A 144,179-nucleotide genomic window follows, 5' to 3' on the forward strand; every position below is an offset into this window, starting at 1 on the left:
CTGGTATTCCTATACACCAACAACGAAAAATCAGAAAGAGAAATTAAGGAAACACTCCCATTTACCACTGCAACAAAAAGCATAAAATACCTAGGAATAAACCTGCCTAAGGAGGCAAAAGATTTGTACTCAGAAAACTATAAAACACTGATGAGAGAAATCAAAGATGACATAAACAGATGGAGAAATATACCATGTTCTTAGATTGGAAGAATCAATATTGTGAAAATGACTATACTACCCAAAGCAATCTACAGATTCAATGCAATCCCTATCAAACTGCCAATGATATTCTTCACAGAATTAGACCAAAAAATTTTATAATTCATATGGAAACACAAAAGACCCCGAAGAGCCAAAGCAATCTTGAGAAAGAAAAAAGGAGTTGGAGGAATCAGGCTTCCTGACTTCACACTACACCACAAAGCTACAGTAATCAAGACAGTATGGTACTGGCACAAAAACAGAAATATAGATCAATGGATAAGGATAGAAAGCCCCAAGATAAACCCACGCACATGTGGGCACCTAATTTAGGACAAAGGAGGCAAGAACATACAACAGAGAAAAGACAGTCTCTTCAATAAGTGGTGCTGGGAAAACTGGACAGCCACATGTAAAAGAATGAAATTAGAACACTCTCTAACACCATACACAAAAATAAACTCAAAATGGAGTAAAGACCTAAATGTAACACATTATTGTTTATATTTACTTAAATTTTAATTTGTACCTATGTTGGTAGTGCATGAGTATATACTTCTATAGAAAGCATTCAACAGTTAGAAAAAGAGTAGAATCCCATTTGTTATCACCCCTAAACCTGGTTCCCTTTTCCTTTCTCCAGAAATAACCACAATTTATTCCTGCCATATTATGGAACATTTTTCCAGAAGAAAAATTATTGACTGAAACTCAGTGAGAATACAAGTTTTAATATTGTCTTTTTTTTTCTAAAGAAACACCTGAAATATCTAGAGTTTAGACAATACAAAATGGCAAAAAAAAAAAAAAAAAAGAGCTTCCCATGAGATGTTGGAAATATTTACTCTGTAAGCCCAGCCTCATAAATTCAACATGTCTCAATGGAAGGGAAATGGCGTGAAAGCTTTGGGCTTAAATGACAAATTGATGTGCCCTCCGGAGTGTTTCCTAAAAGAAAGAAAGAAAGGGAGGGAGGGAGAGAGAGAGAAAGGAAGGAAGGAAGGAGGGAAGGAGAGAAGAAAGAAAGAAAGAAAGAAAAAGAAAGAGAGGGAGGGAGGGAGAGAGGGAGGAAGGAAGGAAGGAAGGAAGGAAGGAAGGAAGGAAGGAAGGAAGGAAGGAAGGAAGGAAGGAAGAAAGAAGGAAAGAAAGAAAGAAAGAAGGAAAGAAAGAAAGAAGGAAAGAAAGAAAGAAAGAAAGAAAGAAAGAAAGAAAGAAAGAAAGAATCTCAGCCCTGAGGTTGTATCTACATAAGGAGGCCTCTGCCAATGTCTAAGCACTTTTTCCCAAAGGCTGTTTAGTGTTCCACACTGATGACTCAAGTTAGGCAAGAGGTAGACAGGTGGCACCTACCACGGGTGACCTGTTAACAGTGTATCAGGAGACTGGATTTGAAGATTTTCATAAAATATGATAAAATCCCCTGGTTTGCAGTGTTTCGCAAAGCACACATGATTCCCCAGGCACAGATTAAACAGCCAAGGCTTCTGTGTGCTGGTTAATTCCTTTCTCACATGTTTTAGTGGAACCACTGATTACCGGGATGTAATTCCACGACTCAGGTGCTCTGAATGTTCTGTAATCTGGTGAATGGCACTTTCATGGCCTAAAAGAGTTCACGCAGCTTCCCTCTGGCTACCATCCAGGGCAGAATCCTTGGCACCGGGCATCTCGTTCCTTTGACCAGATGGACAAGACGCGGGACTCGGGATGGGTGACCTGGCCGCTCTCCGGAGGTCAGGAGAGGAGACCGGATCCCTCCACGGATGTGGGAGTGAGTCAACAGTGAATGGGCGGGTGCCCGTGGCGGATAAACCTGCTCTTACAGGCAGCACCTTGAGCGCCCTGGCAGGACTCGAGGACAAGCCAGTCACCACGTGTCCTGTGCTTTCCTGGAGCTGATGGCCTCTGGAGGAGAGGCACCTGGCTTTCTCTCTTTGTCACCCACGCTCAGGCAATCGGTTCACGGCAAGTTTGAGCAGAATATTTCTTAGAAGGCATCTGGCAGCCAGATTGTTTTTGGACTGATATAATTTTGAAGGGATCTATGAAAGGAAATGATTAGTTGGGGATTATGATGACCACACACCTTGGGGGCGGGGGAAATGGGTCCGTGACCTGCTGCCCTGAGCCTAATTCTGGACAGCCCTGTTGTGTGTGTGGGGTGGGGAAGGGGGTCCTGAAGGATTTGGAGAGAAGAAGAACCCCCCTGGGTAAACTTACAAAGCTGGTTTACTCCAATGAGTAAAATACTCTTAACCACTGGCCTCCAGGCTGACAATCAGGTCGATCTATTCAGCAACCGGGGAACTGTGCAAAATGAGGGCAAGCAACAAAACACAGCCCAGACCCTGCCCTCGAGGGACCGATGGTTACGTGCCGCTGTCCCGCACACCACGCAGGCCTGGCCCGCGGCAGGCGCTTAGTGCACAGGCGTTAACCAGGAAGGCAGGAAGGATCCGTCACAGAATGCGCCTGCAGGCGGGGAGGGCAGGGATTCAAGGAGGGTTTGAAGAAGGATTTGTAGCATTTTGAGAAGCACACTTGGCCGTGTAGACAGATTGTGTTTGAGAGCACTGGCTTTGGAGTCAGGCAGGCCTGTTTCAAATTCTTTTTTTTTAATTTATTTATTTATGTATTTTGGCTGCACCGGGTCTTAGTTGCGGGATCCTTGTTGAGGCATGCAAACTCTTAGTTGCAGCATGCATGTGAGAATCTAGTTCCCCGACCAGGGATAGAACCCAGGCCCCCTACATTGGGAGCGCGGAGTCTTACCCACTGGACCACCAGGGAAGTCCCCTGTTTCAAATTCTTGCTGCCGCTTACAAACTCTGTGATCATGGGCAAGCTCCTGAATATTTCCGAGCCTCAGTTTCCTCATCTGTAAAATGGGGTCAATAATACTGACCTTGCAGCATTGCTCTACAAATGAAAGGAGATGACATATGTGAAGCCTTTAACACACTCGATAAGTAGAGACAATTATTACCGTGTAAAAATGTGACAAAGTGATGTGTTCAGGGAACTACAAGCAACTTAACAAGTGTGGATCTGGCCTCGTGTGCGTCTGCCAAGAGCAAGAAGGCTGGAAGGGGGCGGGGCCACCTCGAAAGAGCCTTGTAGGGCAGTGTTTGGGGTCTGACCTAAGTCCAGAGAGAACCAGTGGAAGGTCTGGCTGGGATAGGAGTGAAAGCAGGATGGAGGGGAGGGGGGGAGAGGGGAGGAACCATGTCTACCCGCGGGTGTTGAAGTGTAAACACAAGGAGACACGGCTGTTTGCTGAAGGCTCCTCACGAGATTGGAAGAGGGAAGACCACCAGCTCAGAAGTCCTTGGCTCCCAGCCCGCCGGCTATGTCACAAGATCTCAAGGACGTTTGCTACCTTTGCAGGTACGTGTCTTCCCATTGAGGGGCGTTTGCCTGTTCTGGGCTTTGACTGGATGCACGGTGTGGACGCGAAGCCATAGGATGCAGGCTGGGAGGCGTGCTCACGGTGGGCTGTCACTGAACTGGACGACTCCGCCCACGCTGCACCTCCCACTTGTTGTCAAGGAGATCTATGAAGGCTCTTATTTTCCACTTCCAGGTTTTCTGTAATCTTCAGAGGTGAATAAAGAAGATGTGGGGAGGGGCTTCCCTGGTGGCGCAGTGGTTGAGAATCTGCCTGCCAATCCAGGGGACACGGGTTCGAGCCCTGGTCTGGGAAGATCCCACATGCCGCGGAGCAACTGGGCCCGTGAGCCACAACTACTGAGCCTGTGCGTCTGGAGCCTGTGCTCCGCAACAAGAGAGGCCGCGATATTGAGAGGCCCGTGCACCGCGATGAGGAGTGGCCCCCGCTCACCGCAACTAGAGAAAGCCCTCGCACAGAAACGAAGACCCAACACAGCCAAAAATAAATAAATAAATAAAATTAAAAAAAAAAAAAAAGAAGATGTGAGGAATACAAACACTGATTAGGGCCAAAAAACAAAGACAAAATCCTCTCCAAAACGAGTTCGCCACACCAGCTCTTGGATCCTGGAGGGTTAGGGACCTCAGTTTCTCCAGCTGCACAGTGGCGGTCCCTGCCTCCTTAGGACTGTTGTAAGGACTCACCGGAGAGAAACTGCCTGGAGCGCGGGCCCTGCAGGAGGTATTCAGTCTGTAGGAACTGAACTTGACAACGATGGTGAAACAGACCCTAACACCCGCCAACGAGGATTTGGAGGTGGGAGCTCCAGGAAGAAAAGCAGTAAGGACAATGCGTCTCTCCCTTCCGTCGCTTAAAAAAGGAACAAAACCAAAAATAAACCCAAATAAAACCAAAAAATTTCCATTCAGGGCCTGCTCTGTGCAAAATTTAAAAATAGGCAAAATTTATTTTTGTCTTTCACTACCCTGAATTAAAAAAAAAAAAACCATAACATAAAATTTCCCTTCTTAACCATTTTAAAGTGAATAGTTCCGTAGCGTTAAGCATATTCACATTGTTGTGAAACCCATCTCCAGAACTTTTTCCATGTTGCAAAACTGAAACTCCATACCCATGGGACACTGACCCCCCATCCCCCCTCCCCCAGCCCCTTGCAACCACCATCCTACTTTCTGTCTCTATGAATTTGATTGCTCTCGGTATCTCATACAGGCGGCCTCATGCAGTATTTGTCTTTTTGTGACTGGCTTATTTCACTTAGCATGATGTCCTCAAGGTTTATCCATGATGTAGTGTATGTCAGGATTTCCTTCCTTTTAAAGGCTGAAAAATATTCCACTGTATGGGGGGACCACATTTTGTTTATCTATTCATCCCCCAAAGGAAACTTGGGTTCCTTCCACCTTTTGGCTGCTGTGAATAATGCTGCTCTGAACATCATTATACAAATAACTCTCTTTCTCTTTCTCTCCTCTCCCTCCCTCCCTCTCCTTTCTGATTTGTAATCCAAGTTTCTGGTGATTTCACCCTTTACTCAATATTCTGTCATCAGGAAAGGAGATCTGAGAAATCATTAACACCTTGGTGCAAATGTGATTAACGTGTTATCTCTAAATGAGAGTGAATTTTAAAAAGAGAACCTATGGGGAAGGCACATAAGGAAATGAATATCAAACTGCCGGGTTTCAGGCTGAGGTCTCTGGACGGGGGCTGTGTGGGCCTGTGGACTCCCTGGAACATCTCAGAGCGGACTAGGGGTTCTCCACCCATGAATACACAGCTGTGTTCCCATCAGACCGGAACTTCCTTGTCTTATGTGCCAATTCCAAACTGAGCCCATCTGAAGCATCAAACTCACAGAGGAAATCTAAAAATTAAGCCTCCACTCCTCTTAATCATTTCATTTTATACCAGGAGGGAAAATCCTTATCAGATACTCATTCTACTCAAATCATGGCTCAAGTCAAAGCCCGGAATCCTCCTTCACACCGAGCCTTGGCCTCGCTCTGGCTTCTCAGGAGCCGGACCTCCTGCGTGTTTCTAATCCACCCACCGTGGGTTTACTAATCTTCTCTTATCTTTTCCTCCTGATGGGCTCCTGCTCTGCTCTCCACACCTGTCAATTCACCCCCCTCCCGTCATTAACCACCACCATCGTGTCGTTGCCAGAAACGCAAACCCTCCTACAGCTCAGGACGTGCAAGCGAGGAGATATGTTTCTTCCTACAGACTTCGCACTCTGTGTTCTCAGGAAATGTTAATAAGCTGCAGGAATTCATGGCTGTTCAATGAAATCTCGCTCTTCTTTCTTCAGTGGTAGCCTGTCAACTTCAATCAGCTGTGTGCTTCCTTTTGTGACGCCTCTCACATCCCTCCCCCGCTATCCGCTCCGCACAGTCTGGGGGTGTGGGCTTGCCGGGAAGACAACGGTAGATGTCAAATCAACTCTGGAGGCAAATGCAGAGTTTGGAAGCATAGCCAGGGCTAATTACCGAGTGGTGGGGTGACCGACCGAGAGTCAGGTGAAGGTGGCAGAGGATTAGGGTGGGTGCCAGGTTCAGGAACAAACGCAGAAAAGAGAGCAGGAACCAGAGACCCAAGGAGGAACTTGATCCTGGAAATAGCTTTCTGCTGACTGCCTTTAAAAAAAAATGAGTAGACCACTCAGCTGTGTTTTGGGGATATATCCTTTCTTTAAGACTCCCCATTCCCAATTAAAACCCTCATGGTATTTAAAAAATATCTCTCTTAGACCAGTTACACTAGAGTCTCTGAAGATGGGCAAACCAGAAACTTGCCAGGGGACGTCAGAGAAGCCAGAATTCAGCACTGCTTGATCCTCTGCGTCTGCATCCGTCCTCCACGCTGCTTCCAGATGCGCCTTTGTAGTGATGCTTTAGAACCTCCTATGGCTCTCCGCTGACTTCTGAGTTGGCCGGGTCCCTCGTCCTGCTCTTTGAGACTCTGGACATCCTGGCCGAGCCCACCTCCACCCTGGCGCCAGTGGCCTGCCTGCCCTCCTCTCACTGCCCATCTTGCTCTTTTTCCCGCAATGTCCTTGGACGCGATGGGGGGAGCCTGCTTGACTCCTGCCGTGCGGAGGCCCTGGGCGGGACAGGCCCAGGTAAGGTACAGGTGTGGGAAGGACAGCCCATCTGGCAGGCAGAACACGGTGTCTGAAGCCATGTGAGCAAACACACTGAAACCCAGAGCAAGGGTTGGAGGGGTCCCGTGATGGGGGGTGTGTGGAAATGTTCAGGTTCCAATAGAAAGGAAGTCCACAGATCAGAGCCGGCTCCCAGCCAGGGATCTGTGGTCCTACAGCCCTAGAGGGACTACTTGTCAAGCCTCGTTGGGCAATGAGAACAAGGTAGAATGTCGTGCCTCTCTGTGCCTTGTTTTTCTGATAAGAAAAATGGGATAAGATTATTTTATGGATAACCTCAGAGGAATATTTTGAGGATTAAATGGCTCATATTATGTAACAAGTACTTCAAATGGTGTCTGGTATTCAATAAGTATGCAGTCAATGTTAGCTCCTAGGGAAAGAAGGCAGGCAGGGCTGGGTTGAGTACCCACCTGGCCCTCTAACACCCTTCAGGTTCCTCCTTTTTATATCTCCGTAGTCCCACCTAGCCTTGTTTTTTGTTTTTTTTTTTAAAGCAATTTATTTTATTTCATTTTTGGCCGCTCCACTTGGCATGCAGGATCTTAGTTCCCTGACCAGGGATTGAACCCTCGTCCCCTGCAGTGGAAGCGCGGAGTCCTAACCACTGGACCACCAGGGAAGTCCCCCATCTAGCCTTTCGACTCCATCTCAAAGGCCACATCCTTTACTCAAGATCCTTTTCCGAGCCTCTGACCAGGAGTGGCCGAACCTTCCCCTGCATCCGTCTGTCACTCTACACTAGGTACTCTGAATGTGCCTGCCTTTTTCCAGTCAGTTGGGCACTTGTTTTATTCCTTTTTGGAAGCATATGCCGGGAAACTGTGCCATGCCTGCCGGGCTGTAGTACACGTGAATTGTCTGAGTTGAATCGCACGTTTTTGTATTTATTTATTTATTTATTTTTGACTGTGTTGGGTCTTCGTTTCTGTGCAAGGGTTTTCTCTAGTTGCGGCAAGCGAGGGCCACTCTTCATCACGGTGCGTGGGCCTCTCACTATCGCGGCCTCTCTTGTTGCGGAGCACAGGCTCCAGACGCGCAGGCTCAGTAATTGTGGCTCACGGGCCTAGTTGCTTCGCGGCATGTGGGATCTTCCCAGACCAGGGCCCGAACCCGTGTCCCCTGCATTAGCAGGCAGACTCTCAACAACTGTGCCACCAGGGAAGCCCGAATCGCATGTTTTGAAGACAACCAATTGGCCCTACAAAAATGCTACCTGAAATCTCCCAGCTGGGCACCTGTGAAACGCTGAGGTTTACTGCTTTGAGGCAACTGTCCTTCACTTGTTGCTTCACACCTGTAAGGAAGATTAATTGCACATTCAAAATATCATCACTGGTCACGTGTAAAACCTAGCCATTTCAAAGAGTTCCACCATTAAGATCTTCGCTATCTGCAAGGTCGGTTGCAGATAAGATTGCAGGTTGACTGAGTAAACCAGTATCTGGCCACAAACTTGCAAATGTTTGGGATGGCATGTCGGTGCTGAGCAGTGATGGCCTGTCATTCTCGGCCCATGTTCGCGCGAGGAAGTGGGCTGTTTAGGTGGGGCTGTGCAGTCAGCTGCGTTATATTTGGAGAAGAAAAATGCTAGACTTGCTAGAGTTGTGTTTGACACTTACCTCCTGCACGTCTCGGCAAATAAACTATAAATCGTTTGTTGTTCTCCATCTAGACCATACTTCCTGCTCAAATGTTTTTGTGTCCCATTTGCCGGGGAGCTGCAGGATCTTAATTGTAGGATGGCATCAAAACCTGCCAGTGAGTTGGTGGGAATGTAAATGGGTGCAGCCACTATAGAGAACAGTATGGAGGTTCCTCAAAAAATTAGAGCTACCATATGACCCAGCAATCCCACTCCTGGGCATATACCCAGACAAAACTATAATTTGAAAAGATACATGCACCCCCTATGTTCATAGCAGCAGTATTCACAACAGCCAAGACATGGAAGCAACCTAAATGTCCATCAACAGATGAATGGATAAAGAAGATGTGGTACATATATACAATGGAAAATTACTCAGCCATAAAAAAGAATGAAATCATGCCATTTGCAGCAATATGGATGGATCTAGAGATTATCATACTAAGTGCAGTATGTCAGAAAGAGAAAGACAAATATCATATGGTATCACTTATATGTGGAATATAAAATATGACACAAATAAACTTATCTATGAAACAGAAACAGAATCATGGACATAGAGAACAGACCTGTGGTTGCCATGGGGGAGGGTGGGGAGGGGAGGGATGGAGTGGGAGTTTGGCGTTAGTGGATGCAAACTATTATATATAGAATGGATAAACAACAAGGTCCTACTATCATAGCACTGGGAACTACATTCAATATCCTGTGATAAACCATCATGGAAAAGAATATGAAAAAGAATGTATGACTGCATCACTTTGCTGCACAGCGAAAACTAACACAACATTGTAAATCAACCGTACTTTAATAAAACAAACTTCAAAAAAACCCCAAAACAAAACCTGCCAGTGAGAAGTGGTCGGCGAGGTGGGCACCTCTTTGCCCGAGGCTGTGTGTTAACCACACACACTGATGTGAGCGTGAGGTTCGAGGCCACACAACGAGCAGGTTTCATCTGGGTTAACTGGCCCTCCGCACCAGCTCCTGCCCAAAGCCCACTGAAAACTGACCAGCAAGGGCTGTTGTTGCCCTAGGCATAGAATAGATGCTCAACAAATGCTTATAGATTGGTTGCCTCGCGACATTTATTGAATGGCTGGAGGGTACAGAAACAGTGTCTATGCACGAGGAGCCTATGGGTTTAACAGGACAAATAATTTCTGAGTTGGGCTAGAAGGTGTGAGCCTGTAAAGCAGGTAAAGAAAATGAAGACGTGAAGGAAGGTAGCACAGGGCTTTGGGACATCACGGCCCGTGGATTCCTGTGTTGAAGCCTGAGCCCCGCTTCTCTGAGTCACGTCTGGGCAGCAGGACGCTGGGGTGATGTGGAGGTGATGGGAAGGTGTCTGCCCTGGCTTTGACCCAGGGTCTTTGTTTTTCTGGAAGCATTCCTGCCTTTCCCCTGGGCTCTTGGGACTCCTCTGCGTGTGTGGGAGGGATTAAAGCATGGATGGATGGATGGGTGGATGGATGGCTGTCTGCTTAGTTTGAAAACAAACATGGGAAACTGGGAAACTATGTAGGTCAAATGGGCAAAGTTATTGGGAATGAAGATGGATCATTCATTGATTCAGAAAGCCTTTAGCTTTCAGTTATAATTGAAGAAATACAATAGGGATCATTCAAAGAGATGATGACTTCATTCTGAATCATATGAAGAGAGCTATCGCTATTGCATGGGGGGTGCTGAGATGGGGAGAGGAACAGATTCATGCTGTTTTAAATTTCAGATCTAAAGACCCAACTCTAGGGCAAGGAAGAGAGGTAGTGTGTGGTCTCGAGGTGAGAAGCCAGGGCGACACTAAACAAACAGAGCTGCCAGGTCCCAGAGACTTGATGGTTTCAAGTCCTCAGTCCTGGTGTCTGGAGCCATGTTTTATGGCACCTGCCTGAAGCTTCTCTCTCTTTCAAAAAAAAAAAAAACTGGAATTACAGAAGGATCGTGGGGCACTGTTGGTTTCCCCAAACTGGCTGAGCCTGACCTCTTCTCCTGGTTTCCACTGGCAAGCGAGTGGGAAGTGTCTTTTACAGGGCTATTTTACTGCAATAATCTGTAAGTCATTAACTGTATCAATCTGTAAGATCCCAGCAATTGTTATCAACTTAAAGGCCGGTTCCACAACAAATCCTCAAAAAACAATGATTCCAGATCTAGGGCTGGGGACTTGCACTGCCCCATCCTCCAGTTCTGATTTGTTCCCTGGGGCTGGGATGAATCCCTCACCCCCATCACATCCTTGTTAAGAGAATCTGTCATTGGAGGGTCTTACAAGCAGGCATGTGATAGATCTTTCGTAGGTATTAGGGCAGATACAAGATTAGTTGGGGACTTCCCTGGTGGTCCAGTGGTTAACTCTCCGTGCTTCCAATGTCGGGGGTGCGGGTTCGATCCCTGGTTCGGAAACTAAGACCCCACATGCCGTGGGGCGTGGCTAAAAAAATGATTATAAAAAAAAAATTAACAGTTTAAAAATATATATACAGTATAAGTTGAAGCCAATGTTTTCCAGTTAGACTTTATTAATGATGTTGTTATGTGCTAAATGGTGTCTCCCCCAGTTTCATGTGTTGAAGTCCCAAACCTCAGTACCTCAAAATGTATCTATCCTGGGAGAGGTGGTCTCTAAAGAGGCCATTAAGTCAAATGAGCCCATTAGGGTGGGACCCTAACCCAGTATGACCCGTGTCCTTGTAAGAAGAGGATGAGACACCAGGGGGCAGGTACACAAAGGGAAGATAGTGTGAGGACACAGGGAGAGAGGCTGCGGGAGAAACCAACCCTGCTGACACCCTGATCTTGGACTTCCAGACTCCTCAACCGTGAGAAGATACATTTCTGTTGTTTAAGCCCCCCAGCCTGCAGGACTTGGTTAAGGCAGCCCTAGCAAACTAACACAGAGGCTAAATCACTTCTGGGCATGTTTATAGCTAAGCATTAAACAGCCACAATTTCACAGTACTTATTTTGGGGGGAGCAGATTACGAAGTGTTTCAGACACAGTCTCGTGAGAAACAGATACTACCCAAGGGTGTCGCTGAAGATTTTAATGACGGGATGATCTACAGAGGGGTGGGCGAGGCTGAGGGGGCTGAGGAGGCTGGTGCCACCCCGAGACTAGCAGCGGTGGGGACCTGAGGGGAGCCCCGAGCGCTGTGGCTGCAGAAGAGGCGGTGCTGGCAGGAACAGTGGCCTCCCAGTGACAGGGTTGGTGGGTATGAGTGAGCTGCCCCCCTCTCCTCCTGCCCCTTCACATGTGCCCACGGCTCCACTGCCTGGACTGTGTGAGGGGCACACCCCTGTGAGAGCAGGACCAACCGTGCGGAAGGCCAGCGAGACCCAGGACGTTGCTGAGATCTCCACCACCTCTGAGATCTCTCAGGGACGTCCCTGGTGGTCCAGTGGGTGAGACTGCGCGCTTCCACTGCCGTGGGCCCAGGTTCGATCCCTGGTCAGGGAACTAAAATCCCACATGCCACGAGGCGAAAAAGCAAAAACAAACTAAATAAATAAAATCTCTCTACTGGTTTTCTTTCATTCTCTTCCATTTTAGTAAAGAAGTTGGAGTTTCTTCAGTACTTTAGCTCCATACCTCAGTGCTATGTTAGAGCACATTATGGCTTTGAATGATGTGGTTTTCATCATCTGTTTTGATATATATTTTTTAAATTTTTGATCATTTATTTATTATTTTTTGGCTGCATGGCAGGTGGGATCTAGTTCCCCAACCAGGGATCCAACCCAAGTCCACAGCATTGGAAGCATGGAGTCTTAACCACTGGACCACCAGGGAGGTCCCCCTTTTTGATATATTTTTTTACACTTTTTATTTTATTTTATTTTTTATAAATTTTTAAAAAAATATTTATTTATTTATTTATTTACTTTTGGCTGCGTTGGGTCTTCATTGCTGCGCGCGGTCTTTCTCTAGTTGCAGTGAGCGGGGGCCACTCCTTGCAGAGGTGCACGGGTTTCTCATTGCAGTGGCCTCTCCTGTTGTGGAGCACGGGCTCCAGGCGCACAGGCTTCAGTAGTCGTGGCACGAGGTCTCAGTAGTTGTGGCTCACGGGCTCTAGAGCACAGGCTCAGTAGCTGTGGTGCACGGGCTTAGTTGCTCCGCAGCATGTGGGATCTTCCCAGACCAGGGCTCAAACCCGTGGCCCCTGCATTGGCAGGCGGATTCTTAACCACTGCGCCACCAGGGAAGACCCCCCGTTTTGATATTTTAATATTCCTTCTCTTTCTCTAATTTTTGGAATACTTAGATTTATTTTCTTTAGAATTGTTTTCACTTTTAATTCTATTACTTTTCAGTGTTGTTTTTACTTATGATTTGTTAGTCTCTGCAATGTCTTCTTCGAGCTTTATATTTTTACTGATTGCAGTAATTTTTTTTTTTTAATTATTAGCACCTTTAATTATTATTTATTTATTTATTTATTTATTGGCTGTGTTGGGTCTTCGTTTCTGTGCGAGGGCTTCCTCCAGTTGCGGCAAGCGGGGGCCACTCCTCATCTCAGTGCGCGGGCCTCTCACTATCGCGGCCTCTCTTGCTGCAGAGCACAGGCTCCAGACGCACAGGCTCAGTAGTTGTGGCTCATGGGCCCAGCTGCTCCGTGGCATGTGGGATCCTCCCAGACCAGGGCTCGAACCCGTGTCCCCTGCATTAGCAGGCAGACTCTCAACCACTGCGCCACCAGGGAAGCCCTGATTGCAGTAATTTTTATCCTTTACGTCCTTGTTCTTAATCTTTTATCCTTTCTACTTTTGTAGAAAGGATAACTTTTAACTTTTCTAGATTTTTATCTCTTTTAGCCTAAATTTTATTTATCCTGTTTCTTTATTTAAACATTTTTGACTTTCAATCTTGATGTGGTTTTATAATTTCTTATTTAAAATGTTTAATTGATGTTTTAAATACGTTAATTAATCTTAACTTGTTAGATTTATTTTCCTCTTGAACGACTACCTTCCCCCTCTTATCCTTTTCTTTCTTTTCTCTGATATTTTACTTACTTTGTGATTTCATTTTAGGAATCGTACATTGTTTAGGGTTTTATTTTGGGGATCACAAGGACCAGGTAGGAAACACAAATATGTGACTTGGGCCAGATGTAAGGCAGATGGAACAGGCACTCAAGGGTGGCATGTCCTGCCCGGAAGATCCAAATGAAGAAAGGGCCACTGGAGCAAATATTTAGGGTAAAAAGCAGGTGTGAGTACTGCTAATTTCTCATCAGGATTGTAGTTTGTTTTTTCTATATTTTATATAGAAAAGATATTTCTATATTTTAAAATCTTACAAATATATTGCTTTTGTAATAACAGGAGAAGAGTTGAAAGAAAAGTAAAAGACAACAGTAACGAAAAACACGATGCCAGCCAGATAGCCTCTGCTGGCTGTACGTGGTCATCAGACTCTGGCGTGCGACCTTGGTTTATTCTCATGATGGCAGGAAAGGAGCCCACAAGGCAAAGGGGGGGCCAGAGGCCTGGTTCCTGACTTCAGCCACCCTCTCATTTAACAGATATTGTGAGTCATGTTTTCTTCTTTATGTTGGCAGCTAGGAAGCTCAGAACCAAATAGGTGGTCCACCTTCAACTACTCTCTGTGATTTCAGCCTTATCTCACAAATATCCAGCCCTCACATGTTTGTTCTTTGATTTCCTCATTCGTTTTTAATCCTGTTTTGTGGAATATATGTTATGAGACACCTTAAACCTTTGTCATATTATAATGTGTAAGTAAATTAATTGACTACATGAAAATGACCTGCCTCAGTTTACCTCCTTGGTCTCATTTCTGTATAATCTTTCCACACCTCTCTGCTATGCTTACACACACACACACACACACACACACACACACACACACACCCCATGTACATCAGTTTCCTGGGCCTGTCCAGAATTAACAGTGATATTTACCTGAATTCACCATACATCCTCATGCCTTTGCTTTTGGTACAACTTTTGCCTACAGGTGGCTCTTTGCTCAAACTTACTGATTCCTACTCATCCGTAGGGGTTTGAATCTCCTCCTCAAGAAGACTTCTTCAATCAGTTTTCCCTCTTTCAGTCTTTCTGCTTAAGATGCTTCTCATAGAACCTTCTAGAAGTGTGTGCATCCTAACTGCAACAGTCTTACTTCTCTTGATCTTCTCCGCTAAACTGCGTGTTCCTTGGCAACTGAGACTTCTAATTTTTTGAACATTTTTGAACATTTCCATTAAGTGCAAGTAAAGTGCTCCCCGGACTCTTGCCCACATTGAAATGAGTGACAAAACATCAAACAGAAACCAGCGAGGGCACCTGTAGAGAACGGACCTTTGTTTGGGTGAATTAATATAGTCTATGTAGATTTGGCATACTCATTTAATCTTGCATCAGTGTCAATCAATGACGTTATCTAAAATCACTCGATTTCCCCTGGAGAGCAAGGTTTCACTCTATTAATAGCTGTAACAGTAGATCACTTGATTCCTCCAGCTCCGTTTTTCTTTCTCAAGATTGCTTTGGCTATTTGGGGTCTTTTGTGTTTCCATACAAATTGTGAAATTTTTTGTTCTAGTTCTATGAAAAATGCCATTGGTAGTTTGATAGGGATTGCATTGCATCTGTAGATTGCTTTGGGTAGTATAGTCATTTTCACAGTGTTGATTCTTCCAATCCAAGAACATGGTATAGCTCTCCATCTGTTTATATCATCTTTAATTTCTTTCATCAGTGTCCTATAGTTTTCTGTACACAGGTCTTTTGTCTCCGCAAAAGGGGATATGGGGATATTTGTATACATATAGCTGATTCACTTTGTTATGTAGCAGAAACTAACACAACATTGTAAAGTAATTATACTCCAATAAAGATGTTAAAAAAAATAATGGATCACTTGGTTTGATATACATTGACCTCATATTCAGTTTTGCAGAGAGACGGTTCAGGTTTTCAGATTCTAATAAATCAATCTCTGCACCTATATATACATATTAATTGAAGTATAGTTGATTTACAATGTTGTGTTAGTTTCAGGTATACAGCAAAGTGATTCATTTATATATATATTATTTTTCATATTCTTTTCCATTACAGTTTATTACAAGATTTTGAATACAGTTCCCTGTGCTATACAGTAGGACCTCATTGTTTATGCACCAATGTATTTTTTTAAAATTGTTTTTCTCATTTTACTCTAGCAGAAAGGAATTACTGAGTAAATGGTACAGATAGATTTTATTTTTTATTTATTTTTTATTATTTTGGCTGCACAGCATGAGGGTTCTTAGTTCCCCAACCAGGAATTGCACCTGTGCCCCCTGCAGTGGAAGCACAGAGTCTTAATCACTGGACCACCAGGGGCGTCCCTGCACTAATGTATTTTTTTGTTTGTTTTTTTTGGCTGCGTTGGGTCTTCGTTGCTGCGTGCCGGCTTTCTCTAGTTGCAGCGAGCGGGGGCTACTCATACTTGCGGTGCATGGCCTTCTCATTGCAGTGGCTTCTCTTGTTGCGGAGCACAGGCTCTAGGCGCACGGGCTTCAGTAGTTGTGGCACACGGGCTCAGTAGTTGTGGCTCGCAGGCTCTAGAGCACAGGCTCAGCAGTTGTGGCGCACGGGCTGCCCCGTGGCATGGGGAATCTTCCTGGACCAGGGATCGAACCCATGTCTCCTGCATTGGCAGGCAGATTCTTAACCACTGTGCCAGCAAGGAAGTCCCACCAATGTATATTTGACTGTAGATTTCTATCTTTTCATTTATACAGGACCCAATGAATTTCCTCAGCATTCACCATAAAACTCCAGGTGTGTCCCTTCAAACCTGCCCTTTCTCCAATCTCCTCTATCTGTAGTAACATCCTCCTGGTCCTTTCCAGAAACTTAAAACCTTGACATAATCTCTGACGTTCTAACCTCCTCTCCTCTTCCTTCCAGTCAGGACCAAATCCTGGGGGCTGGACCCCTGTCCCATGCCCCACACCCATGTTTTCTCTTTGCTCTCTCTGCTGCTTTCCCAGTTTGGACCCTCGTTATCTGTCACTAACTGTGAGAACTTAATAACTCACCTCCTCACCTTGGGACCTTCCTCTCCAACCCACCTCCCATCTGGGCAGGACAGGAGCCCTACCAAAGCACAGGTGCTCTTCCTTTCAACTCTTCCCCGCAGCACTGGGCCAGTTTGCTCGCTCACACACGTGGTTGGATGGATGAGCTGCCTCTGGTGGGTCCTCGCCATCTATGCAATAATGTCTGAATTTCTTAGCAAGACATTCATGACCCTACAGAGTTAAGTCCTAATCTCTTCCTCCAGCTTCTCCACCACTTTCTCCCATTTCTCCCCAACCCTTCCATCTCCCACACCGGGGCGTCCTTCTCCAACATGTCGGCTTGTCAAAATGACATCTGCCCTTGAAGGTTCAACTTGAAGGTTATCTCTTCCATGCTTCCACTCGGATAGATCTATTTCCCCCCTTCATGATGTTCCAGTGGAATTTAATTTATAATTGACTTCTCCCCTAGAACCTACTACCTTTCTTCCTTGACTTACAATGTTTGCATTTGGTAACATTCCTGGGTTTCCCCTTCCAAGCTGGAGGGATACTCCTTGGCGGCAGGAAGAAACATGATACTTGGCTTGTCACCCTCCAGAACACCTTGCAACCTGCCTCCTTTTAGAAAAGTTTGTTGAATATAATTAGCGCTTCGTAGTAAGTAAGAACACTTGATTATCGTTTATGGGTAGTGAGGGCTAGTGGACCTGACATGGGGAATCACAAAGAGGAGTAAAACAGCCCTTTCCACCCAAAATGAGTCAGACTGGGAGCTAAGGCAATTAGGAAATACTCTGGGATTTATTAAAATAAAAATCCTCTATGACCCCAGGCAAGTTATTTAACTTCCTTGAGCTTTAGATGCCTCATCTATCAAATATCTTATCTTCAAGTGCTTTTCTAAGAAAAATTAAAATTTAAAAAACACCCAAATCTGTTAAGCTCTTTAATTTTTATAGGAAAAGCCATTGCATAATAACCCACATATAAATGGGTTTGGAATGATTAACTAGCAAAACTCCCAGGCCCCAGTGGTCAAGGGGAACGTCTGATAACGAAGGCACGTTCCTCAGGTAGCACCCACCTGGGAGCCGTTTTCTTCCGTCAGAGCCCTGGTGGCTTATGTAACTCGACCTCGCCACGCACGAGATGAAAGCCACCCCAGCAGCTGTAGCGGGTCACGCTGCAGTCTGCAGCGCAAGAGAGAGCTGTATACTTGTTTCAGGAGCAAATTAGGAACAGTAATAACCCAAGCAGTAAAATGAAGACTCTGTAGTTTAATAACTGAATTCCGAGCAAGTGCTCTTCAATTTTTGTAATAATATGAAAATAATGTACACGTGGATCTAAAAGCAACATCACTCCCAGATAGGAATGAACACATTCTCTGTGGGCTCCAACGGGACCAGCACAGGGTCATTGCCCTCAGCGACATCAGTTTACAGGGTTTGATTTGTTTTTTTTAATTCCTTACTGCAATACATAGGCTCATCCTATACCCAATTTACTATTTGTTTAAATACGTTTCGTGGGCTTCCCTGGTGGCACAGTGATTAAGAATCTGCCTGCCAATGCAGGGGACATGGGTTCGAGCCCTGGTCCGGGAAGATCCCACATGCCACAGAGCAACTAAGCCCATGCGCCACAACTACTGAGCCTGCGCTCTAGAGCCCGCGAGCCATAACTACTGAAGCCCGCGCACCTAGAGCCTGGGCTCCGCAACAAGAGAAGCCACCGCAGTGAGAAGCCCGCGCGCAGCAACGAAGACCCAACGCAGCCAAAAATAAATAAATAAATTTATTTTTAAAAAAATAATAAATAAATAAATAAATACGTCTCGTGAACTTGAGTCCACGTCATAGCTTTGGTTCAGTCATTTCCAGGTAACCCTCTGCATTGTTTGTAAAATACTGACTTAAAACAGATTTCCTTCAGGTGGAGAAGGGAATAGAGCTGATAAATCAACAAGTGCTGTCTGGACAGGGAGAGGGCAGAGAAGAGGAATAATTAACATTCCCTGAACACTGGCGATGGTACAACCACTTTTATGCTCATTTTATCTGAGGCAACTGGGGTCTCAGAGACACTAAGTTACTGTCCTAAGTGAACAGGGGTGTGGAGTGCATATCCTGAGGGGTTCATTCAAGAGCTCCTCCCCCTGCCTCCCAAGGTTCTGGGGCCCAGACTGAGCAGACAATAAATGGCGTCTAATCATGGCCCGTGCTTATCTTGCTGTAACGCCATTTGGCAGCCAGGTAACTTCAGGTCCAGACGCTTTCCCCGCAGCAAGGTCAGACTGTGAGGCTATCGGATGAGGGTCAGGAGAAGCTGACCAGTGTCGCGGGGCTGGGGCAGTGTGGAGCAGGCAGGACACACAGGCCCGCTGCCAGGCTGCCCACCACCGAGACACCTTCCCTCTTCCTGTTGCTGCCGTGATCAGCTTCATGGCCTTCGCGGGGGATGGAAGCCTGTTTCCCACGCGCTCGCCATGGAAATTTCTAAGCCTGATGCCTTGAAGCCATCGGTCTTTTTTTTTTTTTGCTTTTCTCACTGTTTATTTAAGACACAAGCACATGACAAGGTAAGCGCTAATTTTTCCCTGAGGACAATCAAGTCAATCATTTGTGAAAAAAAAAAAAAAGAAAAAAAAATCATTTGTGAAGAAAAGACATCCTTCCTATCAACATGACTTGGGATGCTGCCCTTTGTGAAGCAAGAATCCTGCTATTTCAGGACTAGATGTTTTTGGCTCTTTCCTGAGCCAAGCTTCCCTTACAGGAGCCACCATAGTAAATGGGACAAGCTCTTTCTTTGCAATCCAGGAGGAGTGGTACCAAGCCATCGGTCTTTAAGTGGTATTTGGATGGCTCGGACATTAGTTATTCCTCTGCTATCATGAAATCCATTCAACAAATATTAGTTATATGCCTAGCATGCCGTAGGGGCTGGGAATTCAAGATGGATAAGAAATAGCCTCTGCCCTATACGGACTCCCTGTTTGGTGGGGGGACAGTGAAATAATTGTGGGAGGAAAGGCAGGTGGAGGGGTACAATGTGAGCGCAGAGGCAGACGTGGATAAATGCAAGAAGGCTCCGGAGAGGGTGACATTTGAGTTGCCTTGTGAAAGGTGAGCTTCCCAGGTGCAGAAGGGAAGGGCGCCACAGGTATTCAGACAGCCCAGGCACATGGGGAGAATGCTAGTAGTTCAGGATGCTTTAGGGAAACTGGCTGGAGACAGAAAATGATTTGACTTATCTTGTAGACGGTAGGCGCCTCTGAAGGTTTTTGAGCAGCGGAGAGGTGCAATCAGATCTATATGAATTTTAAAACTCACCCATAAAATAGTGTGAAGACAGCCTGAAGAGGAATAAAGCCAGGGTACATGTGTTAGAAATATTGTCACAGCACAGAAGGCAGTGGCAGTGACCTCAGCTTGGGTACTGGCACTAGGAAAGGAGGGCAGGGAACAGACAAGGGACATACCAGCTGTGGTCGCAGAAGAGTGTGTACACTTGGCCATTTTCACAGCTGTCCTGGTTCGTCGGAAAAATAGCTTTCCCACGAAAATATCACTGACTCTTGAGTGACCCTGGTTAAATAACGTAATTTCTCTGTGCCCTATCTGTAAAATGGGTGTAATTCCATGTACTGAATAGATGTTATGAATGTTAAATATAACAAGCACATCATACTGCAAATAATGAATTGTCAATATGTGTGAATTATTTTCACCTTCCCATAATTTTCGTCACTTGAAAATAAGGTTAATATCAATATACTGCCCTGCTCTCATGAGATAATTGGGCTAATGTTCCAACTGAAGATAAAGCTCCTCATTTTTCTGGGGTAGATTTTATTCTTGTGAGATGTGGGTATGTAGATATGTGTATTTATCTCACTCTACTGTCAAGATAAAAATAGATACTCTCCTTCAAAAGAAAGCTAAGTAAGTGAAGTGTGTTTATAAAGATTTATGTATGGAGCTAAATTAACTCTTGAAAACTGAGGTACTTATAGTCATTATTTCACTTCATTCTAAGAACAAGTACAGATGAACATGTCAAAAATGCTGACAATTATTGTGCTCTTATAATTTGATTTCTCACATATTCTAATTATGTTCTTTTAATTAGTAACCACTCTTGTTCTTTTGCTTCCCCTGAAGTGAGACTGAACTCACTTCCTAATGCAAAACAGTTTGTAATTTTTATGTAAGATGACATGCTATTAAGTAAAAAGAATGACAATTGTTTTTCCACTAAAGACTTAGTAATGATAAAAGAGAACTTAAGTAAATCACTGAGTACAGTATCTCATTTATAAAGCGTCTTGAAAAAGTCACGGTGTCATCACTCTCAGATTCATCTGATTCTAAGTAAAGATGACACTAAAACTGCCTACATTTTAACTTTGGGAATTTATCCAATATTTTGACCAGGCAAGGGTGAAGTGGAAGATGGCACATTTCAAAAGGTTTAAAAAATATAGCTGTGAGGATCTCATTAGGAACATGCTCGAGAGCTTGTTCAGTTGTTATAATAACACCGGACAGCGTGCATTCAGCTCACTGGCGGGTCAGGACCGGCTGTACCACGTGCTCCACACACATCATTTCATGGAACACAAAATGACTGATCGCTTCACATCACCAGAATTCTCTTTAGCACAATGCTTTATCATCACCTCCCATTCTCCCAAATTTAATTTTCCTGCTTCAGCATGATATCAGTTCCTGGGCATAAAGGCACTATATATCAGGTTGGACCAATATTTACAGGGGAAAAAAAAGGGAGTAATGAAGTCTTGAGAAGTTAGAGATACCTAGTCTCTGTGATCCCATTTCGTAGGCTCTGCTTGTCTCTTATTATAGAATAAGACATTTTTGTTCTTGGAGATACATGCTGGAATATTTAGGGTACAGTGTCTGGGTGTCTGCAATTCACCTTCAGTGGTTGAGTAACAAAAAAATTCTTGTGTGCAGAGAGGTAGGAGACAGAGATAGATAAAGTGGCAGCGGGAGACAGGGAGGGAGAGAGAGACTGATAAAGACTGAGGAAAAAAAGTGGCAATGTGCAGACAATTGGTGAATCTTTTACCCAGAACTAAAACTGAAAAAAAAAAGTGTATGTGAAGAATTTTTTAAGATTTAGCAATAGTTGAAGGGCAATAGAATTTGTCTGTGAATGCATTCAAGGTCCATAAATAAAACAAAGGTGACTCCTCCAAAGCAAATTTTTTCTCTTTATTATGGTAACCTCAGTATGTTGACATCATTATGGTAATTATGATTCCCATTTTTAAAAAAATGATTAACAGACTTTATTTTTTAGTACAGTTTTAGATTGACAGAATAATTGGGCAGATAGTACATAGAGTTCCATATACCCACCCCCTACCCCTCTAGCCCCTCACACAGTTTCTACTATCATTAACATCTTCTTTTAGTGTGGTTACAATGAATGAACCAATATTGATGCATTTTTATTCATTAAAGTCCATAGTTTACATGAAGGTCCCATTTTGTGTTATACATTGGGTTGTACAGTCTATGGATTTTGACATATGTATGACGAGTCCACCACTATAATATCATACAGAGCAGTCTCACTGCCCTAAAAATCCTGTGTTCTGCCTGTACATTCCTCCCTCCTCCTAACCCCTGGCAACCAGTGATCTTTTTTTTACCGTCTCCATAGTTTTGCCTTTTCCAGAATGTCATATAGTTGGAGTCACATAGTATGTAGACTGGCTTCTCTCATTTAGTAATATATAGTTCAGATTCCTCTATGTCTTTTCATGGCTTGATAGCTCATTTCTTTTTATCATTGAATAACATCCCATTGTCTGGATGGACCAGTTTGTTTATCCGTTAACCTACTGGAGGACATCTTGGTTGCTTCCAGTGTGTGGCAATTATAAACAAACATTTGGATGCAGGTTTTCATGTGGACCTACGTTTTCAACTCATTTGGGTAAATACCAAGGAGCTCGATTGCTAGGTTGTATGGTAAGACTATGCTTAGCTTTGTGGAAAACTGCCATGCTGTCTTCCAAAGCAGCTGTACCATTCTGCATTCCCACCAGCCGTGAATGAGCATTCCAGTTGCTCCCCATCCTTGCCAGCATTTGGTATTGTCAGCTTTTTGGATTTTAGCCATTCTAGAAGGTATGTTGTGGCATTTCATTGTTTTAACTTGCAGTTCTCTGACATATAATGCTTATTTGACATCTGAATATTGCCATCTCTATTTTGATGAGGCATCTCTTCAGATCTCTCGCTCATTTTTATACTGGGTTGTTTTCTTACTGCGATTTGAATGGCTTAAAAAGAAAGTGGGTCATTTCATGAATAAATAAACAGGAGAGAATAGAGAATGTCATTTATTCAGCAACTGTGGCAGAAACTGCATTCCCCTTTTCCCTTAGTAACGGAACCCTCACATTGGTGCAGACAAGGTCCCTGGCTTATATTACTTAGTATTTCAGACGCTTTGGCACTTAGCGGTGTGTCACGGTGTGACACAGGTCTGGCCAATAAGAAGCAAACAGAAGGTGCTGGTTGGGGCCTCCCAGAAAGGTTGTTAGGGGGAAGATTCAGTTGGCGGGCATCTCTTTGATCTTACATCCTTTACCCATCCCCCTGCCATTTTCCAGAATATGATACAATGTCCACAAGGGGAGCAGCCATCCTGTGAGAGGAAGACGAAGTCACATGTCACGGACAGCAGAGCCAATGGGGAGAAGGAGCCTGAGATACACTGACGCCCTGGAGATACTGCAGACCCTCCAGGCTGTCTCCAGACTTCCTGTCATGTGGTAAGAAGCAACCCCTGTTGGTATGCATTTTACTCAAGTTTCTGTTCCAGGCAACCAATTTACTCCCTGATTTGGCAACATTTTTCCAGCTAAGTATGAGGCATTAGCCCCTTAATGCAACTGCTCTGAGCAATTTTATTTAAAGGGCTGGTTCACAGAACAACTATATTTGAAGAAAATTCTCTACATGATGGACACGATACTAAGGGTAGGGTTATATTTACTACATGTTCAGCACTGCACTAGACATCACAGGGGAAGGAAACAGTAGTATAAAATAAGGACCTTATCCTTATGGAACTTACCATCTAATTAGAGATAAAACCGACTTATATGAAACAATCCTGAACACTTCAGGACAGTACAATTAAGGGCTAATAGTGGGTATAAATTAAGTGTAGCAGCAGTTCATATAAAGTGGGGGGGGGGTCACTGAAGACAGGAGAAGCAAGGGAAATGTGATTAGCAACCCTGAAAACAGACTCTGGGTATCTTACACCTTCACATTTTTGAATTCTAAATCAATGACCTAAATATAGACCTGGAAGCTATTCCCCTGGGTAAATGAAGATAAAATGAAGGAAAGCCATTTCAACTTGAATAACAAGTCAGCTTTGAATGCAACAGAAATTTATCACCCTAGTATCAATATTACAAATACAGAGCACTGTAATAATTCACTAAAATCCTGTTTACCTTATTAATGACCAGAATATTTCATGTTGACATGACATGGAAACTAAATATATGTCACCTTAAAATAGAGCTTTAAAAACGCTTCCTTTGGAAGTAATGTAGGTTAATAGATTACACATGAAGAGGGATGCATGCTTTTTCTTCTGCATTTCTGGTGCTGCAAACTTTGCTAAAATTGTTATCAGCTGCTATGCATTTTCCTAGCATTTAGTTGCTGTTACGAGCCGGATCAGGTGTGGGTAGTTATCACATGTCTGTAAAGACAACCTGAGTTACTTTTTCTAGGACTCTTTATTGGGATTTGAACTTATTTCCTAAAAGCTTTTCAATTTAGTGACCTTATTGGTAAACCAAACAGAATAAAGGCAAGTAAAATAAAGTAAAATAAAGATAACACTTCTGTTTGATTTTTTAAACCCCTTTCCTTCAGGACCTAGGAGAACATAATTGGCTTTTCTTTTTTTTCTTGTCTTCCTGTCCTTCCTTTTCCTCCTCCGTTTTCTTTCCTTAAGCTTACCCCTGAGTCATCAATCAAGTCCCACTGCCAGGGGGCTTGGCTGGGTAGTTTAAGGGATACCCTGTATTTAATAGGTATTGTGGATTCTCTCATATCTGGGCGGAGGGAGACTCAAGTCGGGGGGCGGATAAGAAGAGAGGAATCTGCAGAGGGAATGAGAAGATTCTGCAGGCAGAGTGCTGACGGATTTGAGAAGGGCATTAAGACCAACCGAGGGCATGGCTGTAATCCTCTCAGGGTTGTGAACCCTCAACTCTGCAGCACACAGGTAGATGGACCTCTGTCTCCAAGAGCCCTCAAACCTAGGGAAGGTTAGGGTATGGGTGGAAACCCAAAGGGACTGCAGTGGAACATCGTAAGCGGAGGCGTTGCACGGCCCCCAGGCAAACTCTGCCCAAAGAGTCCCTACCTGTCCACTCTGGGAGGGACTCCGGCCAAAGCCTCAGCCCGACCCGGGGCGGAGGACGAAGGGCGAGAAGCCACCTCCTCCGCAATCCCCCGACCCCCGGCGCCGACGCGCCAGCGCTCCTGCCGCCGCCCCCATTGGCCGGGGCGCTCGCCAATACGGGAGCAGCGGCAGGTGAGAAGGCCCTGGTTGGTGGGAGCAGGCGCTGGGCCCCCCTCTCGCTCAGGCCTGGCCCAACCGAAGGGAGGGGGCGTGGCCGCGGCCGTGGCCGGGCCGGAGGCGGCGTCGCTGGCGCCGCTGAGTGCGGGGCGGTGCGGTGCGGTGAGGGGCGCGCCGGGCGGCCGCGGGGCGGCGGGACAATGGAGCTGGGAGCGAGGCGCGCCGGCGACGGCGGGGCGGAACCACGGACCGGTGAGTACGGGCTGCGGCCGGCCGACTCCCTGTCCCCGGCCTTGACCCCTGCGCTGCTCGGCTTCGGGCCGGGCGGCTGCCCCGCAGGCAGAGGCGGGCGCGGGCCCCGCAGCCAAGTGAACTTGCTGCATCGCCGGGGCGCTGGGCGGGCGGTGGGGCCCACTGCGGCCGCGCCGCCGCCCGCGCCCCGCCCTGCAGCCCGGCGCATCCTCCCCCGCCGGCTCCCGCGCCGGCCCGGGCTTCCCGCCGTCGCCGCGCGGCCCGGCGCCGTTCTCGCCCCGCGCCGCCCCCCGGCCCTCGGCCCCGGTGTGCGCCGCCCGGCTGCGGGACAGGCGCCCGCCATCCCGGCCGCAGGTGGCGCCCGGGCCTCGGCCCGCGCCGCACGCACGGGCCCGGGGCTGCCCCGCGTCCGGGAGCCTCGCGTCCCTCCGGGCTGCGTGCGATCTCGCCGCACCTGGCCCAGTCCCCGCGTGCCCGCCGCCCGGGTCCAGCCCTATCCCCTAGGCTTCGCCCTCCCCGCGGCCGGTGCCCCCTCCCCTGGGGCTGCGGGCGCCCGGGGTCCCGGTCCCGGCCTTGGTAGCCGGGCTGGGCTCCGGGTGCCGGGAAGGGGTCGGCAGCCTGCGAGCGGCCCGCTGCGGGGCGGGGGGACGGGGAGCGCCGGGGCCCGTGGGCCGGGATGCGTCCTCCCAGGATGCTCTCCCGGCGGGGCCCGGCTCTGGCGCCTCCTCCGCGCCGGGGCTTCGGCGAGGGGAAAGCCTTTGCCTCTCCGTGTGTGCTGCTTAACCGGCAATGGCGATTTCTTCTTGGTTCAGCTTCTGTGCAAGGGAGAGTTCCCTGGTGGAGAGCAGAGTTCTTAATTATTAAGAAACTCAGCTGTGGGTTTAAGGATGAATGGAGCATCTCGTTTCTTAGCTGCTATTGGGCGGAATAGGAATTCTTTCTCATTTGGGGATGAATTTTAAATTCTCAGTTATTACTAGCAGTAATTATTAAGTTTTTAACAACTGACAATTAAAAAGGCCTGTTTCTGCTTTGAAGCTCTTCAAATCAAATGCATCGTGGGGCCTGAAAGATTAAGAATCGGAAAACATTTTTTAAGGGCAGGAGCCAGCCATTAGAAATGTTTTGCATATTTAAAAAATTAGGTTTGTCTAAAACTTAAAATGTCTGCTTCTCTATCAAAACTAGGTTCAAAGTGTTATAATTGACTTACTTCTCTATTGCCTCTAGGGCAAATTCTATTGAACGCTGGTTGCTTCTTTTTGTACGTGCTTTACCCAACTTTCCTTTTCTAGCAGTGAAACAATGCAGAGATTCTTTAAAGCTAGTTCTTTTATCTACTTGAGAGGTTAAACGAAAGAAAGCCGGGTTTGGCCTTTCCCATAGGCAGTTCTCATTGTGTGTCTGGTCTCCTTCCTAAGAGTGTCCACATCATACTCATTTTTCTTCATTTTTTAAAGACCTCCTTAATTGATATTCATGAGAGTTGTGTCTTTTCAGATGTTTCAAGCTCACTAGGTTGGAAAGTTTGGTTGGCTTTATATAGTTACCGTCTGACCTGTAGTCTCTGTTTTCTTAACACAGTGAAAAGAAGCTTGTTCTGGAACTATCTCCTTATAAAAATTGTTCTTGCATTTCTGGTTGCTGACATGAAGTTGCATTATAGCATTGTTTTCTGTTTGCCTCAGATTTATGACCTAATAGGCAATGATGTGCTACACCATTTTTACAAAATTCTGAAAATAAAGGTGGAAAAACACACTTTGCCGAGCGGTCCTGCCAACATCATAGCACCCATCTCTTCTCAGTGTGTCCTTGTAGACACGCCTTACCCTTCCCATGGAAGCCTTCATGTGGCAAGGAACCTTCTGGTTATTGGAACATTTTGATTGAAATAGTTGCCTGTTATAAGTATTCAACATATAGCTCGTGGGCCGCTGCTAATGGTCTTTAAGAGTTCCCAGGACCTTCTCTGAAGAATATTCGAGATTGTGTTTTCCACTCACAGGCTGCTATCATTCCTTATGTTTTCTTGGGAGCGCCTCCATATGGCTGGACAGACTGCAGATGTTCGACTTCTCTTTTCAGTCCTTTTTTTTTCCTCAGGGCCTGGTTTTCCTCTTTGAGGTCAGATGTTCTCGGGAGCTGCTCTTGGCGTTGGGACCCATGCATACCTCTTCCCAGCTGGTTCTCTTCCCAGCTGATTTCATTTTAGGCTGGTAATGCAGGAATATCGTAGACCAGCAATGCGTAAATAGCCATGTTGTAACATACATTTACTATCACTGAAGAGATAAGTGGAGCAGGAAGTCTGAGTTCCCCCTTCCTTCCGGTCCTGTCGTCCCCCGTCTGGTCCTGTTTCTTTCTCCAGGGGTAACCGCACGTAATGCCATGGGGTAGTCGCCTTTTTTATTCAAAAGCCCTTTAGTGGAGGCCTGCGAAGTACCGGGCGCTGCTGTTTCAATGCTGGGATTGCAGAGATAAGAGACGACAGCTCTCAGGATGCTCATGGTGTGCCGAGACGAACGGTTCCCGTGCGACGCGGCGGCTGCTGAGGCAGAGCCCGCGGTGAGGGCCGTGGAGCATCCCGCGAGTGGCCGGACCGCTTCATTCATTCAGCGAACTCCAGGGTTCACGGGGTGTTCGGGGACACAGGGCAGCAAGGCAGGTGCCTCCGTGGGCCCCGGATGAGCTCCCGGTTCGGCGGCATCTGGGACCGTGGGAGCTGTTGGTCACGGCGCAGTGTGCTCCGAACGGGCCCGCGCGGAGCTCCCAGGATGACCAGAAACGCGAGCCTGGGGACGGTTCGGAGAGACGAGGAAAGCGCCCCCAGAAGTGCCAGGGGGGAAGGAGAGGGTACAGAGGCCTGTCGGGGACACGAGGCTTTGGAGCAGCTAGAGCCGAGGTCAGGGCGGCGTGGGGGGAGGGGGCCGGGGCGCCGCGTGGCAGGAGGAGGGGTGGCCCTGCGAGGCCCGTTAGGAGGGGCCTGGCCTCCCCTCTGGGTGACAGAAACGGCCGGAGCCGTTTGGGGGAAAGATGCTGCCCTTGTCAAGTTCAAGGTGCCTGCGGGACGCGGCGGTCAGTGGCTGCACTGGGATCCGGATACTGGGAGGTGTCTGGACCGGAGGCACGCGTGTGAGAGTTCTCAGCACCGGTTCCCAAACTGTTTGCCACAGTGAACTCGCAGGGAGTATGAGTTCGATGAAGGGCGCTCAGCAGTGCAAACAGCTGTCAGCCCTGCGGGACCTGCCTGCTCAGAGGAGTGGACGGTTTCTACAGGAGTTTACGTCACGTTCCTTCTGATGACGTCATCTTTGCGAAGCTGGGGTTTCACTGCTTGCTGTTCTGCGTGTAGATCGGTGTGGACCAGGGCACGGGGGAGGTGCCATCCAGTCTGACCCCAAGGTGTGAGAAATTATGCTGTTTGTGCTTTACTGAAGAGAGAAGTGAAATACCCATTTTCTCTCAGTTGAAGTGTGCTGTTTTCCAATGGATACTAAGTTGCTAGGACATAGATACTCGTTATTTGCACGTATCTAATGGTTCCACTACTCAGTAGGCATTTCTCCTTGCAATCAGGGCTGAGTGAACGGGTGCAGTGAGAAGAGAAAGTTCTAGAACCTCTGCCTTTGTTAATGGAGTAGATTCAAGAAGCTTGTGCAGAGCATGCGTAAAGAAAAGGAGTGGGGAGAATGGGATATGAAGGACTCTTGTGTTTAAAAGATAGGCTCCCACACTGAGACTGAAAGGATGGGTGTCTGGGAAGCCATGGTCCAGGAAAACCTCAGCAAAGAGGGATGACAACAGCCAGGTCATTGTAACATAGCTGACGGCAGTGATGACACAGTGATGGGGACAGGAGTGAGATGGCTGGTTTGTAAGAGGGTTTCCTAGTGAGCGGGGGCCGCAAAGTGTGCCGGTGCTGAAGGATGACAGAGGAGGGTGGGTGAAGGGGGACCTTTTTTTTCGTTTTTAATGGAGGGATTTGTGCATGTTAAAGTACCAAGAGAGAGAGGTTGCTAGACAGAGGTTGCTAGATGGTGGTTTCAAAATTTCCATTGGTTTTAGCCCTAGGATGTAATTACTGATTTCGGCAAGAGGCATCACAGTGGAGCCTTATTGCTGTGGATTAAGGGGTGATGGTGCTCAGGGGGTGAAGCCAGTCAAAGGAGGCTGGATTTTGAAGAGGAGAGAAGGGCATTCACTAGAGAGGAACGTCTGGCGCAGGGTGGAATTTTTTTAACAGTGACTTTGTTTCTCTTATTAAAACAGTCTTTTTAGGATGCTGTTTTCCTTTTAAGGCGTGCTTTTCCTAGGGCGGGTGGTCCTTCTAAGGGTGGGTTTATGTGCTCACAGCCTTGTCTATTCCCAGGTCCTGGTGTCCTCTGGGGTCACATTATCTGTGACGTCCTCTCCGTTGCTGCCCTGTCCTGGCGGTGCTTTCTCAGCCACTTACCTCAAGGCCAGTCTTGTTTGTTTCGTGTCAGAGCCTATCCTCCTAACTTAATAGATGTCCCTAGATTAGAATATTTTTCCATACTCGGATTTCAGTCCTGACCTTTAGAGCCACCCTGTTGTGTTTCTTCTTGCCCGGACCTGTGCCTGTTCTCTTTGAGGTTAGCTCTTTGCTTCTGTTGACTTTTTTTTTTTTTTTAATTTTAAACGTCCCAAACATCCCAGGGTATTTTCCCACCTTTCAGGTCTACTAGAGCCTCTGGGCCTTGACCCTGAGCACAGCATCTGGGATCATTTCTGAACTTTGTACGAGTGAGATTGTCCCTTGCTCCTGTTGTTGGGATGCCCTTTGACCTTCTGGAACAGTGGTCTTGAAATTAATGTAAAGATGTCTTCAGCTGTATTATATATTCTTGAACTTTTTCAATGTTTTATTTATTTTACTTTTTTTCGTTCAGTTTTTGCTTTCTGGTTCTTTTCAGGAGGTCCACACGTGTTTGAGTGCCTGCTATGTGTCACGCTAGTTACTGGTGATAACTGTTGATACAGCCAAGCTCCTGTCGTCAGAAGCTAGAGAGGTGAGGCAGAGGGTCGATTGTCCTGCTCACTTAACTGTAAACTCCTCGTGGTCAACAACCAGACAGCGTGGTGCCTGTTTGATAGGCCTGTCTGCCTTTGTCAGATAACCTCAGGTAAAGGCCTCGTTAGGTCATAGCCTTAGCTCGAAGTGATAACACATGTTGTCTTCCCCCAGCTGATGTGACCTTTGGTCTCTGAGTACTTCTGATTTCTGAAAACCGTATTGGACCTGTAAAAGTTGTGCTCCAGTGCAATCCAAAGATTGCATCGCCTACTGCAACCGTTGCATTTTAGTTCATCTCATAGCATCCTCTCATTGAGTGCTGGTACTTGTTTTTGTGCACGCGAACAGTTTAGTGAAATTCTGTTGTAATATAAAAGTATGGATATGATTGACTGTGAACCACAACGCATGTAGCCATATTTTATCAGCTAAGTGGGTGAAATAGTCTATTCTTTGCACATAGAAGAGCTTCAACAGATTTTTTTTCATTGACTGAATATGTCATAAGTTTTGATTCGTGACCTAAACAGAACACTACCCCTACTATGTAATTTTAAAAACTTGATCTGAGTCATTTTGCCCTACTAATGTCACACTTATTTTTTCAGCTCCTCAAAATATGTGTATGACACAGGGGGTTTTGGTTTTTGCCTATTACCTTATGTAGTCCTGTGTTAGGGAGTTACCTAGGCAGATATCAGCTTTCAGTTGACTTTGTAACTCTTTGCTGGGTGGTATTCTTTCCTCAGGTTAGAGTGAACGCTTAAGGAGAGGCATGGATTTGAATTACTCCCTGTGGTGCATGGAAGGAATGAATAGTATCTAAACAGGAGGGAGCAAAATATCCAATCCAAAGGGGATGACATTAACCAGAAAGTTGCAAGGAGATAGAGCCTGTGCTCATGTTGGTCTCATCCTGTGCGAGGCTGTCCACAGCCCAGAAAGGGGAGGAATAGATTCACTTTCCATCTCTGCAAAGTAAGATCTTAATTTTGGGGGCATGATTGTAATTTTTCAGAACAGGACATTCGTCTGTTTCAATAGAAATAGAAAAACATTTGTTTTATAACCAACCCTGTAGATTTAAAACATATCTTGGTTCTTAGTTTTCCATAGGATTTGTCTCCCATTTTTGTACACCTTTTAGAGTTAACTACCTTGATTATTGGTTTAAAAACCAGCAGTCACAGAAATCCCCAAATTCCCCAGTCACCTGCCTTCAGATTTTAATTACACACTGCAAACAACTTTGTTTCCAAAGGCTTGACTAAAGTGGGAATTGTTCTTTGAGATATCCCAGGGAGGAAGATTATTAAAACGTTACTTCTTTTTAAAAATTGGCATTGCAATTTTGAACGGTTACAGGGCTTATCAGCGATAATGAAGTCCCTACCTGAGCTGTAATTAAAAATGCACAGCTTCTGTGCTGTTTGTCCATTGCGTCACATAGGCTAATGAAAGACTTCTTCCATTTCCAATATGCCCAGTTCCTTCCATTCTACCCCTCCAAAAAAAAAATTATGGCCATGACAAAACTTCAGGGTATCATTTGAAAGAATTGTATTAGGGATTAGGCATTAAAGGGTTTAGGACAGAATTTTTCTTTTAAACTACATTTATGGCTACTTTTTCTGCTATGCAGTTTAGAAGTTTGTGGCTTTATTTCTTAGGCTATTTGGTTGCTACTGATAGTCAAATTTCATTTGAGACAAACAATATTGCCCTGCATTTTAATATTTACTCAGCATTTTTTCTCTTTTTGGACACTGATATAACTTAGATCAACTGTGTATAAGTAAAAGTTCCATGTACAGTTTTTTTAAATGGAATGTATACTTTATCCAAATTTTTACTGTTTGAGATGCTTATGATTTTATTGGACATAAGCAGTGGGGGCTTGTCTGTCTTGTCCGCCATTAAATAAAGATTTGAATGAACTTATAGGAAATACTCATAATAATAAAGCTGTATATAGATAATGAGAATCAAAACTACATGAGGGTCAGGAATTAAAACAACAAAACCTGTACTTTCAGTGATGGTTGAGCCTCCCAAGTTGGTGTTTTAGATGTGGTGGGCTTACTTGGATAATGCAACGTGTCAGTGACTCAGCACGAGAAGCATTTCTAGGCTTGCAGTGGTGTGTGTTGGAAGCTCTGTTGGAATTCAGTTAGTTTATTCCTCCACTTACAGATAATTTGAAGGCCGTTGTATTCTGCCTCCTATATTAATGCTGGAAGGCATGGATCATATGTGGATTTTTTTGCTCTCCTTGTGGATGTTTTGGAGGGAGAATGTATGAGGAGATTTGGAATCAGGTGGACAAAATCCTCTGAGCCTGAAAGTCCTGCCAGGCCAGCATAATCTTAACATCTAATATTGTCAAGGATGTTACAAGGAAAAAAATCATAGGACAGTCTCATTCATGAACATGCTTGCAAAAATCCTAAAAAACAATTAGATCTATCAACATAAAATGATAATATATCATGAACAATTTGTGTTTATTCTAGAATGCAGTGTCGGTTTAGCATTCAACAAATCCAACGCATCTCACCATATTAATGATGGAGAAAAAAACTATACAGTCATCATTAGATGCAGGAAACACTAAAATTTAATATCTATTCATGATGAAAAACTTTTAGGCAAACTAGGAAGAGTATCGGTAAGAAAACTTAGAGCAAATATCATATTAGTGTTGAAATAATGAAAAGTTATCTTCTAAAATTGGAAATGAGATAAGGATGCTTGTAATTATCACATTTATTCAGCATTATGTTGTAGGTTCTTGCCATTGCAGTAAGATAAGAAAAAGAAATAAAAGATACTAGAGTTGGAAAAGAGGAAAAAAATTCGGTATATGCAGGCGAAACTATTGTGTATGCAGAAACATCCAAAAGAATCCGTGTAAGTTATTAGACTTAAGATGTGTCTTTAGCATGGTTGCTAGATTCTCTATGGCCATGAACAATTAGAAAATGAAGTTAATAAAGGTACTACTTATAATAGCATTAAAAATCCAAATATATAGGAATAGAACTTGCAAGAAATTTATAACACCTTTACATAGGAAACCATAAAATATTTAGAGAATTTAAGGAACAGGTAAGAAAAGAGGGAATATACCATGTTCATGGTATGAAAGACTAAATATAGAGATGTCTGTTCACCCTAAATTGTTATACTGTTCAACCCTAGTCCATAGCATGAAAAAATTTTAGGAGGTGGAAATTGACTATCTGTTTCTAGAATTTATTTAAATGTAGAGGGCAGAGAATTTCAAGACATCCTTGAAGAACAACAGGTGGCAGGACTTATCAGATATCAAGAGTTTATAAAGTTGTAATATTCTAGACCGTGTGGTATTGGCACAAGTGTGGGCAAACAGACGAATGAAACTGAACAGAAAGCCCTGAAACAGAACCAAACATGTGTAGACATTTGATTATGTTAAGTGCAAAATAGTTTGGAAAGGATGGTCTTTTCGGTCATTGGTGTGTGATCCTTGAGATGGATGTCCATAAATGACACTTGACCCTTACTTTATAACATACACAAAAATCAATGCCAGACAGACTGTAGATCTAAAGATGAAAGGTAAAAAATAATATAGAGTAGCTTCATGACTTAGAGTAGGGAAAAATGTCTTAAATAGAAAGCCCTGACCGTGAATGAGTAGATGCTAAATTGAACTAAATTAAGAACTTCTGTTTGTTAAAATATGCCATTAAGATTAAAAAACGTAATCCAATGACTGGAAGAGAATGTTTGAATCATGTAAACTGACATGTCTCCTACCTAGAGAATTTAAAGAACTAGAAGAAATCAATAAGAAAGCTAGGTAATCCAACAGAAAAATGGCTAAGAGATTTGAACAAGCACTTTACAAATATACAAATATGCAGACATACAAATGGCCAGTGAACATATGAAAAGAAGCTTAAATTCATTAGGAATAAGGAAGTGCAGATTGAAATAATCCTGAGATACCACCGTAGAGTCATCAGATTGGCTAAAATGGAAAAGACCAGCGGTCTGCAGCATGGAGAACATGGGGCGACGGCACTCGTATCCCTGACCAGTGGGTGTGTATGGCACAAACATGTTGGAGAATTGACAGGCGTTGTGTACGAAAGCTGAGAATACACATACACTATGAGCCAGAATCTCTCTTCTAGGTGTACATACACCCAGCAGAAATGCATGACTTTACCAAGATTTGTGTATGCTGGTGTTCACGGCAGCATTGTTTGTAATAGCCCCGTTTGGAAACAACCCAGATGTTCATCAGCAGAAGAATGATTGAGTAAATTGTGGTGTAGTCATACCTTATTCAGTGATAGAAATGAAAAAAATTGAGCTACATGCAACAATGATCTGACAAATTTAATGTTGAGCAAAACATACTAGACATAACAGAGTCCATAACTGTGAGATTTCACTTAGATAAAATTAAAAAGGGGTGTTAGGAGTGAGGAAGGTGATTACCTTTGGGAAGAATAAAGGATTAATACTTGAGTGGGGCATGGAGAGCACTTCTGAGGTAGCTGGCAGTGTCCTGTTTTATGACCTCCATGGTGGTTACTTGGGTTTGTCCACTTTGTGATAATTCTTCAAGCTGTACATTTTGGGGGCTGTGAACCTTTCTGTATATGTGAAATACTTCTGAGAAAAAAGTCTTAAAAACTTAAGTAGAAAAAGAATTGGAAGGGGACATTTGAATCTATTATAAATGATTTTTAATGTAATTAAAAAAAAATCTGTTTCACCTTGGCAAGCTGGAATTTTTTAATACCTGAATTTATCTTATAGATTACATTTATGCTCACGTTTGGATATAGCTCTCCTTTTCAGCTAGTGTCTAGTTCTAATTTGACTCATTTTTAGGTATTAATGTTTTCAGTGAAAATCAACTTGGTTTTTGAGCCAGCTTTTCCCCCCTTCTCCCTGTCTAATTCTACACTTAACTTGCCCATCTTTCAGTGAAGTCCTATCTCTCTGTAAAGCGTAAGACCTTATTAGTCTTCCTTTCTTCTATACTTAAAGCCAGCAAGTCTCTAAGTATGGTCCGGGGACTCCTGGGGGTCTCCAGGACCTTTTTAGGGGTCAGTGAGATCATACTTATTTTCATAATTATACTAAGACATTCTCTGCCCTTCTTATTTTCATCCTCTCAGAGTATGCAGTGTCTTTCAGAGGCTACATGATGGAGCCACAATTACCTGAAAAGACTATTAAACACTTCTCCTGTTTTCAACCAGAGATCTGTATGAGACTGAATCGTCTTCATATACTGCAACCAAAACAACATATCGCAACAGATTGAATTCAGAGAGCAGATATGAACATCTAGCTGCCTTCTCTTAAGCCAGACATTAAAAAACTTGCAAAAATATAATCATGCCAATAATTTTTTGTCTTGAGAAATATAGTTATTTTTCTTTAAAGATATATTTATGTTAACACGTAAGTTTATTTTGTCCTTTTCAGTGATTTAATATTTAAAACGTTTCTGCCTTAATTTCTAATGAGGTAAAGACTGATAAGTGTCACTCGTGAGCAACAGCTCTCTGAGGTTTTAGATTGTAAGAGATTCTAAACAAAAATATTGTTGCTTCTTACGACAGTGGTTCACCTGCAGACTTTTAGAAAGTACTGATGCCTGTGTCCTAGTCCCAGAAATTGCGATTTAGGTGGTCTGGTGTGTTGCATAGGTTTTGAAATTTCTAAATAATCTCTAGGTGATTTCTAATGTGTAGACAAACTTGGGAATTTTACTGATAACGTATTTCGGAATGATGGTATGTCATATGCTTATGTAACTTCTGTTCTTGCCGTCTTGAAAAAGGTATAAGACAGTGGTTCCCAAATTTGCACAGAAGAATTACCTGAGGATCTTAATTTCATTTTTGATTGTTGCTGTTTTATAGAAAAACACTTGATTTTTTAAAAAATTAACTTTTTATTTGGAGGCAGTTGTAGACTCAGGAGGTTGCAGAAGTAGAACAGAGAGGCCACATGTACTCTTCACCCAGACTCCCCCAGTGGTAACATCTTACATAGCTATAGTACGCTATCAAGACCAGATAATTGACATGGGTACAATCTGTAGACCGTACTCAGATTTCACCAGTTTGTACGCACACTCATTTGTGTGTCCTGTGTGCCTTAATCTCATACATAGATTTACGTAACCGCTGTTGAGTTGTGGACCGTTTGTCACCACAAAGAAACCCCTTTGTGCTTCCTCTTTGTGGTCACTGCATTTGATTGTTGTGTACTGATTAGTGTCGTGTGACCTTGTAGAACCTGTCTTTTGGTTCTAGTAGTGTCATTGTGGATTCCCTAGGACTTTCTACATATAGGATCATGACACGCACTAGTCATGAAATTGACTAGCAAGATAATTTTACTTCTTTCTCCATCTGGATGGTCTCCCTCCCTTCTTTCTTTTTTGCCTTCCGCACCGGGTGAAACTTACATTCCAATATTGAATAGAATGGGCATTCTTGCCTTATTCCTGTTTTTAAGGGGAAAGCATTCAGTCATTCAGTATGATGTTAGTTGTAGTTTTTGTAGATGCCCTTTATCAGGTTGAGGAAAATTTTTTCAATTCTTAGTTTGTTGGGAGTGTTTAACCACAAATGGGTGTTGGATTTTGTGGAAGAAAAATCTGTATCTATTGAGACAGCCATGTAGTATTGTCTTTTATTAATATGACATATAGTACTAATTGATTTTCGGAGGTTAAACCAACTTTGCATTCTTCGGATAAATCCCATTTGTTCATGGTATGTAATTCTTTTTCTGTGTTTCTAGATTTGATTTATTAATATTTTGTTGAGTATTTTTGCATCTAATTCATGAAGGATATTGATCTGTAGTTTTCTTGTGCTATTTTTGTCTGGTGTTGGTGTCAGCATAAAACTGGTTTCATAGAATGAGTTAGGAAGTGTTTCCTCTTCTAGAAAAATTTGTGAAAGATTGGTATTTGTTTTTTAGGTATTCACCTGTGAAGTCATTTGGGCCTGAGGTTTTCTCTGTGGGAAGATTTTTAATTACTAATTCAATTTCTTAACTTGCTATATACATTTATTCAGCTTATCGCTTTCTTTTAAAGTCAGTTTTGTTAATTTGTATGTTTCCAGGAATTTTCCTTTTCATCTAAATAGTCTAGTTTGGTGGCATAAACTTCTTCAGAGTATTCCCTCATAATCCTTGTGAAGTTTTTATGGTTGGTAGTGATCAGTGTCTATTCTTCATTCTTGATTTTACCAGCTTGTGATTTCTCTCCTTTTTTTTTGTGGTCTTTCTAAAGGTTTGTCAGTTTTGTTAATCTACTACCATCTAGGTAGAACTTAACCTCAAAATTGTCGAAAAGTGATCTGTGACTGTGTTTTATTTTTTATTTTTTTAAAGAGAGGTGAAAAGCATTTATTTTAAAATTAACATTCATCTTTTCAAAGAAACATTTGAGAGGTTGTCTGAGGCTAAAATGTTATTCAGTAATAATTTGGTTTGGTAGGTTAAAAGTGAGAGGAAAAACGGAAATGAGTTTAAAGGAAATGATGGAAATCATCCATGTACCTATTTATGTTGACTGTGTTTTAGACTATAGAATTTTAGAATGATAATTGTGTGGAACTGTCTTTCTATTGTGAAACTGTAAAACAACAAGAAGAGAGAAACTAGATTAAAATACAAAAGTAAATAAAATATCCAAGCTAGAGAAGGGGAGGGATGGTGATGATTCATTATAAGCAAATTATTTAATTATTATTTTTTTTGCTTTCCTTTTGTTGAGTAATTTGAGATGGTAGACAGACAAAATTCAAATATTTTAATGTTCCGTGGATTACATAGGTGAGTAGCCTGATTCCAGACAAACGTTAAACTGAAGTGCCAAGAATAGGAAATAAGGTTGAAAATAACAGTTCTCTTTGCTGAGGAGACATTTATATTTTGGGTTGTTTTGCAAATATAACAATCTCACATCCATTATCACCGTGCCTATTTTACCATTATTTTTTTGGTCTCTTTGAACTTTTGTGGGAAAAAGAATGAAAGACAAGAAAAACATGATTCTCTGTATCTTGCTCCCTCTTTGTCCCCACCTTGCGGTGATCTTTAGACACGATATACACCCTTGTGATGACCCTTTTCCACCAGGAGACAGCATTCCTAACGGTTAGCGTGCCCACTGATTGTGCATGGTCATCAGAAACGAATGAATGAGCCCAGAAAAAATGAAACTGAATCATGCCGGAAAACACGTGATTTCCAGATTGACTGCATTTCCAAAACCGTAGATGTTGAAAATTAGAGATGCCTGTATTTCCAGTCATTTCTTACTGTGTATTTTTGGCTTTCCAATATGTAAATTTGCATTTAAAAATAACCTCTGAAGTTTTTCCATTTAGAAGGGTATTAGGATAGGTTTTTATTAATATGAATATGTTCAAAAGTTGGCTTTCATGTTGTTTTTCCCTCAGAAGTGCTGTAGCATAAAGTAGCTTAAAAATTTGTGCAGTTTCTGTTTCTGTCAGGAACATCTCAAAGAACCTCAGTGAATGGAATCCCACTTTCAATGGGCTTTGTATAAAAGCAGCCAAGCATTAGCTGCATATGCGTTTGTAGGTCCAGTTAGCATTCAAATATTATTTCTGAAGTGTTGGATTTCATATAATACATTTTGGTGCTTGTTGACTTTTTTTCCCCCCTTTAATTCTAGTGTCAGCCTCAAATTATTTCTGGTAATTTTGGAATTTCTTTCTTTTTTTTTTTTTTAAAGATGTTTGTTTTGCAGGCATTGGTCATTGGTGAAATGAGGAATCCTTCCTTATCTGGATGAATGGAATGTGATTTCTTTTCCTAAATTGAGTGAAATTTGATTCATCCTGGTCTTCTCATGAAAGTACTAAAATAAATCATAAGATTCGGCAAATTTCATTTAAATTTAAGTTCCCAGAATTTCTGAAGTGTTACGGATATGAACAGTAGTTAGTTAAATCACATTTTAGGAAAGTTGAATAAATAGAAACCCAGAGAGGTTTGAGTTGACCAGAGCTTTTTGATGTTTTCCTTCCCTCTCCCCCAGATGTATAAACGGTAAATGCTGTATCCTAATGTTATGTTTTAATACTCTCACTGTTAAATCTAGCATAGTTTTATAACTTTCTTAGTCACTAATATTTCCTTGCTGCCATATGTAAGTTGTTGCGTATTGCTTCAGTTTTCTTAATTTGCTGAGATATCCTCTGTATGTATGTTCAAGAATGTATGTATTTAATAGACTTACTACCCCGAGTTTTACTTTTGCTGCTAATTGCTCCTTTTGGAAGGAAAACAAGCGATAAACTTTGAAGGAAGCAGTAGGAGATGGGTTAGCTGTAAGTGTCGGGGAGGACAGGGGACAGTCCTGAGTGACTTGTCAAGTTTCAGAGAAGTTATGATGAAGAAATCGGTTGGAAGCTTTCACTCTAGTTCCAACCAGAGTTACTCCCTTCTGGCTGCTTGGCATTCTGATGAAAATTTTGTTAAAAAAAAAAAAAGTTACAAAACTACTGCTCTGTGGTCAAGGGGTCCCAAGTTATATTATCAATGGAAGACAATCAGAGCTTCTTGGCTTTTTATTTTTAATGACCATTTACTAGAGATTCTTTCCTTGACAGTCGTTTGCTATGACGCTATGCCAGCTAGGCTCTGGAATCAGAACAGAGGGACCATTTGGAACATTGAAGAAAGAGGAATATGCCTTGGTGATTATTCAGCCCCTGCTTTGGGATAGGATGTCAGTAAGTGTGGACTCTATGTTTGCTGGAATTGCTTCCAGGTCTTAGAATCAGGAGTAAAGGCACTTTCTTTTAGTGGTTGGTAGATGTGTGGCTTGCGGACACTATTCTGTAAAACCTTAGATTCCCCTTTACAGGTTCTTGAACCAAATTTGTGGTTCACCTGAAGCAGATGTGCAGGATCTAAGGGATGCCTTCTGTATGTGTCTCATTTCTAGCTCATTTAATGCTTCTATTCTTATTTTTTTCTTTTCTTTTTTTCACCTACTTCCAATAAATGCTGTCTTGTTTCTGGAGCACAGTGGGATGTGCTCAGGGCTGGATGACTGAGTGCCTCTCAGACCCGACGAGAGACAGAATGGCAACCCAGTCAAGAGCAGGTGTTTGGGGCCGGACTGATTGGGGGTCACATCTTGGCTTTGCCGTTTGTTAGCTGTGTGGTTTGGGGGCCATTTCTTAACTTCCGTGAGCCTTGACTTCCTTGTCTAAGAAAACAATGCCTGCCCCACAGAGTTGATGTAAAGAGTAAAGGAAGCCACGTGAATACTGAATGAAGGGTTGACTTCTGTACTGAGAGTAAAAATTCGCCCAGGAATCGGCAGAATAAAGAACAATAGCAACAGCAAGAAAATTCCTAAGAAACCTTCAGACCTGTGTGTGTGTCTTGGGACCACACCTTGGAAGAGAGGGCAGAACAACCTAGATGTCCTTCCTAGCTGTTAACAGATCTCCTAAGAGGGTCAATACCTTGAGGGCATAATGAGTCACTAAGAAAGATGTCGACGGGCACCTCTATGGACGTTTAAAAATGGGGCAGAAAGAAATGAATGCAAAGTGATAATTTGCAGCCTGGGGTCTTAGTGAAAAGAGGGTAACAGCTAAGGTGCCGTGGCTTGGACAGAGTTCGTGGGCAACGTGTATCAGCTCTCATAAGAGCGCACGTCTGACGATTTACGTGTCAGGTGTCTTCATTATATGATCAAGTTTGATGACTACAGCAGTCCTCTCCGGGAGCTTTTTATTCAGACGGTCCCAGTTCGTGTGAGGGCAAGTTCCAGGGGCAACAGAGACAAGCAAGGATGGGAAAAAGTAGGATGATTTTCCTTGATGGATGAGACACAGAAAAGTTCTCCTGGGCCTCAAGCAGCGGATGAATGGGTAACGCTGGCTGAGGACTTGATTCAGCAGGGGGCCCTTTCTCCTGTACACCTGTCGTTATTCTGTCTGTGCCCAAAACGGTCGCACAGAAGATGCAGAGAAAGTCATAGTCAGAGTCGGCGCAGGTGAGGGGGGAAGCAGGGCCCAGGGATCCTCAAACCCAAGCACAGTTCTTTTATGTTAGGTGGTGTTTTCATTAAAAATTCCTTATTCTATTAAAAAGCATTTATTTTTTTAGTTATGAATTTCCTGTTTTTGTTGCTTCTTTGAGCAGTTTTTCAGAAAAGTGGCCCTAAACACACTGTCCTGGGGCTTGGGAGCTGTCTTTAAATTATCCTTCTGTAATCTGTAGAATGTCCCTTCTTCCTTCTTAAAGCTGTGACAGTCTTGTGGAGCCACTCTTGCTTTCCTGAGGTTTGCCTTTGTGGTCGGGAGGCTGTCAGGACCGCTTCATTCCCCTCGGATAGTAGGGGCAGATGGTAACAGGCCTCAGCGGTGTGATTGCTACCTCAGTAGCCCGAAAAGGTTTGGAGGGCAGAAGCCACTGCTCACCCGGAAGTGACCTGCTCAAAAGGATCCTGAGAACTCAGTTCAGTGAAGTTCATTTTGGGCTCAGGGCAGTGAATCTCTGACCTCCTGGAAGATACTGCATTTTTGCCTAATGTTCACTGAAATCTCTAACTTTTAAGTGGCACCTCTGGTGCTCTCCTACCATCCCCCTCCGTTCCAGGAAAAAATGAGAAAAAAAAGACACCCTTGGTTTTGCAGGACTGTGGAGATCCAGCAAGCATTACAACAAAGGCACTTCATCATGGCTTAGTCACGGGGGCCAGTGAGTTAACAGGATGGGGAGCCTGTCTGTTGCTTTCTCCTGAGGGCTGATGGTTTCTGCTGGAATACAGATGAAACATCTCAGGGTTGTAAAGACCTTACTGTGAAAATCCTTGACTGTGGCAAATGAGGGTGTCTTATTATAATTCACGGGAAATACTTGCTAAGAGTGCTTCTCTAGAGCGCTTATTTTCAGAGTAAAAGTGTGACTTTAATTTCCAGTACTAGGCAGTGAACATAATTTTATGAAACAGTATTCATAGGATCTAGAATTGAGCCTGTATGGCCTCTGTTAACCTAATCGATATTTGATCTATTCACTGCCGAATATTGAGTCTGGTTGTTAGCCAAAGAATTATTTATTACAGAAACTATGAAGGACAGCTTATTGGAATTGACTTACAGTTTCATTCATTTCTTCATACTTACCAGATAAAAGGATGATTTGTCTTGAGTTCAGTCATTCCTCAAATTAAAATAAGGAACTTATAAAATATTTCTCAGTTTTATGTTATCTGGGAAGCATTCATGGGCGGCAGATTAACACGTGAGATAATTATCCAGGGATTTCACTTGCTAGTATCTGTGTGTTGAAGGTACATACAGGACAAGAGGTTTTGGAATCTCTTGCAAAGTCAGAATTGCCCTGTAGATGATCCTACAGAGAGTCAGAACTGTTTCAAAGTCTTTGTAAATGGAACGAAGTGAAAACAGTTCCTCCTTTGATAGTTCTGACGGCTGGTGCCGTTTGGCCAAGGTTATGGAGGAGAAGTAGCATTCGGCCTCTGGGGAGAGGCGGGGCGGGGGTGGGCAGGTTCCTTCTGAATCAGAGCTTTCATCATGACATACATAACGTCCTCCCAAGTGATAGTGTGGGAAGCAAAAGAGGAAGAAAATCTTTGAAAAAATTGACAGAAGTGAGCGAATACATAATTGTAACAGGTAATATTTGCATGTCAAAGAGAAAGAATGAATGGATGAGAACTTGGCGGAATACCAGGTAGGGATAAAGGGGAAAAGTCCACAAGGAGTAAAAATTGCCTGGTTTCTGGACCAATATGATACTGAAGAATGACTGAGTTTAAATAGCAGCTGTTTACATTACCCTGCAGATAGAGTACCCACTCAGCTGATAGGCTGTTACGGGGTGCCTTCTGGTTTGGGGCCGAGTCCCTTAGGTATACCCATAAACTAATTTTTTAAAAATCCCATGGTTAGAAGGGATTTGCTTGTAAGTAATACATTAGATAACTGTAATTTTGCTTTATTCAGTCACGTGGGGAAATACGAAGATTGAAACATGTTGCTGCTGTTGATAAGGACATCCGTTCCTCACGGTTTGTTTCACTGATAAGTTAGATGGTAAGCTTCTGGAAGGCAGAAGACTGGTTCTTCTTCATCTTAGAGTGTGGCTTACACGCAGCAGGCGCCCAGTCGTGTCTGTTGACATTGTAAACTAGGGGAGCACTCACTGCTGAGTCTGCATGCCAACTGTCAGACCATACATCCCAGAGCAGACTTATTCTGAAAAGATGCCTGTTGCTTTGCCCTGTGTATGTTTTGCTAAAGTTAAACTGTGACCCCCCCCCAATGCCTAATGAAAGACTTACTGTGTTGCCGATGGTTTCTAGTGTGAGTAGAGGTCACAGCTGAGCGTGGTGCTGTAGAAATCTCACTCCACAGGGCTAGGCAAGAAAGAAAGGTTTGAGGTCGTTTCCATGGATTCTGTGAGATTTAATTTTTTATTGTTTTAAAACTATCTTCTGAGTAATCTGGGATTGTATGGCAAACAGAAGGAGTGCTGTGCTTGGATGGCAGAGAACCTGGGTTTGTCTGATGGTTAGAATTGTAACGCTCCGAAGGGGCTTCATTCGGTGAGTGATTTTGGCTTTGTTTGTAGGATTTTCAGTAATGAAGTAATATTTGATTTTTTCAAGTAGTTTAACATTTGGCTTCTGTTGTTCAATCATGTTTCACAAGACCTTCTCCACTGCAAGATTATTAAAAAAAAATCTTCTGTGTTTCTTCTGGTCCTTTGTTGGTTCCATTTGGAACTTTTGGCATGAGGAATAAGTAAGGACTCTGTTTGATTCCCCACCCCCCCCGATGGATTGTTACAGTAGCATTTAATGAATAATCTTTACTCCAGTGATATGAAATGCCACATCCATTTTATACTGAGTTCCTAGGTATTATGAGTCATTTCTGCATTTCAGCACCACGCTAATTAATCACTGTAGCTTTACAGCGCCTCAGTATCCGATACGGATGCTCTCTACTCTTTAGTCTTCTTTTTCAGAATTCTGTATCTTTGCTTGTTTTCCCATAAGAACTTTAAGATCGCCTTGTCTAGTTCCTAAGAGGATTGTTGGGGATACGTAGAGAAAGCCTTCCTCTGTGATGAATGACGCTCTGGAATCTTAGAACCCCATCTGTGTCATAAGCCTGGAGACTTGGTTTTAGACCTAGTTCTGATGTTCACTGGCTCTGTAATAAAAAAAAATTAGATTCATGTTTTACTATTTTACAGGTGTTTGCAGGTGGCTTTTAAAAAATTACTGTGTACTCATGGTGGTTTTCTTTACTTTCTCAATCACTGGACACAACTATTGTAAGAATCCTTAACATTTTTTAGCATTGCAGAGGGGTCCTCGTCCTTTCAAAAGTTGGAAACAACTGAATTAGAGTACTCTAAGCTCTTTTTTGTTCTAAAATTCAATTCTAAGTAAATGAAAGGTGGTATATCATCAGTCCAATCAAGGATTGAATTTAAATCTTTGTAGCCACTGAAAGGGCTACTCTACCAAGAGAAACTGCAGAAATGGTTCTTGGCAAGATCATTTGTCTGTTTCTTTCTTTTTCTCTGGAAGCAGTTGGTGTTTTGAAAGGAAGCATATTGTCTAGATTTTCAAAGTTCTCTAAAAACAGGATGGGAGAGTGCGTTATTTTCGAAGCATGTAACATGATTGCATCTTCAGCAGAATTAATTGCTTTGAAAGCTTGAATTCTTTGTGTTGTCATAGTTGACTGTTATGCTTGAAATAAGTATGTATATATCTTCTTCCCTTTCTGAGTGTTCATTGTTAGGTTGGGGGAGAGCCTTGGACAGAATGATTATGGGAGAAGACAATCAAGGCTGTGTTAATTTTCTAAAGTCAGACTTTACATTTTGAAGGGCACATCACATCTGTAGTCTATAGAATTCTGTAACAGATTGGAAAATAATGGAACAAATGATGAGAGAAAATAGGCCTTCATCTGTTGGCGAATGGCAGTTACCATTAAATTAAAGTGAGTTTTAAAAATGAGAAGACGATAATTCTTTTTTTTGCCCCCTTTGGGAAATTACTTTCAGGAGTCGTTGATTTTAAAATTGCTATAGGACTTAAAAAAAAAAAAAAAAGAAAAGAAAAAGAAAAACCTAAAAAAATTTTTACCAGAAACCCTATAATCCTATCAGAATAGTATCCTGAAGTGGAGGGCGAGTTTTGGGATTTGTTGAATCTAGCCACACCAGACTCAGTCTGTTTAAGAAACGTAGATCATCACGCTCTTAAACAGGAAGTCAATATGGTCGTCAAATAAACTGGTTGAAATCACCACTATGCAATTAGAAAGATTAGAGAAGGGCGTTTAGGAAAAACAAGAACATAAGCAGAAAATAATCCCAGAGTATAAATTTGAGAAATTCAAAGTGAGAGTCAGCTCACTGAATCCGGATGCCGTTTGTGTGCTAAGCAGGAAGAGAATATGCCAGGAACTCGGGACTTCTTTAGATGACGCTCTTGATGTGAGTTTAGTTTCCTTCGCTCGAGCTCACGTGATGAGAGTCAACCAGAATCAGGTTCTCAGATGCCCGTTCCTGGGAGGGAAGCCGACCGGCCCATTTTGGGTTGTGTCCGTCCTGGTCACCGTGTGGCCAGGAAGTGTGGGGAGTTGGGGGGTGTCACGCTGACCCTTCTGGTTTCCGCCAGCGTTAAACAGCATCCCAGACTGACTTCTGTGTCAGCTGTCAATCACAGAGTACCTTCTGGGAAATACATATTTTTTTTCCTTAGATTCTAATTTGATCTTGGGCACACTTTGCAGTCTAAAAAAAGCTTCATTGATAGCTTCTACTTGTGCCAGTGAAGTGTCAGAGTGCCTGAGGAGCCCCATCCTGGCCAACACGGGGGTTTTCGTGTTTTAATCCTTGCTGATATGGTAAGTGAAAAGAGTATACGGCACTGCGGCTTTCATTCGCATATATGGATGTCACACGAGGTCGGGCATTTCTTCACGCCTGCTTTTCTGTTCATCGCTGGATGGCGTGTGACTTTGTTCTCTTCTGTTTTTGTTCAGCTGAGTCGCTGGGCTGCAGGGAGTCTTCTGTTTTGTTAGAGGAATCGTTTGGGAAAAGTTTCAACTTGTTCCATCAGGCATCAAATATAGCACTAGGAATGGTTCATCTCGAGACTGGCTTGGGCAGAGGGAGTGGGCAGGTGCCAGCAAAGCACAGAAGGAAGTGATGGGGGAGCAGGGTGTCTGGTGGGAACCGCCGTGATGGGTGGATCGGTAGACCACACATTGAGCCCAGCGGGCATCAGGGGCTGTGTGGTCTACACCAGGGGCCCCCAACCCGCGGGCCACGGACCCGTAGTGGTCTGTGGCCTGTTAGGAACCGGGCTGCACAGCAGGAGGTGAGGGTCTGGTGAGCGAGTGAAGCTTCATCTGTATCCACAAGCCGCTCCCCATTGCTCACGTTACCGCCTGAGCTCCGCCTCCTGTCAGCATTATGGTGAGTTGTATGTAATTACAATGTAATAATAATAGAAATAAAGTGCACAATAAATGTAATGTGCTTGAATGGTCTGGAAACCATACCCCAGCCCCTGTCCGTGGAAAAATTGTCTTCCACGAAACCAGTCCCTGGTGCCAGAAAGGTTGGGGACCGCTGGTCTAGACAGTTACTGATGTCTCAAGTGACAAAATTCCGTGAAGGTCAGAGATTCCAGCCTGGTGCAGCGTTGTCAATAGATGGATGTGTAGGAGGGGTGTTGCTGCTTCAGCATTAATGGAATTCTAAGAGGAAACTCGGTACCATGATAATACTTTGGGAATGATTTTGCTATATCTGGTATTTAAATCTTCCCTTTTGTTATTTCTCCAAAGCACCACAGAGCTGGGCAGATTTATGTGTGTACTTCTCTTGAAATTAAAAACAGTCCCGTTGGTGGAGGTTGGGTTGGAGAGGACCTTCTCCCTCCGAGAGGATGTTAGACCTCGTGCTTTGGATTGTCTTTAACACAGAATCTCATGGCTAGACGTTTCTTTAGATTTTAGGATCAGTGAGCACTGTTGTCGTGCCTCTTACACTGAACTGGAGCAAAGCAGTGTCCCCTTTCTGCATTAGTTCCTTGACTGCCCCCGCCTACCCCCAGTGCAGGTGAATGTGACCTCATCAGCTCAGGTTACAGGAGTGAATGGAAAATGTAAACCTGCCTTTGTTCTTGTGTGCGTAACTTTCCCTCCCCCTGTGAATGAAACCAGTTCCTTTGGGGAAACTGATGCTGAAGGCCCATATCTGAGTAGCGTAACAACAGGATTTCTCATTAATATGCTTTGTTGGTCCTCCACTTGCAAGACACTGTCAGGGTATTCTTGGCTGGAGGCCGGGATGCTTGGGTTTCCATCCTGTTCATTTCTTATCTGTGATCCTCTGCTGAGGTCTCCCCTCCCCATTTAATCATATTCAGAAAAAAAAGGGTGAACCGTCTGATACCTGTTTTTAATTGTTTCTGTACTGATAAGATTGCCATCTCTCACTCTCTGTATAAAGATGTAACGTGGTATTTACTTTTGCTTCAGTAATTTTTTTTGAATTTTGACCTTTTTCATTTGAGAAAAAAACTAAAAGGAGGCATAAGGTGGAAAATTGATGATTCTTTTAAAATGTCTTTCTTCCTACAGATCTCATCTTTAAGTGTAGATCTTAAACCAGAAATATCCCCTAAAAATCTACTCGTGGAAGGTAATCCGGCTGAGATTTAAGTACAAGGCAGATATAGATGAGATGACTAGATGAGATCACCAAAGAAAAGTTCCAAATAAATATATCTAAAGTCTGATAATCTCCCAATTCTCTAGTTTCTTCTGTATAAAAAGTAGGAATGAAATGCCACACAAACTTCTAGCAGCTAGCTATGGACTCCCTGTTACGTGCCGTGTACTATCTGAGTGAGGTGACCAGCCCTTAGAGAGTTTCAAATCCAGGAGAGACAGGATCCGATTTCCCTGTTGACGGAATTGCTCTGGCTTCCGAGTGGAGAACAGGCTATTGGGAGCCAAGGGTGGAGGTGGGAGATCGGGTGGCGGCCAGCAGAGTCCAGGTGAGAGTGGAGACGAGGTTGGGGGGCTTGGCGGAGCCATAGGTGAGAGCAGAGAGCAGAGCGAGGGTACTGCTTTGAAATTCAGGGCAGTGGTCTGGTCTGGTGATGTGGACTTGGGAGTTGTCTGGACTGGATGAGATCTGAGAGGAGGGGCTGTGATGGAGGAGAGAAAAGGTTCAGGGACTGAGCTGTGGGCCCTTCTGTTCTGCATTAACCCCCGTGTGCTCAGCTGCTTCTTCAGGGTGGGTGGCTGACCGGCTGATGGAAGGAAATATTTATCAGGGAGTAGCTTAGACGGACCTAGAAGGAAAGAGGAAGTTGTTTTTCTCTTTTGCTTCCTACATCAGAGTGATTCTAGATTGCTCCGGGCTTTGCTTGATCTCCATAGGATAAGCTTTCCTGTATTACGGTTTTAATGAAGTTTATGACGTCACCTACCTCTGCAAAATGCTTTATTTAACCAATCTCCGTAATATAATATCTCATTCTGAAACTTGACTTTTTAAAAAAATAAGTAATTAGTATGCATTTAAATCTTACTTAGTTTTCAGGAAATATTCCAGAATACAGGGAATATTTTTGTGGCTTTTTGCAGAGTGAATCCCAGTAGTTTTCCTTATGGAATTATATAGTATTTTTACTTTACAATGTTTTCTCAATTTCTCCATATCTAACATGAGGACATTCTTACCAGTTATCTGCTGAAGGGTAATGTTTTGGAGGATAAATGTCATTCGATGTGTGCGTGTGTTTTAAGTATAGACGCATTATTTTTCAAAGAGTGTTTCTGTAGTATGTTGTACAACTTGTGTCAGTATTCTCAGTGCTTTCCTTCAGTTTAGTCTTTTCACAAATGCTTAAGGAATGTAACATTTTGCATTTGGGGAACTGGTCCTTAGGTTTCTATAGGGGACATTGTGATTTTGAGGGAGTCCCTGCCCTATAATATTGGTTCAGTGAATGAATGAACAAACGTAGGTGAGTGAGTGAGTGTGTGTGTGTGTTGGAGCGGGGGGCGGTTGATCTGTCATGAAAATGGAAAGGTACCAAATCCCATCTTAGCCTGTGTTTGGAAGGCTCACTTCTCTTGTGAAATTACGGAGGAGATGGTTTTGGTCCAGAGCAGCCCAGCAGGCGCGCAGGCCTCCACAGGCAGGTTGCTTTCGTGCACTTCCTGAGTTTTATGTTTGAGGCTGAGAAAGGTGAGAGCTTGTAAGTTCTGCCTCCTGCGGATGCTGAAGGGTAAACCATAAGGGGCCCAGACACTTTCCGGTTATAATAACGCCACCTTTATTTTTCTAGACCATTTATTAAGCCACCTGAAATTTGCTTTTGATTTTCAGTTTACGTTATTTTTTACTATTAATCTTGCAGTTTATTTATTTTAAGTCAATTTCAGGTACTTTTTATAGTTGATAGTATCCTTTTTACATCACCTGTTACGTTTGCCTTGTTAGCATTTATTTCCTATGAGGTTCTCTTGCAGATTTATTTATTTACCCTTTCTGGGACACTTCCCAGTAGAATCCATGCTCCACAGAAACAAGGACATTTCTTTTATTGCATTTTCTCCCCAGTACCTAGGTACTAGTACCTAGAAGGTATTCAACAAATAATTCTTTCATGAGTAAATACTGTATACACTATTTTGTATGCTTTCGCATGTAATCTCATGTCATAAGACTTTTATCACATAATTTAAAAGTCTTCTAAAATGCAACGTAGGTATTGCATAATAATTTATTTTATAGATCTAGCATAATTTACTTTAAATTAATTCTTTTGTTTGGCATATTTAGTTTCTCTTGTGTTTTGTTATTACAAGTAACACTAAGGGGAACATCTTTATGTATAAATCTTTGCCCATATTTGTGTTTATTCCTTTAGGATATATTGCTAAAGAATTAGCAGTTTAAATAATTTAAGGCTCTTAACATATACTGACAACAAAAGTGTCACAGTTTATGCCCCCACTGACATTTTAGGAGAGCCCCTTTTCCCTGGAATTTGGTCTCTGATGCCATTTTCTTCCCATCTCGTGTTCATTCCCCTTGGCCTTGCCATCTGTTGTGTCTCTGTTCCATTCCCTCAATTACAGCAGTGCTGGAGGCTTGTGACTTCTTATTCCAGCCTCAGCTCTGTGTTCCCTGGTGATCTGGAGGTCCCCTGCACGTCAATTCTCCACCTCCAAGCGTGTAATTATTATCTTTCCATCGTGACCTGCTCTCCCCTGCTCTGTTCCCTTTTGAGACAAATTAAGGTTGGAGGTGGGGGAGTGATTCTCAGTCCTTCGCTTTTCCTATTTATTCAGTGGTGATGAGTTACTTTCCAGGCGACTGAAATTTTGCCTTCCTTTCTGGGAGGTAATCATTCCCCCTTGTTCTGTCTCCTCTCGTGGGCTGTGTTCTTCCTTCTGACTGTGTGCAGTGAGCCATTCAGCTCCCACACTCCAGACGCAGCTATGGCAAGGTGTGACTGGGGGCTCGGGAGACTTGAATGTGACAGCTGCGTGTGTCAGTCTTGTTTGAACGCACAGGTCCCCTGCGGGGGGAAGTTCATGGACCCATTTGTTACAGCGGCTGCTACTATACTTTCCTCAGGGAGAAAAATAACTGATGTTACTTGTTGAATTGCTTGTGTAATCTTTATGTCAGGTTTAATATTACACAGAAAGCTTTGAAACAGATTTTGATTCTGGAATATGTAAAAATTGTCATGGTGATCGAAAAAAAACCCAGCCGTCTGCTGTGCAGCATTTACATCTGCTATTTCCATCTGATAATGTGCAGATTTCCTAAGTATTTTTGTATATTTATGTAATAATTTTTTGGTCCAAATTTAAGATTCAGCATATTTAATGAAACTAAACAGTAATTCTGATTTGGTTATGATCTGTTTGGTACCTGACAGCATGTTGATTGCTGACTGTATGGTATTTTAGGAGGTTGTTATATTGTTTAGTCTGAGGTTGAGGAGGGAAGGATATTGTGTCACTGGGGGGGAGTCAGAGTGACTGCTCTGGTACCTGTGTTACGTCTGTCCTTCTCTTGAAGGAGTTGTGGACGTGCAGAACTCCAGGTATAAGCTGAAGATAAAAAAGAAGGCCGGACCCCTCTCTTGGTCAGTTGTAGAAGCTCCGCAGGTCCCTGTAGGGGCCGACTGTGGTTGATGTGAGGGTGGGCTGGGAAGTCAGGGTCAGGAGGACCAAGTGGGGGCTGGACGTTCAAGCTGTGGGTCCTGGCGGGAACAGAAGCCAGGTGAATATGGGAGTCAGGGCGGGGCACATCAAGGGAATCGAGCCCGTGGAGACACCCAGTGGGTCCCGTTCCCGGGTGCTCAGGAACCAACACACAGTCAGAATCCAGGGACCGTTTATGGATGTGGGGAAGCAGCAAAGACTCCAACCAGTCGAAGATGTAAAGCAACTTTAGTCATTGCTAAGGAAACCTCTTTTATATTTATTTACGATGGCCTGGGACAGACTTCCAGGATTTTCTAACCTAGTTGCAGCTAGGAAGGTGGGCCAAAGCCAAGAGACATGCCATAGTTGGGGTGCTGAAGTTAGACCTTGGTCTCCTTGATGACTCTTTGATTGGTGGCATCATGACAGTAATTCAGTGTATCCCTGTGATGTGTGTGGTATCATTCTAGACAGTACGAAATGTAAGATTTCATTTTTACCCTCCATGGCTTCTAGTTGAGTTGAGAAGACAGAGCCTGTGCCTTGAAGGCAAACCTCAGTGGAAAGGAGAGGTGTTGGGTGTCACCTGGGTTCTGCTCATCCTGAGTTCTGTTGGAGTTGGAGGATGGGAATTGTGTGAGTCTTAGAAGGGGCTGAGTTTGGAATACAAGGTGGGACTTAGAGTGAGGAGGATGTAGGTGAGGGCTTCTCCCACCTTTACAAGCTGTTTCACTCTTGGAACCTGCTTCCTCAATTGTAAGCTGGTTAAAGTAATTTCTGCCTTGCTTGTTTGTGACAGGGTTGTTGTAGAGATTAAACGAGATGATTTACGTGAAAGCCCTTTGTAAACGGCACCATGGATTCAAATGTAAGGTGTTATTAATAATTTGCCATTTGCAGTGGGAGCCTGTTGGATCACAGCTCTGTTCATTCATCATATGTAAATGAGACTGTATTCTTGCAATTAAAGGTGTTTAATGAAGGTCATGATTAGATGTTGAGGAAAAGAGTCAAAGAGACTTTTTAAGTAAGGTTAGTGTATGTCTGAGATTTTACTTATAAACTTACAAATACGTAATTAGTGTTGAAAGTTAATGTTTAAGGTGCATCTGAAGTGCTTTACGTTTTTGGTTAATAAAAAGAGGAAATATATTTGAAGAGTAAGTTACTGAGCTGTGAAAAAAACAGGAGTCCATTTAGTAGCAAAATTACAGGATGCTTCTCATTCCTCATTCTAGAACAGACTATTTTTAGCATCTCTTTGAATCAGTGATGAATTCCAGTTACAGGATTCAGTAATTAAAGCAGAGAAAAATATAACATCGTTTAGGCAAGAAAATCTTTTTACTTGAGTTGGATCTGTTTCAGGGTTTAGACTATTATCCTCAGCCACCCCCCCCCCGCCCCCTCTGGAATCGTTGGTTTGTCATCCCTGTGGGGTCACAAGCAACAGGAAGAGTGCCAGGACCTCGGCCAAGGACACAGTGTCCCGTTTTTAAGAAGGGGAGTTTAAAAAACTCTGGAATGTCTTAACGGGTAAGCTTGTTGTAACTGTGTCATCTGCAGGACTCTGGAACAAGTGTTCAGGGACCCCTAGGCCTCCCCCTCTTTTCCTGTCCTCCATCCCTTCCCGATGGTCAGTTCTGTCCCTCTGTCTCCTGCATCTGTCCTGCTGCTCCTTTGTTTTTTCCGTTCTCCAGCTGCCTGTGAATATTGCGAAAGCAAACGGCGTGCTGCTGCCAGTTGGTCCCGCTCCACATTTGTGTTTAGTGGTTGTGGATTGTTCCATAATGTTGCTAAACAGCTTTCTGAAAACTTGCTCCCAGTCAGCAGTCTTTCTTCAAGCTGGAAGCCTTATTTTATCCTGTGCAAGTTATTATTATTTTATCTTTTTATGCCCATTCCGCAAAAGCTCATTAACTGTTTGGTTGCACTGAAAGTGGTGTTCTGTTGACCCCAATTCTCCTGCTGTTCCACTGGGCGGAGCCCAGCCCTTGAAATGGTGACCACAGGGCCGGCACCAGGTCACAGGACACTACTGGTTGAAGTAGGTCACGAAGATGCATGATGATTTTTTTAACCAAGTCATTTGAGAAAGTTTACTTATTTGACAGATGTTTTTTGAGTGTTGCTTGTGTGCCGAACATTGAGCCAGGAATTAAAAAAAAGAAAATGAAAAACAAACAAACAAACAAAAATAAAAATAAATAAATAAAATAAAATAAAAAAAAGAAAATGAGAAAGGTCTTTGATAGTGAAGCAACACATAACTAGAAAATGCACTTTTGCTTTGAAAACTGATTGTTTACCATGAATTTCCGAACTTTTTCAGCCTCTGAGTTCTTTGATCTCTCAGCAGCTCAGTACTTTGTGTTGCAGTAATGAATAACCAGGCAGACGGGTAAGACCAGAACTAAATCTGGGCTTCTTCAGTCATCTTGGTTTTAGGCTTTTGTGTGCTCTTTTATTGATTCACTGGTTGTTTTGTTCTGGACTCAACACTGTTCAGGAGGCTTCCGAGCTCCTTTCTGTGTGAAGCCCTGGAGTATAAGGACGTGGGTGACCCTCTTCCCACGCTGGGGGCTGTCACAGTGCCCAGGCAACAGGCAGGACCGGCGCCGGGTCTGTTATGGATGTTCACGTGGGAGGCCAGGCTTGTCCCAGGGATCACTCCTTTGATTCTCGCTCTCATTTTTGTATTTCGGGGAATTTAAGCTTAAATAACCTGCCTTAGAGGGTGTAAGTGGGAGGCCAGTTTGAGCTGAATCGTGGCTTGAGAGCCCACCGCACCATGGCATCTTGTGTCGCCCGGCTGACTTGGTGGGCACAGAGGAGGGGGTGGACTCTGCCGGCAGCTGAGCAGAGCTTTGCGGTGGAAGTGACCCCTCGCTGGTCAGAAGGTGGAGGGCAGGAGGGCAGGTGTGGGGAGATGCAGGTGTGGGGAGGGGAGATGCAGGTGAGGGGAGATGCACGTGTGGAGAGATGTAGGTGTGGGGAGGGGAGATGCAGGTGAGGGGAGGGGAGATGCAGGTGTGTGGAGATGCAGGTGTGGGGAGATGCAGGTGTGGAGAGATGCAGGTGTGGGGAGATGCAGGTGTGGGGAGATGCAGGTGTGGGGAGATGCAGGTGTGGGGAGGGGAGATGCACGTGTGGGGAGATGCAGGTGTGGAGAGGTGCATGTGTGGGGAGATGCAGGTGTGGAGGGTGTGTGCATGAGGGCAGTGTGGGGAGGAGTAATGGGAGGGAAGCCTGCAGACCCTGCCCGGGAATTGGCCGTGGCCATCCTGTGGGGCAGGGCAGCGGTGTCAGGGACCCCACGGTAAAGCCGATGGAACAGGCAGACTGGCCGCATTAACGGAGCGTGTGCTGCTTCCCTCGGCTCCTCTGCCGTCCCTGCGTCTGTGAAGGGCAGACTGGGGCACCTGGGAAAGGCCAGCGGGACTGGGACCCCTCAGCTGCCTTCAGACCCTTGGAAGCTTGCAGAGTTGAAGGCTTTGGTAGATTCTCTGGTTTCAGAGGGCAGAACAGAGAGCATTGGTTTGAAGTGTTAAAGATGCAGGCTTTAACTGAATACAGAGCTAGGGGTCTTAACGAGAGGTTACACAGTCCTCTCCCTGAACAGGGTTCACGAGAAGCATCCAGGGATGGGGCAGAGGGGAGCCCGCACTGAATGGCGGGTGGATCTCTGGGCCCTTCCAACTCTGGCCTGTGCATTTCCTGTAGCTGCCCAGGCCCAGGCAGGCAGTACACACTCTTTATTTTATGAGCAAGCTCTGGACCTGGGAACTTTCTGACCCCCTCGTGATGTCTTCATATTTAGGTGGTGAGGTAGCACTTGTCTTTATATTAACCTCTCTCATCCTCTGTGCATTTCAGAGGCCAGGAATCAGTCTCTTGGTGTCGCTTTGCTCCGCACGCACATTTTAAGTCTTGTTTATTGAAGCCGGCACTGGTCCTTTCCTCCCACGACGCTGTGCACGGATCTCTCTTGCGACTTTGCACTTTCGGACCTCGGTGTGCTGTCTTTCTGTATGTAGTGTCCCTTCTGCCTGATTCATGGTTGCGTTGTCCGTGTATTGTAGAAAGGTACTAAGTGTTTGAAGGGATCATGAGGGGTTGATGTGGCCCAGATCTTGATCTGGGTTATTCGATTCTCTGGCCGGGGACTGTTAGCCCAGAGGTATGGGCCAGCTGTGGCTCTCTGCACAGCCATATTATATCACGAGTTGATCATTTTGTTTTCCTATTTTACTAGGTAGTCATTGTTCATCAAGTTAAGGGGCAGAAACTATTGTTTTATGACGCTAGTATTTAGGTCTGTGGTACATACTTTTTAAATGAACAAATTACTTAAAACTGGGAGAATTTTTCATTTGCACCCTCATAGAATAGTTAATGTGGTTTTATTAATTGTTAACATGAATCTGTCCCTAGCTGGGAGTGGGCTTATATGTAGGTGTTCAGTCGGTGTCAGCTGACACTGTTTCTGTGTTGTGTACAGCAGTTTTCCTCCTGCTCCTTGTTTTATGTGCGCACACACGCACACATGCACACACGCACGCACACACACGCGCGCACACACCCTTCCTCACCAGGTAAAGCTCTCTGGGCACCAAGAGCGTGTCTCATTCCTCATCCATCCTACGTAAGAGCTCACGTACGCGTCGAGGTGAACTGCGGGGCCAGCCAAGTGTGTTCCTTGTGGCTCGGATCTAAGTGATGCAGGGCACTTCTAGCCGTGGGAATTGAAGCTCGGATAACCGACCTGAGAGGCCAAGCAAGGCAGCACAGAGGTTGCTGTTTTGTCGTGTTGTTAGACACGCTTCTAGCTAAAAACATTCCTGTTAGACGTGCTGATGTATCTCTGAAGATAATCGAGTCTGCATGTTGCAGAGTGTCTCACAGTCTTGTAGGCAGAGCTTGCTATGTGCCTAGTGAAGAACGTTGATGACACGACCTCCTGGATGGAGAGGAACTTAGAATCTGAGCCTGGTGAAGAAGGTGGCCCTGGAATGCAGTGCAGAGACTGCTGTCCTGGACCGCATGTGTGTGTTGTGTGTACGCGGCTTCCCGTTTCTGGAGAACTGGAATTCAGGAGCTTAGGTGAGATGGCAAGGACCAAAATAGTAAACAAATCCTAATACAATCAGATTAGGATAATATTGGCAGATTACCAGTGAGTTACTTAGACACAACCTGTTCTCAGGTTAAATGTTTTCATGTCACAGAGTTCTTTCTTTCATGTTGACTTTGGATGTTGTAGGTAACTAAGAGGAAAGGGCATATTCCTAGGAAAAACTTTATTATCATTGACCTTTTAAAATGCTCTCTAGAACAAAATAAGGTGTTTCATGAGTCAATTCAGTCTTTTCTCTCATCAGAGTACAGAAGAGTGTAGACCAAATGTCAGCTGAACTGCTTAGGAGCCGAATGGTCTGTAATGTATTTGAAATTACCTGACCGCACGGTAAAACCGCTGCTCCTCTCCCTTCCCTGCTTTCTTTCATTTTTTTAGAAAATGACATATTTTACTAGACAGCAATTTATCTTGGCTTCATTGATTATCTTTAATCTATGATTATTTTCTAAATTATGGTTTCAAAAATACAGTTTTTCCTTTCTCCCCCTTTTCTCTCTCTCTCTTTTTTCTTCAGAGTATAAGGAATTCATAGTATAGGGAATTTTAAGTTAGTAGTAGTAGTATTTTAGGGATTAGGCTGCGATCTGGAGCCAGCACGAGTACACTTTGATGCCACCATGTGGAGGGCATTACTCAAGACCCGAATGGCGAGGACAGGCACCTCTTGATGGGATTTTAGAGGGAGGAGTCCTTAAGATCACCCGGTTTGTTACCCTGTCCGTTGGCCTGTTCGTCCATCTGTTCGACAAATACTTGGCGTGTCCGCGTGCCTTCCTCCTGGTGATCCTTTTCCCAGGTCTGGTGAAACCCCTCAGCTCAGAATCTCGAGTCTGCAACGTTAAGAGCTGCACCGTTCAGTCCCGTAGCCGCTAGCCACGTATTGCCCTTCAAATCAGTATTAATTAAAAAGAAATAAGTGGACAGCTCAGTTCCTCAGTCACACTTGGCACAGGTAAAGCGGTCGGTCGAGTGCTCTCTGTGGCTGGGCCCGCCACATGGGCCGGCGTCCACGTGTGGACTACGGCCATCACATCAGCGGGGGGGCTGGGCCTGGCATTCCTGCCTCTGCTCCTGGGCTCCAGCCCGAGACCCCTCGGTGCCCATCTGCTCTAGCACTCGGTGCCTACCTCTCTCAAGTTCATTCCCATTAAAAAATTCTCCCATCTTATTGTAGGTCTGGGTCATCTGTCATCTGAATTAAGGCCACAGTGTTACCAGGGCTGTGAAGCCTCCCTGCCCCGCGCCCCCCCCCCCGGCTGCCCCCCGCCCACCCCCCGCTCTCGATACCACGCACACACAGTTGTCACATTGAATACCAATAATTCCTTGTCGATACAGCCTTTCTTCTGGGGGATCAAGAGGTCCTTGGGGGTGCAGGATTGGGTTTTGGCTTTCCAGGGTCGGGGCACCCGAAGCCTGACACGTCACCACAGCAGGTAAGTGTTTACTGAACCGGTAGAGGGAGGAGCGGGTGGGTGGAGGAGGCGTCACAGGTTGCGCTGTAAAGACTGGAGCCAGTTTGGATGCACGGAGGCCACACGAGGAGGGCGTTGGTGGCGGGGGAGCGTCACAGATGCCAGTTGGCAGGAAGCTAAGGGTGGCTGCGCTGCCAGGGGCAGCCAGAGTGGCATGTTCAGCACCACGGCCAGGGCTTAACCAGCGACAGAAACCCTTTAAATCCTGCTGCTTCATATAAACGTGTTTCCCTGTGCTAATGCAACACCTCTTAGTAGAGGTGCTGCGTTTCACACTTAATAACCTTAACCTGTACCTTCAAAGGAGTTCAAGATACGCTTTTCCCCTGTAAAGTGAGGCAGCACATTCACAAAGGCTAGTTAACTCTTCAAGACCTTCGTGGTTCCTGACTTAGGTTAGACGGGTTATCAGCTCAGTAGGAAAGAAAAATGCACGTATGCACGTCCAGAGGAGGCCGTCTGATACAGTAATTAAGAACAGTGACGGTGGCCAGACAGCCCTGTCGTGGCTCTGCCTCTTCCAAGCTGTGTCGGCCTGGGCAAGTCACCTTCCGATCCTCAGTTTCCTCATGATTTAGCGGAGATGTTACCTGTGTTGACTGAAGAAAACAACACAAGCTAAATGCTTCGAGCTACGTTTTATTTGGGGATTTACCGAGGACTATAGCCTGGGAGACAGGCTCTCAGATACTCTGAGGAAGTATTCCAAAGAGGTGAGGAGGGAGCCAGGACTGGAGTTTTTGCTGGCGGGGAGGAGGGAGGGGCACGCAGTGGAACACCAGAAGGTGACCACCAGTCACAAAAACCAGACATCTCAAGTTAATGATTTTAGTGTTTTTCTACGTATGGGAAGATGCAAGAGTCTGGGCTCTTTGAAATTCTTCCTTAGATGTGCATCTTAACTATCTAGGACCAGTATCCTATTTTTCTCCATCCTGAATCCCCTCAGGGCGCACCGTCAGGGCAGCTGCAGTGGCTGCTGGCTTGATGGTGGGCAACATTTTTTCCGTCCTGCCTTGTGAAGATTAAGTTAATCGTAGGTGACTCAGCACTCTGCTTAGTCCTCAGTAAGGCATTCACCAAGTGGCAACTAGTAACAGAAATTCTAGTTCCATAGCCTTTCACACAAATGGGAAAATTCATAGTTGTGTTTCCCAAAGGAAGAGTTAACAAATGACTGCGAACGTAAAGGGTCCTCCAGGGCACACACATTTGGATTGCCCTGAGGTACAGTTAGTTGTATAGTTACATAGTGCTGGTTACTTTCAAAATCATGCAAATAAGGTGATGTGGTTCAGGTGAAATTTGGCCTGGATAATCTAAAACCCAGGGATGCTTCTCTGTATTTGGAAATAGGATGATCACTTATGCAAACGACGGGAAAAAGTCACTTTTACATTTTGCATCATCAAGTGCTGTACAGCCGCTCCGAAGGAAGGGGGAGAAAATCATGTGCTACTTTTAATTTTAACTGAGAAAACTAGGAGGACATGTGTAGTATCATCCAATGACCTTTCTATTTTTTTTCACACTTTCAAAAGGATGGTGACAGTCTTAACTGTGGACGTTCTCATTATCCACTGGCCCACGTACAATTCACTCACGGCCAGGCAGTCCCTTCTAGACTTCAAGTTGCTTTCCTTCCCTGCGGAGATCACATCCCCTCCTTTCCAGGGCCTGCACGGCCTTTTCCCTCCCCACCCTTCCTTGACCTCCCACAAAGCTTTTGCTATACCCAGCCCACTTCTGGGCTGCCCTGCTCTTTCCTGCATGTACCGTATTGTATTATAATTATCTACGTGCATCAGTCACCCTCGCGAGACTCAGTTCTTTCATGAGCAGGCCTTTTCTCAGTCATTTTTGTGTCTGCAGGGTTTAAAGGCGAGCCAACTTACGCAAGATGCTTGGAAATGTTTTGCTGAATGAACGAATGCTTGTTCTCTACGTGTTTCTTTTCTTTTTTTAATTTGTTTATTATTTATTTTTTATATTTATTTTTGGCTGTGTTGGGTCTTCGTTTCTGTGCGAGGACTTTCTCTAGTTGCGGCAAGCGGGGGCCACTCTTCATCACGGTGCGCGGGCCTCTCGCTATCGCGGTCTCTCTTGTTGCGGAGCACAGGCTCCAGACGCGCAGGCTCAGTAGTTGTGGCTCACGGGCCTAGTTGCTCCGCGTCATGTGGCATCTTCCCAGACCAGGGCTCGAACCCGTGTGTCCTGCATTGGCAGGCAGATTCTCAACCACTGCGCCACCAGGGAAGCCCTCTACGTGTTTCTTACATGTATTCTCCTAAGTGAATGGAAACTCTATTTGACTAGGAAACTATACTATATTTTTGGTACCGCAAAGCAGTGTTTATCTTCAGATAACTCTGTAAACTTGCTGTTAATATCGGTTATCCTGGAAACACTTTCTAGGGTCAATTCAGCAGGTATTAAGTCTTTGTTACTGTTTTATCCCCACATGTACTATTAAAATATTTGTGAAGTGAGCACCAAGATTTTTATTGACTTGAGTTCTTATGCAAATGATCTGTATTCAATTAATTGTGGGCGGTCACAAACCTAAAATGTGTGTAAGCAGTTCAGTTGAATAGACCTGTGGTATACTGGGCTTTTTGTTTTTCTTCCCTTTGGCTGTTATTTAGTAGATGCCTTGAAGTTAATTTCAGAGCTTATTCCAGAGTAGAGAGTGGGAATTATACCGGAATTCACATTCCTTACTGGCTCCCTGCTTAAACTAATTTAAAAAGAACTAGTTCTGGGACTAGAGCTCCCTTGACGAAATTATTGGAATGTGAAATTTGAATTTAAGACTTTCTTGGAGACGTGAATGCATTTTGCTTGCCAGTATTTAATTTTTTTTTTCTTTCTTCTTAGTTTTAATTTTGATTGCTGTTACTACTGATATCTGAGCCAAAGTGGCGATGCTGCCTGAGGGACATTTCTGCAACCCATAAGTCAACAGTTACACGGTAAGACTGTGTGCCTTCTACCCTTAAAGCCGTTTAATTTCTATAACATTATAGTTTAGAACTTTAATTTGAAATAGAATAGGATAAAATATGTTAGTGTTTCAAAATATTAAAATATCAATATATTTTAATATATAAATATTAACAGCAGATAATATTTTAGAGCTTTTGGTCCTAATCAACAGTGAGAGGTTGAAAGAGAAAAACTATAATTTGATATATTCATTTCCTATTAATTTTTACGTGAACAAGTATGGATATGCAGTTTTTGACTCATTAAACTGGGGTCTCATTTCCCCCACTATATATTTTGCCCATTTACTTTCTGTTTCCTGAGGTTTAACCAGTTGGTTATGTTTTGGATCTTGTTAATAACGAGTGGGTATGAGAAGCCAAGATGATAAAGCTTAAAGCTCCTCAGGTGTTACTATAACTCACTCTGAAGTGAAGTGGTGATTCCAACAGTGGCTCAAATGAGGTTTTGAATTATTTACGGGTTTAAATGACCTGTATTTCTCTATCTTTGAGGAATGCCTAAAGAGTAACGAGGATGGTAGACTAGGAAGGCAGGTCCTGCTTGGAACCTCACTTTCCTTCTGTACAAAATTCTGCCGTCTGTCCTGCCTGCTTTACAGAGTGAAAAAATCACTTGATGTTTGTGGAATTGTCCTTTTTTGCATTAAGGGTAGAGGGAGAATAACAAGTCTTGGTTCTGAGATGGTATTGAGAGAGAACGTATTACTCTTGATATCTGTGTGTGGGGCATGCCAGAAGCCTTGACCTCTAATCCTGCCTAACCTTGACCTTGGCCATAGCGCTACAGTAACTTCCTACCAAAAAATTGAATTTGATTCGCATACTTTCATGTTACAGGTAATTTTCCGGGAATATGTCTGTATTCTTTGACCACAGCAGAATAAAGCTAGAAGTCAGTATCAGATGTTTGGGAAATCACCAAATATTTTGAAATTAAATATCACATTATAAAGATCCCATGGGTCAAAGAGGAAGTCACAAGGGAAATTAGAAAATATCTTGAATTGAATGAAAATGAAAATACAACATATTAAGATTTATGGGATGTTCCTAAAGCACTACTTCAAAGGGAAATTTATAGTGTTAAAGGCTTATGTTAGAAAACAGAAGTTTTGAAACAATAATATAAACTTTTACTTTATCAGCTCAGTGCTTTATGTCCACCTAGAGGGTGGGATAGGGAGGGTTAGAGGGAGATGCAAGAGGGAGGAGATATAGGGATATATGTATATGTATAGCTGACTTACTTTGTTATAAAGTAGAAACTAACACACCATTGTAAAGCAATTATACTCCAGTAAAGATGTTAAAAAAAAAAAAAGAAATTAGAAGGCAGGGAACTATATTCAATATTCTGTAATAAACCATAATGGAAAAGAATATGAAAAAGAATATATATGTGTATAACTGAATCACTTTGCTGTACAGCAGAAGTTAACACAACATTGTAAATCAACTATACTTCAATAAAATAAATTTTAAAAAAAAGAAACTAGAAGGCAAAGAGCAAATTAAACATAGAACAAGCAGAGGAAGAAAATAATGAAGATAAGAGCAGAAAACAATGAGATAAAAAACAGGAGAAAAAAATAGGAAAAAAATCAGTGAAACCAAAAGCTGTTTTTTTGATGAGATCAATAAAGGTGACAAACCTGTAGTCATACTGATCAGGAAAAAGAGAGAGAAAGAGAGAAGAGGCAAAAATTTCTAATATCAGAAAAGAGAGACCATCAATATAGATCCTGCAGATATTAATAGGACGATAAGGAAATATTATGAGCCACTTAATACATTTGATAACTTAGATAAATGGACAAATTCCATCAAAGATACAACCTACCAAACCTCACTCAAAAAGAAATGGATAGGGACTTCCCTGGCGGTCCAGTGGTTAAGAACTTCGCCTCCAATGTAGGGGGTGCGGGTTTGATCCTGGTTGGAGAGCTAAGATCCCATATGCCTCGCAGCCAAAAGGCCAAGACATAAAACAGAAGCAATATTGTAATAAATTCAGTGAAGACTTTAAAAACGGTCTGCATCAAAAAATCTTAAAAAAAAAAAGAAATGGATAACTTGTATAGCTCTTTATTAAAGAAATTGAATTTGTAGTTAAAAATTGTCCCCAAAAGAAAGCTCTAAGCCCACATGGTCTCATTGGTGAATTCTGCCAACCTATTAAGAAAGAAATAATACCAATTATATTCAAACCCTTCAGAAAACAGAAGGTGGGCTTCCCTGGTGGCGCAGTGGTTGAGAATCTGCCTGCCAATGCAGGACACACGGGTTCGAGCCCTGGTCTGGGAAGATCCCACATGCCGCGGAGCAACTAGGCCCGTGAGCCACAACTACTGAGCCTGCACGTCTGGAGCCTGTGCTCCGCAACAAGAGAGGCCGCGACGGTGAGAGGCCCGCACACCGCGATGAAGAGTGGCCCCCGCTTGCCGCAACTGGAGAAAGCCCTCGCACAGAAACGAAGACCCAACACAGCCAAAAATAAATAAATAAATAAACAAAGTAAACAATGCGTTAAAAAAAAAAACTATTAAAAAAAAAAAAGAAAACAGAAGGAAAGGAACACTATTTTATGAGGTCAGTATTACTCTGATACAAAAAAAAACAGATACTTCTCCACAAAATATTAACAAATTAAATACAGTTTATATAAAAAGGGTAATATATCATGCCAAAGGACCATTTATTCCAGAAATGCAGGAATAATTCACAATATCAACAAACTAAACAACAGAATTTTTAAAACCCCTATGATCAACTCAATAGATGTAGAAAAAGCATTTAACAATATTCATCATCCAGTCATGATTAAAAACTCAAAAAACTAAGAATAGAAGGAAACTCTCAAAAAAGTTGGAGTAGAAGGGAGCTTCCTGAACTTTATAAAAGCTATCTATGAAGAACCTACAGCTGATATTACAATTACTGGTGAAAGACTGAATGCTTTTGCCTAACATTAGGAGCAAGGCAAGGATAGTCACTCAACATTCCTATTCAGAATTGTCCTAGTCAGTGCAATAAAGCAGGAAAAAGAAATAAAAGGCATATGGATAGGGAAAGAAGCAAAAGCAAATTTGGAACTCCCCTAGCAAGGGGCCTGAGAAATGTCGGTTTAGCCTGCCAGCCTCTGTGAACAGAGTTGGGAATAGCTGTTGAATGCCAGCACATAAAATCTACTACATTTTGGTTTCTGTGGTCATGATCTGAAAATCATAAAAGCAAGGCAACATTTGTATCACTTGTGGGTTTAAATTACTGTGTTCTTTAAAGTTTAAAGTTAAAAGTCAGCATAATCTATTGTGAGAGTCTTATTTCAGCATTTTCTTCTTTCCGTTAATATAACTGGAAAGCCACGTGTAGTATTTAAAAGTTACGCATTGGTTTAAACTTCATTAAATAGCTTTTGTTTTTTAATTAAAGAAAAAGGCTATGTGGAACAATATTAAGATGTCCTCTTAAATTTTGTGAGGGCAAACAACATTATTTGTTAAATCTGTTACAACTCTCACTTAACTTTGGAGGAGTTAACAGTTGTTTTGTATGCTTGCTGTCACGTCTTAGGATATACTGACGTGTTTTGTATAATAAGACACATATTGTGCCTTTTAATTGCTGCTATGTAATTTCAAGTACTTATTTTTATGGTGGTTGGCAGTGTGGAAGTGAGGAAATCTTGAGTCCTGGTCCCAATTGTCTGGGAGAATTATATGACAGGACAGTGTCTCTGGGTGGTTTTACTGGAATCATTTCTAAGTCTCTTGCAATGAAATTGTTTTTCAGCCTAAGTAGATTACTTACAAATATTAAACAAATTTAATAATTGTGTGCATTTCATTACATGTTACCGGCCCTGTCACTTGGTGCTAAGTACTTGGTATGGCACAGAGGTGTAGGAGGAGGAGTGTAAATTTAGAAGTTATGGAAGATCTTGGGTTCAAATGCTAAAAACATAGAGGCTTAATTAAGCTTTTAAGCAAAATCCACGTAAATCCTTGATCCTCATTTCCCTTATCTGTAAAAGGAGGATAATAATCTTGATAAGCTGCTGAAGACATTGAAAATATTCCTCAGAGCGTCTAAGAGACCGTGGACCCTCAGACGGTGATGCTGGTAGAGGGTCCTAGTTGCAGAAACATCATAAGACTTTGGCACCCACCAGAACTGGTTTTGAGTTTAAGTTCTTCTACTTACGAGCCATGTCACTTTGGATAAGTTAATTTTTGAGCCCTGAGTTCTTTATCTGTTAAGCGAGGGCAGTGCCACCCCGTAAGGTTGTAGTGGGGTGTAAATGACATAACGTGTATAATAAAATGCTTAGGTATGTAAAATGTTCCCATTGATCACCTTTAACGGGTTTACCATCATTCGCTTTATGATTTTGTTTCTTTGGTTGATTTTCTATAAAGTGACCTAGAAACCCCGAATGATCACAATTCACCTGTTGGACTATGTTGAGAACAGTGAAGCTGATAGGATGCCAGGCTTGATGTTTTGAGACCAAGTGTTGCAAAGTTTAGATATTTTACTAGTATTTCTCTGGTACTTTCATCGTGCAAACAGTTGGGAGTGGTTAACTAAAATAACCATTCAGTTTATCTTAACTATCTTTCATGAACACAGCTTCTAGTTGCCAAAGACATTGCCATCAGGATGCTTGTGGTTTCTAAAAATACAGACTCAAGATTTGTAGCATGTCTGCTAGGGAACATTTGGTGGGTTCTACAGCTTTACTGCTACTTTGACCTTATTTTAGGATGTCATTCGTATGAATTGCCAACGTTTGGCTATTTTTGACCAACAGAAGTGGTAACTCCATATGGTTCAAGTTGATATTTCAGGCTATGCTTATAGTGTTTTCTTTACACACTTGGTAAATGATCTAATTTTGTATCTTATAATGTGTTGTTTCCTCTAGGAGCTTAAATTTATTTTTAATGCATTTTGGATTTTCTTCGTTAATTTGTTTGGTGAACGTCATTCTCAAGTAATTGGTGCAGAAGAGTAGGGCAAAGAAAAATAAGTGCTACATCTTTCTTAACAAAGAGAGGAGATGCTGCCTAATCTTTGAGAAGACTTTCAATTTATGGTCAGGTAAATAATTAGAAACAAAAACGAGAGGCTTTTGAGAATTAAACCTTGAGGTCATAGGTCATACAGGTAGAGTCTGAGTCCCTGAAAATTCTTTGAGATCAATTCACCCTCACAAGTGCTAAAGCACTCTGGATGGTTTTAGCTTCTGAGGGTTTATTCATGTGTTTCATGTTATGAAAATAATGCAGCGTTCACTCAGTTTAATGTTGTGTTTATAAAGTGTCCATAGGTCATATGTTTATTGTACTTTGAATAAGAAGCTAACAATTTTAGTTTTATTTAAAAGGGCATTCATGTAACGGATACTTAGTGTGGATCATAAATAGTGATAATAATATTGCGGTGAGCAGCTTATGAGCCTTTCCTATGCATCACAGTGTGATCACAGCCTGATTGTGGCGCTGGTAAACCATTCTTCCCCTTCTTGTCCAACTAAAGGGAAAAGGAAGGTACAGAGTTAGTGTTTTGTTTTTTTTTTTTTTTTTTGGAGTTAGTTTTTTAATGTGTCAGGTAAGCATTGATTCCTTCACAGGGGTAGTATCTGGGGTTTGAGATCCACTTTACGCTGTTCGTGGCCTTGGTGTACCGTCTCATCGGAGCTCTCGGAGGGGAGCAGGCAGGCGTTGCTTCCGTCTTGTAGGTGAGGACTGGGGTGTAGTGGGATTGAGATCCTGAAGAACTTGGATTCTGCTCGCTGGTCTGGCTTGTTCGGCTGCTGTGCCAGGGCCAGGCCCCTTTCAGGACGGCTGTCTGTGCTCACTGCCCGCTCCCTGATTGTGGAGCGGGGACACATCCACTTTGGAGGATGGAACTCTGTAGGAGGAAAACTTTTCCTAGGAAGTGAGTTAGCATTTCTGTTTGCTGTATTCATCGAGCCATTAACTGTGGCGCCTGATGAGTTGCTAAATTTACCTTTTTCTGTTTTTTTTCTATCGTGGTCTTTCGTCCTATGTCTGTGGCTCACAGTAATTCTTTCTACCTAACCATCGTGTCAAAATCTAAATATGGAATAAATTTCCAGGCATCTCCTAATTTGTATTCTACTCTTATCTCTTATCCAACCCCACGGATCCAGTTTTAAAAGCTTTATTGAGGTGTGATTGACCAACAGTACATGATGCATATATGAAAGGTACAGTCTGGTGAGTTCTGACCTGTGCACACAGCCATGAGCACACACGCCGTCGCCCATGGAAGGTTCCTCCGGCCTTTGTCACCCTCCCTCCGTCTCTCCTGCACCTCCAGGCAACCACAGATCTGCTCTCTGTTGTGAGATTGGTTTGCGTTTCCAGAATGTTACTGCAAAGGAAAAGCAGTCCTCTGTGTGTCTCCTGCTTCTTCACTTTGACACCAGATGTGTGGTGTCCCCACGGCAAGCAGTTTGGTGACACCGGCCAGGTGGCTTGCAGTTGAACTCAGTTCTGATGTTTATCTGGTGGAGAGAGCACCCATCCCACAGGTGAAGGGTCTGTCCCACAAGATCCCCCCGCCCAAGCCCCCCAACTTCCTTTGTTACCTGCACTTCCGGCCGACTGGCTGTAAATCCAAGGTTCCCATGACCCCCGTCTGAGCTTGATGGTGCACAGAACTCAGGAAACCAGTTTACCCACTAGAAGGATGATCAGGCTGTCACGAAGGACCTTCAAGGATACGAATGAGCAGCTCGATGATGAGACGCAGAGGGTGAGGTCTGGCAGGCCCCGAACCCCTGGAGCTTCTGTCCCCGTGAGTTTGGGGTGCACCACCCTTCTGGCATGTGGATGCCTCCGGTTCACCAGCCGAGAAGCTCTTGAACCCCATCCTTTTGGGGGGTTTATGGAGGCTTCGTGACAGGCACGATTCGTTAGATCATTGGCAGTGGGTGACTGAACTTGGTCTCCAGCCCCTCTCCTTTCCCCAGAGGTCTGGGGGTGGGACTGAAAATTCCAACCTTCTAATCACTGGGTTGGTTCCCCTGGCAACCAGCCCCCATCCTTAGGGAAGGTCCAAAAGTCACTTAATTAACAAACGCAAGTGTGGTTCAAAGGGGTTGGTTGGTGTCAAAAGACTCCTTTATAGCTCTTATCACTTAGGAAATCCCGAGAGTTTTAGGAGCTCTGTGCCATTAATGGTGATGAAGACCAAATACGTATTTGTCATTATAAATCACAGTGTCACAGTTACATAGAAGGAACCATACAGTGTGTACTCTTTTTTGTCTGGCCTTCGTTCAGCATAACCATCCGAGATTCATCCTTGTTGTTTCCCGTATCAGTAATTCATTCCACGTTGTTGCTAAGAAGTGCACTTTGTTTATCCACTCACCTGTTGATGGGTTTTGGGGTCGTTTCTATTTTGGGGTTGTTTTTGGCTTTTGCAAATCAAGCTGTATGAACATTGACGTACAGGTCTTTGTGTGGGCATGTGCTTTTTTTCTTTTTTAATTAATTAATTTATTTGGTTGTGCTGGGTCTTAGTTGCGGCAGGTGGGCTCCTTAGTTGCGGCATGCCTGTGGGATCTAGTTCCCTGACCAGGGATCAAACCCAGGCCCCCTGCATTGGGAGCTCCGAGTCTTAACCACTGTACCACCAGGGAAGTCCCTGGGCATATGCTTTTATTTCTTCTGCATAAATTCCCAGGAGTGGAATGGTTCCTAGGGTCATTCTGATAAGTGTGCGTTTAACTTTTTAAGAAACTGCCAAACTGTTTTCCAAAGTGATTGGGTTGTTTGACATTCCCTTCAGCAGAGAGTTCCGGTTTCTCTACATTCTTACCGATGTTTGGCGTGGTCAGTGGTTTTGCCTTCGGCCATTCTGATAGGTGTGCCGTGCTGTCTCCTTGTGGTTTTAATTTGCGTCTACTTCATGGCTAATGACGGATGGTGCGAAATGTCCTTGAGGTGCTTATTTGCCATCTGTCTGTCTGCTGTGAAGTGTCTCTTCATATATTTTGCTCATGTTTTTAATTGGATAGTTTTATTATTGAGTTTTGAGAGTTCTTTGTATGTTTTGCGTATAAGACCTTCATTCAATAAGTGATTTGCGGGCTTCCCTGGTGGCGCAGTGGTTGAGAATCTGCCTGCCAATGCAGGGGACGCGGGTTCGAGCCCTGGTCTGGGAAGATGCCACATGCCGCGGAGCAACTAGGCCCGTGAGCCACAACTACTGAGCCTGCGCGTCTGGAGCCTGTGCTCCCAACAAGAGAGGCCGCGATAGTGAGAGGCCCGCGCACAGCGATGAAGAGTGGCCCCCGCTTGCCACAACTAGAGAAAGCCCTTGCACAGAAACGAAGACCCAACACAGCTATAAATAAATTAATTAATTAATTAATTTTAAAAAGAAAGTGATTTGCACTTTCATCCATTTTATTAGCAATTTTCCCCCCTTTACTCTAGAATGAAGCTTTTGGGAGTGACTGGGATTATTTTACAGTCTAGATCTCCCAGGTTCCATTTATCTTAAAAAAAGTTTATTTTATTTAAGTAGCTGGTTTTGTCTGGCTGGTCAAAACAGGGAAGGAAAGCAGTTCCTGGTAAAAGCATCTCTGAGGTTCCTGGATTGGTAACATGAATCAGAATAAACTTTTATGTGCAACAGAGAGCTAGAAAACAGGTGTAGGCTCAAATATAAAGTATATTCTACAGTCCCACATGTACTGAGTGTCTGATTGTATGGATACCAAGACACTATAAAATGACTTAGAAATAAAATACGAATATATTTTTAAAGCGTTTTACATCTAAAAGGAATTTAGTAATTTGTTGATGAAAAATTAATCAATAGTCAATCTAAGAAAGAAAGAGAAAATTTTATTCAAGCCATCCTGAAGATTATAACCTAGGAGGCAGGCAGTCTTTTAGAAATCTCTGAAGACTCTGCTCATTGGAGGTCAAAGCACACGTTATATAACTTTTTGAGACAAAGAGTCATACATCAAAGGAACATATTGACAGTTTGTGAGCCCAACAAGGCGAGTAGTGGGTCATGGTGACCCCTTGCAGGATTGAGAAAGGAATGTTATTCCTAAGTCATTGCCTCACTGGCACCAGTAAGAAGTTGCTTTTTTTGGGTGAGCAGGCGTTCCTGTGTATTTAAGGGGATCCAGTTAATACAATGTGTGATACAGATGCAAAGTGCACAGTAAAGGGGGAGGGTTGTGGCTCAAATGGCAGAGAAAGTTTTATGTTTAAACATTTTCTTGTTCTGCCTTAAAAATAATTCTATTTCATCACTTTAAATTAAAAAAAATCCAAACTAAAGAAGGACATAACAGAGCTTAAAAGTCAATTTAAATATAGATACCCAGATAACTGGTGGAAGGTTCTAGAAGAGAAGCTTTCTTGAGCCCCATGGCCACCCCCGTGATGCCCAGGAGAGGAGGGCGGGGCAGAGACCATGGATTGTTCTTCACTTACTGGATGCTCTTCACCACTTGCTTCTCCATATCCCACTCGTGGTAGGTTATTTTCTTCACTTTTTCTGGCCTTGAGGTTTCTTTCTACAGCAGACAAACGACAAGACAGGAGCCAGTGGTGAACACGCTGGTGCAGAGGAACCTCAGCCTCAACCTCTGCTCTCTGCCTTTTCAGTTAGAACCAGATGTTAGCGTCCACCTGAAAAAATGTCCAGGTGCTGTTTTGTAGCCCATAAAAGACAAGCGACCATTTCTTATCTCTGAGCGTCCTCCAAAAATAAGCACTTGACAGGAGTTTCATATCACTACGTTATTCCATAGACATAAATCTGCTTTTTTCCCCTGGGGTACTTATTATTTATTTGAGGCTGTTGAGCAAAAACGAGATGATACTTTCCAACCCTTGGAAACGAGCTGCATTCCTCCACCGCCTGAGGTTTCCTGAGTGGCCTCCGTGTGCCGAGCGTGCGCTGCAGGGTCGGTGAGGCGCTGTGACCTCCCCACCCCCCAGTGAAGTCTTTCCAGTTGTGCTTTAATTTCCCAGGTATGAGAAATACCTTAAACTAGTGCCCGTCACCCTGGATTGTAACTTTATTGATATGCCTGCCTCTCTCACTGAACCATTACTTCCTCGAGGAAAGGGATTTTGTCTTATTTTTGATGTTTATTCTTTGTATTTCCATTGGCTAAAGTATAACAAAAATGCACGAGGTGTTTGGAGCACAGGCGAATCCAATCTGGATATTTCTGGAAGCCAGCTGAATATCTGGCTGGAAGGAAAGAAAGCACGCCAGAGCTCGGGGCCCTGTGAGAGCAAATCTGTTTTTTCGGGGAAGGAGGCTGAGGCCCACCTCGGTTCAGAAACCTGCACAGGGTCACGCGGTGCTCGTGGCAGAACTGGGCCTGGACCCCAGGTCCTCCGGTTCCTCTGCGCCTTTCTGTCTCTCATCATGCGGAAGCCTACAGACCATGTTCTAGTAACAAAGCCTAGACACTTATCCCAGTGAAACACAACTGTTACACTCATGCAGTCTTTCCCTCGCTTCGCCCCCCGACTTCATCACGACCTTCCTCTGAAGCTTGAGGTGAGGCAGTGTCGCTTCAGAAGATCACAGAACAGGGTGGGCGTTGAGGAAGCCCAGGCTCTTCCTCTGGCTGCGGGAATGTGACGGCGTTGGGGGGGGGTGTATCTTCCAGGGAATGTCAGCAGGCAAGCGGGGTCCCGTAAAGCCAGGGAGGAGCAGACACGGTCCTTGCCCCTCACAGTAAAAGGGGCACAGCGGGAAGTATGGTGGGAATCAGAGGACCGGCTCTGCGTGGGCGCAGGGATGGGGCCACATGTGCTAGGATCACGTTTTTTTCTGAGGACACAACTCCTGCATCCAAGTCAATGTGATTAAAAATCCAGACATGTGCAGTAGGCACACGTGTAGTCTGCTGTGTGCAGGAGAGTCTGGGCGTGTGACTTCCCCTGCTGCGTGCTGCACTAACTGCCAGGCGTGTGGCAGTCAGAGCAGAGGTTACCGGCACGTCGGCAGCAGAAAGGAAAGGATCCTTAACACCGTCAGGTTCTGTGACCTGCGCGTGTAGGCCAGACCTAGGAGGGCTTTATGGCTGCGGGGTGGGGACAGAAATCCATCACAGTTTGGCAGTTTTGTACACTCCACGAGGGCCATCAGTAATACAGCTTTAAATATGTAACAAGGACTTAGTGCAGTTTCTTTAAGTTACACTCTGCATCCAAATCAACCCTTTCTACAATCGCAATATGAACTGGGGAATGAGCACAATTGTGGGTTTCTGGGCCATAAAACAAATCTCAGCAAATTTAAGGGAGTTAAAATCAGACAAAGCATGTCCTCTGAACACAATGAAATTAAACTGAAAACCACCAGCAGTAGGATATCTGGAAAAATCCACTCATTGTGTTTGTATTACTAGGTCGACTGCTCACCCGAAAGAGATCTTCCAGATGGTTCACATGGACAGGAATGGCTGTGGAAAGGGACGTTCTGAGAACTTCATGCTATTTTAAACATCTGCGGAATTGCTTCTATAATTTTTTTTTAAGAAAAGAAAGCATTCCAATTAATCATGCTGTAGGAAAACTGAAGAGTTTCAGTATATGGAATTTTAAAAAGAGGTTAAATAAGTTATTGGAAGATAGGAAAGTTTGAGTGAAAGTAGAAAGCACATTGATATGATTCTGAAATTCTTTAATCCTTTGACGTTAATTAGAAGAGTACTACTTGGAGAAGTTAAATGCCAGTTTGCAGACATTTAGTTGCATAATGAGTAAAATTACAGGAAAAATTCAGGTTTAGGTTAATTGTACAATAAGCAAAATTAGATGGGAAATATTAAGTATCTTAGTAATGAATGTGACATTAATATTAAAGTAGTAAGATCATTAGTATCTTACATTTTGTTGCCCAGCACACATTTTCACGTGAGTCTCCGTACAGCCTGTAAGGAAGCCGCGGAAGGTGTAATTAGTACACACTGACTCGGGGTTATTTTGAAAAGGTGACACATAAATCAGAGTCTAATGTCCACTTATATTATTCTGTGTCCTTATGGGATCCCACCTGCAAAAGTCTGACGGGGGATGTGCCTGTGTGAAAAGAGGAGAGGAGGCTAGAAGAGCCATCCTGCGTGATGCACGTCCGACCCCGGGATGGGGGGGCAGGAGAAGGTTCCCTCCTGGTTGGCTGAGGTCTGCGGGAGCCTGGGCAGAGCCCCTGGGAGCCCCGTCGCTGTCTGGTCTTTGCTGGTTCCTCTCAGCTGTCCCGTTCTCGTTTCTTGCCGCTGACCGACCATCAGCCTCCCTCTCAAGTGGTGAAGAGGTCTCCATCTCTGCTGCTCCAAAGAGCAGCAACGAATCTGGACATCGTGGTCCCACTTCCAGGTTCCTGGGCAGGGACCCTGGCCTGGTTTCGGTCGTGCCTGGAATCTAGTTCACAGTTGCGTGCACCAGGGTGTGTCTGTACACTGAGACATTGCCCAGAAAAGTTGGACAAACTGCAGGCTTAACAGTAAACCTTATGTGACCTCACATAGTCCTTAAGCATTTGATTAGCAGTGTTAGATTTTTTTCTTAGCACGTAGGGTGGCTTTGGAGAATGGTTGGGATGTTCCAGGGGTGGGGTGGTGAAGCACACGGAAGTTGCTTGCTGGTGACTGGTTGGATTTGCTCATTACATGTCTGTTTCTGTAATTGCAAAGTGTTTTCAAGAGAATCCATTGACCCAACATTTTCTCCTTTACCTCCTCTGTGCTCTTCAATTTATTCAAAACTGGATTCGTGTCAGATAAAGGCTGTCGGGGAAAAAATACATCTGTTAGAGTACTTCACACTGACAGGAAAGCCATAAAAGTCATTGCTGGGTGATTAGAACTTTCGAAAGGATCTGTGAAATGCAACCCTTCTTCTAAAATCATACAGACGGCAGCATGTCCTCTTTCTCTGTTGTCTTGTGTATCTAGACAGGTGTGGGAACCCCACATCTAGGTGTAATGAGAGTGAGAAGTGAAGGCTGGGATTAATTAGAGCTGAAATACTGAATCGCAATAGGCCAGGTGCCCAGGGATGGGCAGATAGACGTACGTGTGTGTATGGGCACGAGGTCAGCAGGCATCATTGGGATGTTTGAGCCATGGTGTGGGCTGTGAAGGGCTTTGTGGGGAACAGAGCCGATAGACTCAGCCCCGAAATCTGGGCAGTTTACGGTCTGCCCTGGGGGGAGAGACGCCGTCTGTGCTGGCCCAGTGCAGGCACACCAGCTCTGCGGGGTGCTTGGGATAGTAAGCGGGGAGCTGTGTGAACGTCTGACATGCAGCCTCTTCTGAATCCTTCTCAGACCTCTCACTGTTTAGAATATGGTGTATTAATAGGAAACACGAGGTATAGTGAAGCCAGTGGATCCAGAGACAACTGCCACTGAGAAGAGAGTTAGTCCCTCCCAGCTCCCAGGGGAGGGGCCACACGGGGAAGCACCAGGGCCGTCAGGAGGCAGAGGGAGTGGGGGGGGATCTGGGGGAAGGAGCCTGTATTGTGGTTTCTCGTGGAGGCACGGGTGAGGCAGGGTGAGCGGGCTTAGGATCGGCTCATTTGAATGATCTCAGGGGCTCCGGGGTGTGAGGTCACCCCTGGTGTCTGGCGCCTGGGTGATGAGGGCAGGTGGAAGGTGGCCTGCTGAGAGCAGTGGGGGTGGTGGCGAGGGCCCTGCACTGGTGGGTTTGATGGGAAAGGCGAGCTCAGGATTTGGCCGGTCCCGGGAGGGGCAGCCCCTGCAGGCTGAGCGTGGGTTCAGGTGTCGAAGCATCAGAATCCGGAAAAGACAAGGTGTGGTTAATGCGCCTGTAGAGACGCAGGCTTTTCTCTTCTGTGCCCTGATAGCATCACAGGCGAGTCTTTAGGTGGGCACCTTCAGCACGTCTGTCAGGTACACACGGAGCCTCCAGGCAGCTCACCGGTGCCAGAGGGGGTGTCTCAAGTGTACACGTGAAGGACTTCGGCGGGGGCGGGGCGGGGCGGCAGGGCAGGGTAGGCTCCGAAAAGGCTGGTGTGGTTTTCAGGACGGCTTGTGGGATACGGCGGTGTTAGCTCCAGATACGCCAGGACGACGACGTGATGGCACATCTGACGTCGGAGAGCCACCCAGTCAGGGGAGGAGGGGGAGGTGTTGACCGCTTGGCCTGCTTTGGACGTGCAGGTGGGACGTCTGTGGGGTGCGTGTATAATTAGGATTTTGTGTATCTGAACGATGGTAAATCCAAAGAAATACGGGTGGTGGGCCGGGGAGGTGTCAGACTGGCAAGTTTTGGGGCTGTCAGAGGTCGAAAAATATGGGGAAAGAGGGACATTCCATCTTGAATAAATACAGATGGACATGGAAGAGAATGTTATATACACAGCACTCGGCTCCAAACTCATGTTTATCCCAAGCCCTTGTACAGCCCTCCTGTGAGAACTTATTCGAGAGCTAGTTCACGTGTGGGCCGGTCTCACTGAGCAGCGCTCTGAGCAGGTGGGTTCAGAGCCTGGTGGTCCCCCCTCCCCATCCCTCGCTCACCTGCGTCTGTAGAAGCTGTGCCCCCGCCCCTCCCCCGTAGTGCCCTCTGCCTCTTTCTGTACATTGTAGTTGTTGTTGCCTGATTTCCTTCTAGTTCTCGAGTCTCTGCTGATTGGTTTTCAGTATTTTTCTTTCCTATACTTTATGCTTTTATTAAGTTCATTAATGATTTTTCTTTTATTCCTTATGAGATTTTCTGGTTTATTATGACTAGTTACCAGCCTCTTGCTCTAATTGATTCTCCCAGGAAGAAATGACACCTCATAGTAAATCTTTTACACTTTTGACTAGAGACTAGTATATCTAGAATTTTCATAGTTTAACACGCTTTCCTTGGATGTGTACCTCTTCCTTGACATAATTTTTTTTTTTTCTGGCGACCTGGGAAATTTTTAGTTTATTTTTATGCATATAAAGTTTCTCTCATCACCACCTGGTCCCTTTCTTATTCTTAATAATCATGAGATGTTTAATCATGAGATTAATCATGAGATTATGAGATTAATAATCATGAGATGTCTCCCATGGGGTGGGAGACAGTGCCCATGTCTTCCTAATGTCAGCATGTGTGTACTTTAAGAAAAACAATTTTAGGAACAGATGTAGAAGTATGGCTAACATCACTGAGATGAACCAGACTCTGACAGTTCCTTTGGGTGCCCGACTTCCCCAAACTAGTCCCCCAAATAGGACTCAGATATTCTCCCGTCAGTGATGTGGCTTTGGGACATCGCAGTCTGATGCTCTGGATGGGGGTGGGGAATGGGATGGCCTTGGAAGGCCAGTGAGAGCATCATGAGGCCTGTTAAACCCACCCTGCCCAGTGGACACCGCAGTGTCTGCACGGAAGGAGGCCCAGCAGGTTTTCAGGTGAGAGGGTCAGGGGCTCCTCCTCACTTCTTCCAGTTTCTAGATAATTCCGGTCTCTTCTCCTTTGGTACCTCTCAGTCTCCCACTTGAATGTATGAAGGTGTTCGACATCAGCATCGGGCCGGTACACAGTTGGCGCTCAGTGTTTGATGGAGCCATGGCTATGGAGATTACGTGCAGTTCTACCTTCCTTTGTTTGTTTTTTTTAGTTGAGGCATAGTTGTTTTACAGTGTTGTGTTAGTTTCTGCTGTACAGCAAAGTGAAGTAGAGTTCCCTGTGCTATACAGCAGGTTCTTATTAGTTATCTGTTTTATACATAATAGTGTATGTATGTTCTTAGACATAATTTTATTGTAAATATTGTTATCCGTCTTCTGTGGTTCAGCCTTATTTTCAACCAGTGAACTGTTCCTTTTTTATTGTTATGATCAGAGTAAGAATTAACATCATAACAACATATGAGATATAATAAAATTAATATAATCAGTCACATTGTTTGAGTGTCCCTATGTGCCAGGCCCTGTTCCAAGTGGTTTGTTATGTAATAACGCATTAAGTCCTCACTCTGTGAGGTAGGTCCCGTTGTGATCCCCGTTTTGTGGGGAGGAAAGGAAGGCATGGAGGGGTGAAGTGATGTACCACAGGCTGTGCACCTAGGTTGGTGAAGTAGTATTTGGGTTGGAAGATGTGGTCGGTGTGCTCAACCAGCACCTTAATGGGCAAGAGGCGGAAATAGTCAATAAAAACACTGGCCAGTTGAGCAGAACTTTTCCTCTACAGCTGCCCCCGACTTTCGCCCTCTGCTAGAGCCCTTGTGAGATAGCCCTTGTCCACCCTTCTGATGTCAGTCAGCAGTCACGTCCACAGAGAGGCTGCCCAGGGTTCCCCAGGGGGTTTCATAACCTGAGTCCACTGACCTGGGCGGTTGGACCGACGTCTCACTTCCACGGAGGGGAGGGGCCTTGTCTGCTTCACTCACCATTGGGTCCTCGTCACCTTGCACACTGCCTGGTGTCGGGTCAGTGCTCAGCAGGTGTTCATGGAATGCGTGAACAGAGGTAATGGAGAAGGGAGGTAGGAAAGAAAGATTTACCGTGTGCCTCGCTAGTTCCGGGTTCTTTAGGTGAGCCGCTGTACCAGTTGGGAATAAATTTAATTCAGTAACAGAACACCCAGCAACAGTGATTTAAACAAGGTATTATTTGTCTCATGTAACGAGAATTCCAGATTGAGGCTGCGGGGCCGGTTTGATTGCTCAGACGCCACCAGGGTCCTTGGCTTTTCTGGGTTGCTGCTCCTGTGAGTTGGGCCTTGTGGTCACCCTGTCAGGGTGATAGTGTATCCCAGTCACTGGGTTTTCTCCTGTTGTAGGGAGCAGTAGATTTGTTGCATAAGTGGTAGGCTTGAAATTCTATATACCTCCTTAAATGAAAAGTTGAGATTTCATTGGATGTATAAGGTACTTTTTGAGGAGAGAAGTGGATTGAATTCCCAGGATAATGGGGAGGGCTTTCCTGAGTGTCTGGTGACCCTTCGCCCAGGTAGATGGGCTCCGTCCTGCTCCCTCCTTTGCAGCCCAGGTTCGGCCTTTCCCGTGTCCTAGTCTGTAAGCTCTGCCTATGGTTTTGGGCTGTTGTGTCCTTCCCTCTCTTAGTACGTGTGGGCTTGTGCCTTTCCTCTCTCTTGTCATTTTAGCGGACTGGGGGGAAGGTAAAAAATGCACGTATTCAGTCGCTCATGCTTAACTGGAAATCTTGCATACATCCTTTTTCTATAAAAGTAGGATTGTGCTGTCCATATATCTTTGAAATCTATGGCATTCATTTAAGTAATTCGACATCTGTTGCATATTGAGCCGATTCTCTCACATAGAAATGATAGGGTAATGCAAGTTCCTGGGAAAGAGTCAGTTTTCCAGGGAGTTGAAACTCTAGGCTTGTTAAAATGTGAATATGAGCTTTTAAAACTGTCTTTTTAATTTTCAGATTGTGAGCCATGCCTTTAGTGAAGAGGAACATCGAACCCCGGCACTTGTGCCGGGGAGCCCTGCCCGAGGGCATCCCCAGTGAGCTCGAGTGTGTGACCAACAGCACCCTGGCCGCCATCATACGCCAGCTGAGCAGTCTGAGTGAGTGCTCTTGCCTCGGGACTCCTTTCTTCTGATTACCAGTGACATATTAATCTTAACAAACTTAGCAAGTTGATTTCAATTCAGTAGTTATGTGATTGTCCAGAGAAGAGGCTGCAGCTTTGAAGGAGAAAGGCTCCCTCCCTCCCACCCTCCCTCTTGGATTTCCCAGCATGTAATCAGCTGTGGCCCCCTCACTGGTCTGGTGATACCAGCTTTGTGTGATGAAGTTAGTTAGCATTGACCAGTTCACAAGTTACTAGGTACCACCAAATGTGTAGACTTAAAGTAGTGTTCATTTTTAAAAGCTTATTAAAAATGAGGATAAAATAATTGGCATTTTAAAAAACGTGAATTATGCATTACACTTGGACAGGACTAATTTCGTTTCAGTGTAATGAATTGAAAACTAGGTCACACCTGTGATATGCCCGGCATTAGAATAGAGGCTCAATTACATGTTTGTTGGTTGAATAATATTCCAAATGAATCAAAGAATCAAGCCCCAAGCTAGTGAGACTTGCTGATTTTAACCTCCTAAAGGTTAAAATGCAGGTATTGACTTCCAAATTGAGGTCAGCAGATGAGTTGATGCTTACATGTATGCAGTGCCATGTACACATTGCATACACAGATTACAGAAATGTAAGCAACACAAGCATAAGGAAGAGAGGACTCCCTGTTATTCTAATTTTGAACATTAATATGAAATACCCAAGAAATAGTCCATTTCTTAAGACTCAGATATGCATGAAAATGCTTTTCCTTCAAAGCTTTTTGAAGTTGCAGTCTTTCTCCCTAACTTTTACATTTACGTCGTGATCTTATTTTCTCACTTCGTCCCACTCCTTTTCGGTTTAGATGGTTCACACTGCATTTTGGATGACAGGTTTTCACAGTTAAATTTTCAGAACCTCTGTTAATAACGAGAAAACCCTCCATGAAATTTCACATCCTGGCCGCGTCAAGCAGGGGAGAGTGGTTTTATAAAAAAACTCAAGTGCTTTTATTTGTTTTGAAGAAGAAACACTATGGATGAGTATTTTTTTTTTCTTTAAAAGAATTGTAGCACATCATTATTGATATATTATGTCTATAATCATTGGCTAAACAAAAGTAATTTGGAAATTGCTTAAAATGTGCTTCAAAATAGATTTCTTCTGGAATCTGAACTAATTATAATTGATTTTTGGTAGTGGTTGTTGGTAAAATGTATAAATTCATATAATTACAGGAGGATAACCTTGTAAATTATTGAAGGGTGAAAGTATTTCTGTGTGCATTCATGTATTTCCGTAAGAATGTTTTTTTAGTCTCTTGTTTTTTTATGGCTGAAACGTCTATTGGCATAAGGTCTAAGTGATGAAAACCAACATGAACTGTTAAGGTTTTAATAATCACACCACGTCTCACGCACAGTGTTACATCAGCGGTGCCTGCTTGGCCACAGTGTCTTCTAAGTGAAACTACCCACAGGGTACGTTTTGTTCTGTAGAGTCCGTGTGTAGGCAGAATGATCACAGCCCCTCTGAGGACGTCTGCATCCTCACCCTGGGAACCCGCAGACGTGCTGTGTGACTGGGCAAGGGGAGGATTAAGGCTGCTTGTCAGCTCACCTCACGAGAAGGAGGTTATCCCGGGCTGTCTGGAGGGCCCCGTGTAGTCCCGGGGGTCCTTTAAGTGGGAGGAAGGAGTGTCAGAGTGATAGGATGTGAGAAGGATCCATCAACCGTTGCGGGCTCCGAAGACAGGAGAAGAGGCCACAAGCCAAGGAGTGCAGGTGGCCTCTGTACATTGCGAAAGGCCGGGAACTGGACTTTCCCCTGGGGCCTCCAGAGGCAACAGAGCTCTGCCAGGGCCTGGATTTCAGCCCAGTGGTAACATTTCACACGTCTGATCTCTAGAGCTGTAAGATGGTAATGTTGTGTTGTTTTAATCCACTGAAGTTGTGAAAATTTGTTACAGCAGCAGTAGGAAACAGTGCACCACTGGAGCCGTGGTGACGTTTTGTACACACATCCTGCTCTGGCCTCATGAGTGGACCAGGCATGGGTCCTGGCCTCAAGGACAGTCCACCCCAGTCGGCTTGCTTCAGCCCTGATTCTCTGCTAGAGTCACTGGGGGAGCTTGAACAGAAGATGCGAGGAATCGCTGCGGGGACGGTGATCGGGGTGACCTACGACGTCAGATGTCTGGATCGTGTCTGGATCGAAAAGCCCGTCTGGGCCAGTCGTGTTCCGTCGGGAAGTTCGAACTAAGACACAGCGCGTGTGCTCGTTTATCGTGGGATCTGCCGCTGGGGTGGGGTCCAGGACCGAGAGGGGCCGGTGGCCATCGCAGGCCTGCGTTGTTACTGCGGGGGGTGGAGGGAGGCTGCAAGGAGCTAGAGGAAACCAGCGGCGAAGAAAGGCGGGTGGGCAGGTGGGCGCGGGGGGAGACCGGCGCTGGGCACGAGCGAGGCCCCGGGCCGGCGGGGCAGGAGGGCTGCACTGGTGGCCCTGCGCCCGGTCGAGGAGCCGCGTGGCCGGCTCACGGCAGACCCTCACAGGTGCCCAGGTGCCCCGTGCTCGCCGCCCAGGGAGGACGGGGGCGCGAGAGCCAAGGGCGCAGCTTCAGAAAACGAGGATGGTGGTTAATTGGTGGTGGAGCAGCAAATTACTGATAACCAGTGATTGATTTATTCCTGTTTATTCACTCGGTGCTCCTCGAGGTGCAGCGTACAGCAAATAAAGTCAACTGGGTCCCTACTTAGAAGTTACAGAAGCATATATAATTGACGTCAATATGGTCATACAATAGGCAACTTGCAGTTATGACCTGCCATAACTCTCGCACATGATGAGTGACATCTACATTTTGGGTGAATCTTTAGTTTTTGTAGGTTTTTTCCCACTGAGTGGAAATATGGGAGATGAGAAAAGGTATATGCAAAAAAAAATGTTATGATCTAAAATTGTTAAGGAAAATAAGAATTTAAAAGAATGTTTATAAATCAATAAAACAATGTTTTTTTCTTTTTTTTTCTCCTGGGCATAAATAGATTTCTTTTTTAAAATTTTTATTGGAGTATAGTTGCTTTACAACGCTGTGCTACTTTCTGCTGTACAGCAAAGTGAATCAGCCATATGTATACATAGATCCCCTCCTTTGGGATTTCCTTCCCACTTAGGTCACCACAGAGCACTGAGCAGAGTTTTTGTGTTGTTTTCTAATTTTCTAATCATTCATCAGTTATTTTTAAAGTGAAGTTTCAGGAAAGTATGAGTCTGTCATATTAAAATTCGTCTATTGCTGAGGATTAATTTTCAAGATAAAGTCAAAACAGAGTCTATTTTTTTATTCCTTTGAGTTTCTGACCGTCATTCAGTAGGACCCTGCCCACCCCGCCCCCAGCGCCTCCACCCCCAGATTAGGACAGGTGATGTACAGTCATCTGAACTTCCTACAAGTGATACAGAGGGAGGCTAGACTTTGTCTACAAATGCCATCCTGGGGGAATCCCAAGGGGAACTTTAGGGATTTGCCTTGACCCTAGAGTGGTCATACCTGCCTGAGCAGCAGACTTGTCCTGGGAGACTTGTCCTCCTGCTGTAATCCGGAGTAACTAATTCTCTAGTGGGTCTAAGGAAGGAAGAACAGACCAAGGGGCCAGAAGGAATTTCTTTGGTCTTTTCCAAAAAGGAAGACTAGCAATTGAGGGCCCGATTCACCAGATCATTCTGATTCTCATCACATCTATGGGGGAACAGTTCAGGGTCATGAGGGTTTAAATAACTTTACATCAGACAAGAGAACCTGGTCCTGGTACCAAATAGGCCTTTGAAGCCCCAGTGACTCTGCGTAACTTTGGGGAAATCTTTAGGCTTTTACCAGTTACGGTGCTCCCACTACATCCAAACCAGACACTTGACTTTAAAGGGCCAGAAATTGTGTCAGAATTAGATATTTCCCAGGCTTTGCAGGGAATTGTTTGTTTTCAATGAAAAAATATTGCTTATTGGTATTGAGTATAAGAACAGTCATAGAAATGAAGAAGAGGAAATTTGTAACTTGAACAGCCTTATAATTAGAGAATAAGTATCAAAAGCTTTCAAAGCTTTGTCCAAGAAAATAAAAAATTCGTGTTTAGTAGTTTTCAGATTTTTTTTCCTTTGAGTGTTACTAACTTCAAATATGAGTGATGGTGTGGGGAGGGGAGTGGGAGGGAGAAGGAAAGCCACTTTTTAAAGTGGTTTTGGTTAATAGTGTGTTACTTGGCCTGTTGGCCATCTGTATGTCTTTTATGGAAAAATGTCTGTTCAGGTCTTCTGCCCATTTTTTGATTGGGTTGGTTGGTTGTTTTGATACTGAGTTGTATGAGCTGTCTGTATATTTTGGATAATAGTCCCTTGTCAGTCATATCATTTGTAAATATTTTCTCTCACTCCATAGATTGTCTCTTCATTTTGTCAGTGGTTTCTTTTGCTGTGCAAAAGCTTTTAAGTTTAATTAGGTCCCATTTGTTTATTTTTGCTCTTGTTTCTTTTGCCTTAGGAGACAGATAAAAAAAATTGCTGTGATTTATGTCAAAGAGTGTTCTGCCTATGTGCTCTTCTAGGAGTTTTATGGTTTCACATCTTACAATTAGGTCTTTAATCCATTTTGAGTTTATTTTTGTATATGGTGGGAGGAAATGTTCTAGTCTCATTCTTTTACATGCAGCTGTCCAGTTTTCCCAGCACCACTTGTTGAAGAGACTGTCTTCTCTGCATTGTATATTCTTGCCTCCTTTGTTGTAGATTAACTGACCATAAATGTGTGGGTTTATTTCTGGGCTGTTTATTCTGTTCCATTGATCTATGTGTTTATTTTTGTGCTGGTAATATGCAGTTTTGATTACTGTAGCTTTGTAGTATAGTCTGAAGTCTGGGAGGGTGATATATCCAGCTTTGCTAATTATTAGACAAATGCAAATCAAAACAATGAGATATCACCTCATACTTATCAGAATGGCCATCATCAAAAAGTCTACAAATAACAAATGTCAGTGAGGATATGTACACTGTTGGTGGGAATGTATCAATAAATTAGTGAATCACTATGGAAAACAGTATGGAGGTTCCTCAAAAAACTAAAAATAGAACTACCAGATGACCCAGCACTCCCACTCCTGGGTTTATATCCAGAAAAAATGAAAACACTAAGTTGAAAACATACATGCATCCCAATGTTCATTGCAGCACTATTTACTACAGCCAAGACATGGAAGCAACCTAAATGTCCATTGACAGAGGAATGGATAAAGAAGATGTGGTACATATATACAGTGGAATATTACTCAGCCATAAGAAAGAATGAAATTCTGCCATTTGCAGCAATATGGATGGACCTAGAGAATATTATACTTAGTGAAATAAGTCAGTCAGAAAAAGATACTGTATATCACTTATATGTGGAATCTAAAAAATAAATGAATGTATCTAGCAAAACAGAGACTCACAGATATAGAAAACAAGCTAGTGGTTAGCAGTGGGGTAACCACTGAGAGGGGCAAGATAGGGGTATGGGATTAAGAGATACAAACTGCTACATATAAAATAGATAAGCAACAAGGATATATTGTACAGCACAGGGAATTACAGCCATTATCTTGTAATAACTTTTAATGGAGTATATAATCTGTAAAAATACTGAATCACTATACTGTATACCTGAAGCTAAAATAATATTGTAAATCAGCTACTTCATTGAAAAAAAATTAGTGTGTCACTTGGTTTTCCAGTAATGGAATATTGATATATTTTTCTTCAAATAATGACAGTTTAGTGTAGCAATTAACATTAAATCAGGAGTGCTTTTTCATCATGTTCCTTGATTAATTATCTGAGTGCTCTTGTTCTTATCAGCTAGTTGCTCAATTAAAATTACAGTGTCTTGCAATCAAATTCCTACTGATATTATAATGTAATTTTAATATAGTTTGCCTTAAAAAGGAAATGGGGCATTTGTACCAAGGATGACGCAAATCCATTTCAATACCTCCCGGGCTGGTTTCCACTTCTTTCGCTTCGTTCTTGTGATTATAGCTGTCTTCCTTTTCCTTTCTTAAGAGTATGTCACAAGCAAAGGAGTTAGACCTTAGGTGCCTCCCCTGCCCCAAAGTTTTTGGTTGTATTTGATGGTACTAATAAGATCATATAGAGAACTTAGCACAGGACAACACAAAGGAAAAAAATTACAAATTTTTTTATTAATCAGGGGAAATCATTGATAATGCTTTGTATATATCATTATAAAAATGATACCTCATACATATGGTTTTGTAGCCTATACTCACTTGTATATAGTAAACATCTTTGTTGATTCTTCTAAGACACATTTTTAATAGCTAGAGATTACTGTGTTATATTGATACAGTATCATTAACCGTTATCTTGCTGTTGGACGTATGTATGTTTCTTTGTCAGGGAGGCACTGTCATAATTCTTGTATGAAACTGGTACATACGTCGCTAGTCTTTTTTGGCACCTTTTTTTTTTTTTTAAGATTTCTTACATCTTATACGTCATCAGACTTCCTCACAAAGAGCTAAGATCGTTCTTACAAATGGTATAAAATTTTGAGACTCCATTAATTTTAAACGTGAGTCTCTTTGAAAAAAGTTATTACAAAATCTATTTTCTATTAATTTCTACATTGAGTACTTGTATAAATGAGAAGGAAATTCTGTTTTCTTCTCAGATTTTAGTTAGTGATTATTATTTTTATTGCTACTCCTTATGGTATGTATTATGTCTCGTATCAAACCAAATGCCAGATCGTCATAAAAATGCTTCCTTGAGGGCTTGCAGTGTAATACATCTGCTTTATGTAATTGGATCTGAAATTCAGGGTTGTATTAATTGATTATACCAAGTGCAGTTCTAGTCAGAATAGAGATTTAAGTATTTTGAAGGCATGCACTAAATAGATTTCTTGGGTGTTTTTAGCCATATGGGATTTTTGAAATGAAAGGGAAGATTTAAACACAGTATATGCAAGAAATAGATCACAAGTTCATTTCCATGCAGGTTAAGGCTGGGTTGAGGTACTTTAAGAGAAAACATATGAACGTAGTGGACAGAGTTGACTGGAAGAAACAACACGAATTCTTTAAAGTTTACTGCTTCAATCTGAGATAAGTATTTGCATTACTTGTGGATAAAAATAGGAAACCAGTGAAGAGAGGTAAGAGTAATGTGTACTTAGGAAAGTATAAGGCACAACTCCGTCAGCCGTAGAACTGGAGGTGAGTATAATAAGAGTCCCCCACAAAGGCAGGACTGTTGGGAATCCAAGCTCTTACCGCCCCACCTGGAACATCGGAAACACTTCCTTAACAGAAGAAATGACGAGGGGGCCGTTTCTCACTCCTTGCCCTGGCCGGGTTGCGACAATGGCAGGATTTAAGTGTGGACTAAGTCTTCAGGGCACAGGTGGAGAGCTAGCCACGTCCGAGTGTTCAGTCCAGCCTGCCATCAGACCTCTCTGCTTTTATCATCGGTATTCTTCCCATTTCATGAGTTCATAGGCTTACGGTAGCGTGTCTTCAGTGACTTACAGGTGTCTTTCTGATGGTTGTGATTTACACTGTTATCATCATGTAAACACTTTGAGGGAAGATTTTCAAGGATTTTACTGTTGTCTTCGACAGTTGTCCTAACCGGTCACTCTCCTCTCAGGTCCACGACTGTGATTACCAGCCTCCCGAGTTCAGTCGTGTCCCTCCTTGACGCAGCACCTTTCACTCACAGGAGTAAACATTGTCTACTTCATTCTTGACTAGTCTTCTACACACGTCGTCCAGCAAAAAATTAAAACAGGAGACACATGGGAAAGGAGAAAAGCATGAGTTATAATTAAGAGAAAGAGAAGTCAGTAGAAACAGGATCCACAGATGACTCCAGCCCGGCGTTTCAGGAGCTTAGAAGCCGCTCCCGCCTGCACGACAGGAAGAGAGCTCAACGAACCGAAGTCCACCAGCTTCTCTTAGATCCATCGGAGAACTGAGGTCACAGGACAAACCGCTGCCCCCAAATTTGGAAAGACAGACGGATTCTGAGAATCACAGCTTAACCAGGATATAGAAATTTTGAACAACACTCCCAGCCAGTCTGACCTAATTGACCTTTACAGAACACTAAACTCCCACCTGTAGAATGCACATTCTTCTAATGTTCAGTTCACATGGACTGTTCCTCAAGATGGGACATACGCTTAGCCAGAAAATAATACATTTGAAAAGATTGATACCATAAAGAGTATGGTGTTAATGAGAAAATAATTATAACAACCTTTTTAGATAATTCTCGCATATTGGAAAATCCAAGCAGTAGCTTCTAAAATACTCCTTGGGTCAAAGAAGAAATCAAAAAGGAAATTGCAAACTGTCTCTAACTGTGTGGGTAATGAACACACAAAATCACCAGTGTATTTGTGGGATTAACGTAAAGAGGTGCTTGAGGGAAATTTGTACCTTTAAATGCTTATATCAGAAAAGAAGAGAGATGTAAAATCACGAGCATTCCTCAGGTGAGCACTCAGGGTTGCTCGGCAGTCCTGCCGTAATTCCTTCGCTAATTAGTTTTCCCCGCCCGGAGATGCCTGTTTCACATCTTCTCTTTCCACCCCAAACTCTGAGCTGGTGGTTTGCTTATTTCACTGGGAAAATAAAAGCATTCAGGGGAGAACCAAACACCCCCCCTCCTGCCAGATCAGCCCTCTGATCTGCTGTGCACTAGCGCGTCCTGCCCACCCTGCTCTACAGTGCTGACCCCAGGACTCACTCCAGGACTGGGTTAAGCTCCGTCTTTCCCGTGTCCTCCACCCCACCCCCGTCCGCATCATTCCTACCGAATGTTAACATACTGAGAAATCACCCTCAGGTCATCCTCTCCCCGTAGCCCCATGTCTTGCTCCCTTCACAGCAAGCTTCCTTGAAAGAACCATTCCTGCCTTTACTCGCCTCCTTGTCTCTTGTCCCCACTGAAGTTCTGTCGCATCTTTTCCTGAGACTGTGCTTGTCAGTGTCACCACAGTGACGCCCACGTTGCTAAGTCCGGTGCTCAGTCTCAGACGTGTGGCCTGATGCCTGAGCGCCATTCGACCCCTGATAACTACCCCCCATCCTGGAGGGCTTCCTTACCTGCCCTGGGCCGGCACCCTCGGGGTGTCTGTCGCCGCACGAGCTCTTCTGTGTTCATCTCCTTCCGTGCTCCTCCCGTCCTGCACCTGTTGGACGGCCCCAGGGTGTGGCCACAAGCCCTCCCCTGCTCCCGGTCCCCAGGCCACCTCATCTGCCTGTGGCCCGATACCACCTTCACGCTGACGGCTTCCAAACGTACGAACTCTCCCCAGACCTCAGACTTGTGTATACAGCTGCTTACGGAAGCATCTCAAGTGCAACGTGATTTTCTTCTCTCTTCCCCCCCCATATATCTTAGCAGATGGGGGCTCTGCTCTTCCAGCCGCCATGGTCTTTCCCTTCTCTCTTCCTGCGTCTTCACAGTGTGTACTGAATCCGCACACCTGCTGCCACCTCTGCTGCTGCAGTTCTGGTCCCAGCTGCCCCAGCCCCGCTGTACGGGGGCCCTGTGTGACCTGCCCGCCCCACTCTGGTCCCCCCACCGCAAGGGAAGGGCATCCCTTTCTCTGCCCTCCGCCGCCGCTCGCCCGCCACCCGCTCGCCTCCTCCCTGACGCTGTCCTCACCTGCGGCCTGTCTCTGCCTGGAAGGTGCCCCCTCACCTCCAGCCACCGTCCGCCCAAACGTCACCTTCTCAGAGAGGCCTTTTGTGACCACCTGAGTGTCACCCACTTCCTACCATATTCTCTTGCAGTTTTGTTTTCTTCATACCACTTGTCATGTGATGGACTGTCTGTTTGTTTATAGTCTGTGTGGTATTGTCTGTATATAATAAAAGCTGTGTTCATTGCTGTATTTCTTCAAGTGATTAGGATAGTGCCTGGTACACAGTGGGTGTTTGATACATATTTGCTGAATAAGCTGAAAATGCATAACAATCAACATCTGTTATCTTCGTTCTTATAAAATGCTTAGAGTATTGTAAACAAGTATACAAAAAAGTTCACTGTAGTTAATTATGCGTGACATTTTTTACTTTTTATTGTTTTGAGTTTTGCAAAATTTCTACCATGAGCTTGTGTTACTTTTATATACCCACAAAGACATTTCAAAGAATCAGGCTGTATACTATGTTTTTTTTTTTTAACTTTTATACACACTTATAAATACAACAAAGACAAAAGAAATGAGTGTTAACAGTTGCTGTCTTAGATTGGACTTTGGGCCGTTTTTCCTATTGTTTACGTTTCCATATTTTCTACATTTCTTATAAGCATGGATTACTTTCATAGTAGGAAAAAAGTGAAACTTTAAAAAGGAAAAAAAAATAACTTAGGGCCCAATAATTATGACATTATTTTATGGGATTCAGAAGCAGTTGGACTTTATTACAGACACTGTAATAAATTTATTTTTTAATTTTTAATTTTGAAATGATTTCAGACTTACAAAAAGGTCAAAGAGTACGAAGAATTCTCAAACTTTCACCCATATATTATTTTACCTCATCTTTTCTTTTTCTCAGAAATTCCTCTCTTTTCCTCCTGCCCTGCTTTCTCCTCTGTCCCCTCCTGTGTCTCTGTGTGTACACACATGCATACACATACATACATAGTTTTCATATATGCAAACATACATCTATTTCTATCTTTCTCCTTTAATCTGGAGCAGTTCCTCAGTCTGTCTGGACTTTTATGACTTGACATCTTGACATTTTAAGGGGAACCAGCCATGGTTTTATGGACCATTCCTTGGTCTGTATCTCCTGATGCTCCCTCATGACTAGATTTAAGATGTTCTCAGGACTGTCACAGAGGGTTGACACCTACTCAGGGCATTTTATCTGGAAGCAAACGTTACTGGCTTGTCCCGTAACTGCCCCCGTGAACTCTGATTGCTTGGTTAACATTTTGTCTGTGGGTTTCTCTACTGTAAAGCTTTATCCCCTATGTAACTAGTAAGTATCTTATGGGGAGACACGTTGAGACTATGTTCTGTCCTGTTCCCAGACACGTTGAGACTGTGCTCTGTCCCGTTCCCGGACACGTTGAGACTGTGCTCTGTCCCGTTCCCGGACACGTTGAGACTGTGTTCTGTCCCGTTCGCCGACACGTTGAGACTGTGTTCTGTCCCGTTCCCGGACACGTTGAGACTGTGCTCTGTCCCGTTCCCGGACACGTTGAGACTGTGCTCTGTCCCGTTCCCGGACACGTTGAGACTGTGCTCTGTCCCGTTCCCGGACACGTTGAGACTGTGTTCTGTCCCGTTCGCCGACACGTTGAGACTGTGCTCTGTCCCGTTCCCGGACACGTTGAGACTGTGCTCTGTCCCGTTCCCGGACACGTTGAGACTGTGCTCTGTCCCGTTCCCGGACACGTTGAGACTGTGCTCTGTCCCGTTCCCAGACACGTTGAGACTGTGCTCTGTCCCGTTCCCGGACACGTTGAGACTGTGTTCTGTCCCGTTCGCCGACACGTTGAGACTGTGTTCTGTCTTGTTCGCCGACACGTTGAGACTGTGTTCTGTCCCGTTCGCCGACACGTTGAGACTGTGTTCTGTCCCGTTCCCGGACACGTTGAGACTGTGTTCTGTCCCGTTCCCGGACACGTTGAGACTGTGTTCTGTCCCGTTCCCGGACACGTTGAGACTGTGTTCTGTCCCGGTTCTACCCAGTGGTCTTAGCATCCATGGTTGATTCTTGCCCAAAGCACTTATTATTGGGGTGGTTACAGAATGGTGATGTTTGTCATTCCCTAATTTCTTCTACATTTATTAGCTGGAATTCTGATGTAAGTGCTTTCACTTCTTTCCCTGCTATTCATTCATTCATTTGTTTATTTACAACAGTATGGACTCTTGGACTCTTATTCCATGGGTTATAAGCCGTCATCTTGATTATTTGTCTTAGTACTCACATTTTCCCAGACTTGGCCAGTGGGACCCTTTCATGCTGGCTCCTGTGTCCTTTTGACATGTCCCCACCACTCTCTGAATACTTCTTTACTTTTTTTGAAAAGCACACCAAGATATTCTAAGCGCATCTTGTACTTTTTCACCCTCATCCCTAGAATCAGTCATTTTTTCAAGGAGCCTCGTTCCTTTTAGTGGAAAATGGAAAGGCAAAATCGTGACAAACCCAAGATCAAGGCGCTAGGTGTACGGATTAAAATTTCTGAAGGACCTCGTTATGACTGGCTCCTTGTTTCGCAGAAAGGACTCTCACAGACACACTGATTGTTTCCCGAAAATCCTAAATACAGTGGAAAATCCACACATAATTTCGATGCTTTGGCAATTGAGAGGCACTGTTCGTGACCTGACACACTTGGACATAAGCTCATGGTGGTGCTAATAAATCTGTAAATGGATTCTTTGTCAGTAAAGAATGAATAAATGGTGCTTACCTCTGTGTGGTCTTTAATTCAATTCAGAATTATTTTAGTTTAGCTATTATTGGACTTGCCGCTGGAAGAGTGAGTACAATTAAGCTTTTGGAATAAGTTGCAGTTTGCAAAACTGAATGCTGTAATTGCAACACTTTATTCTTGTTCATCGGAAAATATAGTTCTTCCATTTCCTTCTCTTTAGTCACTTGTCAGCTTTCAGCAGCTGGAAAAGATTAAGTATGCAAGTCTTTAATTTCTGTTTCTTTTTATAAATTGAGAACTTCCAATGGGAGTATAGTAGCAGTTGTATGTTTTTTTCAAATAAGATTAAGCATGGAAGGTAAAGGGCCCGTGTTATTGACCCTTTTCAACTTATTTAGCATCTAGCAGAGTGTGCTTCTCAGCAGTTCTTGCTGTGCTTTGAGAACGCTGATGTCTCTTCTGCAAGAGGTTGTGCTGTATATGCCTGTATTCTTGGTGGTATACACTGTCCCTATTAATTGGATTTCTGCAGAGTTGAAGGGAAAGGGGTTTTTTTGGAGTTGCACTGGAATTTTTTTTTTTTTTAACCATGAATGGGCAAGTAGAAAAACAAAAATCAGTTGGTTCCATTTTGACTATGTCTGGCATTCCAAATAAACAACTGCTAGACTTGGATCTAAAGCATTTGGAACACGGTGCTTTGTCTACAGGTCATCCCGGTGAACGGGCAGGCATTTTCCCAAATGGGCTTCAGAAAACAGTATTTCTGAAAGGTGTTTCTGGTGTTTCCAGGCCCAGTCAGTTTGAAAATGGGGTGTGCTAGGGGCTTCTCCTGCAGAATCCTAACACACACGAGTGTATTAAAGATTTTAAGATGCCGTGAAGCGTAGATACACGTTTAATCCTTCTGGTCCAGCATTTCCCGAACTTGCATGAGCAGGGAGCCTTTGTTGGCTGTGTCCTTGTTAACAAGAAAACACTGCTACAGGTTATGTGCTTTTATTCAAGAGATACTGAGCACGGGCTCAGCACAGACAGTGCAGAGATACAATACAGATGAGGCGTGGCTCACACCCTTAAAGAACTTCCATCAATAAAGACAAGAATAGGGGCATGTGATGCGTCCTGTGACTGAGGCGTCCTTTGGGTACAGTAAGTCGCTGACATACTAACGAGTCCTGTTCTGAGAGTGCGTTCGTAAGTCCAATTTGTTCATAAATCCAACAAAGCCTAGGTACCCAGCTAACACAGTTGGCTATATAGTGCTGTACTGTAATAGGTTTATAATACTTTTCACACAAATAACACATAAAAAACAAACACAAAAAATAAAACATTTTTAATCTTACAGTACAGTACCTTGAAAAGTACAGTAGTACCAGCCACATCATTGCTGCTTTTACACTTGCTTCCGGACATCCTGGGCTTGAAATAAAGATACTGTACTCTATACAGTACCGCACAGTAAAGTACACAAAAGCACAGCCACTTGTAGAGGATGCACGCACGTGACAATGTACGCCAGACACGTGAACTAACTTACATGACTGGACCTGGGAACGCACGTTCGTATCTTTGAAGGTTCGCAACTTGAAGGTTCGTATGTAGCGGACTTACTGTATTTGAGAACACAGAGAGGGGCCTCTGATCTCACAGACCCCAGTCTGCATCTTGAAGGATCGATTTTAAGTGTATGCATTTTTATTCGTTTATTCAAAACTCTTTTTGAGCACCTGTGATGAGCCAGGCACGCTCTAGACCTTGGCGACTGAAACAGCAGCGCACAGACCGAGGAGGGACCTCCTCTCCTGGATGGTATGTCCTCGTGGCAGGAGCCAGGCAGGAAAGAGGATGAATAAGTACGGGTGTGTAACTGATTACGTGGTGGTAAGTGCTCGGGAGAAGAATCCAGCACGGCAGGGCCGGGCTGCGTGTGTGTGTGTGTGTGTTTACGTCTGTGAGTGTGGGCGGGAGGCGATGGCCGTCAGCTGTAGTTGCTGGAGAAAGCCTCCCTTAGAAGGTGACCCTGGCTCTAGACCTGGATGGCAGCAGTGGCCCAGGCAGGAGGGACAGGAGATGTGAGCCTGAGCGGGGGCGGGCGTGGCCGGCGCGGCTGAGCCTCAGCAGGGGCCCGTGTGGTCCGCGTGGAGCATGGGAGGGAGAGGGAAGCAGGGGAGGGGCCCGCGAGGCAGAGGAGCCGGACCACGTAGAACCTTCTGAGCCGTAACTGGCCTTCCGCTTCTTCTGAGCGAGGTGACAGCGCACGGATTCGAACCTGAGGAGGACTAACAGGGTCTGTGAGCAAGTGGGGCGGGTTTCGGCAGTGCGTTCTTCTGGAGCCCAGAAAAGGGGCAGAGCTGAGGTGCACAGGGCCTCCCGTGTCCTGCCGAGAGCCTCAGGGGTGGCGTTAGGCTGCTGGGCGCCATGCAGGATCGGCACAGCAGCAGCACGCTGCGCAGATTTGAGGGTGGACGGTCAATCCGGAGGCAGAAAGACAAAGCTGTGGATGTAATTCGGGCGAGAAACAAGGAGGGCCAGAGCCGAGGGGTTGGGGGCGTAGGGGGCGGAGGTTTGGTGTCAGTGGCCGTGGAGGGAGGGAGCTGTCACGGATGACTGTTCTCGCTTGGGCTTCGTTTGCGGTGGTCGGTGCCTTTCCACGTGGGGATGCACGCTTGAGTTAACGTGAACATGAGTTCCTATGAGAACTTGTACTGGCTTTGAGATTCTTACAGGACATCCATGTGGAGGTGTGTGTGAGGTAGTTAGATACACACGTCTCGCTCAGGAAAGAGTTGACAAGGCAGCAAACAGACATTAACTCTGGACGCCACGTCTAGTTACAGTGTTTAAAAACATATGTAATTTCTGTGAAGACTTTTTATTGAACAGACCCCTCACCAGAGGAGATGTACAGATGGCAAACAAGCACATGAAAAGACGCTCCACGTCATATGTCATCGGGGAAGTGCACATTAAAATGAGATATCACTACACACCTATTAGAGTGGCAAAAATGCAAAACACTGACACCACCAAGTGCTGGTAAGGATGTGGAGCAACCGGAACTCTTGTTCATTGCCGGTGGGAATGCAGAATGGTGCAGCCACTTTGAAAGACTGTTTAGCTGTTTCTTAAAGAGCTAAACATACTCGTACCATAGAATCTAGCAGTCATGCTCCTTGGTATTTACCCAAGTGAATTGAAAACTTAGATCCACACAAAAAGCTGCACCCAAATGCTTATTCATAATCACCGAACACTGGAAGCAGCCAGGACGTCCTTCAGTAGGTGAACGGATAAATAAAACTGTGTTACATTTAGACAATGGGATGTTATTCAGTGATAAAAAGAAATGAGTTATCAGGCCATGAAAAGGCACAGAGGAACCTTAGGTGCATGTTACTGGATGATAGAAGCCAATGTGAAAAGGTTCCATACTATATGATTCCAATCATATGATATTCTGGAAAAGGCAAAACTATGGGGACAGTAAAAGCAAGATCAGTGATTGCCAAGATGGGGTGGGGTGAATAGCTGGAGCACCAAGGATTTTTAGGGCAATGAAACTACTCTGTATGATAACTATAATGATAGATCCCCATCATTATATATATGTCAAAGTCCATAGAATGTACTACACCAAGAGTGAACCCTAATGTAGACTGTGGACTTGGGGTGATAATGGCATGTCAGTGTGGGTTCATCAGTTATAACACATGGGCCATGTGGTGCAGGATGCTGATAGCAGGGGAGGCTGTGTGGGGGGGGGGCAGGCGTTATATGGGAACTCTCTGCTTTCTGCCCAGTTTTTCGGTGAACCTAAAACTGTCTAAAAAATGAAGTCTAGTTAAAAAAAAAAAAAAATAGTGGTATCTCTGTCCGGGGAGAGAGGATGCAGGCGTGCCTTGTACACTCGGTAGGCAGTCATTAAATGTTGGTTGAGTGAATAAAGGAATAGCCTTCGGATTTGGAAATTCATCGTAAGCAGATACTGATTCCTGTCTTGCTTGTTAAACTTTCAGAAACGTTATTAATTACACTTTAAGAAAACTTGGGAAGTATGTCTAGCACTCACAAGCATGAAGAGGTGACCCACAGAGAACAATTTAACTCAGAATTCAACATGTCGATTTTTAGGGAGGGCCAGAGTCAGCACTGTATACCTAGATTTTGAAATATGAATTAGAAGAAGTTAATGCCATTGGAAAGTTGTCGGCACCATATACGATGCCTAACATTTCCGATTGTGAATGAGGTAAAATCCGAAGTTTAGAAAACAACACGATTTATTGAATTACCTTGGGAAGTAAAAGGAAACCATAGGTCCTGAGATGTTTATACATAAAGCATGCAAAATGAGAGAGTAGTTTTTTCTAAAGAAGTTTAATGGAAAGCAACTTGTGGGATAGCTCATGTAACAATCAAGTAAAAATTCTATACTATTTGGGGGCATTTTAAAATTGTACAACTTTGGGTCAGTCTCAGATATGTGTGAATATTCCTAATAAATTTTGAAAACTTCTACAGGCCTTTGGCTGTGATACTTTATTTTTGTGATCATTTGCACAAAACCCCACGTGTTGAGATCGGAGTTTGGCTTGGGTGAGAATGTGGGTTCTGACCAGGTGGCCTTCCCCATGTGTTCCTTCTCCAGGCAAACATGCTGAAGACATATTTGGTGAGTTGTTTAATGAGGCCAACAACTTCTACATCCGAGCAAATTCCCTTCAAGACAGAATCGATCGCCTTGCTGTCAAAGTCACCCAGCTGGATTCAACAGTGGAAGAGGGTAGGTAATTGCATGAGAGCTGTGAGCTGGAAATGATGCAGACAGGATGGGAGTGGTTAATCGCAGGGTAATTCCTGCTTCTTCCTTGGGGTCGTATGCTGTTACTTCATCTTGTCTTTTCCTAGAAGAACAGTGAGGGGGAAAAGCCACAACATGGGGTTAATTAGTAATTAAAAGAGTCCTATCTTGTCTGCCTTGTGTGCCACACTCTCTTTTTAAATAAACTACACATGTAGTATTTGTTTTAAAAGGACTCTTTGAATGCATTCAGTATTAGAAGTCCTCATGGAGGTTATTGGTAGTTATTGTAAAGATAATTTCTTACCTAAAGATCACAGACTCTGTGCAGCTAAGGGGGAGGGTGGGCCATCACCTGCTGCCCTCCTTATGGCCGATGCTTCTAAGACATCCTGCTGGTCCTCCTGGAAAAACTGCCCAGAAATAGCGTTTACTGAAGGCCTCTAGGCTTCAGGGTTTTAAAACAAACTTAATATTGACAGGCGCTGTATAGTTAATTGATGGTCATACCCTGAAATTGGGGTAGTTTCAACAAAATTAATATTCAACAGTTCCTTTAAAAATTTTTCCACTTGCTGTCTCTTTTGAACAAAAGACTGAAATTAGACTGGAAAAAAATCTGCCCCCCAAAATCAAGATGTGCCATTTTATATTTACTTTGAAGAAAACGTTCAGATTAAAAGTTATTTTTACCTTTATATAAGGGTACTTAACAATTTCTCTTGTTGCATTAAAACAATCCTAGCATCTGATTTTTCTACTAGGCTTTTAATAGTAGTATTAATAAGAAGTGAAGGTTTTCTTTTTTTTAATATAGTTATTTATGGAATTCATCCCTCATCATTTTAAAAGAAAAATATGTTTTCTCATGTTCACATCTTTTTGAAAGGTCAAAATTAAATTAGCAAACTAAAAATTTAACAGAAATGTAGAACATTGATATTTTAATATCTGTTATGAACATTCTTACTGACTTTTCCAACAATAAGTAGCAAACTGAAGCTGTACTCTTTTTAATCTGATTTTTAAAATTTATCTCTTATTTTAAAAAATAAAAATTTGAATAGCTACTTGGTCTATTCAGATAAGAAATTGTTAACGTTTTAAATCAATCATTTGCTTTTCAAATGGTATCACAAGTGATTTTTTTAAAAATATTTGTCTTTCTTCAGTTTTTTGTTGGTTCTTGCAGTTGTAATGCTTGTGATAAACCTTACACTGGAGAAGGTTAGTCTGTACGTTAAATCTCATGAGATTCTACAGCATGTCTCATATCCTTAAAATTTCTTTCCAATCAAGATTTTACCTTATTACTTTCCTTGCCATGGATGTAATTGTAGAAAAATCCCTCGACCGAGCTAGGAAATCTGTGCTGTACTTGGGCCTGCCACTGTTCTGCCGGGTGACCTTGGAAAGGTCATTTAACACCCCTGACTGTCAGCTTCATTGGTCCAGTGGGTTAATGCAACAGTTTACCCACCTCAAAAAGTCTGTGTCGAGGTCAGATGAGTTGATACCTGAGATGTAACATGTTGTACAAACTCAAGAAATGAGTATAATTAGCCTGGTTCTCTCATTCCTTAGTGTAGATTTGTATCATGCTGCTTAATTGCTAGGACTACAGGTATGTTGAAAAGCTTTGCCCTCTCTCCTTAATGTTAGTGTCAGAAAAATTTAATGCACTTTTTACATTTGTGTGTTTTTTGCAGAAGTATTTCCCACATGTATTGTAATTAAACTGGTTAACTGTTTGAGTGATTTTCCCCCCTAAGATACCCAGGGGTATTGTGTTTACATTCCTATTATACTCATAACTCTATTCCTATGTGGTTTCTGAGAAATGCTATTTAAGTAAAGAATGATGCTCTAATATTAGGTTCAATGAAATCATTATATCGCTACAAAAGAAAGAAAGACATGACTTACAGAGATAACTGTTGTTTATCAGAGGGAGGGAATGCATGTACTATTTAAGCATGGTTTTAAGTGAACAATAAAAGACATTATTTGGCTATTCTAGGAGATGTTTATGATTGTGAGTCAAATTATACTTGTTTCTAAAATATTTCCATATAACCCGACTTTGGGGACTTTTCTCTAAATAGTGTCACTACAGGATATCAACATGAAAAAAGCTTTCAAAAGTTCCACAGTCCAAGACCAGCAGGTGGTTTCAAAGAACAGCATTCCTAATCCTGTTGCTGACATTTACAACCAGAGTGATAAACCACCTCCTCTGAATATCCTTACGCCATACAGGTATGGCTTTGTGTATCCCCAGAGCCTTTGCAGTGTAAATAAGTTGAGCGAGGCGAGCAGTGCTGCGGTGAAAATATCTTTTCAGACTTTGAGAATGATAATTGCGGTGTTATCCACAATGAAATTAGTTATTTACAGAATTGCTAAAGTTTGAGTATTTCAAAATATAAATAAGTTTACCAAGAGAAGTGGGAGCTCTCATGTTAGCTTTTAAATGCAGATATCTAAAGCAGAAGTGGGCACTTTACGTAATAACCCTGTGTGATTGTGTTGTTCCTCACGTTCAAAATCAAGTTTAAAGGAACTGCATAATTCAGTTCTAATGCAGCAAAACACCTGTCTCAGCATTTCAGCCCTGCAGACATTTGTTACTGAATTCAGAAAAACATGTTCTGCAGTATTAGAGGTTTCTAAGAGTGAATATATAGTCAAGAAATTAACCTTCTGTGTGAAGTGGTAGGACACATTTATTAGGACCAAACCTCCAGGAAAAAGAATAGAAAATGTGCAAAAAATGAATATTAAGAAACTAACTAAAAATGCTCTTTAGAACTCCTCTCCTGCCGCCTGCCACATCAGCGTGTTCTTTCCCGCTTCATGTACTTCTGTTCTTCCCTGTCTTCTCACCCCGCTGTCAAGCCCACTGCTCCAGCTTCTGATGAGCTCAGGCTGGTGGTGGGGTCCCCACGGCCCCCCCAGGATTAGCGCTGCTGGGTAGTACCCCTGCAAAGGCCTTCCTGAAATCACTGCGTCCTTCACATCCATTATTGCCCTCCTGGCCCCAGTGGCCCTTCTCAGGGAGTGCCCAGAGGTTTTTTGGGTCTGAATTACTATCCTTTCGCAGGGTCCAAAAGGAGATGTTTGGAGCTGCCCTTTGTTGCAGCTCTGCTAGTAAAGCAGTAATTCAGACTGCATCCCTTTCTTTCAGCATGGACAGAAAGATTCTCCAAAAAATGGTAATAGAGATTCCATGGCAACCATGATGGGAGAGGACCAGGGTACCACATTTTTATATGAAACAAGCATACTTTTCTGGAGGTTTTAGCACACTCACTTAAAGATATAGATGAATAGTGGTATTGTAAGCCTAACGTTTTAAACTTGTGACTTTGCTTTTGTTCAATAGGCATTTTTCTGGGGCAGTTTCAGTTTTACTTATTAGCCCAGAGCCATGAGAACTTAGTAAAATTTTCCTAAGAAACCTCACTAAATATTTTGTTCTAAAGGAAAAAAGAAACCCAGAAAACTCAGTGAACCACTTGTATTTGATTATTCAAGATCATGATTAAATATTTGTGGTGATTTAAAATGTTTAATTGCATAAAAAAATGAATCGACCTTTATATATTATATATATTGTGTTTACTCAGTTTTATGGAAAAGAAAAATGTCTTTGACTTTTTAATAGTGTTTAAGAATAGTAGTGCCAGCTCAAATCTACTTTTTATTAATACAGAAATGTTTGGGGTAAGAAAACCCATAAACTTTTGCATTTGGACTTAAATATGACACAGTCACAACACAGTCTTGAATATGAGATGTAAAATGTGACTGAAAAATCAAATGTTTAGTTGCAATAAACATAGGACATTTCTGCTTATATTCTGATGTCAAGGTTAACATTTGCTTAAATTATTAAACATATTTATTCCATTAAGTATTAGCTCCTCATCAAAGTATTAGCTCCATTTTTGAAAAAAAGAAGGGGCATTTTATGCATCTTAAAATTGCAGCAAGTTCCTGCTCAGTTTTTCTGTCTTCAACTATACGGAAGGCCTAGTATCTTAGGGAAATAATTTATATTTTTCACAATAATGTTATTAATAAAATCTCAATAGTGCAGGTTGCTTCTCACTTAGGAAATTTGGAAAAGAAAGGATTTTAAGTAATTAAAGTTTAAAGTACAGAGTGAATTGTGTTGATTTGTTAGCAACTTTAAGACAGAGCTACCAGATGACCCTCATGAAAGCCTGGGTCTCTTTATTTGATGCTGAGCTTACAGAACATGGCATAGCAGGAACTTCAAGACCAGGTTCCCTTGAGTAATTCATGTCACTTTCTTTGACTGTGTGGCCACAAACTCTTTTCTATACTCATTTCTCTGATTTTTTTTCTTTCTCTGTATGCCTTAAATGACTAATACAAATGCTAATTTTTTAAATAAATTTACTTATTTTTATTTATTTTTGGCTGCATTGGGTCTTTGTTGTGGCGAGCAGGGGCTGCTCTTCGTTGCGGTGCGCGGGCTTCTCATTGTGGTGGCTTCTCTTGTTGCGGAGCACAGGCTCTAGGCACACGGGCTTCAGTAGTTGCGGCACACGGGCTTCAGTAGTTGCAGCACGCGGGCTCAGTGGTTGTGGCTTGCGGGCTCTAGAGCGCAGGCTCAGTGGTTGTGGCGCACGGGCTCAGTTGCTCCGCGGCATGTGGGATCCTCCCAGACCAGGGATCAAACCTGTGTCCCTGCATTGGCAGGCGGATTCCCAACCACTGTGCCACCAGGGGAGTCCCTGACATGCTAATTTTAAATGTAAATGTTTTGCCTTCTCTTGAAGGTAATATACAGGCCAGATACTTTGTAAAAGCATTAGTAGAATAAATAGAGTGTTCACTTCTTATCATGATTATTTTGAGCTTTGTTATCTATTGATTTATATTACAACTTTGGATTCATATTGGCTGCATTTTTATTGGCTTTATGATAAATGAATAACATATAAAGACTTGGGGCTTCCGTGGTGGCACAGTGGTTAAGAATCCACCTGCCAATGCAGGGGACACGGGTTCGAGCCCTGGTCCGGGAAGATCCCACATGCTGTGGAGCAACTGAGTCTGCGTGCCACAACTACTGAAGCCCGTGTGCCTAGAGCCGGTGCTCTGCAACAAAGAGAAGCTACCTCAGTGAGAAGCCCGTGTACAGCAAGGAAGACCCAATGCAGCCCAAAATAAATAAGTAAAATAAATAAATTAAAAGAGAAAAAAAGACTTGAAGTATTCTTTAGAATATAGTAATTGTAGCAGTTCTTGACAATGAAATGGCTACAAGTGAATTTTCTTTGTGGGGTTACTTCCATTTAAAAAAATATCTAGGTCATCACTTTTTATCCTAGTTACATTTATACACCATGAACCTTTTGCTTCTTTCCTAATTGAATTATAGACATTGGGCAAACCTGATTAAGAAAAAAGGACAGAGTACTTGCTAATTTTTATCCTAATAACATTGTCGCTCCAGAGTAGAAGTGAATGTATATATATACTAAGAATCCATCCATCTCTGTGTGTAGCCCCCATTGGAATAAACAAAACATACCTTGAAATAACTGTGGAACTAAATATTGCTGTTTATGAGCCATATTGTGATTTGGGGCAGCACTTTGCTATACTGAAATCTAAATTTGCAAGAGTAGTTTTTATTTCATTATTCTAGAAAAAAGTGCTGTTCTTGCATGTTCACACATTTTTCCAAATAAGGAAAATTGGGAGACTTAACAGTGTGTAAGGACAGTTCAAATTCCTCACGTAGATGTTATCATCTCATGAGTTAGAATTAACATTAATGTTTACCCCATATGAAACTATCTAACGACCTTTTCTCCCCCCCGACTTGTAATATGTTCGTTTATAGAGATGATAAAAAGGATGGCCTGAAGTTCTATACTGATCCTTCCTATTTCTTTGACCTCTGGAAAGAAAAAATGCTACAGGACACAGAAGACAAAAGGAAAGAGAAAAGACGTCAAAAGGTAAATAATGCTAGTATGGGAAACGTGCATATAAATGTGTAAATGGGATTCTCCCTTAGAAATTAGAAGTTTAAAATCAGTAAATTCTTTAAATGGTTGAGATGTTGAATTTCGTGCTGAAGTTTTTTCAGAGGTTGCATTTGTCACATGAAGATACCATTCAGTCTAACACAGTAATACTGTTTTCAATAAATACTGTTGATTTGTTCTCTAATACTTGCTTTGCTTTAATAAATACAGTGGCTGATATTTCAGTTTTGTTCATAACTGTGGTTTATAACTTTTGCTCTTCAAATTTCGTAAAGCAGCCAACATTCCATATCAGTTAGAATTTTCTGCTTTGGTCTTTTTAACGTTATTAATTGTTGGGTTGTCACCTAACTGTAATTAAGACCGTGGTGAGAGGTTCATATTGGATTGAAAAGCGTGTGTGATCTGCTCATTTGGAGGAGGGTAGTATTTACTAAAAATGAGATTCCCTTTGGTGGGGTGGTCGTAGGCAGGAGAATTGCACGTTGGAAGGTTGAGAGACATCTGTACTGCAAACGCTCTTGGGAGGACAAACCCACTCTCAGATTAAGGAACTTCTGTGTTGAAAATTATCCCTTTGGGGCCCAGAAATTAGACTTAAACCATTGAAAATCAGAATTGACTCTCCAAAGGCAGATATTTGCCAAGCCTTTTTTTTTTTAAGGAATTCCTTTATTTTTATTATTATTAATTAATTAATTAATTTTATTTATGGCTGTGTTGGGTCTCCGTTTCTGTGCGAGGGCTTTCTCTAGTTGCGGCAAGCGGGGGCCACTCTTCATCGCGGTGCGCGGGCCTCTCACTGTCGCGGCCTCTCTTGCTGCGGAGCACAGGCTCCAGACGCACAGGCTCAGTAGTTGTGGCTCACGGGCCCAGTTGCTCCGCGGCATGTGGGATCCTCCCAGACCAGGGCCCAAACCCGTGTCCCCTGCATTGGCAGGCAGATTCTCAACCACTGCGCCACCAGGGAAGCCCCTGCCAAGCCTTTTATATGTGAGCTGTGTTTTAAAAAATGACCACCTGCTTTGTTTGACAAATATTAGGGTGTGTGAATTAAGAGCTTAGCATTTTGTGGGCTGGCTGCCTGAAGGTTCTGAGACATCTAGTAGGTGTATTGGCCCAGTAGGAGTGACAGTTTGAGATGGAAGAGAACTTGAGATTTGAAAACAGGATTTAGGAAAGGGAACATGGAAATAGGTTGCAGACTGCAAGTGTGAGAGGTTACCATGAATTCTGGGAGAGAATTCCACAGACTTGGTTATCTGTGTGCTCTTCTCGTGCTGATGGGTTGGGGAGATTTAATGGGAAATCTTTGAAGAGTTGCTGGGTATTCAAGTGGAGAAATATTCAAGCAAAGAAGCTGCAAAGTGTTCAGGTGAAGAAAAGGAAGATACTAATCTCTCCAAAGGAAAAGGAACAGAGATTTAAAGGCCTGTTGGTCTGAATCCCCGAACTTTTCTTTGGTAACAGGGCAAACCCCCAAGTACTTTTAAGAGCACTCTCCTTTAAAAATCGCCTGCTTTAAAATGGCCTCCTAGGATTTCCTAGAAGCATCAGTGATACTTTTGACAAAAATATTTAACTTTTTTGCCACTGTTCTTTAATCTCCTATGTGTGGTTACTGTGTCTTCAGAATTATTTGTCATTTCCTTGGCAGTTTTGTCTCATTCCGTATTCCTCAAAGACATAAAATTCTGATGAGAATTTCTTATTCATTCGTTTAGATAATGGTTCTTTTTTGAATGGTTTGTAAATGCTGTGATGCAAAAGAAAGGATTATCACCCTCATGGAGATGACAAAATAGCGGGGGAAACAACCATTAGATAATCATGCCGTCCTTTGGAACTCATAAAGAGGGAAAGAAATTTGAAAATTTTAATACAAATCTGCTTTATATAGGAACAGAAAATGAGGCAAGATATCCTCAATTTCCCAGGATTTTAGAAACCCAAAAGTCACTTTCACTTTGGAACAGACAATTCTATCTGAAGGAAGAATTAGTTTAGAAAATTTGGGGATAAGACATCCATTGTTTCTGAACATTAAATTTCCTTAGTTTGGTGGTCGAAAAACATTTTTTTTAAGTTATGCAAATAATTATGTCGTTGTAAGGCCGTAGTTACAGTGCTGGGAGGGAGAAGCCTTGGGGGAGGCGGCAGCGGCAGGTGGGGCGGCAGTGCAGAAGGTGAGGTGCTGAGCTGAGGAAGGCCTCTCGGTGTTGCTCGCTGAGATGCGAGGACAGATAGCAGAAGTTAGCTGAACAGAGTGTGTGTGTGTGCGACTGTGTGTGCACGTACGTGAGAGGGCATGCCGGAGGCGTGCTGGGTAGGCGGAGGGGCTCTCCGGTATTGATAGGAGCAGCTAAGATCATCCTGGGGCAGCAAACAGCTTGCAGTAGTCTCAGGATTTTAATGTAGGCAGTGTAGTTGAGATACAGATGCATCATGGTTAACGTTTTATTATAGCTGGGGTGTGTGTGTGTGTGTGTGTGTGTGTGTGTGTCGGGTGCGTGTTGACGGGTAGATTGGAGGCTAAACCATTGTAAAGAAAGTGGCAGATATAACACTTATCCCTAAATATGTCAGCATACATCTCTTAAAAGTAAGGGTGATAGTTATTAATTAGTGTAATACAGTGACGCTCGAGTGAGATGTATATTGGAATCCATTGAGGCCTCCCTTCTTTTTTCTCTCTTTTGGTTTTAAAAGTATCCAGACAACATGTGCCAGTGGTAAAATGCCCCACCTACCCTGAAGTAAACACATTCGTTTAGAAAATTTGGGGGTGAGTTTCTCCCTTGCCCAGGCATAACCACCCTCTGGTAACAGATGTGCATACTTTTCGACCTTGTAGGGCATTCATAAATACATGTGTACACATTTCACAGAGTATTTTTTATTCCTAGAATTGACCTGTATACACACACACACAGACATATACATACAGTGACGTAATAAAGATGTACTTCATTCTTTTTAATTGTTGTGTCATATTCCAAAGTGTGGATGCTTCATAAACTATTTACCCATTACCGAATTAATGAATATTTAGGTTGCTTCTAAATTGTTGCTGCTACAGCACCGTAGAGGGTACCTGTACTCATGCGCACATATTTCGTCAGAGTAAATTCCCAGAAGTGCAGTGTGAACTTGAAAATTTGAAAGATACCATCCTGTTGCTCCTGACCCTTTAAGGACTGAACCAGTTTATACTCCTAACAGGCCTCCTCCAGTCCCGAAGATGATTATTATTATTTGTCATTATCTTCATTTATTTAAAAATTTAAAAAAATTTTTATACCGTTTTTAAAGGTTACTTTCCATTTACAGTTATTACAAAATATTGGCTCTATTCCCCATGTTGTACAATACATCCTTGAGCCTGCCCTACACCCACTAGTTTGCACCTCCCCCTCCCCCATCCCTACGTGCCCCCCACCACTGGTAACCACTAGTTTGTTCTCTATATCTGTGAGTCTGCTCCTTTTTTGTTATATTCATTAGTTTGTTGTAGTTTTTAGATTCCACATATAAGTGTGTCATACAGTACTTGTCTTTCTCCGTCTGACTTATTTCACTGAGCATGATGCCCTCCAAGTCCATCCCTGTTGCTGCAAATGGCATTATTTTGTTCTTTTTTATGGCTGAGTAGTATTCCATTGTATATATGTACCACATCTTCTTTATCCATTCATCTGTTGATGAACTATTATTATTTTTTGATGAGCTTCCCCACCCCCAAAAAAAATCTAGTACGAGTTACACATCTTTCCGTGTGTTTATTAACACTTGGCATGTGTTCTGTGAATTTCACGTTCACATCGTCTGCCAGCCCAGTGCTTGAGCCTCCTGGATACCTGGGCTGACAGTTCCCCGTATCCCCCATGGGCCTCCTCTCATCCTGGACACCTGAGCAGCTTTCTGCCCGGCGTCCCTGCCTTTCCCCGTGGACTCTGTCCCCGGCACAGGGGCTCCTCTCCCCGTGCTCCTCCACGTGCCAGCCCCTCCCCTCTCAGTGTTCATGGTTCCCCGTTGCTCTTGGATAAAGAACAACATTTCTACACAGCCTTCAAGGTCTTACCCACTGTTCGCCCGAATGCACACTCACCTTCTGTCGCTTCTCCTGACGAGATGCTGTCCCATTGCCTCTTGCGTGCGTCTGGCCCCCTCCTCTGCAGAACTGAGGCCTCCTCACCCTGCAGAGCTTGTCCCAGCCTCTCGGGCACCCTCCCTGACTTCCAGACCAGACAGCATTCTCTGTGTAATACATTCATGTTGTTGCACATTTACATGTGTGACTTTGTGGGCTTCCCCCCTGGACCGCAAGCTCCATGAGGGCAGATCCTTGTCTTTTTTTTTGTTTGCCGTTTGTATCGTCTGGACCTGGCAGGTGCTGGGACGTAGTGAGCACCATCGCTCACCTGGATTTGATCATTCAGTCCGCGTTTACTGAACGTGGACCCTCTAGAGCCATGTGTGGAGGTGCCGTGAGGGGAGCGTAGGACTTAAAGGCGCATAGCTCACCTCCCTAAAGATCAGCAGATCTCATGGGGGAAGCAGGAAGGACATAAACACACGTAGAAGTAACTGTCCTCACCTTTAAAGAAGCACCTGCGTAGGACCCAAGTTATTTATTGAAGACATTTTTTCTGGCAAAGTAGGGCTGGAGCAGGAATGATTCTTTGTACGGGAGGGAAGGTAAGTTCTTATCTTGTTTTTGTTTTTGTTAAGCTAGTTGCAGGGTTCGCTTAAATATTCTGGAATAACCTTTTCAAACTGAAATGGAGCATTTAAAATTATGTTTTGAAAGATGATTGCACGTTAGCAAGTCAGAATGGTGTAGGGGTGGGAAACGATTTCTCTGTCTGTTGCGGGCAGGTATTTCATGTGTATAATAGAGATCTAAAAGGTGTCGTACATTGAAAACAAGCTAAATCCTAGTGAAGTGAGAATTCTTGACCAAAAATGACGGTAAGCGACTCTTGAAGTTGCAGCACAGTAACTTTTATGTGTCGATGTTAAATCGTTAGGTATCTGTTATTTTGGTTGGGTCTGAGTTGGGTAAGCGTGTTAGAACGTTCTTGACCCGGGAGTGATGGAAGCGGGCCTGCCTTGTCTGCACCCCAGGCTCGTGGCTGCCGGGGCAACTGCACTAACCTACTCTTTTCCTTCCCTCTCTCTCGGCATGCTTGCCTTCCTTCCTGGACGTCAGGAGCAAAAGCGTATAGATGGCACAACCCGAGAGGTGAAAAAGGTTAGAAAAGCCAGAAACAGGCGCCAGGAGTGGAATATGATGGCGTATGACAAAGAGCTTAGACCCGACACCAGGTTGTCGCAGAGCGTACACCACGGAGCGTCTTCCGAGGGATCCCTGTCCCCAGACACTAGGTGTGTGTGCGTGTGCGTGTTTGTGTGCATGTGTGTGTGCAAGCAGGGCTTGGCGTCCCTGTAAATGGAAATGCACGGTAGCATTGTGTTTCTGTGGCCCACAGTGTGTTTCCGTACTCCCCTTAAAAATGAACGGTATATATGTTTTGACTTCGAAATAATAGTTTAAAGCAGTTTTCTATGACCTTGGGTTGCTTTGTGTGATTTTCTGTCTCTCTGACTTAACTTGATCATTCCATTAACCTAGATGTACTGTTTTAACATTGATTCTGAATTTGGGCATAGTAACTGCCTATGACTGACATTTTAATTTTAATAATCATTTAGTTCTCTCTCTGCCTCTTTTGCTTAGAATGTTGCCTTTCCTTTGCCACTTGGTATATGAAACGATTGGTAGGTGGTAGCTGATGTGATCAAGGAATAACTTGTTCTTTTTGATAACCTTTTCTAAAAGTGATGAACAAAGATTTTTTTTCTTCAGTTCGCTAATCTTATGTATTCTAATTGCAGGAGGAGAATTCTGTTGAAGTTTATTTTAAAAATCTGTTGGCAATTAAGTAAAAATCTCTCTTGCAGATGTGAAAGATGTGGTCAGTAAGCAGCATTTATCCCAAAAGGGCTTCACTGAACGAGAAGAACTGACCAGTCAATTGTAACTTACGGTTAATTTCCTATTTCTGCTTCTGTAAAGTTGGAGTCTTCCATCAGTGTTTAAAAATGTGAATAGAGAATTCTTACGTGATTCAAGGAGGTTTCACAAACAGCAACAACCTGGACCTTGCGTTAGATCTGGGTTTTTTTGTGGGTTTTTTTATGTTTATCTTTATTAACCTCAGTGTTTAGCACAGACTGACAGACGGAAGATGCTTTTAATATTTGGTGGTTACAGCCCCCATAAATACTCCTACCCCACAAGGGCTGTCAGTCATTGTCTATGAGGCAGGTCTAGGTCATTTTTCTGTACAACCTGTGATCGGTTAGCTATTAGAGAATTATTGGAGCTTTAACTGAGCTCTGGCCTCAAGTTTTAATCTTTATGTCAGTTTATTTCTGTGGAAAGTAAGAATGACGATACACTTCGGCTCATAGTTCTTTGGGTGGGGAGAAGTGCTTTAACTTGATAGCTCCCAGGAGGTCCATTTGGTTTTTGTTTTTTTCCAGCTAACTTAGTTGTGACTGTTTACTCATGCAAAACATATACTTTGTAATTCTCCATATATTCTCTTTCATTTCAGTAGGTAGATGGAAAATGACTTTTTTTAATCCCTCAGTTGAATAATTGATATTTATTCTAGAATCTGAGATTAGATTGTGCCATACTGGGTGTACAATTGATGGATGATATCCCTTAAATTATTTTGGAAATTTTTATTTTTTATTTGACTAAAGTGTATCACTATTTTTCTTATTATAAAATAAGATAAACTTTTTATACTTGGAAATTATAGAAAAAATTAAAGTATTCATAATCCTGTTATCCAGAGAAACCACTTTGTTTGCATTTTAGTGTATTTCTTTCTTTGGTCTTTTTTCTGTAAATGTGTATATTTTTCTTTTACAAAAGTGAAATCCTGCTCTGTGTTTTCTGTCTTTTGATTTTTTTTACTTCTTGTATTCATGTTTTAAGTATTATTTAGAAACATGGTTTTTAATGGATGTATTCAGGATAACTGAGGGAAATTTGAGTATCAAGTATCATGGTATGTGTATAAGTTGTTCATATAACTTATATATTTTAAGCTGATCACATAAACTAATGATAAGTTTTTACTCTCTTTGTAGATGGTCAGGAATGGTTTGATTCTAAGCGTACATTTAGGATGAGACTTGATGCAGTGCCTGCCCACTGCTCTCCCCAGCGATCCGGAAGCAGGATGCCTCCTTGCCCACTGTCCTCCCCCCTTTCCTCCTCCTGTCCTGGGTGTTGCAGACGCCTGACTCTGCCCACCCTCCCACCCACAGAGCCCTGAGGGATTCGTTTGATTCTCCCACTGGGTCTCCACTGCTTACACCTACTTCTTCCCGTTGCCATCTTGTCTTCACTCCTCCAAGTTCTCTTTCCCGTAACAGATAATTCCTGATGCTCATGCAGCTTCAGGACCATCCGCTCGTGCCGACACTAGTGCCGTGTTTTCTGTGGCTGATTTCTGCCTTCCTGTGGGGTTCCTTGTCTCTCAGAGGTCACCCACCTCCTCACCTCTCCTCCAGCCCACCAGTGTCCCCTGTACTTGGGCAGTGACCTCTCGAGTGACCGGTCCCGTCTCCCACCCACCCTTCATCAGAGCCCTGCCCTCCCCGCTCTCCTGCTGTAATTCTTGATGTCGGACATTCACCGCCCGTTCCTTTCCTCCATCCGATTATGCCCTTTGTATTGCCTCCTTTCGGCCCTTTATCACCAAGCTACTTGACAGGACAGCTTTCCAAATTGTGCCAGAATGTTCCCAGTTCCTGGCTTCTAATCCCATCAGAAGCACTCCGTGTTTTGTAGATAAGTCTGTTTCCATTAGAAAGTTATGCCCAGTCTGTGACGTAGCCCCCCTGACAGAGCCAAGCACCCATCATCAAGGACTCCAGAGTTTTAGGTATTTACGTTTTTAAAATAAGATAAATCTAAATACAGGTCAGAGTCTTCCCCCGTTAAAAATATTTTTAACTCTCTGACCAGCAGTTGCCATAGTTCAAAAGACAGTCATACGTGCACCGTAATCTAGAATTTATAGTGCACTTAGGGGAGAAGAAAATGAGTTACAAGTTGTTATTAGATTGCAATTAGGGAAGGAAAAAGAAAAAAGCCAGCCATCTTTTGCCATTTAAAGATCTTTTCTGTGTGGTGTGATACTCCAGGGACACTACTGTCTGAATTCCAAAGACCCAATGTGTGTTTGCCTCCTTCCTTCAGAGAGAGAGACACAAGCTGAATCCTAACAGAAACCAGCAAATAAGTGTGAGAAAAGTAAGAACGAGAAGAGAAGAGTGGGAGAGAAGGAAGATGGGCATTGAGTTTATGAGTGACGCCAGGAAACTGCAGCAGGCAGGGAGCTCGGGAGACAACAGGACGCCCAGAGGGTTTGTCGCTCCGCTTGTTCTCAGGTCGCAGCCTCAGCAACCCCCTGCTTCGGCGTCACGAGAGGATGTGCCCCCTGTACTGACCACGCGTCCCGTAACCCGGGTGACTAACACCCTGTGACGTTGCCGAGCCCTCCCCTCCCCCAGCGGCCGGGTACCAGCATCCTTCCGAACCCTGCTGACTAAAACGGGACGTGCATTCCTTTCAGAGTTTCCCTCCCACCCGTGCGTTCAGAGACAGCAAGAGGGCCTCAGCGCATGGCACCGCACTCCTCCTCTCTTTTTTGGCTAAACATGTTTCTTCTGTTTAAGAGAACTGCGACTCACCGTATTGCATCCTTGATTTCTTTTTCTGTTCTTACTGTTAATATGTATCCGGTTCGTCTGCCATTTGATAAGGTCTCATCATATGCTGTCAGTTTCATTGCACTGAAATCTTAGGTCTCCGATGCCATTTTCACGTTAAGCAGAGTGTGTCCTGGAGCCCCCCGTCTTAGAAAAGTCAGCTGCGATGTTGAGGAAGGGGGGCTCTGCTGTCTGCCGCTTGCCCGTTCGTCTGATGCACTCACTTCACAGCTGCGGCTCTGAATCCACGTAACCCTGGCGCTTGCCGCTAAAGTCGTGATTACATTGTCGCTTGTGGGCCTAGACCTAGTTGATGGGAAAGGGAATAAGCGTGTGATTTCTGTGCCTTGGCCGTGTTGTTATTCAAATACATGCTGATGCCTGGAGGGGAAATCGTTTTCACTTACGTCGCTTTCTCCCACCCCCGGTTCTGGCCGTCAGGTCCCACGCATCGGACGTCACGGATTACTCGTATCCCGCCACCCCCAACCATTCTCTGCACCCGCAGCCCGGGACGCCTTCCCACGGAGCCGGTGACGCACCGCCACGCGGGCCGGCAGCCCAGGCCCCCGAGCACGAGTACCGGCCCCCGTCGGCCTCGGCCAGGCACCTGGCCTTGAACCGGCCCCAGAAGCCGCCTCCGCCCCCGCCGCAGGCCGCAGAGGCATCGCAGGCCCCCGCGCCCTTGGCTCCCGCCGACTACGGGTAATTCCCCACTCCCGGGCTCTGACCGTGGCTTGCCATTGCACTGGGGTCTTGCTGTGCGTGGTGGGAGAATTTTCACTGAATAATCACACTGTGGAGGCCAGGATGCAGCCAAGAAATGACCAGATACAGATACTGTCAGTCGTGAGAAATCCTGTGTGAAAAAATGCAGTGTCACGCTGCTCCCCCTTTTTATTACAGATAAACCTCAGGTTGGTGTGTGTATTCGTGAACACACGTTCCCTTTATGTCTGAATGACTGAGCCAAGGCCTTGACAGAGGGTGAGCTGCCAGTTTTGTGAACCTGTCTCAGGTGCTCCAGTGTTTCTCTGTATGTGCCGGGCAAACCGCCGAGAACTCGTATCTCAAAGGAGAAAACTATACAGTGCAGCATTTGTTACACTTGTACGTGTAACCCGGACCTCTTGGTGCCCAAATACTCTTCTGCCACCAGGTCCTCTTGTTTTCTGTCGTTTGGGAAAAATTCGAACACCTCCTAAACAAAGACCCTCCTGTTTAGCGTTTGTTAATTGAAGCCCCCGCCTGTGTTTTGATAGGCTGTAGTTTTCGCACAACCTTGGTCTTTAAAGAGTTAGCCCCTCCAAGTCAGCGCCCAGGCAAGTTGAAAATGTGTTTCCATCAAGTGTTTTTCTTCACTCCAGAGCAGCGTGGGTCGCATTCTGAATGTATGTCCCTCAGCTCCCCGAGGTTTTCTCCCTGTGGTTGGTTCTCTTTAAGTCAGGATCCCCAGAGTGTGTTCTGTGGCTCTTACCAAGTATTAGGCAGAGAGGGTTTGCGGTCCAGGTGGTTTGGAAAGCTCTTGGCTAAATAGAATTCAGCAGATTTCTTGGCTGGAGGGGTTTTCAAAGCTTTGGATATTCTGATGGGCGTCATGGGCTTGGGGAATTTCCGTGGAGACGCGATATAAAATACAGAATTTTCCAATCTGATTGGCCACAGAACCCTTGTAAGATGGGTTTTCAAGCCGCCACTTCTGAGATGCCTCGTGCAAAGGATGCATTTGTGCTGCCTTCTTAGCTCTGCAGTCAGCTATTCCAGTGTCCCACAGAAAGTTACTGTTTCAGTGGTTAACTTTCTGGTGCACGTCAGTAGACGATCGTGAATTCCGACCTAGGGGTTTATGTGGACCTGTGATCCGAAGCGTGGACGTTCGTGCCCTGCAGTGTTGTAAATTCAGCGGCCAGTGTGCGTCTTGTCTGGGGAGGCCTCTCTCTGAGGCGTGTGAGAACCTCCGAGGACGGGACCCTGGGTTGCCCACTGGTGACTCTTGTTTCGTGTCTCCGCCAGGATGCTCCCGGCACAGATCATGGAGTATTACAACCCCTCAGGACCCCCGCCGCCGCCGCCCCCGCCCATGATCCCTTCCGCACAGACTGCCTTCGTCAGCCCCCTCCAGATGCCCACGCAGCCCCCCTTCCCGGCGTCCGCCGGCCCCTCCTACGCGGGTCCGCCCCACCCTCCCTCCGGTGGGCTGGTGGTCACGGCCCCGCCCCCCCCGGGCCCCCCGCCGCCGCCGCCGGGCCCTCCAGGTGCCGGCTCTTCGCTCTCCTCCTCCCCGATGCACGGCCCGCCGGGAGCCGAGGCCAAGAGGCCGGAGGCTGCGCAGCCGCCCGTGAGCGACGCCCGGAGCGACCTCCTCGCTGCCATTCGGATGGGTGAGTGCGCGTCCCGGGACGCTGCCCCCTGTCCCGGCAGCTGCAGCCTCGTCTGCTTCCGGAGACCCCCTCTGCCCCAGAGGGCCGGTGGAAGAGGGTTGAAGGAGCCTTGTTTGGTTTTCTTTTTTCTTAATAGTGGATACATTTTTTTTCAGTGCAAAGTAAGCTCAGTGATAAAGCACAGAATTCAGGAAAGCTTTACTTGAGCAGAAACAGATAATAAAAATGATCATTAATTAATTGGATCTTTTTTCTCTGTGTTCTACTCTAAGGGCCAAAGTGTAAATGAAAGAAAATGAGCTCATGTCAGTGACAGTTTTTTTAGAAATCTAGGATGTATCTTACTTAGCCTTTTCATATTTTTAGTTTGATGTGCTAAGCCAGTAGATTTTCAACATTTATTTAAGTAGCAAAACCCTTGTCAGGTGAAGGTCCTACACCAAACCCCAGGACATGAAACCTTAAGACGTGGAGCGTCTCTGGTCAGATCAGGGCGGAGGAGCCCAGCTCCTCCCCCGTGTGCCCCTCCCGGTCAGAACCCGCGTTAAACGTCTATTCCACATCATTTACTCTTAACCCCAGGTCCTGGCCCACATGGGCTGAGGGTCCGACAAGATGTGGAACTCTTCCGAGAGCTTCCCATGCAGTGAGGGCTGCCGCATCCCCTGGGCGCAGTTTGGTGGCTTTGGTCTGCAGGTGGCTGGGGGAGGGGCTGGCCGCATGTCCTCGACACCCCTCCCAGGACACGGGGACAGCACTGCCTCTGCCCCTTGTGCAGGCACCGCGGCCAGGCCTGGGTGTGGCGTCCGCCCTCCTGCGGGTCCTGGAGCTCTTGTATGCATTGACGTTACTGACGCACGATGATTTTTGTCAAGAAAAAAGTCCCAGTCATAATACCTCACTGATGACGCGTTTGGGGTCCTGGTAGGACAGTGTTTTGCTTTTTGACACCTGTGAGCCTTGTCCAATGAGAGGGATCCGTAACCTGGATCTGTCAGAGGAAACCTCGAGGACCCCGCATGGAGGGACATCCTACGGAAACACGAAGGTCATAGAACACAGAGATTAAGGGAGGTCAGCGAAACGTGGCAAGTAATGTAACAGGTGAGATCCCATGTCGGATCCCAAACCTGGTGGAAAACTTTTTTCGTTTGTTATATTAGGTCTATTTGCAAAATTTAAATAAAATTCATAGAATAGATGGTACTATTGTATCTCTGCTGATAGTCTGATTTTGATCAATTTTTTTTTTGGGAAAGACACATGAAGTATTTTAGGGGCAAAGGGACATTATATGCCACTTAACTCTCAAATGGTCCAGAAAAAAATTATGTGTGTGTGTGTAAATGAGAGTGATAGAGGATAAATTTGGTCAGATGTTATCAGTTGGGGAATCTGAGTAGGTTATATGGGAACGTTTTTCTACTAGTCTTACAGCTACTTTATAGGTCTGAAATTATTCTGAAAGAAAAGTTTAAAGAAATAACACATTACATTGTTAGATATCCCATTTTGTTACTTACAAAAGTAAGAGAGTAAGATGATTGTGATCTCATACCCATTTTCTTTTTTTTTTTTTTTAATTTATTTATGTATTTATTTATTTTTGGCTGTGTTGGGTCTTTGTTTCTATGCGAGGGCTTTCTCTAGTTGTGGCAAGCGGGGGCCACTCTTCATCGCGGTGCGCGGGCCTCTCACTATCGCGGCCTCTCGTTGTGGAGCACAGGCTCCAGATGCGCAGGCTCAGTAATTGTGGCTCATGGGCCCAGTTGCTCCGCGGCATGTGGGATCTTCCCAGACCAAGGCTCGAACCCATGTCCCCTGCATTGGCAGGCAGATTCTTAACCACTGCGCCACCAGGGAAGCCCTCTCATACCCATTTTCAACGGTAATTGCTGAAGCTAAGCTTTCTTACTTACCTTGCCCGCTTAGCCAGAAGCTCTTGGCTCTGTTTCCCAAGACTTTGGGTTCCAGGCTGTCCAGGAACATGGTCCACTATGGGGGCCACCGGCCACCATAAATCTACCTTGAAACAGCCTCTCGTGCCCGGTGGCTACCGGGTCGGGCCGTGCCGCCCTGGAGTTTTCTTTCACGGTGCTCACATGCACTGAAATCGTAACTGACTTTCTTATATTTCAACACATCGCTGTAAAGAACGTTATGACTTTACACATTTCTTTTTTCTTGGTCATGAGACTCTATTTCCCAAGCTTCTCCCCTCAGATTTCTCAAGCTTTTTCTTATAGTGTCAGTAGGGAAAACAACAGTCGGATAGACTTTTGTGTCCGTTGCTGTGTGATTGGAGCAGTAAGCCGAGGGGTTCCACTCTAAGCCGCGTCTCGTGTCTCCAGGAATCCAGCTGAAGAAGGTGCAGGAACAGCAGGAACAGGAGGCCAGGCGCGAGCCCGTGGGTGACGACGTGGCCACCATCCTGTCGCGGCGCATCGCCGTCGAGTACAGCGACTCGGATGACGACTCGGAGCTGGACGAGAACGACTGGTCCGACTGAGGCTGGCGCCCCGGGGACCGGGCTGGGGACCGGGCTGGGCAGTGTGCTGACGATTTCTGTGGTCCCAGCACCCAGATAGTGGTATTATAATCCCGTAGCTTAGCGACTTTTGTATCAATAACGTGAGATTGCTTTTGCACATCCAAAAATTCTGGGTTTTTCAGTATTTACTGTGGAATACTTAAGTGCCACTAAACATAGCAAACCGTGCTGCACACGAGGAAATAAGCTGTAACTATTGCATCGTCCTGAAAACAGCCTTCTGCTTCCTTCCTCTTGGCCATGAAGGTACGTAGTGCAGTTTGGGTTCACTCTCCTTGATCATTAAAATCCTGCAGACTTGCTGTGTGTTTGTGAAGCTGCCTGATGTCTGGTCTTTGCAAGATTAATGACTGTGCGTCAGACTGATGTCTTCCCATCAGTAAGTGATATTGTTTCCACTTTTTTTTAAAAATGTGTTTCAGAAGAAGTTGGTTCTAGAGAGAAAGATTGGACAAGTAGGAGAATTAGATGTTTCTGTTTTCAGTTTCTCGGCCTGGTAGCCTCTGTGAGTTGGAATGTTCTGTTGAAGAATTTCGTTTCCTTTGCTCACTCTTGTGAAATGTGAACTTGGCCCTTTTCAGGCAGGATTCCCTGTGGGCATCCATGGAGTCAGTGCTTGTTGATGAGTTTTGTAAGAGGTTTCAGCAGCGCAGTGGTAATGAAAGCGGAGAACAGCCCTTCTTCCTTCAGGGCCATTGCCATCTGCGATGGCACGCAGAACCCTTGGCAGCCCTTGCAGCTCGGGTACCAGCCCGTCCGGACCCGGGTGGTCCCGGAGCTGCGGAGCCCAGCATGGCCCCGGGTGCAGAGCCCTGCACAACCTCTCTTCCGGAGCCATGTGCCAAGTGAGGCCACGTGGAGGCCTCGGTGCTGCAGAGAAGGTGCCAGGTGGCACCTCGCCCCAGCTGGTCTGAATCCTGACAGCTTCAGTTTAGGTGAAAGGAGACTTGGGCAGCTTTTCACCTTTCCTGGTGCTATGGCCAGTTAGGGACCCAGCACGAGTAGAGCCTTCACTCTGTCCTAGAAGCACATGGGTCCCTTTCCCACACGGTCGTCAGCGCACGAGCCTGGACCAGGTACCTCAGAGGAGAGTCGCCCCTTCACTGGAGCAGGTCATGTCCCTTCCTCGTCCCCTCCCACGTGGTGACACGTGAGCCCAGGCAGATTTTCCTGCCCAAGGCAAACCCCTGGGAAACTCATGAATGAGAGCTTACATTCTGTAATGCTGGGTGAAGGGTAACTGCTTGTTTGGAAGGAATAAACACCCCAGGCTTTGATCTCAGATATAACTTCACAGATGTACGAGACACTTTACCCACTGAGCAGTTCTTTGTTCTGTACCGTGTGTCAAACGGACCGTGGGTCCTAGCGACTCTCAGTTGTGACCCAGGAATCTGTAGCTGAGACAGAGGTGTTTGGGTGGATGGTAGAATGTCAGCAGGACCCCGACTGCCGGGTTTTGTTAATGAGTTCTCCTCAGGACGTCACCGGCCCCCCATCACGTCTGTGTCCCCGAGGGACACTTGTGGCCTGTGGAAGGTCATGGTCATCCTGTAAGGCCAGCCTGACGGGCTTTTAGTCACCTAGGTTGGAACTCTGAAAAGCCTCAGGTCTGTATTACCTTTCCCAGTGCCGGGCCAGGTTATCTGAGTCTTTTCAGCCAAAGCCAGCTGTCTGGGCACGTGGTTCTTGAGTTTCTGTGTCTTGGAGCTCGTCACCGTACGTTTATTGCCTGTAAGTAGTAGTTATTAATGAACTTTTCAGTTTCTCTCTTTAATTTCTCTCCTTTTTTTTCCCAATGCAGAGGCCAACTGTGTTGGCATTTTCCTTGGGACTTTCACCAATTTTGATCGTATTTTGTCTTTCTTATAATATTTTGTCTTTAGCTTTACTTTGGATAAGGATCACCTGTGTCATTCTAGAACTTGTATTTGGTAATGCTTCTTTGTTTTTTTTTTATGTCCCTTCTGTCCTCAGGATGGAGAGAATGCATAAAGCTACTATCCATGTCAGGATTTCTTCTATTTATATCCTATTACAATAAAATTAGTGGCACTTTATTCATAAATATTCATGAGCCTGTTAAGTATCGGTTGTCTTCCTGTAGTTTAATCAACAAGTTATTTTCAACTTGATATTCTGACTAGTGAAAAAGCTTTTGCCCTGATATGTTATGTAGCCTTTAAAAGAAGGGGAGAGGACTAAAATCCAGTTTAGATTATTTTTTGCAGTATTTTTCTCAGCGCATTTGATTTATTCTAAAAATGAAATCCAGACTTTTTCTAATATGATAGTACATGAAAAGGAAAAAGTGACTATTTTGAATTGTCCGTTCTCATTTTCAAAAAGTATTTACAAAACAAATGGAGAAAAACGTAAATGCATCCTTCATATACATGGATTTTACATTTTAAAGTAGTTGTATGTTGTAAGCTTATTTTAAATTGTCCCGTTTCCCCCCGTGTGTATTTAGTTTAATTTCTTACAAGCTTTTCCTCATGTCATAGATCAGGCAGAGGGATGAGAAGCTTCCTCAGAGCCACCCAGGCTGTGGTTGATTTTCTGTTGTTGGCCCCAAACCATAAGATCTGGTCACTGACATTTTTCTTCAGTAGAAGTATACTGTTGGAGAATTAGCATTTTCATTTCAGTAAATTTTTAGACTATCGAAATCTTTTCTGAGCACCAAGTGGCTAGGTTGTGAAAGTTCTATAATAATTTGCAGCTGAAATTCATGATACACTTTCATCCACTGAGCACTCATGGGAGTGTGTCAGCGACAGTAGCAAGTAATTTTTGTTTTCTAAACCAGAGTCTGTCATCTTGCAGTATTACCAATGCTGTTGTACACTGAATTTAAAGTGGTATTAAAAAAACAAACCTCCTAGTAAATAATTTTTATCTGTTTGTATATCTTACTATAGATGATGTACAAGTAACATCTAAATAAAATTACACTTTTAACCCTAAACACTTTTGCTTATTTATAACAGTGTTGTATGTTTAATCTTTGGCGGGTGGGGGGGGGGAAGTTGGGGGTTGGGTGGTGCTTTTAATTAGCATTTTCATTATTAGGTAACAGAAGATACTGCTCTGATTTCCATTTAAATTTCTGCACAATTCTTGTGTAGCCAAGAGTTCAGGTTGGAGTCTCGAGCGAGTCGGGAAAGCACTGGTATAGTTAGAAAGAAGAAGCCATTCCCGGAACAGGAAGCAACCTGCCCAGAAGACAGAGGCGTCTCGACCACATCCAGTCTCGGTTATCATAGCGACTGATATTCTGGAGCATTGATTGCTTCTGAGATGCTTCCATTTAACCCTTAAGGTAACCCTCTGAAAGGGGCATTCTCTCTGCTTCCTATGGGAGGGAACAGAGTGAAGATCAGCTGCTGGCCCGGGGAGGTTCTCGGGGGATCTGAAGTGCAGCATTGCAGGGGGTCGGGGGGTAAGAGGGGCGCCTTAGGGGGAGCAGGCTGGCGTCGAGGCTGCTGTGGCCGCCGCCCCGAGCTGCCCATGCGCGCCGTGTGCTCCGCGTGTGCTACGTTCACCTGCATGTGCTGAGGCCCTCCCGGCACGGCCCGACCCCTCGACAGCGAGCAGCTGCTTGTGCAGTGATTGGATGAATGACAGATTTTCCAGTTCCTTTTTCTCACCGAAAGTGAATTGTGTGCAATTTTTTTTATAAATGTATTTATGTATTTATTTATTTTTGGCTGTGTTGGGTGTTCGTTTCTGTGCGAGGGCTTTCTCCAGTTGCGGCAAGCGGGGGCCACTCTTCATCGCGGTGCGCGGACCTCTCACTGTCGCGGCCTCTCCTGTTGTGGAGCACAGGCTCCAGACACGCAGGCTCAGTAGTTGTGGCTCATGGGCTTAGTTGCTCCACGGCATGTGGGATCTTCCCAGACCAGGACTCGAACCCATGTCCCCTGCATTGGCAGGCAGATTCTCAACCACTGCACCACCAGGGAAGCCCTGCAATTTTTAAAACATGAAGCATTTTGCCAGGTACCCCGTATTTCCTCCTTATTAGTCCTTGTCCCTGGATGCATGGCTCCCACTCTACCTGGGTGTGTTCCCAACAACCTGGGCCCCGCAGCACAGACATGGGGCCCTCGTGTTTACTGTTACAGCCTGTTTGTTGAGCCCAGCGCCTGGCACTTCATAGGCGTCCATACATCTTTACTGACTGATGGTCGTTTGCAGAGCAGAAGAGAAGCCTCCGTCAACACACATTCGAAGGCTTAAGAAGAGTGTAAATGCAATAACCCGCGTAAAGCGCACAGAACTGTGCCGGACACCTTGCCGACAGAGGGGAATGTTGGCCATCGGCATCTGCAGGCCACTTGCTGAAGATGAGGCACAGGTCGGTCTTAACCCTTATGGAGCATCTCGTCTAAAGAGAAAGACATTATATGTTGTCGAATAAGTAATTTCGATCATCGTCCGTGTACTTTAGTCAGGGGTGAGGTGAGGTCTGCTCAGTCTAGACTGGACCAAGGGAAGCTGAGGTCTAGGAATGGACAGAAATTAGCTGGGAGCAAAGGGCAGGGAGGGGGTTTCTCAATAGCGGGGACAGCATTGGTGTTCGCTGAGTGGGAAGGACCATGACAGGTGACCATGGAACCCAAGTATCAGTGAAATGTAGCAAGAAGAAGGGGGGGTGTCGTGAGATGGGGTACAAATAGGGTGGAGACCTTCCTGGGCCCAGTACTCAGGACCGAGGGGGATATTTTTGTTTGTTTGTTTGTTTTTTTGGCTGCATCGGGTCTTCCTTGTTGTGCGTGGGCTTTCTCTAATTGTGGTGAGCAGGGGCTACTCTTCGTTGCGGTGTGCGGGCTTCTCATTGCGGTGGCTTCTCTTGTTGCGGAGCACAGGCTCTAGGCACGCAGGCTTCACTAGTTGTGGCACGCGGGCTCAGTAGTTGTGGCTCTAGAGCGCAGGCTCAGTAGTTGTGGTGCACGGGCTTAGCTGCTCCACGGCATGTGGGATCTTCCCAGACCAGGGCTCGAATCCGTGTCCCCTGCATTGGCAGGCAGATTCTTAACCACTGTGCCACCAGGGAAGCCCCTGAGGGGGCTTTTTAAGCCACCACAGCTGCAGCTTCAAACGTATAGAAAATCTCTCCATATTTGCAGCATGTTGGTTATTCATTGATCTTGACAGCCTCATGCCTTAGTACTAATACTCTATGTAGCGTATTAGTTTTACTTAGATCAGTTTTACTTATTTATTTATATTATATTTAGAAGGCTTCTTAGTGCTAGGCTAGTCCAGCTCCCTAGCCTTAAAGATGGAGAATCTGGCCATTGCTTGGGTTGCAGAACTTGGTCTCTTAAGTCTTATTCTCAAACTGTGGCACCCCTGTTCCACAGCAGACCTGTTCAGTAAATGCCCATGCACCCGTATCTATCCATCCATCAATCCACCTTATTTTATGCATTTCAAAGTTCCAGTATACTTCACCCCTGAGCACTTCAGTATATCATAAATTAGAGTTTAATATTTGTATTTAATATTTTAAGGTAAAAGATACTTAGAGTGAAATGCACACATCTTAGGTATACCATTCAATGAGTTTTACAGTGTGTGCCCTCGTGTAATGCAAATCCCATCAAGATAGAAACATTACTCTGACCTCAGAAAGTTCTCTCGGGCCCTTTCTGAGTCAGTTCTCTCCTATTCCAGTCCCCAGAGCAACCACTGTTCTAGCTTTTTGTTTGTTTGTTTTCCATGGGTTAATTTAGCCTGTTTAGAACTTCATCTGTATAGAATAAAACAGTACGTGCCCTTTTGCATCTGGCTTCTTTGAGCATAATGTTTTTGAAATTCATTCACGTTATTGCATGTGTCAATTGTTAGTTCCTTTTTATTGCTGAGTACTGTTCCTTTGTATGAATATACCACAGTGGGTTTATCCATTTTTTTGGATAAGACTTACACAAGTCCTTTCTGGACATATGTGTTCATCTATCTTTGGATAAATATCTAGGAGTGAAATTTCTGTATCATAGGTAGGTGCCTGTTTAGTTTTATAAGAAACTGCCAGACTTTTGCAAAGTGGATATACTGTTTTATCATCAGCAGCAATGTTGCGCCACATCCTTAGATGTGATTTTCTTTGTATTTATCCTGCTTGGGGTTCACTGATATTGAATCTGCAAATTTATGTCTTTCATGAAATCTGGGAAATATTTGGACATTATTTTTTCAAATGTATTTTCTGCCCCTTTCCATACTTGCCTTCTTATACTGCTATTACAGGCAGACGTCGTTTTGTGCTTTGCTTTATTGCACTTCGCAGATGCTAAATTTTTTTCAAATCAAAGCTTTGTGGCAACCCTGCCTCAAGCAAGTCTGTCGGCGCCATTTTTCCAATAGCATTTGCTCACTTCATGTTCTGCGTCACATTTTGGTAACTGTCTCAGTATTTTAGACTTTTTCATTATTATATTTGTTATGGTGGTTTGTGATCAGTGATCTTTGATGTTACTATTGTTAATTGTTTTGGCATTTTTTAGCAATAAAGTATTTTTAACTTAAGGTATTTACATTATTTTTTAGATATATTGCTATTGCACACTTAATAGACTACAGTATAGTGTAAACATACATTTATATTCACTGAGAAACCAAAAAGTTCATGTGACTCGCTTCATTGCAGTGGTCTGGAACCAAACCTGCAGTATCTCCAAGGTCTGCCTGTATACATGTGTTAGACCTTTTGATGTTGGCCCACAATTGCTTGGGACTCTTTCGATTTAAAATTTCTTTTTCTCTCTGTTTTGCGGATTGGATAGTTTTTATGTCTCCATCTTCAGGTTCACTGGATCTTCATCTGTCATCTATAATTTGCTCTTAAGCCCATCTAGTAAATCTTTTTTATTTATTTATTTATCTTTGGCTGTGTTGGGTCTTCGTTTCTGTGCGTGGGCTTTCTCAGGTTGCGGCGAGTGGGGGCCACTCTTCATCGCGGTGCGTGGGCCTCTCACTGTCGCGGCCTCTCTTGTTGCGGAGCACAGGCTCCAAACGCACAGGCTCAGTACTTGTGGCTCACGGGCCTAGTTGCTCCGCGGCATGTGGGATCTTCCCAGACCAGGGCTCGAACCCGTGTCCCCTGCATTGGCAGGCAGATTCTCAACCACTGCGCCACCAGGGAAGCCCTAGTAAATCTTTTATTCATTGTTCTTTTTTTTCCATTCTAGAATTTGCTGTTGGTTCTTTTTTTATAGTTTGTTTCTCTGCTGAGATTTCCTACTTGTTCATTTATTATAAGCTTCTTTTCCGGGACTTCCCTGGTGGTCCAGCGGTTAAGACTCTGAGCTTCCACTGCAGGGGGCGCGGGTTCGATCCCTGGTCGGGGAACTAAGATCCTGCATGCCTCGTGGCACGGCAAAAAAAAAAAAAAAAAAAAAATTATTTTCCTTTACATCTTTGAACATGGTTACACTAGCTCTTTAAAAATTTTTGCCTGCTAATTCCAACATCTGGATCTTTTCAGGATGAATCTCTATTGATGGCCTCTTCTCCTGAGTGCACAACGCCTAGTAGTTCGGGTTTGTATCCTAAACTTGGTGAGTAACACATTTTAGAGATTCTGGATTCCATTATGTTCCTCTGAGAAGTGCCAATTTTTTTTTTTTTTAAGAGAGACAGTTAACATGGCTAGAATTAAGCTCCCAATGCTTCCCCACTCCCCTTGCAATGTGTAACAGCAGAAACCTTTTAAGTTCTTTTAGCTTAGTCAGGCTGCCTGGAGTTTGCCTTGCTCATGCGTAGTTGCAGGATCAACAGGAGGTAGGCAGTTTTACACAGAATGTTTGGGTCCCTTCTCTGGCTCTCCTTTCTTGGATCCTCCTTCACTTTCCATCTGCTCTGGTCACTCTGAACTTGGTCCTCTTATTCTTTAAGCCAGTAGACTCTGGGATAAACCAGCAAGGCTTCGGAGTTTCTGTTCAAGTTTAGCTGCCCTGCTTGGCAGAACGGAGCCTGTCCTCAGGCAAAAGAGCCATTAAAAAACAGGAAATGCACCAAACTTCTTTCCTTCCAAGCATCAACTTCCTCTACTGCCTTTCTGATTTCTCTCCAGTGCCTTAAATAGTTGTGAGGTCTATTTTGTCCAGTTTATAATTGTTTTCTGTAAAGAATTGGTCTGGAATGGGTTAGTCCTTCATTCCCAGGAGCCCTCAGTCTGTAAATAGTTGATGCAATGTTCATTTTTAAAATATTTTTAAATGTGATTTTTAAAAATGCAGACTGTTGTTGAATACCAAAATATAACAGAAGACCACCAACGGGTCAGATTTTCTACCAGGCAAACTTGTTTTTGCAAGGACTCTGCAATAAAACTTGCGATATCTTTGTTCATGTGGTATAGAAGGATTGCACGCATGGTGTGCTCTGAAACACTTGCTGTATGCATCTCCTTATGTCTGTGAATCAGGATATTCTCTAAACTGCAAGCAAAACACAGTACGTAAATAATGTGGAGATTGAAACTACTTTTGCAAATTGCCAGCCTTAACCCCAGTCTCAAATTTTTATGTTCCCCAAAGAACCTTAACGTTTTCATTGAGTGTTAGAAATGTAAATTCTGTTATTTGGGGGTTCATTTGAAAACATGGTTTTACTACTTAAAAGTTTGAGAACCACTGCTTGACATCACCACTCTCTGATTTTCTTATCTTTAGACCAAGAAGCATTCACACTGTTACAGCACGTTGTACTGTGCGCTAATTTTGTATTCTGCAAAGGCAGTGCGAATACAGACGCATGTCAAAGCTTGAGAAGACTTACATATTGAATTTGCAGGTGTGAGCAACTCATAGAGGTATCTTGACAAGGACTTAGATGAGAAAGAGATTTGCTCTCAAAGTACACTTTCTTCACAGAGCTGACACCTGCTGGACATGTATTTGCCAAAACACAATAGCTCTGTTGTGAATATTTGCCTCTGTCGTCTTTCCAGATCCCCCACTGCATTCATCCTGCACATTTGTGATTTGAGTAATTAGCTTCAAACACAGCACAGCACCATGATTAGCTAGGGGTGGTGAATTGGTAGCTGATTCACAGTGAAGAAAAATGAAGAAAATATGCCCTTTGAGAGTAATTTAAAGTCTACCAAGTAATTTAAAGCCTACCAAGCCTTCCCATGAAGTGACATTTGGAAGCATTTTATATTCTAGGATGTGCTTCGGCTGTTCTGGCCTAAAACCAGTTTAAATCGAAGTCAAGCAATTGAAGAGTACGCAGCCTTCACATCCTGCAGACGTGAGTGTAACTTAGCGTTTGCGTGGATCAGACGTTGCCTTTCGCGTGCGCGCGTGACGGTGCCTTGAAATGTACCCTCTCGAAATCGAGACTTCACGACCTTGATAATTAAGGTAGGGTGTTGTTACCTTTGAGCTCCTTTGAAATATTTCAAGGACCTAGGCATTCGTTTGATTTGTTAAGTTAGAGAGTTTCAGCGGCCTGTGCATTGAGGCAGAGCTCGTAATCCCCTCCAGGGCGCTCCCGCCTCCTCCACTTCCCCCGGCCCCAGTGGCCAGCTGGCGGCCACAGCAGGTTCTGAGGCAACGCGGGGGGCACAGAGGCCCAAGGCAGTTAACAGAGGACACTGCTGAATGCGGGGGGATGGGCGGGGAGGAGGAGCCAGGCCAGACGCCCCTTCCCTGTCTTACCAGCAGAGTCGGGGTTTTCTCCCAGGGCGGTCCTCACCCCACCCGCCTCAAAGTTACCTGGGATGCGTGTTAAAATGCAGATTTCCGGGCCCTCTCCCAAACCTTGAGCACGAGACTCTGGAATCCACAGTTTATCCCGTCACGCAAGTGATTCCTAGGGACACCAAAGTTCAAGAAACACCAGCTCAGCACCCGCCCTTACACGGTTGATAGGAGCCCAGAGATGCCACCTGCAGTGACCTAGGCTGTTGCTCAGCCGGCCGAGGCACCAAATGGACTGGACATTGGGCCCCGGACCACAGTAAGGGGCTGCCTGCCACTCTAGTGCCTGAAGGAGGCTGTGTGCAGCCCTGGTGCCCACAGGGGCGAGCTGAGTCCCTCCTGGTCATCTTTGTCTTTGGACCCCAGGTGTAGGGATGCAGAATCGCCATCCCTAATTTCACATCCGGTGGCCCTGCTCCATGTTCCTTTCAGGGCGGCTGTCCCTTCATTTCCAAATCTGCCTGCGGCTCGGCACCTCCACCAAGCTTCTCACTTGTTTATATCGATGGGTCTTGGCTGCCCAAAGCACCTGGGAGATGCTATGGTCCCGGGGCAGGTAATTTAGGAGCCCCTTTGAGCTCTTGGCGTCAGTACCTGGGAAGACAGATGCTGGGGCCTGATCCTTGCCTGGGGGCTGTCCCCACTGATGTCACTCACTGGACAGGGCTTGGTCCTCCCGCGGCTGGACTGGGAGATGTTGGTCTGATTCTCTGTATCTACCGCCGTGGGGTCCCTGGGGTGGGGACAAGGTGGCGTGATGCACGCAGGTGTGTGAATTGGCCCCAAGCTCCCGGGACTTCTCTCCTGGGGCTCTGAGCACCCCGCTCTTAAAGGTTCCCTTATCTCCCTTCATGGCCCATAAAACCAGCTTGTGGGGCAGGTTATGATGGCGGGGGGTGCCCTACCCCTCGGCCCTGCGGGGACGGGCAGCGTCAAAGGCGGCGTGAAAGAGAGCCAAGCACTTTCTTGATTTTCTGTGGGTCGCGTGTCTTACAAAGATGCTGCTGTGGGGTCTGGGCCCGTCACGCGGGGCGGGGAAGCGGGGAAGGGGGCTTCCTCGCCCCGGGTGCAGTTGGTCTGCAGAGCTGACCCAGGCGGGTGTGTCCCTAACCACCGGTCCGGGGACGGGGAGCGCCCCAGGCTGTCCTTTCCCATTTGGTAACTGACTGTAAATGGGAAGCAGAATAAACATCCTCCGGTCAGCCCCACACCTAGTAACGTGGTTATGTGCCCTCTGCTAAGACAGGCGGTCAAAGAGACTGATTAACCCCCGGCGGGCCCTCCACCTCTGCATGAGAAAGACTGCCTGTGCTCAGCCTGGGGGCCCAGGGAGCCTGCTGGAGCCTGCCCACCCCTCCCCCCTGCCCGCTGGACTCGTGCCCAGCCTCGCGGCCAAGGAGGGAGCAGCGCTGTCTGTTCCGAGGCCCCTGCAAGAAGGCAGTCCCGGAAGGAGGTTAGCACAGAGGCCTCGCTTCAGGACTGCGAGGGTAGGGGCAGGCTTCCCCGTGTTCCGACTCCTTAGTGGGTGTGTATAGGGAGCAGTGAGAGGCCAGCCACGGCTTGGAGAGGAGGGCAGCCCACCCCTCTGTGGCCTGGAGCCACCAGCGCAGGGGGCAGCGCGAAGTCCAGCATCCATTTAGTCCAGCAGAGAGTCAGGCGGGGCTGGGCCCTGATGGAGCCGGCACTCGGGGCCTGACACTCAGCCTGCTCCCCAGCACAGGGGATGCAGGAGAAGCAAGTGCCGTGGCCCCAGGGGCCCGTCCACGTCAGCTGGAGAAACAGAGCGCGGAGGGGGAAGCTGGAGGGAGGCCCGTGAGCCCCGTCGGCCTTGGCGCTGAGTCGCAGCGTGACCCCTCTCTGCTGTGTGGCCAGGACGCCTGCATCTCCCGTTTGGATGAAGGCATCAGGGCTGGGAGCTGTAAGGTCAGGGCAGGGCCAGAGTGGCGGGACTGGCACAGGGGCTGACCCCCCCGACCCCCGCCCCCCCGTGGCAGGCCTCACGCTAGGATGGCTGCATGTGCTGAGGGAACACAGCGATTCTGTGTGGTGGAGACTGTGATCCAGTGAGAAAAGTGAGGCCACGTGACCCGCCCAGGGTCCCAGGATTGAGGTTCAAACCAGGACTTCCTGATGGGACTCCGCTCTCCCGCCTTCCCAGGCGTTGGAGGAATTTGCAGGAGGACTCGTTGGGCAGCCTTCACCGCTGCTGGACTGAGGCTGGACTGCAAGGTGGGAAGCGAGGGGCTGGGGCGCAAATGGACCGCAGAACTAGGTGAGTCCGTGCCAGTGTCAACGTGGCCTCTTCATGGTAGGCGGCAGGGCTCAGCCGAAGAGGGCTGCTGGTCCCCCACTTTGGGCTAAAAGCAAATTGTTGGATGTCCCGAGGCGCTGTGCTGCTTCCCGGAACCCTCCCTGACTCCAGCAGGTCCCGAGCCCCGCGCGGGTCTCAGTGGTGGACGTGGACATCCCCACGGGACGGGGGTGCACGCACCCATCTCCTCGAGTTTTTGGAAAGTTTGCGCGCAATGGAATCGTCCTGACCTCAAAGCTGCCGCGTTGTCAAGACGTGCTGCTTCGTGCCCTGCCAGCGTCTGAGGAGCGGTTTCTAGGGAGGCGGGGAGCTGGCCGTGGACCTGCCTGGGGCGCGGATCCGGCCACCCGGCCTGGCCTCGCCCGCGGGAGGGCGGGGCGAGGAGCGGCGCCCCTGGAATCACCTGGGCAACAGCCGGCGCGCGGGGCTCAGCATCCGCACGGCCTCGGGGCCGCAGAGCAGCATCTCCTGTTCTCCCGGGGCGGAGCGACCCCCGGCTTAACACGGAGGCCGTTTGGAAACCTGCCTTTAAAGGAACTGCATCACCCCCTGAGGCCCCTGCAGAAGACAGGTGGGTTCTGAGTCCCGGTCCTGTGGTTTGGGGAGGACTCTCCACGGGGAACAGACGCCCCCTGTACAGATGAGCTAGAGAAACGGAAATCTGTGATCCCGCCTCCCCTCTTCCGTCCACCGAGGCATCCGCGCGGTGTGACCCCGAAGTACGGACCGGACGCAGGGAGCTTCCGGCCTCCCTCTGCTAAAGCGCGTGCCACCAAGTGCTAAGGAACCTCCCGAGGGCGCCGCCCTGCGCCTCGCCGGGGAAGCGCCGCCCCCCAGTGGCCACAAGGTGCACCAGCTTCACTCCTGCGGCTCATCCACGCACCCGTTCTTTCCCTCAATCCGTCCTGCATGTGTTTCTCGCGCCCTGCTGTTAGGAGTGAATTGGGACACATTCTCCAAAGGGCAGTTAGTAAACATCTGTCAACACTGACTGTACCTAGAGATTGTCATACTGAGTGAAGTAAGTCAGACAGAGAAAGACAAATATCATGTGATATCGCTTATATGTGGAATCTAAAATATGACACAACTGAACTTATTTACAAAACAGAAATAGAGTCACCGATGTAGAAAACAAACATGGTTACCAGGGGGGAAACCGGGGGGAGGAGGAGGGATAAACGGAGATTGGGATTGACATATACACACTACTATATATAAAATAGATAACTAATAAGGACCTACTGTATAGCACAGGGAACTCTTCCCAATACTCTGTAATGACCTGTATGGGAAAAGAATCTAAAAAAGAGTGGATATATGTATATGTATAACTGATTCACTTTGCTGTACATCAGAAACTAACACAACACTGTGTTGATAAATCAACTATACACCAATAAAAATTTTTTTTTAATAATGGTAGGGGATTTCCCTGGTGGCGCAGTGGTTAAGAACCCGCCTGCCAATGCAGGGGACATGGGTTCGATCCCTGGTCCGGGAAGATACCACATGCCACAGAGCAACTAAGCCCATGCGCCACAACTACTGAGCCTGTGCTCTAGAGCCCACGAGCCACAACTACTGAGCCAGCATGCCGCAACTACTGAAGCCCACACGCCTAGAGCCCGTGCTTCGCAACAAGAGAAGCCACCGCAATGAGAAGCTCGCGCGCTGCAACAGAGTAGCCCCTGCTCGCCATAACTACAGAAAGCCCGCGCACAGCAATGAAGACCCAACACAGCCAAGATGATAATAATAGTAATAATAGTAACAATGGTAGGCGATACCAACAAAGAAGGACAAAAAAGAAAAAAAAAGACTGTACGTACACGTGATCAAGCAAATCCACATCTCGAGTGGATTTTCCAAAAGTGTGAGGACAGTATTTCCAGCCCCACATTCTCCTCCAGCACTTTGCCCCTCCACTGTCAAGAGGTGGATTCTATTTCCCTCCCCTTGGATCTGATGGGACTTGGGGGCTGCCTCACTGCAGGCCTGACTTCCAAGGCAAGGTCACAAAGGCAAGAAGCCTGGCTCTCCCTCAGAACCCACCTCTGGGCTCCGCCACCATGTTGTAAGGAAGCCCAGGCCACCTGAGGGGCCACATGCAAAGTCTGGTTCCAGCCATGGTCCCAGCCAGCAGCCAACATCGCCTGCCAGCCCCGTGAGTGGGCAAGACCCCTTCAGAGTCCCCGCCATGAACTGCCACAGTTGACACCTGCTGAGGCCGGGACACCCATCCCGACTGAGCTCAGCAGGGCAAAACTGCAGACCTGTGAGCAAAAATAAGTATCATTTTAGGTAACTCAGATTTGGTGTAACTGGTTATGCATCTTTAGGAACTAAGACAGATTCCAGTAACTGGGACAGATAGGTATTTCAGACTTAACTGAACATGTGCAAAATGACATATTCCCCACAGCATGGTTTAAAATAACAAAAGATTGGAGACAACCTACTGTTTTAGCAACAGAATATGGATTACATTATAGTATATACACAGTGGAATACTCTGCAACTGTACAAAGAACGAGGATGTTTCAAATGCATTAATGTGATTTTCAAGATATATCATTAAAGTGAAGAAACAAAGCAGAAAAATGTGCATATATGTTATTCATTAGATAAAAAGAAAAAAAATATGTCTTTGTTTATATGTGCGTAAAATATTTCTGAAAGGACCCATAAGATTGTGACAGCATTACCTCTGGAGGGCACCCGGCTGTCTGGGGGTGGGGAGGGGAATCTCTGCTACGTTCCTCTTTCAGTACCTGTCAATTTTGTAACCAAGTAAATGTTCACCTACCTAAAAAAAACTGATCAATTATTTTTAAATATATAAAGGCCTTTTGATATGCTGGACATGGTGATATAGAGATGAAAGACTGCTGCTCACCATCATAACATTCACCTTATTTTTCTACAATTAAGGGAAACAGTAAAGTACGACAGTAAAGAGTGAGGCTCTAGAATCGGGCTTCTGGGGTTCAAATCCTGCCTCTGCTCTGTGACCTTGGGCAAGTTACTCAAATGACCGATTCTTTAGTTTCCTCCTCTGTACAGTGGGGAGTGATGGTGCACTCAGTTCAAGATATTTTCCAATTTGTGTGAATTATTTAGAAATGTTAATTTCCAGGATTTTCTAGGTTTTTTGGCTTGTTTTTGATTTCTAGCTTTATTGCATGTAGTTCTAGAGCATGTTTCTCATGATTTCACACATGCTTTGTATGAAATTTGATGAGATTCACTTTAAGACCCAGTATACAGCAAATTTTGGAAAATAACGTATAGGTTATTGGATGCAGTGTTTTATGTGTCCATTGACTTTTTGTATTGTCAACTCTTCCATATTGCTACTGAATTTTTAATCACTCAGAGGATGTGTTTAAAATAGCCCATTGAGAATTTGGACTGGTATCTATTCATTTTTGTAGTTCTGTTAAACTCTTCTTCACATATTTTGATGCATGTTATTAGGGTTTGTAATTTCATGCCCTATGTGTGTAATGCCTACTATGTACATAGATGGCGGGCATTGTTCTAAGTGCTTTAAATATATGCTAACTCTGTTATCCTCTTAACCATCCTACAAGGTAGTTACTATTAGTATCCCATTTACGTGTGGAAACCGAAGAATACAGAGACTAAGCAATTTGCTGAAGATTACACTTATGGTAAGTAGCCGAGCTGGAATTTGAACAGACTGACTCTGGAACTTGTTCTTTTAACCAAACTGACATTGTTCTACTGAAAGAGCTTCTATCATTATGACACGAGCTTCGTTCTGGTGATTATCTTTGCCTTAAATCTATTTTGTCTAATATTTATAATGCTCCAGTGGCTTTTTTTTTTTTGATTAACATCTTCCAGCATTAACAGCGTCTTTTACTGTCCTTTTACTTTCAACATCTGTATTCTTATGTTTTAGATATGCCTCTTGTTAGCAAATATTTGGATTTTTTCCTCATTCTGACAGTTTGTGTTTTAAATGGAAAAATTTTAATGGGTCGTTACTCTAAGAAGTACAATATGAAAGCTTAATTTATCAAAGTCTAAAGTTAGTCAATAATTTTCCACAGAGGTAATAAAAATATTTGTTTTATGACACACACGGACCAATCAGAACCCCAGTGGCCAGTTCACTTGGGATGATGTACAGGTTCACGCCGCCTGGGTGCCAGCCCTGTCTGCTCACTCCTTCAGGACAATACAAGGGTCTTTGCAGCATTTATCCCTGTTTTAGTTCAGCTGCCGTAATGAAGTACCGCAGCCTGCGTGGCTTAAACGGCAGAAATGTATTTTCTCACAGTTCTCAAGGCTGGAAGTCCAAGATCAGGGTGCCAGTGTGGCTGGATTCTGGTGGGGCCCCCCTTCCTGGTTTGCAGACGGCTGCCTTCCCACTGTGTCCTCACACGGCAGGGTGCGGGGAGAGGGAGAGATGTTTGGGGTCTCTTCTTTTTCTGTTTGTTAAGATTTACTCTTGGATGTGGACCATTTTTAAAGTCTTTATTGAATTTGTTACAATATTGCTTCTGTTCTCTGTCTTGGTTTTTTGGCCAGGAGGCATGTGGGACCTTAGCTCCCCGACCAGGGATCGAACCCACACCCCCTGCACTGGAAGGTGGAGTCTTAACCACTGGACGGCCAGGTAAGTCCCCGGGGTCTCTTCTTATAAGAGCACCGATCCCGTCATGAGGGCCCCTCTCATAAGTTAATCACCTCCCAAAGGCCCTGACTCCAAATGGTATCACAGTGGGAGTAGGGCTTCAATGTGTGAATTTTGGGGAAATACGATTCTGTCCATAGCTCCCCCCCGCATCTGACTTGCATGTTCCTTTTTTTTAACCTCATAAGATAGCATTGTTTCATGTCCTTTTAGATTTATCCCAGTATTTATCATTATTTTTGCTCGTCCTTTCTTTGCGTATTTCAGACCTTCCATCTGGGATCATTTCGTTCTGTCCTGAAGTATGTTATTTTAGAATTTGCTTTAGTGAGGATCTGCTGATGGAAAAAAACTCATTCTTTTCATCTGAAAATATCTTTATTTCACCCTCGGTTCGTTGTTGAGTGATTGTCCCTTATCTCCACAGGCACACCCCACCCCCCAACCCCCTATCCCCACTCTGCTTTGTGCCCTGGGGCGGGGGAGTCTGCCAGAGACATTCCCCCTCTTGCCAGCCTTGAGCTCTGCTGGGGGGCTGTCAGTGTCCAATTGGGATACAGAAACTGTACTGGTTATTTGAACAGGGGTATTTTAATATAAAGAATTTTTTTTTTTTTTTGGCCTTGCAGCTTACGGGATCTTAGCTCCCTGACCAGAGACTGAACCTGTGCCCCCCGCAGTGGAAATGTGGCATCCTAACCACTGGACCACCAGGGAATTCTATAAAGAACTATTAAGTAGAACAAGACAAGGTGGCTAATTCCTAACAGGTAAAGTCCTACCAGGTGGTTAATTCCTTAAGAGGACCCCGAGGAGTCCAGAGGTAAGAGGTATGAAAGAACAGCTACTGCTTCTCGGCTGGGCAAGAGGGGGCAATGAAGGAACAAAGGATTAGGACAGGGACCCCCTTCCACATGGTGGTCCTGCAGGAACCCGCAGTCTGCTGGGGGGAAACCAGAGACTAAGACAAAACAAGACCTTCGCCAGGCTGTGGGCTGGCACCGGTCTATACAGCGGCCACTATTCCTGGAGGATGGGCAGGCAGGCGCCTGGCCTGGCCAGAGGGTGCGGTGCAGGGGGGCTGGGCCAGTGCTGGTCTGAGAAGAGGCAAAACACAGAGCGGCCAGCACGATGTTGAAGGAGGAAGCAAAGTCAGAGAGGACTGACGCTCCTACTTAAGACTCACTGTAACGCTGCGGTAATCAGGAGAGGGTGGGATTAGGGGAGGAGCAGTCAAAGAGGTAGAGTCTGTGCTGTGTCCAGGTTCTTACCCGTGGCCCCCTGCCCCGTCTTTCCCGGCCGTGTCTCTCTGCTCCAGGGTCCCACTCAGGGTACCATGTTACCTTTAGTCCATGTTTTCTACTATCATCTTCTAGGTGAAACGAAGCAAAATCTTAAATGTGCTGCTCTAGGGATGTTTACTCCGAGGCGTACCCACGGATGAAGACAGAGACCGCGTCCTGCCTCTGGCCGGAGCTCTGCTCACCCATCGGGCCTTCGCTGGCTGCGTGGCCCTGGGCAGCTCACGTACGGTTTCTGAGCCTCAGTTTCCTCGCCTGTAACAAGGTGAGAGTGATGCCTACTCCATAGCGGGGGACCTAAATCCGGCGATAAATGGATTCTAGCGCTGCTGCTACACGTGCCGTCGGGAGCCAGCTGGGAAGCTAGCTCACGGAGAAGTGCAGGGACCTTCCACAGGCGGTCAGCACTGCCTTGAGCACCTCGGAAGCTTCCTGCCGGGACGCGTCTGAAAGGACCAGGATGAGGTGTCACCCGGCGCAGGGTCCCTCAGCACCCCTGCGGGGCCCCCCACCTGCCTTGTCATCCCCTGCCCTCAAGTGACCAGCTGCCCGGTCCAGGTGGGCATTGCCGCTGGGCCCGTCCTCCACCCCGGGGCCTGGAGCCCACCGGCTTGCCCGCCCTCCAGCTGAGCCTTCTGAGTGTAGGGTATGCAATCAGAGTGGTCTAACCCCAAACTTCTGCGTCCCAAGGCCATTTCTGCCTGAAAGTAGGCATTTCCTACCGCACGGAACGTGCCCCTGCTGGAGCCTGGGCGGAGCAGGCGTGAAATCGCCCCCCTCCACCTGCAGGCCGTCACTTCTGCATCCAGACGTGGGTCTGAGCGGGGGGTCCTCAGAGGCAGGATGCTGTGTCACGCAGGCCTCGTCTGCTCTCTAGCCGCTGCCTGACGGGCATGAAGGACCCTTTAAGAGGCCTCGATGGGGGGTTGGGGGCTGTGTGGACAGAGCTGCGAGTTAAGTGCAGGCGGCTGTCACTTCAAGCCGAGCAGCGGTGGGTGAGCGCCTCCCTGACCTGGAAGCTTTTCCCCACAGCATCTGCTGCACGGAGCCGCTGACTCAGAAACAGACATCACAAAAAGCACAGTAAGTAAGTTCCACGTTCAGAGCTGCCAGGCTGTCGTAAAAGAGAAACTGAGGCCAGAGCAAGCCGGACCGGCCAGCTGAGGCTGCCATGGCCCATGGGCAGGCTGGGATGGGGGCTGGGTGGAGGAGGAAAGCCACAGACTTACCTGCACCTGTGCTTTGGGACCCTGAAGGCCCTCCTGGGGGCTGCAGAGGGAGGGCCGGCCCCCGAGGATGGCGAGGGAGGATTCTGGCCGTGCTTCACCGCGTGCACCCCCGTCCCCTCTCCCTCACCTCCCTGGCCCCCGCACCCCATTCCCATCCCTGGGCCGATGGGAGGAGGACCACTTACACTGTGGGAGAGAGGGGACCCTGAGTCTCCTGGACTCAGCCGCTGAATGGCCAAAGGCACTTCAAGTGAAAGAATGAATTGGTTCCCACCTCTGCTAGCTACCGACTTGGGTCTGAGAAACCCCTCTACCCACCGTAATCTTCCTGCCAGCAGGTTCACTACGGCTCTCTGGTTTCGTGCTTCACCTTGCTGAAGACTTTTGAGTACTTTTCATTTCTCCCAGAAGCAGAATGAAACGCGCACATACCAACTGGCCCTCTGGTGTTGGAGGTTAGGGTACCTGTGCAAAGTCACGGAGCAGGCGGGCTCGTTCCATGTAAGGTTTCGGAGGATTTCTTCTGAATCAGTGGCTTTGATTCTAAACACGTTACAGTGTGGAAATCTCAACTGAGCTGCCTCAGTAACAACACAGCTCCGTCGAGGGCACGGTGGGTGAGATGAGATTATCATCTCTAAGTCCCAGTCTCTTTTGAAGCCACGACCCACCTGGGGAGGCCGACAAGTGTCGGCAGGAAGTTGCCCTGCATCCACCGGGCGCGCGGGTTCTCAGCGCCGGGCTCTAGGAGGTGGACGCCTCAGTTCTGCTCCTGACCCTGATCTACTCCCCACGCAAACCCTCCGCGTGGCTGGGCTCCTCCCAGCTGAGCGCACTCTCCGTCTCCTGCCCTGTCCGCTCTGCATCTCGGGGGCCTGGCCTCGTTCACTCTGAGCAGTAAAGTCTTCCAACCGAGGTGCACCAAGGGCCGAAGCTTCCGGGCAGGCTGGCGTTGCGAGAAGGATTACGTCGCCGTGTGTGCTTGGTAAGAAGGCTCAGCAGAGAAAGGCAGGCGCAGAGGGAACAGAGCCTGTCCTTTGTGGCACCTGACCTTGCCTGGCCTGGGGATGCGCAAGTGGAGGTGGGGAGGTTGGGGAGCCCCATTTCCAAGAGCCTGGCTGTGGCCGGATCTGCTCCCTCCTTATGCCATTCAGCCCCGACCTACGGGACAGAGCTGAAGCAGAGGGTCCCGGCGAATGTCCTAGTGTGACAGTGAGGGTCCCCTGGGGCCAGGTCTCCCGAGTCCTGTGGCTACTCGGGCTTGATGCACGCTTCCCACCATCCAGAGAAATAGGTATAAAACAGGGTGAGCCTGCCCGGATACAGAACCATTGCTGTCTTCATGTCCCCGTACTGGTCAGGATTCCCTGGAGAAACAGAACCAATGGAGCCATGGTTTCGCTTTGGAACCTGGGAGCAGTCAGCATGGAGCTTGTGAGAAGAGATTGACCTTCTGATAAAAGAATGGACTTGCTTGCGGACCAGTATCAGTAATTCACCTGTATTTTCTTCACTCAAGACCATGTCAGTTCTCCAGCTCTGGATTGCAGTTTAGCCTGCAGAGACCTTGGTTGTCTCCCTTCTCACCCTGAGATCTTGTTGTGCGAAGTCAGGAGCCGTGGCAGCCAGTGTTCATGAAACAGTGACTCTGCAAGTAGATTAAAAACATCAGGCCCTTCCCAGGTCTGGACAAGAGCCTGGGATTCACTGAGCCACTGAATTCCTTCACCCTGCAACTCCCTCCCTCCACGCAAAGTCCTTATAATTTCAGCCACTGTTCTTTGAGTAATTTAAGCCTCTTTCCTTGCAGCCAAATGCATCTGTGGAAGACAGAGTGGATTGGGTCCGTCAACTCCACTTCCCCTCCCAGCCACAGTCGCAGCCAGCAGCCAGCCCCGTGAGTGGGCAAGACCCCTTCAGAGGACTCGAGTCCCCACCACGAACTGCCACAGCTGACACCCGCTGGGGCAGGGAAGTCCATCCCCTCTGAGATCTGCCGGCCAAAACTGCAGATCTGTGAGCAAAATAAATGTTTTGAAGTACTTTTTCTCGCTTTTTCTTGTTTTGAAGTCCACTTTGTCTAACATTAAGATAGATAGTCACTCTAGGGGCTTCCCTGGTGGTGCAGTGGAACCCATGTCCCCACCCCCAATGCAGGGGACACGGGTTCGAGCCCTGGTCCGGGAAGATCCCACCTGCCACGGGGCAACTAAGCCCATGCGCCACAACTACTGAGCCTGCACTCTAGAGCCCGTGAGCCACAACTACTGAGCCCACGTGCCACAACTACTGAAGCCCGCGCGCCTAAAGCCCGTGCTCTGCAACGAGGAGTAGCCCCTGCTCGCCGCAAATAGAGAAAGCCCGCGCGCAGCAACAAAGACCCAACGCAGCCAAAAATAAATTAATTAATTAATTAAAAAAAAATAGTCACTCTAGTTTTCTTAGGACTAGGTTTGCATCATGTATCTTTTCCATCCTTTTACTCTTAACCTGTATGCGTTCTTACACTTATTCAGCCATGCAGGGACTTACGACTGTATCTTCATATCCCCAGAGTGTGACTAAGACCAGGCTGGACTTCAGAGAAGCCTTTCTCTAAGCCTCAGGAAGATCGAAAAAAGAGAGCACAACATGAAACTGGATTTTCTGGATTATAAGATCCAGAAACCTATTGACCTATTGACCTATTGACCTTCACCTCAGGTGCTCCTCGGCCCAGCTCCTGTAACCCCCGATGTGGCCTCAGGTGACAGCCCTTCGACACCTTGTCCATCGCGGTGTGAGCAGGGGTGCAACCCTAGATGCTTCAGGATCCCTTTCCAAGAGAACGAGGGCCAGCAGGTCCCAAACACCCAAATCTCACCAGCATAAGTCCTGCCTTGAGAATTTTAACATTCTGCCCAAAGATAGTGAAAGTGACCCCCCCCTCTGCTTCCAGATCCAGTAGATCAGGGGTGAAGGGTGAGGCCACAATAGGACAATCGACAGCACACAGCATCGGCCACTGACAGTGTGCCCACCAGGGACGCACCTGCTGCCCACACGGGACTGTGTAAGGGGTTCCTGGCTGTCAGTGTCGCTCAAGGTCTGACAACAAGAGCACGTGGGCTTGGGAAGGACGGTCTGTGACTTTTACCCCCAACGTTGCGGCTGTCGCCCCGTCCCTCTGCCCCCTACGATCTGGGTGCTGTGTGATCTCACTGGTCTTCACTCCGGTGCGCTTCTTACACTGCTCAGTGACTCCTTTTCAAGGTCCCACTTTTCCTTCCCTCATCTACCCTGTTCTGAGGACAGACCCTGGTCTCCCCGGCTTTTCAGAACGGTCACCAGCGTTACGAGTCCCATCTCTGTCTTGAACCGCTGACCACATTGACTGTCCTGGCCACTCTGGCAACGTTTGCCACTGTCACCAAGACCGTCCACACTGAGTCTACATTTGCCATGACAGCCCTCCCGTCTCCCTGTTTCTAATGTTTTCTAAAAGCTCTGTTGGCGATTCCGTGAGTACACAGGTGACTGTGTTTCCCTCGTGGGGAGCGAGACACACAGCTGGTCCTCAAACACCAGCGTCCATCAGACTCACCTGGGGGGCACATTAAAGCCCAGATGCCCGGGGTCCCTCCCTGGGTTTCTGATTCAGTAGGTCCGGGGTGGGGCCGTTGCCGAGTCGGGCCCCCAGTGGATGAACCGCTGCAGGATGTGGTGGAGCACATCTGGCCACTGGATCGTCCTCTGCCTGGGGTGAGGGCTAAGCCTGAAGGAAAGCCGCGTCTTACTGCGTCTCATGGCAACTGATGCCGTTGGCTTCCTGGTGGGGTTTGGAAACGTTGCTGAGGAGCTGTCCCAGGTCACCAGGCACCTGACATCAGGAGCTCTGGGTTTCCGCTCCCTCCTGCCTTGGAGGGCGAATCCCTGGTCTCAGCCTTCGGTGGGAGGAGCCAACTGCTGGGCTGGCGGTCACGGGCTTAGGCATTCCACTGCTTTTCACGCCCTTAAGTGGGTCTCAATCCCTCTATTTGCGCATTTCTCAGCACCTGTTAAAAATATATTTCATCTTTTTTTATTGTGGTAAAATACTCACAAAATAAAACTTACCATCCTAGCCATCTTTAAGTGGACAGCTGAGTAGCACCGTGTATGTCCGCATCCCTGGGCACCCATCTCCAGAAATGTTTCATCCTCCCAAACGGAAACTCTGTCCCCGTTAAACACTAACTTCCCTTCTTGCCACACCCACAGCCTCAGCACCCACCACCTGACCTTCTGTCTCTGTGATCTGACTGCTCTAGGCACCTTATGTCAGCGGAGTCACCCAGTATTGGTCCTTTTATGTCTGGTTTATTTCGCTTGGCATGGTGTCTTCAGGTCTGAACTGGTTTTTTATCTCATTTGGAATTGTTAAACCAGAGTGATGTAGACAGAAAGATTTTGCACTCAAAGGTACCCAGCTTTGAGTCCTGTCTCTGTCTTTCCTGGTTGTGTGATTTTGGACGATTTACTTCCTGTACCTGGGCCTCCATTTCGCCTGAATTAAAGCAAATCTTATAATTTATCTCATTAAGTTGCAAACACAGGCACCTGGCCCAGCACCTGCCCACGCAGGTAGTGAGAGCTGGTTTCTTCTCTTTCCTGACCTGAGGAAACAGGGGCTCAAAGAGGTTAGGTGACCTCGGCAGGGGTGTATCTCCAGCTGGGCAGGTGGTGAGCCCCGAGTCACACTGCTTCCTGGGCTGCTGTTTTCCGTTTCCTGCAAAAAGAAGTCTTGTTTCTACAACAAGAGCTGAGACTAAATCCACGTCTGCCGTGCTGGTGTGTGTGAAGGGCTGCTTTTGCCTTTTAGAGTATTTTAAAATGAGCTAGATGCTCTGTTCTTTTTTCTTTTCCCTCTCTCTCTCATGTTTAAAATGCAGTGCGAACAAAATATTTCTGGCCTAGTAAGCATAATATATTGAGAGATTTTTATAAAGAATTAATGTAACTTGGAATCCAATTAAGACTAAGAAAGTAGTTCTCATTAAGATTCCAAATTATGCCATGCAGTACAATGTTATGATGATTAGAATAGCAAAATAGCAAGATAGCTGACTTTTCTTAGCATAATGCAAACTTGAAGTTATGATCATTTAAAGCCACCTGTTCATCAGGCCTCAGTTGGTGGGTCAGGGGTGCCTTAACGCCCTGGAGCCGGGGTTCCCAGCATTGGCTGCATATAAGAATCAACTGGGGCGATTTTGAAAGTCCCAATGCCCAGGTTGTGCTGGTAAATAGGAAAGTGGTTGAATTTTGTGTGTTAACCTTATATCCTGCAACCTTGCTACCGTGGCTGATAGTTTAGGAGATGAACCCTATAAATCTCGTGCGTAGCCCTTAGCCAACTGCCAGTTTTCGAATAACTACCATTTATATTGGACTCACCACGTGTTGAGCCATCTTCTAAGTTCTCTGCCTATGTTAACTTCTCCGTGCCTCAGTTTCCCCGTCTGGAACACAGGGAAGGGGGAGCTGTTTCGAGGATTGAGCTTGCGTGCCTGTGTCGAAGAAGTAGAATTGAGGATTTGAAACCCCAGCATTGTGACTCCTGGGACCACGTTGGAAGGTGATCCCATCACTAGCACTTTCAACCGAACAAGCCTCTTATTTGGGGAGCCCTTGGCCCTTCCTGTCCCAAACCCTAGTGTTCTTTTGAGTCACTTATTACTTTCCTGTCTTTCTTCTTTGCAAAGATTGGTTATATTGAGATCTTACTCTCTCCCAAAAGCTGAGTTTGGGTCAGTTTTCAAAACATCATCCATGCGTCTGTCCCAATGCAGTGCAATTTTACAAAGAGAAGAACATACCTGCAGAAGAAGGGAATCCATCATCACCACAAAGTGGCCAGCATCACAGGCTCCCAGGGCTCCGGTGTCATTGAATTCCATGGCGGGAGAGGGCAAATCATTGTTTTTAAAGAAGCAGAGTTTTAATAACTGATGAAATTATATTAAATATTGATCACGTGCAATGAACTAAACTCTTGAAGGAATGATCAAGATGTCGGATATTAGATCCCTTGCCCTCTGGCTCAAAATAGAAATTATTGACATAAATGCTAAAATGAGGGATCTGCCCATATCTCACAGGTAATAGTGGGTGGCTCTAGTTGGCACACGTACCAAAACAGGCTAAGGGACACGGCAATATTGCTGCTAACAATGCCGCTAAGGGACATAGGCAAGATGTATGTGCCACACACAGAAGACTAAGGAGATGGCCACAGGCTCCTTTCCAGATGTTCAGGATTATGTGGGTAGGAGCTGGGTTCCGTGAACACGCCCTCCAAGACACATCTGCACACCACCCCCTTCTCTCCGGCCTCACGGCCCCCCTTATCCAGGTCAGGGCTCTCTCCCCCCCTTTCCCTCTCTCTGTCGGGTGTGGTGTCCCCCTCCCACTAGTCTCTGTGTCACTCTGCTTCCTGAAATCTGCCTCTCGAAGAGTGGCCGGGTCATTGCATAACCTACCTGATTAAACCTCTGCAATTTGGGCTTCCCTGGTGGCGCAGTGGTTGAGAGTCTGCCGGCCAATGCAGGGGACGCGGGTTCGAGCCCTGGTCTGGGAAGATCCCACATGCCGCGGAGCAACTGGGCCCGTGAGCCACAACTACTGAGCCTGCGCGTCTGGAGCCTGTGCTCCGCAACAAGAGAGGCCGCGATAGTGAGAGGCCCGCGCACCGCGATGAAGAGTGGCCCCCGCTTGCCGCAACTAGAGAAAGCCCTCGCACAGAAACAAAGACCCAATGCAGCCAAAAATAAATTAATAAATTAATTTAAAAAAAAAACCTGCGATTTGCAGCATCTTGCAGAGAATTCTAACGCAAACCACAAATGCCAAGCGCATGTATAATTTTCTATTTCTAGAAGCCACATTGCAAAGTTTTTAAAAAGTGAAATGAATTTTAATAATATATTTAACCCAATACCGTATATCCAAAATAATATCATTTCAACACGAAATCAATATAAAAAGTTGCTGAGATAGTTGACATTGTTTTTTCCCTAAGTCTTGGAAATCGTGGTATATTTTCCAGGAACGACGCATCTCAACACACGTTCCAACACTCAGCGGTGCCCGTGACAGCCGCTCCCTCACAGGATGGGGCAGCTCTTCCAGCACGCAGAGCGGACCGGCCAGCACCCTCCCCTTGCCGAGGGGCCCCCTGAGGAAGCTGCCCACGCCCTGTCTGGAGGCTTCTCTACTGAGTTTGGCCGTGGCTTTAGGGAGCCGTGCAGCAAAATCCCAGCTCTGGTCCCACACGCCTAGGAGCTCAGGGCCTGCTGGCCCCTGAACGAACTGGAACCCTCCTCCTGCATTTCAGCCCTGACGAGAGCAAGGCTTCCCCAAGCTTCTGAACACAAATCACGGTAAGAAACATGACACCGCACCACCCTCTACACACGCACACTAATTGTTCTATTTCTTTTTGCCGATGCTGTCTATGACCCAGCAAGTCGATTTCACACCTTCTAATAGATTGCAACTCGCATTTAGAAAAATACTAGACTAAGGAATTCATACCTCGGGAATCTGTTCATTCTTTCAGCGAAAAATTTTGAGTCCCTCCCACACGCCACGCAGGCTGGACACCTAATACATAGTGCTGAGCTAAGAGGAAATAATCCCCGGCCTCAGGAAGGATACATTTTACAAGAAGATGGGCATTCAGTAAACTAGTACATTTGTAACCGTAAATTGTATGAAGGGCTTGGGAGGAAAGAGGAGGAGGAGGGGACGGTTTGGCTGATGTGATCAGTGAAAGCGGCTCTCCAGGCAAAGGGAACTCTGTGTGCCATGGACCTAAGACAGGAGAGAACTTGACAAGTTCAAGGATGAAAACCACAAGCCAGTGGACCTGAGGGCAGTGAGCCTGGTGGACGCTGCAGGTGGGCGGCAGCCAGGGGCTGCACCCCTGTAGCTGGGCAGAGCGGAGGAGGGTCAAGGGCAGAGCGGAGGAGGGTCAAGGGCAGAGCGGAGGAGGGTCAAGGGCAGACCTTCCCGTCAGACCTCTTTAGAGATCATGATGGGCGCCCTCCTCACGCCTGTCCAAGGGTGCTGCCCTGTAGAACACGGGGTGACCTGGAGCTGGAGGAGTCAAGGAACGGTCCCCCCCTAGAGCCTTCAGAGGGAGCCCAGCCCTGCCAACACCTTGCCCTTGGACTATCAGCTCCAGCCCCACAAGGGAAAGATGTCTGTTGCTTTGAGCCCCCCAGCATGGGCGACTTTGCTACGGCGGCCCTTCGCTACAGAGATTGGGCAAACGTGATAAATGTTCTAATTAATACAAAGTTTGCCAGACTGGATAAAAACATAACCCAGCTACAGGCTGTTTACAGGAGACACACCTAAAATATAAGGATGATACAGCAAATTCAAAAGAAAAGGACTCAAAAAGAGCATGCAAACACTAACCAAAAGAAAGCTAATATTGCTCTATTTATATTAGACATAATATGTCTTAGGATGAAAAGGCATTCTCAGTATTATCATAGATAAAGAGGGATAGTTCATAATAATGAAAAGTTTTATATTCCAGAAAGATACAATAATTCTTAATTTATGTGCACAGAATAATATAGCTTTAAAATATATAAAGCAAAATTCACAATCATTGTGGGAGATTAAAGCATCCTTTTCTCAGACAATAACAAAAGAAATATATTTAAAAATTAGTGGGCTTCCCTGGTGGCACAGTGGTTGGGAATCTGCCTGCCAATGCAGGGGACACGGGTTCGAGCCCTGGTCTGGGAAGATCCCACATGCCGCGGAGCAACTAGGCCCGTGAGCCACAATTACTGAGCCTGCGCGTCTGGAGCCTGTGCTCCGCAACAAGAGAGGCCACGACAGTGAGAGGCCCGCGCACCGCAATGAAGAGTGGCCCCTACTTGCCGCAACTAGAGAAAGCCCTCGCACAGAAACGAAGACCCAACACAGCCATAAAAAAAAAAAAAAAAAAAAAATTAGTAATGATATAGAATAATATATAATAAGG

The 144,179-nt window shown here is 45.0% G+C and overlaps 1 protein-coding gene across 4 annotated transcripts; it reads left to right on the forward strand.

Moving 5' to 3' along the window:
- Positions 1-25,247: 25,247 nt before the first annotated feature.
- On the forward strand, positions 25,248-118,893 carry WASF3 (WASP family member 3). Of its 4 annotated transcripts, XM_036831638.1 has the most exons (11): positions 25,279-25,319; positions 30,257-30,352; positions 61,182-61,276; positions 78,740-78,882; positions 96,007-96,141; positions 98,265-98,418; positions 102,044-102,161; positions 107,404-107,579; positions 111,432-111,695; positions 113,004-113,371; positions 115,723-118,893. In XM_036831638.1, exons 4-11 carry the CDS (start codon positions 78,750-78,752, stop codon positions 115,878-115,880), a joined length of 1,506 nt encoding a protein of 501 aa, XP_036687533.1. In that variant the 5' UTR covers positions 25,279-25,319; positions 30,257-30,352; positions 61,182-61,276; positions 78,740-78,749; the 3' UTR covers positions 115,881-118,893. The 4 variants fall into 4 exon arrangements, with proteins under 4 accessions (XP_036687532.1, XP_036687535.1, XP_036687533.1 ...); XM_036831637.1 differs by lacking the exon at positions 30,257-30,352 and having other exon boundaries at positions 25,248-25,319; XM_036831640.1 differs by lacking the exons at positions 30,257-30,352; positions 107,404-107,579 and adding an exon at positions 110,479-110,645 and having other exon boundaries at positions 25,248-25,319.
- The last annotated feature ends 25,286 nt before the right edge of the window (positions 118,894-144,179 follow it).

Source organism: Balaenoptera musculus, chromosome 18, assembly GCF_009873245.2.
Source record: "Balaenoptera musculus isolate JJ_BM4_2016_0621 chromosome 18, mBalMus1.pri.v3, whole genome shotgun sequence".
NCBI lineage: Eukaryota > Metazoa > Chordata > Mammalia > Artiodactyla > Balaenopteridae > Balaenoptera > Balaenoptera musculus.

What these genes read in the sequence shown, in the direction of transcription:
- WASF3 (XM_036831637.1), top strand. Translation starts at nt 78,750, where the DNA reads ATGCCTTTAGTGAAGAGGAACATCGAACCCCGGCACTTGTGCCGGGGA. An exon ending in AAGAGAAAAGACGTCAAAAG is followed by an intron (nt 102,162 to 107,403) that starts GTAAATAATGCT and finishes CCTGGACGTCAG; the next exon opens with GAGCAAAAGCGTATAGATGG. An exon ending in TCCCTGTCCCCAGACACTAG is followed by an intron (nt 107,580 to 111,431) that starts GTGTGTGTGCGT and finishes TCTGGCCGTCAG; the next exon opens with GTCCCACGCATCGGACGTCA.